Here is a 136,767-nt window from a genome sequence, read left to right as displayed (position 1 = left end):
GTCACATAGTTAGTAATGTAAGTGTTAGTGGCCTGGCCTGTCTATTTTTATGCATAAAGAGAGATCAGCAAGAATCAGATTATCTAGAGTGGCACATTGTTCAACAATAGACACAGTGAACATGAAAATAAGTGGTTACCCAGAGTTTAGGGAAACTGAAAGTGCTGCATGCCTTTTACGCATTCAGATGTCATGCAATTCTTGTTTTCATTTAGTTATTCATTTGAGTTGTGCCTGGATTAGAGATACCGTAAGTGGCAAGTCTACCAGAGTGGAAAAAAATTCAGTCATGGTATCATGCCTTAAGGAAAAATGTGGTTATTAAAGCATGTTAATTTTTAACTGAAAAATAGCTGACTCTTTTCCTGGAAGGATGTGAGCAATGCAACTATTTAAAAGTAAACTTTTTAAGCCACATAACCAGCACCCAGTTGAGGCTTGTGTTGTATTAGGTACTGAAAGCATTTTATGGAACTCTAAAATTACTAACAATATATCAAATACAAAGCATCTGTAAATTCAAACCATATATATAATTGCATACTAGTAATTTAAGGAAATGAAACTTTCTCCCTCAAATTCTTACTACCATAGTAGTAATTTATTCAGGCTCTCTAAATGTTCAATAACAGTAAAGATATATACCAAATTCATGGCATCAGAGGTGTTTCTGGTGGCCTTGTCTTTCACATTACATAGCTTTTGGGGGAAAAACTCTTTATTTTTTTTGAAATTTCTTTGTTGTTGTTGTTGTTTTTGTTTTAGACGGAGTTTTGCTTTGTCACCAGGTGGGAGTGCAGTGGCATGATCTCGGCTCACTGCAACCTCCACCTCCTGGGTTCAAGCAATTCTCCTGTCTCAGCCTCCTGAGTAGCTGTGACTCCAGGCATGTGCCACCATGCCCAGCTAATTTTTTTTTTTTTTTTTTTTACTTTAGTAGAGACGGGGTTTCACCATGTTGGCCAGGATGGTATCTACCTCCTGACCTTGTGATCCGCCCACCTTGGCTTCCCAAAGCGCTGGGATTACAGGTGTGAGCCACCGTGTCCAGCTCTGAAATCTCTTTTAATGAAAAATTTCAAGCATACATAAAAGTAGAATAATATAATGAACTCCGCATATACCTATCATCCAGCTCCAACTATGTTAAATTCTTGGCTAATCCTTTTTCATCTATACTCCATCCCCTTACTACCCCAAATATTTTAAAGGAAATCTCAGACCACATATTTTTCTTCTATAAATACTTTAGTTAGTATACACCTCTAAAAGATAAAAGAATCTTTTAAAAATATAAGCATGGTGGTAGATTATAGATGGTCTTACATGTTTTTTACTTCTCCTCTTGAGAGGGGAAGTCTAATTCCCCTCATCTTCAATCTCAGCTGGTCATAGAGACTTGCTTGATCAGTAGAATGTGGCAGAAGTATTATTTAAGCACTTCTGAAGTTAAGTCTTAAGAAGCTTTGAAGCTGCCATCTGGACCTCTTGGGATACATCCTTTGAGAACTCTAAGCTTCCATATAAGAAATCTGAAAACCCTGAAACGCTGATGAGATCACAGGTCAGTGCTCTAGTATAAAGTCTCAGTTGAGGTTAGCCTTCCAGTCTTCCTTTCCAAGGCACCAGACATGTAAGTCAAATCATCTTAGACCTTTTAGATCTGCCCATCTGCCAAGTGAGTACCATGATGAAGCAGAAAAACCATCCAGCTGAACCCTATTCAAAATTCCTGGCTCGCAAAGTTGTAAGATGTAATAAAATGGTCGTTGCTTTAAGCCACTGTTACGCTGCAACAGATAAAATGGAACAACCACAGAACCATTAGCACTCCTAAAATAATTAGCAATAATTCCCTAAAATATCAAATATCCATTGTTCAAATCACAACTAATCTTTTGGAATAATTTTATTATTATTACTATTTTGTAGAGACAACTGTCTCACTATATTGCCCAGGCTGGTCTTAAACTCCTGGGCTCAAGAGATCTTAATGCCTCAGCTCACTAGAGAGCTGGGATTACAGGTGTGAGCCATCATGCTTAGCTACGAATAATTGTTTTTGTTTCAAAATTATCTTGAATATTTTGTTTTAAGTGGGATCTAAACAAGGTCCATACATGGTGATTGATTTTTATATATATATTTTTTTGAGATGGAGTCACACTTTGTTGCCCAGGCTGCAGTGCAGTGGTGTAATCTTGGTTCACTGCAATCTCTATCTCCCAGTTTCAAGCAATTCTTCTGCCTCAGCCTCCCAAATAGCTGAGACTACAGGTGTGCACCACCGTGCTCTGCTATGTTTTGTATTTTTAGTAGAGACAGGGTTTTGCCATGTTGGCCAGGCTGGTCTCAAATTCCTGACCTCAAGTGATCCGCTTTCCTTGGCCTCCCAAAAGTGCTGGGATTACAGGCATGAGCCACCACGCCCCGCTGATTTTTATATTTCCTAAGTCTCTTTTAATAGTTTCCTCTTCCTTTTTTTGTTTCAAATTATTTAAGAAACTATATAATTTGTCCTCAGAATTTTCCGTAATCTGGATTTTAGTATTGTTTTGTTGTTGTTGTTTGAAGCAGAGTCTTGCTCTGTCACCCAGGCTGGAGTGGAGTGGCATGATCTTGGCTCACTACAACCTCCACCTCCCAAGTTCAAGCAATTCTCCTGCCTCAGCCTCCCATGTAGCTGGGACTACAGGCATGCACCACCACGCCCGGCTAATTTTTTGTATTTTCAGTAGAGACAGGGTTTTCCTATACTGTCCTCAAGTGATCCGCCTTCCTCAGGCTCCCAAAATGCTGGGATTACAGACGGGTGTGAGGCACTGCACCCATCCTGGATTTTAGCATTGTTAACACCTTCTCCTATCGCCTGTGTCTCCTGTAAGTTGGTAGTTGGATCTAGAGCCTTGGTCCATTTCACGTTTGATCTTTGGCAAGGCTATTTCACAGTGGTGGTGTTTACTTCCATCAGGAGACACATCATATCAGATTGTCTCTTGTTCTATGATGTTTGCAGCCATTGACAATCATTGCCTTGATCCATCAATTAATTTGGGTTGCAAAATGAAGATTGTATTAATTAGCTATATCTGCATAAGAAAAGAATCAAAGAATCTCAGCAGCATACAATAATAAATATTTATTTCACTTATTTACCATCACCTTCACCTCATCTTGTGGGCCGAAGCAAGTCGTATGGCCAAATCCAAAGTCAAGAGGTAGCAAAGTAATCTTGCCTCGAGTGGAAGGTGAGGAGTCAGCTTCCAGTCCAAAATCTTATGCATGATCTTCCAGACCTGATGATGGGGAATTAGAAAGCTTTACCTGGCAAGACTCATGGGGGGAAGCTGCCCTCTTCACACCACACTTGGTGCACAGCCAGTGCATTGCAGTCTCTGGAGGAAATTACAGTCAAGGACCCATGGCCCTCTCTGCAGACCAGCCATGTCCTTACACATTCTGCATTCCTAACTTAGGTGTCTCCATTCAAAGGTTTCTTTATTGGGGGGGCCTCAGCTAAGGCACTTCCGTTGTGCATCTTCCAAGATCCCCTTATGGGGAGTCTTGACTGAGGCCTTTTTCTGTACTTTGACTCAGTACTTTTGCACTCTGAGCCCTTCCCTCTCTCCCTCCTTCCAGTCCCTTACTCCATTTTTTTCAGGGTTCCTCAGCAGTGAAATGATTCCTACTGTCTATGCTGTACCCACCTGACCCTAGTCTGGTGATGTTCACTGGGAAAACTGGGACACTGGGGAGGTGGTCCCTTTCTCTTCTGTCTCTTGCCTGCATTGTCACAGTAAGTGAATAAGGCTTAATTGTTACTTTAAGTTAGTCTTGTCCTAACTGACCACCTTGACACCTAGCAGCTCTGCAGGAGGGAGTTACATGGGAAAGCTACATAGAAACAAAGTTACATGCTAGGTGTGGTGGCTCAGGCCTGTAATCCCAGTACTTTGGGAGGCTGAGGTGGGTGGATCACTTGAGCTCAGGAGTTTGAGACCAGCCTGGCCAACATGGCGAAACCCCATCTCTACTAAAAATACAAAAATTAGCTGGTCATGATGGTGCACACGTGTAGTCCCAGGTACTCGGGAGGCTGAGGCCTGAGAATCACTTGAACCCAGCACACAGAGATTGCAGTGAGCTGAGATCGTTGAGATTACGCCACCGCACTCCAGCCTGGGTGATAGAGTGAGAGTCTGTCGAAAAAGAAGGAAAGAAAGAGAGAGAGAGAGAAGGAAGGAAGGAAGAGAAAGAAAGAAAGAAAAAGGAAAGAAAGAGGCATGGACACTGAAATTGGAGAATTATGTCAATATCATAATATTTCAGAGTCAGTGATAGTCCACTATTATTCTTCCTTTATTAAATAGCAACAATATTTCTAGAAAGAAAAAACTAACAAGTTTTTCAAAATGGTTACCTAATGTTTAGCACTTTAGAAAAGTGACAAATGGTCGGGCATGGTGGCTCACGCCTGTAAACCTAGCACTTTGGGAGGCTGAGGTAGGCAGATTACTTGAGGTCAGAAGATTGAGACTGGCCTAGTCAACATGGTGAAACCCTGACTGTACTAAAAAAAATTCAAAACTTAGCTGGGCATGGTGGCACCTGCATGTAGTCCCAGCTACTTGGGAGGCTGAGGTAGGAGAATCGCTTGAACCTGGGAGGTGGAGGTTGCAGTGAGCCAAGATTGCATCACTGCACTCCAGCCTGGATGACAGAGCCAGACTCCATCTCAAAAACAAACAAACAAACAAAACCCAGAAAGGTGACAAATGAGTTTTTAAAGTATCTTTAAAATTAATTTATGGACAAATGCAAATCAAAACCACAATGAGATACCATCTCATACTAGTTAGAATGGCAATCATTAAAAAGTCAGGAAAGAACAGGTGCTGGAGAGGATGTGGAGAAATAGGAACACTTTTACATTGTTGGTGGGACTGTAAACTAGTTCAACCATTGTGGAAGTCAGTGTGGCAATTCCTCAGGGATCTAGAACTAGAAATACCATTTGACCCAGCCATCCCATTACTGGGTATATACCCAAAGGACTATAAATCATGCTGCTATAAAGACACATGCACACGTATGTTTATTGTGGCACTATTCACAATAGCAAAGACTTGGAACCAAGCCAAATGTCCACCAATGATAGACTGGATTAAGAAAATGTGGCACATATACACCATGGAATACTATGCAGCCATAAAAAAGGATGAGTTCATGTCCTTCGCAGGGACATGGATGAAGCTGGAAACCATCATTCTCAGCAAACTATCGCAAGTACAGAAAACCAAACACCGCATGTTCTCACTCATAGGTGGGAACTGAACAATGAGAACACATGGACACAGGAAGGGGAACATCACACACCGGGGCCTGTTGTGGGGTAGGGGGAGGGGGGGAGGGATAGCATTAGGAGATATACCTAATGTAAATGATGAGTTAATGGGTGCAGCACACCAGCGTGGCACATGTATACATATGTAACAAACCTGCAAGTTGTGCACAAGTACCCTAGAACTTAAAGTATAATTTAAAAAATTAATTTATGGATTTTAAACAAACAAAACCCAGAAAGGTGACAAATGAGTTTTTAAAGTATTTTAAAAAATTAATTTATGGATTTTAAATATATTTGATATATTTTAATCTATGGCAATTACCACTCTGATTATTGGTAAAACTGCTCTGTCTTTTGCCAAGAGGAGCCTCATGAAGAGGTTTCGGAATCTTTTTGACATGACCACAGTCTACTTTGATAGTTTCCTTGCTTCTGGTATGACAGGATATTGCAGACCTGAAATCAGGCATTCAGCACTTAATGTTACAATGTAGAGGTAGATCCAGTGATGGAAGGGTCAACTTACTTTTTACTATATCTGAAAAGAGGTTACTTTTGAAAGATTAAGTAATTTGGTTACCAGGATGAATTATGTATAAAAATATGCTGTAAAAATTCAACATACTTAATCTGGCAGTATAGTTATTTCTACTGTATTTCAGAAGGAAAGCCAGGCCATATTTGTGGGGGCTGACTTCACAGAAAGATCTCTGTCGTGTTTCCTATCAGCCTTCATCCCTCCTCAGTCTTGAAACAGGGTTCTTCTATGTGACGTCTTGCGATCACTGCCAATCACTAGAATTCATCTTTGGCTTTAGCCAGACCTTTGTGACAACAGCTACATCTCTTCTATAGTCAAATGTATTTAATTCATTGTTCATTCAATTTTAAAAAGTACTAACTGGGCTCTAGCATTGAGTAAAAGCAACCAGCTGGGCTCTACATGAAATGCAGAAGAAGTAGATAAGAAAAATAAAATATATTCTCTGCTTATACAGACAAGATGAAGAAACAAGATAAATGTGGGAACAATTAAATTATGACCCGGGATAATAAGTAATTATGTGTTCAAACAAGTGATACTAATGCTTATCACTGTGGGATTTCGGAAGAAAGTGAGATGCATTAGCTTAGCATGGTCCGAGGTGGATTTATGGAGAAGTTGTTCCTTGATCCAAACCCTGAAGAATGGGTGTCATTTCCATGGGCAGAAGAAGGAAAAGGAGTGAGGAAACATGGAAGCAGTTATAAAGGTGGAGGTACAAATGCCTCGGAGGACAGTGAGGAGGCCAGCCACCTTGGAACAGAGGGTTCTGATGAGGAAGTTGGGCAGATTACGTGTGGAACACATGGGCTGGAATCAGTTTCTTGGCAAGTTTAAATGTTAGGCTGGAGAGATTAGATTTCAGAAAAGCATCTGTGCCCTTCATGTCAGCTGCCAAGGTCTTTGCTGTTACCCAATAGCTAGCATATTTATTGTGGCAAAATGTCTAGGAGTATGATTAAAGGTGGAAAACAACTATCAGAGTTCAGAGTGGTAAAGCCGAGACATGCAGAATAGAGATTCGAGCGAATGGTGAGGAAAAGGAGGTAGTCAATTCAGAAAGGGGAGTCTGTTCACTCGTTGAACAAATAGTTATTGAATACCTCTGTGCAAGGCATGTGCTAGGCACTGAAAAGGGAGAGCACCATTTCTTAAGAACTGGTTAATGGTCTGAATAATTGAAGAAGAATCAATATCTTGATGTAGATGACTTAATAATTTAATCCTTAAGAGTAGAATTTCAGATGTGATGATAGTCCAGGAGAGAAGGTATTTTTTTTTAAAATCACAGTTGCCTTTCCTGTTGTCTCAAATAATCCTGTGTGTTCAGACACCTACTCTGTCACCAATGTGTAATGCGAAGCTGAAAAGTGAATGGATCTCCTCCAAACTGAATCTCTCTCTCTCTCTGCCCTCTCATATTCCTGGCTTTTAAGAGCTCCTAGGAGGACAAGGGAGCAGGAACAGCAAGAGCTCTGAAAAGTTGAGGATAATGGTTCCAACAACATCAATTGAAGCTAGCTACACCGGAGCAGAGGGCTTCTTTAAAAAAAACTGTCAGGAAACATTTGTCATACATTTATTTTATCAATAAATATTAATTGAGGTCAGGCCCAGTGGCTCACTCCTGTAATCCCAGCACTTTAGGAGGCCAAGGCAGGAGAATCACTTGAGGCCACAAGTTTAAGACCAGCCTGGGCAACATAGCAAGACCCCTTTGGAAAAAAAAAGTTTAAATTAGCTGGATATGGTGGCGTGCGCCTGTAGTCCCAGCTACTCAGGAGACTGAGGCTGGAGGATGCTTGAACCCAGGAGTTTGAGGCTGCAGTGAACTGTAATTGTGCCACCATGCTCCAGCCTCGGTGACAGACCAAGACCTTGTCTCTAAAAAAGTAAAAAAGTAAAAATTAAACAAAAAATATTATTTGAGCTTCTTCTATGCTTAGGCACTGATTTAGGTGCTGGAAATACAACACTGTACAAGACAGAAAAAGTTTCTGCCCTCATGAAGCTGATATTCTGGTGGGAAAACACACACACATACACACACACACACACACACACACACACACACACACACACACACAGAGTAGTTCCAGTTAGGGATAAGTGCTATAGATAGATAGATAGATAGGTAGGTAGATAGATATTTTTTTTTTTGAGACAGAGTTTTGCTCTTGCCACCCAGGCTGGAGTGCAGTGGTGCAATCTCAGCTCACTGCAACCTCCACTTCCTGGGTTCAAGAGATTCTCCTGCCTCAGCTTCCCGAGTAGCTGGGGTTACAGGCGCCCGCCACCATGCCTGGCTTTTTTTTTTTTTTGGTATTTTTAATAGATACGGGGTTTCACCGTGTTGGCCAGGCTGGTCTCGAACTCCTGACTTCAGGTGATCCGCCGGTCTCGGCCTCCCAAAGTGCTGGGATTACAGGCGTGAGCCACCATGCCTGGCCATAAGTGCTATTTTAAAGAGAATATGGGAAGGTAGGAGAATGAAGAGTGATGGGAGTGTGTTGGGGGTGGGGGCATGCACCTGTGCACACTAGGCTGGGAGAAGTAATTTTATTTTATTTTATTTTTTTTGAGATGGAGTCTCATTCTTGTCACCCAGGCTGGAGTGCAGTGGCATGATCTTGGTTCACTGCAACCTCCAAATCCTGGGTTCAAGCGATTCTCCTGCCTCAGCCTCCTGAGTAGCTGGGACCACGGGCACACACCACCATGCCCAGCTAATTTTTGTATTTTTAGTAAGACAGGATTTTACCATGTTGGCCAGGCTGGTCTCAAACTCCTGACAACAAGTGATCCTCCCACCTCGGCCTCCCAGACTGCTGGGATTACAGGCGTGAGTGACCACGCCCGGCCAGGAGAAGTAATTTTAGATTGGGTGGATTGGGAAAAACCTCTCTGAGGAAGTAATGTTGGCACACTTTGGAAATAATGTAAAAGAAGAGAATGCAAATGTCCTAGGCAAGGAATAATGAAGGAACAGCAAGAAGGTGCTTTGGCTGGAATCTTGTGAGCTGGGATTAAGTGGGAGAAGAGGTAGGTAGAGGGCTGTTTATTTAGGACTTATTGAAGGCTTCAATAAGAAATATAGATTTTATTCACTGTGCTGGGAACAGTGGGAGGCTTTTGAGAATGAGAATGATGTAATCTGATTCACATTTTTAGAAGATCTTTCTAGACATTTCTAATTTTGAGAACAGACTGTATAGGGCAAGAATGGAAGCAATTCCATCAGGAGCAGTTCTGGTAGTCAAGGCGAGAGGTGATGGTAGTTTGGGACCAGAGTATCAAGGTGGAAGTTGTGAAAAACAGTTTGACTCAGGAGGTTTTTGGAAGGTAAGAGCTGGCAGAATTGGTTGATGTACTAAGGTGTGAGGAACAGAGGTGAATAAAGAGTGACCCTTCCTTACTTTAGCATATGCTTTGGAGTTTCCTTTACTGAGATCATGAAAGGCTGGTGGAGGAGAGGGTTCAGCACTCACTATATGCTTATTGAACGAATCAATGCATCAAACAATTAATGATGTTTCCAACTTGGGGTGATGAGGATGATCAATTGTTTATGTCTTCACTAGTATGAGATAATAAGAGTATATAATAGTCTGGAGTCATTCTAGATCATAGTAGGGTTTATCTAGAGTTTCGGGGGTTAAGAGTTGGGAGGATCATCTGAGCCTGAGGAGTTGGAGGCTACAGTGAGCCACGCCCGGCTGGATATATGTAATTAAAAATTTTTTTACTTTGAAAATATAAGGCCAGGTACAGTGGCTCACGCCTATAATCTCAACACTTTAGGAGACTGAGGGGGGTGGATCACTTGAGGTCAGGAGTTTGAGAGTAGCTTGGCCAATATGATGAAACCCCGTCTCTACTAAAAATACAAAAATCAAAAATTAGCTGGGCGTGGTGGCAGATGCCTGTAATCCCAGCTACTTGGGAGGCTGAGGCAGGAGAACTGCTTGAACTCGGGAGGTGGAGATTGCAGTGAGCCAAGATTGCGACACTACGCTCCAGCCTGGGCAATAGAGTGAGACTCGGTCTCAAAAAAAAAAAGAAAGAAAAATTTAAATCTATAAAACAGTTGCCAAGAATGGTATGATGAACCCTCATACACTCTTTGTCTCAATTCTCTAATTGTTAGCATTCTGCAGTATTTGTTCTACCATTATCCCTTTATATCTATGCATAATAAAATACATACACACATATTATTATTACTACTACTAGTGTTGTTGAACCCTTGATGAGGAAGTTGCAGATGCCATAACCCTTTCCCCTTTCCTGATGTGTCTCCTAGGAACAAGGATATTCTCTTATTTAACCACAGAACACTGATAAAATTCAGTATATTTAGCTTGGATACTATATTATCATCTAATGCACAGTCCATATTCAAATTCCAGCAATTACTTCTATAATGTTCTTTTTAGAAAACATTTTAAAATTTATTTTAATTGATATTTATTTTAATTATCATGTACATGTTGTCTTGAAATATGTACACATTGTAGAATGGCTAAATTGAGCTAATTAATATATGCATTACTTTGCATACTTATTTTTTGTGATGAAAACACTTAAAATCTACTCTCAGCAATTTTTTTTTTTTGAGGTGGAGTCTCGTTCTGTCACCCAGGCTGGAGTGCAGTGACGCGATCTTGGCTCACTGCACGCTCTGTCTCTGGGGTTCACGCCATTCTCCTGCCTCAGCCTTCCTAGTAGCTGGGACTGCAGGTGCCCGCCACCATGCCTGGCTAATTTTTTTGTATTTTTAGTAGAGATGGGGTTTCACCACGTTAGCCAGGATGGTCTTGATCTCCTGACCTTGTGATCTGATTGCCTTGGCCTCCCAAAGTGCTGGGATTACAGGCGTGAGCCACTGTGCCAGGCCTACTCTCAGTAATTTTCAATAACATAATACATTGTTATTATCTCTAGTCACCATGTTGTACAGTAGATCGCTTGAACTTATTCTTACTGTCTAACTGAAATTTTGTGTTTTTTGATCAACAGCTCCCCAACCCTTCCTCCCCCTAGCGCCTGGTAACCACGATTCTCTTCTCTGGTTCTTTAAGTTCAACTCCTTTAGATTTCACATATAAGAGGGATCATATTGCATTTGTCTTTCTGTGCCTGACTTTTTTCACCTAGCATAATGTCTCCCAGAATCATCCATGTTGTCACAAATGACAGATTTTTCTGAAGGCTGAATAGTATTCTATTGTATATACCTACCACGTTGTCTAATGTATTCATCTGTTGATGGAGACAGGTTGATTCTATATCTTGGCTTCTGTGAATAATGCTGCAATGAACATGGGAACACAGAATATGTATTTGCCATAAAGTTGGCCCTCCATATCCATGGGTTCCACATCCATGGATTCGACCAACCATAAATCAAAAATGTTCAGAAAACAAAACAATAAAAATAGCAATATAATAAAAATAAAAAGACAATACAGTGTAACAACTATTTACCTAGCTTTTACACTGTATTAGGTGTTGACATGGTTTCGCTCTGTGTCCCTACCCAAATCTCATCTTGAATTGTACTCCTTATAACCCCCACGTGTCAAGGGAGTGACCTGTTGGGAGGTGATGGGATCATGGGGGCAGTTTCCCCCGTGCTGTTCCTGTGATGGTGAGTGAGTTCTCATGACAGCTGATGATTTTACAAGCATCTAGCACTTCCCCTGCTTGCACTTCTTTCTCTCCTGCTGCCCTGTAAAGAAGGTGCCTGTTTCCCCTTCTGCCGTGATTGTAAATTTCCTGAGTCCTCCCCAGTCACGTGGAACTGTGAGTCAATTAAACCTCTTTCCTTTATCAATTTTCCAGTCTCAGGGAAGTTCTTTATAGCAGTGTGAGAACGGATTTATACAGGTATTAGAAGTGATCTAGAGTTGACTTAGAAGTACATGCAAATACTACTCCATTTTATATCAGAGACTGAGAATCTGCTAATTTTGTTATCCTCAGGGGTTCCTGGAGCCAGTCTCCCGAGGACACCAAGGGACAACTCTACTGATTTAATTTCCTATGGATATGTATCCAGTAGTGAGATTGTCAGATTATATGGTAGTTCTATTTTTGATTTTTTAAGAAACCTCAATACTGTTTTCCATAATTGGCTGTATTAATTTATATTTCCCGCAAGAGTGGGTGAGGGTTTCCTTTTTTTCTGCATCCTCTCTACCACTGTTAACTTTTGTCTTTTTGACAACAACCATTCTAGTAGGTGTGAGATAATATCTCATTGTGGTTTTAATTTGCATCTCTATAATGATTAATGATGTTGAACACTTAAAAAATATACCTGCTGAGCATTTGTGTGTTTTCTTTTGAGAAATGCCATTCAGGCACTTTGCCCATTTTTTATTTATTTATTTTATTTTTATTTTTATTTATTTATTTATTTATTTTGAGACAGAATCTGCTTTGTTACTCAGGCTGGAGTGCAGTGGCATAATCTCAGCTCACTGCAACCTCTGCCTCCCAGGTTCAAGCAATTCTCCTGCCTCAGCCTCCTGAGTAGCTGGGATTATAGTTGCCTGCAACCACGCCTGGCTATTTTTTGTATTTTTAGTAGAGATGGGGTTTCACCATGTTGGCCCGGCTGGTGTCAAACTCCTGACCTCAGGTGATCCGCCCGCCTCAGCCTCCCAAAATGTTGGGATTGCAGGTGTGAGCCACTGCGCCCAGCCTGACCATTTTTTAATTAGGTTACTTGTTTTCTTACTATTGAGTTGCTTGAATTCCTTATATATTTTGCATATAGCCCCTTCATAAATAAATGGTTTACAAATATTTTCTCCCATTCTACAGGTTGTCTCTTCACTCTGTTCATTATTTCCTTGGCTGTGCAGAAGTTTTTAGTTTGATATAACCCTCTTTGTCTATTTTTGGTTTGTTGGCTGTGCTTTTGGGTTTCCATCCAAAAAAACATTGCCCAGACCACTGTCAGGGAGCTCTCCCCCTGGTTTTTTTGTTTGTTTATTTTGTTATTTTGAGGCAAGGTCTCACTCTGTCGCCCAAGCTGGAATGCAGTGATGCATTATAGTTTACTATAGCCTTGAACTCCTGGGCTCAGGGGATTTTCTCATCTCAGCCTCCTGAGTAGCTAGGACCACAGACATGTGCCACCACACCCAGCTAATTTCTTTATTTTTTGTAGAGACATCTTGGTCTTGGACCAACTCCTGGCCTCAAGCGATCCTCCTGCTTCCACCTCCCAAAGTGCTGGGATTACAAATGTAAACTACCATGCCTGGTTCCCCTCCTCTCTATTTTTTTCTAATACTTTTATAGTTTCAGGTCTTACATTTTAGTCTTTAATCCACTTTGAGTTGATTTTTTAATATGACATGAGAGATAAGGGTCTAATTTCATTCTGTATGTGGATATCGAGTGTCCTAACATCATTTACTGAAGAGATTCTCCTTTCCTCATTGTGTGTTCCTGGCACCTTTGTTGAAAATCAATTAACTATAAATGAAGTGGATTTATTTCTGGGCTCTCTATTCTCTTCCATTGGTCTATGCATCCAGTTTTTTTGTTTGTTTGTTTTGCCAGTACCATGCCATTTTCATTACTGTATCTTTGTAGTATATTTTGAAACCAGATAGTATGATGCCTCCAGCTTTGTTCTTTTTGTTCAACATTGCTTTGGCTATTTGGGGTTTTTTGTGGTTCCATATGAATTTTAGGACTTTTTTCTATTTCTGTGAAGAATGTTATTGGAATTTTCATGGGAATTGCATTGAATATGTAGTTCATGTTTAGTGGCATGGAGATTTTAACTGTATTAATTCTCCTAATCCATGAACAGAGGATGTATTTCCATTTATTTGTGTCTTCTTCAGTTATTTATTTATTTTTCTTTTTTAGACAGGGTCTCCCTCTGTCACCCAGGCTGGAATGCAGTGGCATGATCTCAGCTCACTGCAACCTCTACCTCCCAGGCACAAGCCATCCTCCCACCTCAGCCTCCCAAGTAGCTGGGACTACAGGCACATGCCACCATGCCCAGTTAATTTTTGTATTTTTTGTAGAGATGGGGTTCTGTCATCTTGCCCAGGCTGGTCTCAAATTCCTAAGCTCAAGCAATCCTCCAGCCTCAGCCTCTGAAAGTGCTGGGATTACAGGCATGAGCCACTGCGCCCGATTAAAACATAAAATGATTTATGTTTTATCATTTTCAGTACTCATCCGTATACATTAATATTGGCTTACGTATTTCTGTTTCAGTTTTGAGATGTTTACCTTGACCTCAAGCACTTCATTTTTAAGTGAGGATTCCTGGCAAGTAGAACCATCCAGGGAAACTTGAGTTTACCGTGCGGCACATCTGTGAATATTGTGTTTATATTCATTGACCAAGGCATCTCAGCATTGGCACTATTGACATCTTCAGCCAGATAATTCTTTGCCATAGGGACCGTCCTCTGTATTTTACTGTAGGAGGGTTAGCAACATCCCTTGCCTCTACCCACTAGATGCCAGTAGCATTTTCCCCACTGTGGCAATCAAAAACTTTCTGCAGAAACTGCTAGATGTCTTTTGAGGGGTAAAATCAACCAATCGAGAGCCACTACATTGAGACTGAGCTCAATAACAAAGAGGATTTCTGATTTACTTACTATTGCATGGTAAGTACCATATCAGGCACAGTTGGTGCCTGATAAAGAGCTAATCAACCAAAGCACTAGATTTCTGCTAATTTGTTCAGTATCCTTACTATGTTTGTATTGAATTGTATCAACCACAAGTTTTCCCAGGGATTGAACAAGGAAGGGTTGGGTTAGCTTCATGGAATCTTGTGATGAAACTGCATTTCAGTCAAAGTTCAAAGTCCTAATTATACAGCATAAATACATAAATCCAGCACAGCATGCAGTTAGTTTTAGAAAGTTTCTTTATTTATGTAAGAAAAAAGGCCAGGCGCAATGGCTCACACCTGTAATCCCAGCACTTTGGGAGACTGAGGCGGGTGGATCACGAGGTCAGGAGTTTGAGATCAGCCTGGCCAACATAGCGAAACCCCATCTCTACTAAAAATACAAAAATTAGCCAGGCATGGTGACATGTGCCTGTAGTCCCAGCTACTTGCACGGCTGAGGCAGGAGAATTGCTTGATCCCGGGAGGCAGAGGTTGTGGTGAGTTGAGATCACACCACTGCATTCCAGCCTGGGCAACAGAGCAATATTGCATCTCAAAAAAAAAAAAAGAAAAAAGAAAAACGATCACTGACAGTTTAAGTCTGGCAGGGAAGCTGACGGGATGAAGGCAATTGATTCACCACACAGGGAAAGCCTGTGTGTATTATGCAGGGGTCTGGTTTTGATGCTTCTGGGTAAGTTATCCACTTGGTCTGTGAGGAAGGTTGAAGGCTCATTCATGCTGAACTATCAGAGGCCTTTCTTATCTTAGCTGTAACAAATGCACACTGTGAAAAGCAATCTTTTTTTATTTTTTGAGACAGAGTCTCGCTCTATCGCCCAGGCTGGAGTGCAATGGCATGATCTCAACTGCACCCTCTGCCTCCTGGGTTCAAGCGATTCTCGTGCCTCAGCCTCCCAAGTAGCTGGGATTACAGGTGTGTGCCACCACTCCTGACTGATTTTTGTATTTTTAGTAGAGACAGGATTTCACCATGTTAGCCAGGCTGGTCTCAAACTCCCGACCTCAAGTGATCCACCTGCCTCAACTTCCCAAAGTGCCAGGATTACAGGTGTGAGCCACTGCACCCAGCCAAAGCAATCATTTAACTTATATTTGTCAGACAAGAGAGGTATGGAAAAATTGTGTGTAAAATCATTACATTAAAAATACTATCTTGAAGCCGGGTGCAGTGGCTCACGCCTGTAATCCTAGCACTTTGGGAGGCCGAGGCAGGTGGATCATGAGGTCAAGAGTTTGAGACCAGCCTGGCCAATATGGTGAAATCCTGTCTCTACTGAAAATACAAAAATTAGCTGGGCATGGTGGCATGCACCTGTAGTCCCAGCTACTCGGGAGACTGAGGCAGGAGAATCGCTTGAACCCGGGAGGCAGAGGTTGCAGTGAGCCGAGATGGCGACACTGCACTCCAGCCTGGCGACAGAGCAAAACTCCATCTCCAAAAAAAAAAAAAAAAAACAAACAAACAAAAAAAAAAAACTGGTTGAGGATGTAGAAATGTAGGAACTGAACAATAAATGCAGAATAGTGTTATCAAATTCTATTCTGTGTGTTATCTATGATAGCCACTAGAGAATATCAGAGATAAAACTAGTGGTTCCAGATTAGGGGCAGGTGAGACATAGGGTAAGCGTAACAGGTGACAAAGCAGAACACAGTGCTGCTGCAAGCTGGGAAATGGGATGTGTCAAGAACCAACAAATGATAGGATGTACCCACCAAAAAAACCACCTTGCATGAGATAGGGGAGTATAAATCCTGTAGAAAATGTCCTTAATTTGCCCCCTAAAAGGTACATTTATATCTCTAGGCCTCATTTGTTTAAGCAGCAAGCTACTGCATATGCAATTGTTATTAGGCTCCTTTTTTTGTTTGTTTGTTTGTTTGTTTGTTTTTGAGACAGAGTCTCACTCTGTCGCCCAGGCTGGAGTGCAGTGGTACGATCTCTGTAAGCTCCGCCTCCCGGGTGCACACCATTCTTCTGCCTCAGCCTCCCGAGTAGCTGGGACTACAGGCGCCCGCCACCACGCCCAGCTAATTTTTTGTATTTTTAGTAGAGACAGGGTTTCACCATGTTAGCCAGGATGGTCTTGATCTCCTGACCTCGTGATCCGCCCACCTCGGCCTCCCAAAGTGCTGGGATTACAGGTGGGAGTCACCGTGCCCGGCCTATTAGGCTACATTTTAAAAGGTAAATCTTGCAAAATCTAAAATACCTAGAGTGGTGCTTCACCTTGCTAAGTCTCCTTTATTGTGCTTTCAAGGGATTTGAACTGCAGTTCAATTATAACATAAAAGAGGTACTTTCAAAATCATGAATATATAGATGGTAAGAAGACCAGGCAGCCAAATCTCTCAGAAAATACTCATCTTGGAATGACCTTAACTTTAGGTCTCCCCTGCAGGAGTTTGCCTCGTTAATGTCTCCTTGGAGCAGCTTTTATCACTGAGACAGTATGACTTTTGAGGTCATTAAGTATAAGAGAAGAATGTTAAATACAAAATAGAAAAATTTGAAAAATATAGAGTCCACGAAACCCAGCATTAACATCTTAGCAAATGTTAGATAATATTTTTTTCAATAGAACTTATTTTTAAAAGCAATTTTAGGTTTACAGAAAATTGAACAGAAAATACAGAGCTCCCATATACTTCCTGCCCCCACACATGCACAACTTTCCTCACTACCAACATCCCGCACCAGATCAAGAGAGTATTTTTGTTTGTTTGTTTGTTTGTTTGTTTTTGAGATGGCGTCTCGCTCCGTAGCCCAGGCTGGGATTACAAGCATGAGCCACCACACCTGGCCATGTTTGTTTATTTATTATCTACTTCCTCCCTCTAGAATATAAGCTCTAGAAAGTCAGAGTCTTATTTGTTTTGTTTTGTTTTTGAGACGGAGTCTCACTCTGTCACCCAGGCTGGAGTGCAGTTGTGCAATCTTGGCTCACTACAACCTCCACCTCCCAGGTTCAAGCAATTCTCTCACCTCAGCTTCCTGAGTAGCTGGGATTACAGGTGCATGCCACCATGACCGGCTAATTTGTATATTTTTGGTAGAGATGGGGTTTCACCATGTTGGCCAGGCTGGTCTCAAACTCCGAACCTCAGGTGATCCACCCACCTCAGCCTCCCAAAGTACTGGGATTACAGGCGCAAGCCACTGTGCCTGGCCTGTTTTGCTTTTTGTTAGATATTTAGTGCCTTGAAGTTAAGGCCATTCTAAGATAGACTAGTACCTTCAGTAGAACATGACACACAGCGGGCACTCAAATATTTGTAGAGCCAATGAATATATCCTCCATATTGTCTAGTACAATGCTTGCTGGTCATAGAAGAGAGCACCAATAAATATGTTTTGATCAGTTGCCATATGAGGGCCCATGATAGAAAACAATACCTTTCAGACTTATGATATGTTTTGAGTTCTACAATATGTTTTAAGTTCTATAAAATTTTGCTCTTCAGAGTTACTAGGAATTACAGTGATACAAGCTTATAGTATAAAATTTTTAAGGTAGTAAATAATTTATCTACACGTTTGCACAAACCTGTATTGCAACACTTTCTTAAAAGTGTCCTGTGCATAAGAAGGCACTTTAATTTTTTTTTTTTGAGGCAGAGCAGAGTCTCACTTTGCTGTTGGGGCTGGAATATGGTGGCAGGATCTTAGCTCATTGCAACCCCTGCCTCCGGGTTCAAGCAATTCTCCTGCCGCAGCCTCCCGAGCAGCTGAGATTACAGGCATGTGCCACCATGACCCCCGGCTCATTTTTTTTTTTTTTTTGTATTTTTAGTAGAGACGGGGTTTCGCCATATTGGCCAGGCTGGTCTTGAATTCCTGCCGTCAAGCGATCTGCCTGCCTCGGCCTCCCAAAGTGCTGGGATTACAGGAGTGAGCCACCATGCTCAGTCTAAATATTTCTTAAAAATATTACGTCCATGAATGAACTTTGCTATTACCATGTCTTTTTGTGAACTTCAGGAGCAAAACCAGGCCCTTGCAGATTTGCCTGAACAAAAGGTCCCAGAGTCATCTTAGGATTTCTCAGGGGATGTAATTTTGGCCACAGAAGCAAGCCCTCTTCAAGAGAATCACGTCCTAGGAAGCACTGTCTCATTTGATTGAGAGTAGGTAGAGAGGTGAGATGTTTGTTTCTTGTACCCACCTAACACTTTCAGAAATAAACTAGACAAATTAAAACGGTCAGAAGGCTGCATGGAAAACTGCTATTAAGAAATGGAGTCAGTTGGGCCGGGCGCAGTGGCTCACGCCTGTCATCCCAGCACTTTGGGAGGCCAAGGTGGGCAGATCACAAGGTCAGGAGATCGAGACCATCCTGGCAAACATGGTAAAACCCCATCTCCACTAAAAATACAAAAAATTAGCCGAGTGTGGTGGTGGGCGCCTGTAGTCCCAGCTACTCAGGAGGCTGAGGCAGGAGAAGGGCGTGAACCCGGGAGGTGAAGCTTGCAGAGATCGCACCACTGCACTCCAATCTGGGTGACAGAGTGAGACTCCGTCTCAAAAAAAAAAAAAAAAAAAAGAAAAAGAAAAAGAAATGGGGTCAGTTGTTTGCAGGGTCACCAAGTATAAAATTCTCCTTTTTCTCAGGGTTCCTAGTATTAGTAGGTTGACTCTTTTGATGACCTAATTAATTTTATCAAAGAAGAGAGTGGGGGCTTTTTCATGCCTTCAGACCATAACCCTGCCTCTACCTGACAAATGGCTCTCAAAAGTCAAATGGGTACCAGACAAAGTGAGCTTTCGTGAATGAACTGTAAAGCTCAGACAGCTCATAGGAAGGGCACTATTCAGGGGCCCTCTGCTTATAATCTGAATTTGCTCAGGCTTTCAAATGGGTACAAGTTCATAGTAGCAACTGTAGCTCTAGCTTCACTGTTTGCACTCCCACCTGCACACACACATAATGCCTGACTTCCACAGATCTCCTATTTTCCCTCCAACTATTTCTGGATTCCCTAGATGCTCTTCACATGTTCTCGCATATAAGCCTTCTTTTAAAAAGTAATTTATTTTTATTAAAATTTTTATGAGGTTAAATTAGCATAACATATCAACCAGCCGGGCGCGGTGGCTCACGCCTGTAATCCCAGCACTTTGGGAGGCCGAGGCAGGAGGATCACGAGGTCAGGAGATGGAGACCAACCTGGCCAACATGGTGAAACCCTGTCTCTACTAAAAATATAAAAAAAAAAAAAATTAGCCAGGCGTGGTGGCAGGCACCTGTAGTCCCAGCTGCTCAGGAGGCTGAGGCAGGAGAATGGCGTGAACCCAGGAGGCGGAGCTTGCAGTGAGCTGAGACTGTGCCACTGCACTCCAGCCTGGGCGACGAGCAAGACTCCGTCTCGAAAAAAAAAAAAAAAGAAAGTGAACACTTCAGTGGCATTTAGTACATTCATAATATTGTGCAACCAATACCTCTATCTAGTTCCAAAAGATTTCATCACTTTAAAAGGAAATCCCATACCCATTAAGCAGTTGTCCTCTTCCAATTCCCTCCTCGTATTCCCTGGAAATCACCAAGTTATGCTACCTATTGGGGATGTTTCATGTAAATAGATCATACAGAATGTGACCTTTCATGTCTAACTTCTTTAACTTAGCATAACGTTTTTGAGGTACATCCATGTGGTAGCATATAGACGTACTTCATTCCTTTGTATGACTGAATGATGCTCCACTGTATTTATGTACCACAATTTGTTTATCCTTTCGTCCACTAATGTACACTTGGGCTGTTTCCACCTTTTGGCTATTTTGCATAATGCTGCTATGAACAGTTTGTACATGTACCAAGGCCTTCTCTTCCTGGATGAAGCCACTGTATTATGGGGGACCACAGAGTCTACCTCTTGGCATCGTTATTGCCCACCTGGGCACTCCCACCAGTGACCTCGATGGTACCTTGTGGTTCCAGGTTGTGTGGTTCTTATTTTGTGATTTGGGTTGTATTCTTAAAGCCTTGGTCCTTAGAAAAGAGGAGAAATTCCATGTAAAACATTGTATTTGTCTCATTCCTTTTGTCTCAGGCTCACGGAAGACAAGTGGAGAGAGGAAAGTAAGAAAGAAAATTCTGTAAGAAATTTTCAAAGGAAGCAGCTCTTTCTTTCTTACTTTCCTCTCTCCACTGGTCTTCAGTAAGCCTGAGACGAAAGGAATGAGACCAATGCAATGTTTTACATAGAATTTCTCCTTTTTTCTAAGGACCAAGGCTTTCTTATAGGTCACTATTGCTTCCTAGTTCTTTCTTAGGATGAGTCGTTTTCCAGCAAAATCTCAGTCTTCCTTTGCCACAGGTGTCAGTTTACCAGCCAATACCATTGAATTATTAGACTCAAGCTAGAGCCCCAGCTACACAGAGATAGAAAGGTTCACAATTAAGTCTTCAGTAAATTCATAAATGGCTACATCTTGACTTGAGATAATTTGACTATAACTAATAAATGTCTATTTATTTATTCGGGCATGTTTTTTTGGTTGTGGTGGTGATAGTTTGGATATTTTCTGCTTCAGATCCCATGTTGAAATTTGATCTCCAATGCAGGGGGCGGGGCCTGGTGGGAGGTGACTGGATCATGGGGGCAGATCCCTATGACCTGCTTGGTGCCGTAAGAACTGCTTGTTAAAAAGAGGTTTGCCTCCTCTCTCTCTCATCCTCTCTCTCCTTGTAATATACTGGCTCCCCTTTGCCTTCTGCCATGAGTAGAAGCTCCCTGAAGCCCTCACCAGTTGCAGATACTGGTACCATGCCATGCTTCTTGTACAGCCTGTAGAACTGTGATCCAAATAAACCTTTTTTTTTTTTTTTTTTTTTCTTTGAGACAGGGTCTCACTCTTTCATCCAGGCTGGAGGGCAGTGGTGCGATCTTGGCTTACTGCAATCTGTGCCCCTGGGCTTCAGGTGATCCTCCTACCTCAGCCTCCTATGTAGCTGGGACTACACATATGTACCACCATGCTTTGCTAATTTTGTATTTTTTGTAGAGACAGGGTTTCACCATGTTGCCCAGGCTGGTCTTGAACTTCTGAGCTCAAGTGATCTGCCCACCTTGACCTCCCAAAATGTTGGAATTACAGGTGTGAGCCACCATGCCTGGCCCACCTGTTTTCTTTATAAATTACCCAGCCTCAGGTATTCCTTTATAGCAACACAAACAGACTAAGGCAGATTGTTTTAAAATGTCCAGAAAGTCACGCCTGTAATTCCAGCACTTTGGGAGGCTTAGGTGGGTGGATCACGAGGTCAGGAGTTCAAGACCAGCCTGACCAACATTGTGAAACTCCGTCTCTACTAAAAAAATACAAAAAGTAGCCGGGCATGGAGGCACGTACCTGTAATCCCAGCTACCAAGGAGGCTGAGGAAGGAGAATTGCTTGAACCCGGGAGGTGGAGGTTGCAGTGAGCCAAGATCGTGCCACTGCACTCCAGCCTGGGCAACAGAGCGAGACTCAGTCTCAAAAAAAAAAAAAAAAAAAAAAAAAAAAAGTCCAGAAACTTGACGCTGTTTGCTACAAAAAGTGGAGCCTCATTTTTCTCCTGTTGTATATGCGCCATTCTCAGTGACTTTCTTCTAATTAATAGAATATGATGGTGTGACTTTTGAGGCTTCTTTCTTGCTCTCCTTCTGATACTTCTTGCTCTGGGGAAAGCCAGCAAACCACCAAGTGATGGAGCTACTCAAAAAGCCTGGGTAAGGGCCGGGCACAGTTCTTCATGCCTGTAATCCCAGTGCTTTGGGGGGATGAGTTGGGAGGATAGCTTGAGGCCAGGAGTTTGAAACCAGCCTGGGCAACATAGCGGGACTCCCATCTCTAACACAAACATACACACACACACACACCCACAAACAAAACCAACTTAGCCAGGCATGGCAGTGTGTGCCTGTAGTCCCAACTGCTTGGAAAGCTGAGGTGGGAGGATCACTTTAATCCAGGAGCTCAAGGTTGCAGTGAGCTATGATTGCACCACTGCATTCCGGCTTCGGCAACTGAGTGAGACCTTGTCTCAAAAAAAAAAAAAAAGGAACTGAGGGCTTCTGCTGACAGCCATGTAAGGAAGGCATCTTAGAATCAGATCCTCCAGCCTCAGCCAAGCCTTCAGATGACAGCAGCCCAGGCAACATCTTGACTGAAACCTCATAAAGAGACTGGGCCAGAACCACTGAGCTACACCCTGAATTCCTGGCCCACATACATTTTAAAATAATTTTTTAAGCTGTTAACTTTCAGAGTGGTTTGTTACACAGAAATATATAACTAGTATATTTGTTTCTTGAATGAGCTGGACTTTGTAGGGCACAAACAGAAAATGTTATTCTTTATTACCTTTTCTCCTATAAACTTGTTTGCTCTATTTGTTCTTTGCTGTCCCAGGATGAAACAGTAGGAACTTGCTTAACTTTTCTGAATACGCTTAGATATTAGAAAGTCCATTTTAGTCTAAAAGTTATAACTTCTAACTCTTATTCAATTAAACTACACTCCTCTGCCAGCCAAGGCCTATTTCAGGCCTAAAAGCCTGCAGTTGGGAAGAAAACTTGGCTCACCTCTTTATTTCACATCTTGCTCTATTACTTTTCCCCCACTCACAAGGCTATCTCTGATGCCTCCATGGGTAGGAGTCAGAGTAGAGAAAGGAGGCCAGGTAAGAATCAGGAAAGGCCTTAATTGACTGCTTTGGCTGTAATCTGGCTTTTGTGCCTTCTGGAAATGGAACAGTGGTATGTGGGAATTGGCCTGCACTGACTCATAGGAGCTGACAGTTAAATTAGTTAAATCAGGGATTTTTGCAAGGAGGTTAAATCCAGCCATCATTATAATTAAATGACAAGGACAGGCATGGTGGCTCAGTCCTTTAATCCCAGCACTTTGTGAGGCGGGTGGATCACTTGCACCCAGGAGTTTGAGACCAGCATGGGCAATATGGCCAAACCCTGTCTCTACAAAAAATATTAATACGAAAATTAGCCAGGTGTGGTGGTACATGCCTGTAGTCCCAGCTACTCGGGAGGCTAAGGTGGGAGGATTTCTTGTGCCCGGGGGACAGAGGTTGCAGTGAGCTGAGACTGTGCACTCCAGCCTGGGTGACAGAGTGAGATCCTGTCTCAAAAAAAAAAAAAAAAAAAAGGAAACCAAAACAACAAAAACAAAAAACAATGAAATTACATATAAACTTATAATTAAATAAATGTATTCTACTCATTAATAATAAATACTCATTACCTCCAATAATTTAACACATTTATGATTACCTATGCTCTTATCTTGAGTTTACTTATATCTAATTGTAGATGCAGAGTGGAAATACTCCATATAATGATGTTCTGTTGTGCATCTTTTCTCAACTCCATGTTCAGTGACATCACATTAGTAACTTGAAGTTGGCCTTGGTGGGAGTCAAGAACCGTGGAATCATAACGCAGGCATCAGAAACACTTCATATATGGGCTGTTTTCCTAGAGATCTGGTTGTGAAATCTTTACTGGAATACCAAATGCAAATTTATGTTCTCATGGAATGCTCGTGCTGGGAAATATGGTATATTCCAAATACAGATCTCTGTTTTCACAGGATGTTTCTGCTGAGAAATATGTTTCCTGGAGTTCACTGGACATGGATCCTGTCTGGTTTACCTGGCCATTGAGTCATTCTCTGTTAGGGGTACTGCATCCCTCTAGGCAGCCCTAGTGGACAGAATCCCTCATGTCATAAGAAACCCATTATGGCTCTTTCCTCTAAGATCCACTTCTGGCCCATGAGAAATTCATCTTCATTTGCCCTGCCTGGAAGTACAGGCCGTTCCCATCCAAGTTCCATTTCCTTATCCTGCTGTCAGTGTAGCAAGCCTCCTGTAGCCTCTAGCTGTAGCCTCACCCCAAGACTGGGGCACCAGTGTCCCTTAAACTTGAGAGAATATATGCCAAGGTCTTTGTATGCTCTCTCAAAGTGCCCACCTCCTGCTTTGCTTGGCTTGAGAAGGGAAGAAGCATACCACCCAAATCCCTGTGGGGATACTGATAGTGATATTCAGATCATGTGATAACTCTTCAGATAAATTCATACTTACCCATCTCTTCAACTCCTCTTATGGGTGCTTAGTCTACATATACAGGCTGGATATGCGTGCTGTGCTGATGGTAAAGCTGGCTGAGACACACTTTTTATAAGTCCCACATAGATAGTCTAATACCTCACGTTACACTATGACTATATTTGCTAACTATTTTTTGTTCTGTGCTTTCATTATTAAGCAAACAGGCTTGCTGCCTGATGCACATGGAAGCCAATAACCATGGCACCGGCTTTTGAGAAAAGAAAGGCTTTATTACAAACTGGCCAGTAAGGAGATAAGAGCCAAGTTCAAATCCATCTCCCTGATTTGGAGTTTGGGGCAAGTTTATGGGCTCAGAGAGCAAGGCAAAGGGATTTGGAAATGTTGGCTTGGCAGGGTCTGATTGGAAGGCTTCAAATTTGACCATTTACCAAATTATGGCATTCAGGTTCAGGTCATGTCCCAGTCTTGATGGTCTGAGGAGAGAAATCGTTGGTTCCAGGTATCGTTAAGGTCAAAGCTTTTTCTACTGTGCATGCCCAGGCAACATGACCTTCAGTTTTTGGCTCTGTTATACCTATAAGGTAACTCAACATTTTATTATCAACAGAGTAGACCTAGTTTGGGCTGGTCCTGCCACTACACTTTGAGGGACTCTGTTCAAAGCAGAAGAAAAGAAAAGTCATATCTAATAACATGTTACACATATCACGGCCTCAGTCTTTTTTTTTTCCAAATCTTTTTCCTTGGGGCTTAAGGCAATCTGGGATGTTCACTGGTCACAGGGGTTGGGGAAGGGTCCCAGGGAGTATGAGGCTCAGGCTGAGTTGTTCACTTAGTGACAAGAAGCAGATAGGCGTTTAAGTGCTGGTGCAAAACTTCCCCTTTACCCTCTGAAGGTTCACTGAAAAATCAACTCACGAAAGACAGGTTAATAGGTGAAATGGCATACAAATGTATTAACATGTACCAAGCTGCCTGCCATTTGAGTGGCCCATGCCAGCAGACTACAGCATGGTAATGTAAAGAATCACAGAGTGATTACCCCAAGCAGAAAATGGGGCACAAAAGCTTATAGAACCTCTTAAGTTTACAGAAAGAATGGAGGGTTTGATTGTGGCAAAAGAGGTTTTGGTGGCAAAATAGGTTATAGTTGGGGAAGAAGAGGACTGGCTAGAAAAGATAGTCTTGTTATGTAGAGGAAATCTCACAGATAGCAGCCCTCAGAGAGAATAGATGGTAAATATTTCTTGCAGATCTTTAGAGGTATCAGATTCTCAGTTACTCTTCCTTAGATTTGGACAAGAGAGGGCCTCTGAGAAAGCCTGGCTATATCAATGCAGATTTTCTCTACAGATGCAACTCTCCCCAACAAAAAGACAGCTTTTCAACTGTTCTCGTATTTCCAGCCCTTCTGAATAGCCATCTTGAAATATGTTAAAGAATTCTGTTTTGGGGTGAAATATTTTGGTTTCCCTCAGTGCAAATTACGAGAAAGAGCCAATGTTGTACTGGGTGAGTGGTATCTGATATCAGGAGCAGAGTAGAAGTCAAACGATATTGTTCGGATTTGTGTCTCCACCCAAATCTCTTGTCAAATTGTGATCTTCAGTTGGACAGGGGCCTGGTGGGGGGTGACTGGATCATAGGGACAATTTCCCCCTTGGTCTTCTCACAATAGTGAGTGAGTTGTCACAAGATCTGGTTGTTTAAAAGTGTGTAGTACCTTCTAGAAGTTCTCCCTCCTACTCCAGTGATATAAGACATGCCTGCTTTTCCTTTGCCTTCCACCATGATTGAAAGTTTCCTGAAGCCTCCCCAGCCATGTTAACCTGTACAGCCTGTGGAACTGTGAGTCAATGTAACATTTTTTTTCTTTATAAATTACCCAGTCTCAGGTCATTCTTTATAGCAATGCGAGAATGGACTAATACAGAAAATTGGTACTGAGGAGTGAGGCATTGCTATAAAGATACCTAAAAATGTGGAAGTGACTTTCAAACTGGGTAAGGGGCAGAGTTTGGAACTGGGTCATGGACAGAGGTTGAAACAGTTTGGAGGGCACAGAGGAAGACAGGAAGATGAGAAAAAGTTTGGAACTTCCTAAAAAGTTGTTAAATTCTTGTGACCAAAATGCTGAGCGTGATATGGACGATGAAGTCCAGGCTGAGGCGGTCTCAGATGGAGAAGAGGAACTTACCAGGAACTGGAGCAAAGATCGCTTTTGTTATGCACTAGCAAAGAGATTGGAAGTATTGTGCCCCTGCCCTAGAGATCTGTGAAACTTTGAACTTGAGAGTGATAATTTAGAGTAACTGGCTGAAGACATTTCTAAGCAGCAAAATGTTCAAGACATAGCATGGCTGCCTCTTACAGCCTATGCTTATATTCATGAGGAAAGCAATGACCTGGAATGAGATAAAAGGGAAGCAGAGTGTAAAAGTATGGAAATTTGCAGCCCAGCCATGTGGTAGAAAAGAAACAACAATTTTCTGGGGAGGAATTCAAGCTGGTTGCAGAAATTTGCATAAGTAAAGAGGACCCTAATGTTAATAGCCAAGACAATGGGGAAAATGCCTTGAAGGCATTTCAGATACCTTCATGGCAGCCTCTCTCATTACAGGCCTGGAGGCCTAGGAGCGAAAAATGGTTTTACAGTCTAGGTCCAGGGCCCCACTGCCCTGAGCAACCTCAGGACACTGCTCCCTGCATCCCAGCCACTCCGGTCTCAGCCATGGCTAAAAGGGCCCGAGATACATCTCAGGCCACTGCTTCAGAAGGTGCAAGTCACAAGCCTTGGTGGCTTCCATATAGTGTTAAGCCTGCAGGTGCACAGAGGGCAAGAGTTGAGGCTTGGGAGCCTCTGCCTAGATTTCGGAGGATGCATGGAAATGCCTGGGTGTTCAGGCAGAAGTCTGCTGTGGGGGCAGAGCCCTCATGGAGAACCTCTACTATGGCAGTGCAGAGGGGAAACGTGGGCTTGGAGTCCTCACACAGAGTCCAAGTGGAGCCATCCTCCAGAACCCAGAATGGATCCATCGACAGCTTGCATCATGCAGCTGGAAAAGTTGCAGGCACTCAATGCTAGCCCATGAAGGCAGCCGAGGGAGCTGCACCCTGGAGAGTCACAGGGTCAGAGATTTCTAAGGCCTTGGGAACCCACCCCTTGCATCAGTGCGGCCTCAATGTGAGACATGAATTCAAAGGAGATTATTTTGGAGCTTTCATATTTAAGGACTACCCTGCTGGCTTTCAGACTTGCATAGGGCCTATAGCCCCTTTATTTTAGCTGATTTTTCCCTGTTGCAATGAGTTTATTTAATCATTGCCTGTACCCTCATTATATCTTGGAAGTAATTAACTTGTTTTTTATTTTATAGGTTCATAAGCAGAAGGGACTTGCCTTTTCTCGGATAAGATTTTGGACTGTGGACTTTTGAATTAATGCTGAAATGAGTTAAGACTTGGGGAACTGTTGAGAAGGGATGATTGTATTTTGCTATGTGAGAAGGACATGAGATTTGGGAAGGGCCAGGAGCGAATGATATGGTCTGGATTTGTGTCCCTGCCCAAATCTCAGGTGGAATTATAATCCCTGGTGTTGGAGGAGAGGCTGGGTGGGAGGTGATTGGATCATGGGGGGAGACTTCCCCCTTGCTAATCTTGTGATAGCAAGTGAGTTCTCATGAGATCTGGTTGTTTATTTATTATTTACTTATTTATTTATTTTTGAGACAGGGTCTGGCTCTGTCACCCAGGCTGGAGTGCAGTGGCATGATCTGGGCTCACTGCAACCTCTGCCTTCCAGGCTTAAGCAATTCTGTCATCTCAGCCTCCCAAGTAGCTGGGTGATATGGTTTGGCTCTGTGTCCCCACCCAAATCTCATCTTGAATTTTATTCCCATAATTCCCACATGTTGTGGGGGGCACCTGGTGGGAGATAATTTGAATCATGGGGGTGGTTCCCCCATACTGTTCTCATGGTAGTGAATAAATCTCACAGGGTCTGATGGTTTTATCAGGGAATTTCACTTTTGCATCCTTCTCATTTTCTCTTGCTGCTACCAGGCAGGAGGCACCTTTCGCCTCCTGCCATGAGTCTGAGGCATTCCCAGCCATGTGGAACTGTAAGTCCAATTAAATCTCTTTTTCTTCTCAGTCTCAGGTATGTCTTTATCAACAGCATGAAAACAGACTAATACCTTGGGACTACAGGCATGTGCTACCATGCTTGGGTAATTTTTGCGTTTTTTGTAGAGACAGGGTTTTGCAATGTTGCCCAGGCTGTTCTCAAACTCCTGAGCTCAAGTGATCCACTCGCCTTGGCCTCCCAAAGTGCTGGGATTACAGGTGTGAGCCACCACGCCTGGCCTCTGGTTGTTTAAAAGTGGGTAGCAACTCCTCCATTGCTCTCTCCCTCCTACTCCAGCCATATAAGACGTGGCTGCTTCCCCTTCAGCTTCCACCAAGATTGAAAGTTTTCTGAGGCCTCCCCAGCCATGTTACCTGTACAGCCTGTGAAACTGAGTCACTTAAACCTCTTCTCTTTATAAGTTACCCAGTCTCAGGTAGTTCTTTATTGCAATGTGAAAATGAACTAATCCACCAAAGATGGGAGATGAGGGAACAAGTTAGAAGCTGAGGTCAAGACCACATTGGGAAGTGGGTGTGGCTGTCAATGAGCTCCTCATTACCATGCCCTAGTTGGCTGGCATGGGCCACTAATCTGGCAGGGGGCTTGGTCAGCTGCTTGAAGGCACAGGTTGGGCATAGACAGTGCCATTTTAAATTGCTCAGGAGCCAGTCAGATGGGCCTTTTGCTTTCTTATCCAATTCCCTACCAATTATGCCTTCAACAACAAGATACAATAGGAAGTGATACCCAAGTGAGATCATTTTCAAAATCACCATTGATTTGGTTTGCAGCATGGTACAGAGTACCAAGAGATGTAAACCAAAAATAAAATTCCCTGATCAACTGAATCAACCCCTCCTCTCGGCCAAGGACATTCCAAAGTTAACCAGAAAAACTATTTCAGGCCGTGATGGGAAGTGAGGGTCAGACATGATTCATTATACCCTCCTCCCTTTGGAATTCAGGCACAGCTGACCAGCATTAACATTAAAATAGAGATCTTAAGACTGATGAAACACACTTTTTGTAGCAATAAGACACCAAATTTCAGCCTGACTCTAGTATGGCATCACATGACAGATAGTGGGCCTTGAAAGAACTCAAAGTATTTTACCTCAAAATATATTACTTTGACGGAGGATACTAGAGAAATGCATTTAGTTTCGGTATCTGCTAACTTAGCAAATACCTGCCCAATTTGATAATCAGTTTTGTCTATAACATGATTTCCCTAAGGGCAGACCTCATGTCTTTTGTAGTAGTTCCACAATACCACCACACTGGTAGACATCAAGTGGACACTCAATAGTTTTTTTTTTTTTTGAGACGGAGTTTCGCTCTTGTTGCCCAGGCTGGAGTGCAATGGCACAATCTCGGCTCACGGCAATCTCTGCCTCTCGGGTTCAAGCTACTCTCCTGCCTCAGCCTCCTGAGTAGCTGGGATTACAGGCATGCACCACCACGCCAGGCTAATTTTGTATTTTTAGTAGAGATGGGGTTTCTCCATGTTGGTCAGGCTGGTCTCCAACTCCTGACCTCAGGTGATCCGCCTGCCTTGGCCTCCCAAAGTGCTGGGATTACAGGCGTGAGCCACCGTGCCCAGCCAATACTTTCTAATCTACTGAAAGCTTTTCTCCCTTACTTAAATGCCCTTAGGTTTTCATCACATACAAATTAAAAACTCTCTTGCCTAGTTTCCAAAGCACGCTTCAGTCTCCCCAGAACTCACCTGACCTGTCTTATTTCCCACTGCTTCTCTACATATATGCCAAACCAGTTTTACACTTGCCTATGAACACACCTTTTTTGTCTTGGTCATCATAGTTTTACTCACTTGGAAAAAAATCCTTTTCCCCCCTTATTAAAATCCTACCCATCACTGAAATCAAGCTCAGATTTCACCACTTTTTAAAAGTCTTCTCTATCAGTATCTACCTGAATAGGTCACTCCAGGACTCTGGTCCATCCCCTCATGGGCATGACAACAAGTGGGGTACATAGTTGGCTGGGGCAAAATTAATGTGAGTAGAGTTAATTTAGGCCAAGCTTGAAGATTGCAACCGAGGAGCACAGATTCAAGTTGCCTTGAATATACACACTGATTAGCAGCCACCTTCAAGCAAACACTGCCTAGGGATGCTTATTCTATGGATGTTGGGAACTTTTATTCAAATCTCTGTGAATATATTACTCCTCCAACTTGCCAGTAAACCCCTTGAAACCTATGACTTGATTGCATGCAATAACCCTTAATACTTTAGATATCTCAGAACCTCCCAAGTTTATGACGTTCACTACAGCATGATTTACTCCATAAAATGTAGTAAGGTGGCCAGGAGCGATGGCTCATGCCTGTAATCCCAGCACTTTGAGAGGCCGAGGTGGGCAGATCATTTGAGGTCAAGAGTTCGAGACCAGCCTGGCCAACATGGTGAAACCCTGTCTCTACTAAAAATACAAAAGTTAGCCGGATGATAGTGGTGCATGCCTGTAATCCCAGCTACTCGTGAGGCTGAGGCAGGAGAATCACTTGATCCTGGGAGGCGGAGGTTGCAGTGAGTCGAGATCGAGCCACTGCACTCCAATCTGGGTGACAGAGTGAGATCCCATCTCAAAACAAAACAAAAACAAACAAACAAAAAAACGTTGTAAGGTTCAAATTCAAAATAAGTCTTTTATATACGATAATTTTTAAAAATTGTCAACCTCAATCCATTTAATTACATCTTAGAAGGAAATCAAATCAACAAGCATTTGTCAAGCTGATCATGTGCCCAGCATTCTGGTAGGTACTGCAGAAAATAAGATGATATAGAGTACTCTTGTGACAGACTGAATATAGAAATGGACAATGACCAGAACATATATAAAAATAGAACTCTGACCTACAACCTCTCCAGGAACTAGTCCAGAAAGACAACAGCTATTTCTGCATTAATCATCCCAGGACTTGATCAACTGCCAGTTTCCTTAGTTTTTGTCCTGTTTCCAACTTAGGACCAACCAGAGAAAGCCAAATATGTATCCTCAACTGACCACATAGGATGCCGTGCTTCCACTTAACCTGCCTCCAGCCAGCAACATCAAATCAGGGCATACCTGAAGTCTTTCCTTTTTTCACATTATAAAGCTTTCACACTCTCCTGCCTGCCTTCCGATCTCTGAAAAACACAAGTGATGGTGGCTGACTGCTTTGCTACAGCAAGCTTTGAATAAATATCCTTTGCTTGTACTCATTTGAGTGTTCTCCATTTATTTCTGCTCTTGGAATTACAGAATTATTATAGGTGGTTTCAATTATTAATTTATACCCCCAAAGACTCAAGATATAGTCATTTATAATTTTATTAGGGCTGGGATTTGAATTATACTATTTGAGACTGATATATGGCAGTTAGTGACTGCCCTGTACACACATATGATTTTGCTTTTGTATTCACACTGTGACACATGCACCTTACTGGGGAAATTATATTCTCTAGAGTGTATTTTGGGGGATTATTTTGGAAGGCATTGAACTTAACACCTTATGTATCTTCAGGGCCTGCTATTGAGAAATTTCAAGAGTGATCGACTTTGAAGAGTAAAGAGGAAATTAATAAAATTAAAAGATTAAGCCTGTGGGACTTAGAAAAATAGTGCTACTCTGTTGACCTAAAAGGAAGAAGCTGAAGCAAAATTAATATAAGTAGAGTTAATTTGGGTCAAGCTTGAAGATTGCAACCTAGGAGCATATATTCAAGTTGCCTTGAATATACACACCATTAGCAGCCACCACAGGTGAATCTTTATTATTTATTTATTTACTTTGAGACAGAGTCTCGCTCTGTTGCCCAGGCTGGAGTCAATGGCACCATCCCGGCTCACTGCCACCTCCACCCCCAGGTTCAAGAGATTCTCCTGCCTCAGCCTCTGAGTAGCTGCGATTACAGGTGCGTGCCACCACACCTGGCTAATTTTTGTATTTTTAGTAGAGACAGGGTTTCGCCACGTTGGTCAGGCTGGTCTTGAACTCTTGACCTCGTGATCCGCCTGCCTCGGCCTCCCAAAATGCTGGGATTACAGGCGTGAGCGACTGCGCCTGGCCCACAAGGGAATCTTTAAAGGCAAAAAAGGGAACAAGGAGTGGGCTGATACCACGTTGTGTACAGAAATTCTTATTGGTTTATGGAAATAACATTTATTAGTGATTGGTTACATTGTTAAGCTATAGGATGTGGGTTATACTGTCCAATGGGACATTAGGTTAATTTATAGCTACTTGTGGCATAAGCAAGTAGTTTCAAGAGATGAATACATAGCACAAGGGAGAAGTAGGATGTGATTGTTGTCTCCTTTTAATGTCCCTCTGGGCCTGACAGTTTAAAATAACTACATTCCTCAGATAAAAATAATTTTCTTTTCTCACTACTAAATGACAGAAATGGAGACTTCAGAAAGGAATTAAGTATGAGGAAAAGATCAAGAGACAGCAGGATGTTCAAGTTCATTGAACAAACATTGACTGCCAGCTAGAGAATAGTAAGCACTATTCTAGATGCTGAGGATAATAGTGAAGAACAAAATAGACCAAAATCCTTGCTCTTGTGGAACTTATCTTTGAAATTATACAGCTGAAGATTTAGCCTTGGGTAACACAGAGAAATAAGGATGAAAAAAGGAATGCCTGAGATGCTCAGGATGGTGCCAAAGCACAGAAACACACTAGGGCCTATGTTACAGCAGTCCAGTGGAATTTCCCTTAAAGAACCCAGGGAAAAGACATTAATGGAAGTTGAACTATGTTTTGAGACTCGCTGAAGACAGTCTGCCAGAATTACTTTATCCGTTACAAGAATATCCACAGCTTGTCCTTTAACAGATGGTCTGGAAACAGGTGGTAATAATGGTAACTTAACAAAGTACTATCATTTACAATATTTTAATTCAGAAACCCATATTTATAGAAGAAACTAAGGCACAGTAGAGAGTGGAATGATCCTCAGGATTACATAACAAGTTGTAGTCAGATAAAGCATTGGTATCCAGCTTTCCTGACTCTTAGATTCTGAGAGAGATTTATAATGCTCTTATTTTTTAAGACTATACATCAAATATGTAGCATAAAGAATTCTTAGGCGTATTATGGGCTGATACCCTAAAGAATGCTAATGAAATAAAAAACAAACTGGTGCCAGACTAATGTGATTAATGTCTGCAACCAAATTTCCCCTAAGTAGTAATACCAAGTAGTTGGTTAAGGATTTATTTATTTATTTATTTATTTTGAGACGGAGTCTCGCTCTGTTGCCCAGGCTGGAGTGCAGTGGCGCGATCTCGGCTCACTGCAAGCTCCGCCTCCCGGGTTCACGCCATTCTCCTGCCTCAGCCTCCCGAGTAGCTGGGACTACAGGCGCCCGCCACCACCCCCGCCTAATTTTTTGCATTTTTTTAATAGAGACGGGGTTTCACCGTGTTAGCCAGGATGGTCTCCATCTCCTGACCTCGTGATCCACCTGCCTCGGCCTCCCAAAGTGCTGGGATTACAGGCATGAGCCACCGCGACCGGCCTGGTTGGTTTTTTTTTTTACTCTGCACAATAGGTTTCTGAATGACTTATTAGAGGTGTTTGATGCTGATAGTTTGAAACTGATTCGATCAATTAAAAAATGTTCATTGGTATTGTTTTATTAGTTGCTAGAATATGCATTCAACTTCACTGAAACGAGACTTAAAAGGTAAGAGGTACACTACATCGCGACTATAGGAGTAAGAAAATTTAATTTCTTCACGCCATCTGACCAAGATGTTAAATTACTGAACCCTTTAGTCTTGTTTTTGTTTTGTAGATAGAAATCAAGATGCTGGACAAACCTTTCTCATGGAATAGTCAAAATATTTAAGGAACAAATCTATACAGTTTAATAACTGCCAACATTTGGCAGGGCTCATGCCTGTAATTCCAGCACTTCGGGAGGTCGAGGCGGGCGGATCACTTAAGACTAGGAGTACGAGACCAGCCTGGCCAACATGGCGAAACCCTGTCTCTACTAAAAAATATAAAAATTAGCCGGGCATTGGTGGCTTGCGCCTGTAGTCCCGGCTACACTGGAAGCTGAGGCTGGAGAATCGCTTGAGCCCGGGAAGCAGAGGTTGCAGTGAGCTGTGATTGTGCCACTGCACTGCAGCCTGGGTGGCAGAGAAAGACCCTGTCTCAAAACAAACGAACGAACAAAAAATTGCTGACGTCTGTGAGGTTCTTATTATGTGCCATGAATTGATCTACGTCCTTCACATATGTAAACTCATGCAATCCTAGCATACACACAAAAAACCAATGTGGCAGGTACTATCATTATCGTAGACAAGGAAACCGAGGACCAGAGAAGTTGAAGTAGCTTGGCCTAGGATGTAGGTTGTAACTCCTAGAGCTGAGATCTTGTTTATATACAAAAGGTTTCAAGAATCAAAAGTACTCTAAGCCACTTTGCGTTTCGGCTGTCATCGAGAAAGGGATATCCGAAGTTTCAGGTTCGCAGTTTGTGAAACGGAACGGCCAGCTTTCGTTCTAAGGCGGGCGGAGGTTTAGCCACTCCCTCGTCCTTTGCTCTGCCCCAGACACCCACGCTCGCTTTCCTCTTCTTCCTCCACCTCGCCCTACTTCCCTTCTTCCTATCTTCTCTCTTCTTTCGCCTCGCCGCCGCGAGCCCTCGCTCGGCGACCAGAGCCTCGCATTACTTCCCCTAGCTCCGCCAAGCCTCGCTGCATACGCGACCGCGCGCAGTCCGCCGTCGCGCCCCTATGACGTCACCCGCGCGCCACCGCTTCCGGGCTGGGGACTGGGGGCGGGGCCGCGCGGAGGGCAAGCCGGGGGCGGGGCCGGGGCCAGAGCAGATCTCCGGGCCTCCGCGGCCATAGCTGACTGTGCCGTCCCTTCCCCTCACCCGCTCCACGCCCTCCTGGGCCGAGTGGAGTTGGGTGGTGTCGGGAGCCTCTCCCTGAGGGGCACCGCGTCTTCAGGAGCTGGGCCTCCAGTGCGGCGCGATGTCAGGCGCGGTGACAGCTCTGTGAGTCCGAGGCCGCGGCCGTGGCGCTGGGCGGCTGCGGGGCCTGACCGGTCCGCTCATGGTGCCGCCACGACGCCATCGCGGGGCAGGAAGGCCAGGTAGGCAGGCAGGGAAGGGCCCCGACATCACCGGAGCCCAAACCGGGACGGAGTGCCCACCAGCAGCACCACCTCCTGCCCTCGGTGGCAGCAGGAGCGCCTTGACCGAAACCGTGAAGGTCTCTAGGGGCGGAGGGAGCGGGAGCTGACAGGGGCGCCGGAGCCCTGCGCCCACCGCTGGCAATTGAGGAAGCCGTGCGTGCGCCCTCGCCTCGGCTCCCCGGGGAGGCGTCGCTGCCTTAACTGTCTTCCCCGCTCCAAAACAGAAGGATGATTTCTTTTCCCAGCTGTTTCTTTTAAAATGACTGGATGTTTTGATAGAGGTGGGTGGAGGAGCATGGAGAATCCTTTTCTTTTACCACTTGAAGAGATTGGAAAGGTGCCTTCAAGACCCACAGCAAATCACTTACTCTCCGATAACCAAATTCCACTCCAGCAGATCAGGGACAGAAAAGACACTTTTAGAAACAGTGTCTAGACGCTGTCCCCAGGGATGGATTCCTCTGGATGGAGAGGTGAATGGAGTTCCGTATTTGTGAAACTCAGAGAAGCTATTTTCTGGTAGTTAACTGTTCTTAAATGTGCCGTATGTTGTATATTACTCCCCCTCCCTGCCCGCCCCGTATCGCGTATCTCTCTAAGTATAATCTGAAGCGTGCAGTGGATACCATGAAAGTACTGAGAAAGGTGGCAAGTATGTTTAACACATTTTGGTCCTTTTCATTGATTTGCTTTGAGTTTGAAGATGAAGAGTAAAAAACGATGTGATGAATCTTACCTTGAGTTATTCACGTTTTCATAGCATAATTTCATGGTTGTTTTTAGGGGTGCTGAGTTCTTCACCTCCTTTTAGACTGAGATCTGCCAAGTTTTCCGGCATTGCTCTTGAGGATCTCAGAAGGGCTCTTAAGACAAGGTAGATTCCACGTTTATCCTCTATGTAACTTTCACACTGAACATTAGCTAACAAAAGTCAAATGTTTCTGTTATACTAATGTTCTCATTTTTAATGGTTGTTTTTCTAAAATCATCTCTAATGTGATCTGTATTTTCTAAAAAACAGACTGCAAATGGTGTGTGTATTTGTCATGAACCGAATGAATTCCCAGAACAGTGGTTTCACTCAGCGCAGGCGAATGGCTCTTGGGATTGTTATTCTTCTGCTTGTTGATGTGATATGGGTTGCTTCCTCTGAACTTACTTCGGTATGTACCTTTGGTCCAGGAATGATGTTACATTACAGCCACAATGTTAACTCTTAACCTGTAGTAACTCTAGCCGTTACAATCTCCTGCTTTCTAAAAGCAGTATCTTAAATACTATTGAATTTTTAAAAAACGTTGAATTATTGCCACTTGAAGTTAAAACTGAAAGGATGATCCTTTTTATTGTTTCATACAGTTTTCTTGTATCTTTTAGGGAGGGTTACTTAGAGAGACTATGCATATTTTCTTACATTTGAAAGTGTAACTCGTGGCTTTTTTTCTAAATTCAAATTCTTTCTGTAAATATTATTTTCTAGTGAAATAACTGTCAGGATGCAAAACAATGTCACCATTTAGTAGAAGGTTCAGAGTGCTTTTGGACAAATGAGTAAAAATAATGAGTTTTCATGTATAGGTCACTGTTACAATGCCCATGAGTGGTTGCATCCACATTTATGCTTGCTGACTCAAACCTTATTATAAGATGCATGGTATACCTCATAATTTTCCTTCAGTTAAATTGTATCTTGACAGTTTCCTTCAGTTAAATTGTGTCTTTATTGATGACCTATTGGTAGTAATGTGGCATTTTGAATTTGCAAGCTAGTTTTTCTTTCTACTTGTATACTTTATTCTGCTTGGTTAATGATCCCTATAAAAAGCAACTTTTATTTTCAGAAGTCTGCATTTCAACTTCTACGTTGCAATTTTAAGGCGAATATACAGCAGGAAACTGGCATTTATAAAATGAACCTAATTTTCAAAAGAAGCAGTTTAATACTCAGGTCTCATATTGTAGCTAAGTAAATATTGACATTGGCATTGTATCCTATGAGTATATAAGTTTTTTTTTTTTTTTCTTTTTTTTTTGAGATGGAGTCTTGCTCTGCTCTGTCGCCCAGGCTGGAGTGCAATGGTGCGATCTCGGCTCACTGCAACCTCCGCCTCCCGGGTTCAAGGGATTCTCCTGCCCCGGCCCCCTGAATAGCTGGGATTACAGGCACACCCCACCACGCCAGGCTAATTTTTGTATTTTTAGTAGAGACGGGGTTTCACCATGTTGGTCAGAATGGTCTCAAACTCCTGACCTCATGATCCGCCCGCCTCGGCCTCCCAAAGTGCTGGGATTACAGACGTGAGCCACCTCACCTGGCCAAGTATATAAGTTTTTATGCTTTTCAGAATTAATCTCTGGAATCTAATAGACCATATATTTTTTGCTTTAAAACTCTTCTCTAACCTTCTTTTAGATGAACATTTTGTACTTCTACCTCAAAGAAATGTCTTTGATATTGACAGGGAACTAAACCTATCTTTTAAATTTTATTTTCATTTAAAATAAATAGTTTGTTTTTATATATTAGTTAATAAAATTTAGGACAAAATAGCACCTGGTTAAATTATCATTTAACCATATCTAAGCAAAGTAGAAAGGAAAAAACAATTTGTTGTTTGTGGTAATCATTTCACAATGTATACATATATCGAAACACCATGTTGTAAAAAATACATATATTTGGTGTTTGTCAGTTGTACTTTGATGAAACTGGAGGAAAAAACTCAACTTACCTTAATTTTTTTAAAGTAAAATATTTTAGTAAGAGGATGTTTTACAATCTCATTATTCAAGAATGTATGTAATGTCTCTACTTCTTCAACCAGTTATGCTCATTAAACTTTGGAGATAGGGCCAGGCGCAGTGGCTCACGCCTGAAATCCCAACACTTTGGGAAGATCAGGTGGGCAGATCACCTGAAGTCAGGAGTTCGAGACCAGCCTGGCCAACATGGTGAAACTCAGTCTCTACTAAATACAAAAATTAGCTGGGTGTGGTGGTGGGTGCCTGTAATCCCAGTTACTCTGGAGGCTGAGGCAGGAGAATCGCTTGAACCTGGGAGGCAGAGGTTGCAGTGAGCTGAGATCATGCCATTGCACTCCAGCTTGGGCAACAAGAGTGAAACTCCTTAGCAAAAAAAAAAAAAAAAAAAAAAAAAAAGAAAAACAAACTTTGGAGATAAAGTGTGTATTTCAAAAAGAAAATCAGTCTTTTTATTATGGTTATTTTCTAACATATACAAAGTAGAATATTATAATGAGTCTCCATGTATTCGTTACTTAGCTTTAGCACTTAACCAAATTTGCCAACCTTATCAACCTCTCCTCAAAACTTTTTTTCCTGGAGCATTTTAAAGCATATTTTAAAGCATATGTCACATGCCATTTCACCCACGATTTCTTTCCTATTTACTTTAAACTGAAAAGGACTTTTAATTTTCTTAAACATAATCACTATGCCATTAACATAGTTAACACAATTAACTGTAATTCCTTAAGATCATCTGATATCCAGTCTATGTTCAGTTTTCTCCAGTCCAGTTTTCTCCGGTGGTGTCAAGCACTTTTTTTTCCCATTAAGTTTGTTAGGATCTAAATGAAGATCACGCATTGCATTTGTGGTATCTTTTACTCCTTAACTGTATCTTCCCTCCTTTTTTTTAATACCATAAATTTGTTGGAGAAACTGGGTCATTTTTCCTATTGGATGTATCACACATTCTGGATTTGGCTGATTGTTTCCTTGGGGTATCATTTAACTTGTTATTTTTCTCTTATTTCTTGTAAAGTGGTAGTTAGGTGTAAAGTCTTGATTTAGGTTTAGTTTTCAGGAAAGAATACTTTGGGGTACTGAGTACTTCCTGTAACATTCCAGCATGACATACATAATGACTGCAAGTCTCACTTTAGATGATGCCAATTTAAGTACTATAAAATTCCTCACCAACTTTTAGGTAATAGTTGAATATCCACGTTTAAGTTGTCTAGATAAAGTATTTCATTAGGGGTTGCAAAATGGTGATTTTTTTTTGAGTTATTCCCTCTGTATTTATTAGCTGGAATTCTTTAAGTCTTTTTAATATGGCCTTATTAATCTTTTTTTTTTTTTTTTGAGATGGGACAGAGTTTTGCTCTTGTCACCCAGGCTGGAGTGCAATGGCACTATCTCGGCTCACTGCAATCTCCGCCTCCCAGGTTCAAGCAATTCTCCTGCCTCAGCCTTCTGAGTAGCTGGGATTATAGGCACCTGCCACCACGCCCAGCTAATTTTTGTATTTTTAGTACAGACTGGGTTTCACTGTGTTGGCCAGGCTGGTCTTGAACTCCTGACCTCAAGTGATCCACCCGCCTTGGCCTTCCAAAGTGTTGGGATTACAGGCGTGAGCCACTGTGCCTGACATCTTATTAATCTTTAACATTTTCTTTCCACCACAAGATGCCCTGGGCCCATCTTGTACATTTTCTGCTCCATACCTGGATTTGGCCATTTATTATAGGAGCCATTGTTTCTTTTTTGGGGACAGAGTCTCACGCTGTTGTCCAGTATGGAATGGTGCAGTGGCATGATCTTGGCTCACTATAACCTCTGACTCCTGGGTTCAAGTGATTCTCCTGCCTCAGCCTCCAGAGTACCTGGGATTACAGGCAGGTGCCCCCATGTACTGCAAATTTTTGTATTTTTTGTAGAGACAGGGTTTCGCCATGTTGGCCAGGCTGGGCTTAAACTCCTGACTTCAAGTGATCCACCCGCCTCGGCCTCCCAAAGTGCTGGGATTATAGGTGTGAGCCACTGTGCCTGGCCAGAGCCATTGTTTCTTTTAGTGTAAAATGGCGTGGACCACCATTTACGTCCTAGAGTTGCACTTTCCTCCTGGATTGTCATTTTTTTCTATGCCTTTTTAGTGGATATAACTAGGAATTTTCTTAGGATATAAAAAATTGTGAGTTTATATTCACAATACACTAAAAACAAACAAACAAACAAAAAAACAGTCTCCCTTGGGAAACGTCCATAACCTTGAAATTTGTCAGTCTCCTTTTGGTGCTCCGTGGCATCCTGAACCCGTCTCTTGTTACTTGGCACATGATGCTGTATTCTCTTCATATATATGTCTCCTCTATTAGATGTTAAGCTCCCCAAGGGCAGGATAACTTCCCTTCCTTCTCTTTTGTTTTTCTTTATGAGATAGGGTCTTTGCTCTGTTGCCCAGGCTGGAGTGCAGTGGCTTGACCATGGCTCACTGCAGCCTCAACCTTTGTGAACTCAGGGGATCCTCCCGCTTCAGCCTCCCAAGTAGCTGGGACTGAGGGTGCACGCCACCACCCTGGCTAATTTTTCTATTTTGCTGCAGAGACGGAGTTTTGCCATGTTGCCCAGGCAGGTCTTGAAATTCTGGGCTCAAGCAATCTTCCTGTCTTGGTCTCCCCACGTGCTGGGATTATTGGCTTGGGCCTCCGCGCCTGGCCCTGTCTTACTTTTCTTTAGCTCCTAGTGTAGGCACTGTTTCGTGGTAGGTCCCAACGAATGGTAAACCCAACTTCTTTTAGCAGCTGTTGCTGCTTTGTTTGGTGGTGCCCTTCTGTGTGCAAGGCCGATACAGTCTTCAGAAATGGATCTAAAATACTTTTGTAATCGCTTTGACTTTTTCTTTCCAAGTGAACTTCTGAAGAGTTAAAAATCATGTAGTGACTTTATTTTGGAGATGAGTAATAAGGTTTAAGGTCATCTCAGAGTTGTCTGTGTAACTTTTTCCTCTACAGTATGTTTTTACCCAGTACAACAAACCATTCTTCAGCACCTTTGCAAAAACATCTATGTTTGTTTTGTACCTTTTGGGCTTTATTATTTGGAAGCCATGGAGACAACAGTGTACAAGAGGACTTCGCGGAAAGCATGCTGCTTTTGTAAGTTTTTAATTTTAACTGTCTGTTAGGAAGGGGGTATAGATACGTTTTTTCAAAGTTTAAAGATGTATTAGTTTCTTTAAGGACGGTCATATTTTAAGTTGTTCAGTTAAGTGAGTGAAGATGATATAAGAAAACCGGCTCTTGTCCAAAATTTTAAATTTATTCTTCTAATTAAGTAGTATCAGAATAGTTTGTGAGAACTCTTACTCCATGACATTTTCTGAGTTGTTAAAAATTCTTGAATTAGCCCAAATCAATTAATGTGGCAATGAAGATGAAAGTAAGGAATAAGAAGAATATCAAGAGTCTGTCATTTGCAGATTGGATGAGTATCCTCTAATTGTTAGGTGGATTCTGGAAACAAAAAAATTCAAAGTTTTATGTATTAAAATGAAAATATCATATTTCCAGACGTATTTTAGATGTTTGGCTAATCAAATTATATTCTTTGATTGATGTAATATAATATAATATGCTCATTCATAGTGTTGAAAGAAATATGAGTTTATATAATGATATATCTTCCTTATAGAAGTAGAAATTTTGAATTATTGAGAATGAAGAATTATAAAACTTTCTTATGTTAATCCTTTTAAAAAATTCTTTATTATGTTAGAATATATATAATGTGAAATACACCATTTTAACTATTTTTAAATGTATAGTAGTGGCATTAAGCGCATTGACTTTGCTCTATAACCATCAGCTCCAGAATTTTTCATCATCCTAGACCGAAAGTCTGTACACAGACTTAAAAATAACCACTATTCATTCTTCCCTCCAAACCCTAGTAACCACTGTATTATTTTCTGTCTCTCTTAATCTTTTTCTTTCGTGTGTATTATTTTTTGTGGGTTAAAATAGTATTGTTTCTTGTCTTATCTAATAAGTACATCCTTTTTAAAATTATTAATTTATTTTTAGAGACAGGGTCTCACTTTGTTGCCCAGGCTGGAGTGCAGTGGTTTAATCACAGTTTGCTGTAACCTTGAATCCTGGGCTCAAGCAGTCTACTTGCCTCAGTCTCTCAAGTAGCTGAGTACGTAGCCATGCAACACCACACCCCACTGATTTTTGTATTTTTTGTAGAGACAGTGTCTCACTATGTTGCTCAGGCTGATCTCAAAGTCTGGCCTCAGGCATTCCACCGTCTTGGCCTCCCAAAGTGCTGGGGTTACAGACCTGAGCCACTGCACCCAGCAGTCAGGGGCTTTCAATAATTGTTTTTTAAAGCTGGGCTTGGTGGCTCATGCCTGTAATCCCAGCATGCTGGGAGGCCGAGGCAGGCAGATCTCTTGAGCCTCAGGAGTTCAAGACCTGCCTGGGCCATAGTGGCTCATGCCTCTTATCCCAGCACTTTGGGAGGCCGAGGGGGCGAATCATGAGGTCAGGAGATCGAGACCATCCTTGGCCAACATGGTGAAACCCCGTCTCTACTAAAAATACAAAAATTAACTGGGCATGGTGGCGCACTCCTGTAGTCCCAGCTGCTCGGGAGGCTGAGGCAGGAGAGTTGCATGGACTTGGGAGTCAGAGGCTGCAGTGAGCTGAGATCGCACCACTGCACTCCAGCCTGGTGACAGTGAAACTCCGTCTCAAAATAAATAAATAAAAAACAATTAAAAACAATTTTTTAAATGTAGGTGAAGCCTGCAAATGTATACTCATGTACACACACAAATTTAACTTACCAAAAATATGAGTATGTATTTTTTTACTTTGCAAAAGTAATACATATACATTGTAGAAATTATATATACATCATAATATCACATGTAGGGATAAATTGTATGTGTATTAGTATAGGTATATTGTTGAAAATTTAGACGCTACAGAGAAACAAAAAGAGGAAAATAAATGCTACCATTCAAGGAATAACCACTGATAATATTTTGACATATATCCTGCCATTCTTTTCATGTGTGTATTTTTTATTTTTTACAAAAATGGAATTGGGCCTGGTGCGGTATCTCATGCCTATTATTCCAGCACTTTAGGAAGCTGAGGTGAGTGGATCACTTGAGGCCAGGAGTTTGAGACCAGCCTGGCTAACATGGTGAAACTCTGTCTCAACTAAAAATACAAAAAATTAGCCAGTCGTGGTGGTGCACTCCTGTAATCCCGGTTAGTCGGGAGGCTGAGGCATGAGAATTGCTTGAAGTCGGGAGGTGAAGGTTACAGTGAGCAGAGACTGAACCACTACACTCCAGTCTGGGTGACAGAGTGAGACTGTCTCAAAAAAATAAAATAAAAATGAAAATGGAATTCTTTTCAAGGTTAATCCATATTGTAGTGTTTCTGTACTTCATTCATTTTTTGTTGCTGTTGTTGAGACAGAGTCTCACTCTCTTGTCCAGGCTAGAGTGCAGTGGCGCGATCTCAGCTCACTGAAACCTCCACCTCCTGGGTTCAAGTGATTCTCCTGCCTCAGCCTCCTAAGTAGCTGGGATTACAGGTGCCCGCCACCATGCCCGGCTAATTTTTGTATTTGTAGTAGAGACGGGGTTTCACCATGTTGGTCAGGCTGGTCTTGAACTCCTGACCCCAAGCGATCCACCCCTCTCGGCCTCCCAGAGTGCTGGGATTACAGGCGTGAGCCACTGCGCCCGGCCAAATAATGTCATTTTTAAAGCTTGTAATTCTTATTGCTAAATTACTGTCTGTAATGGTTGCATTAATTCTTATCTCTGTTAGCAGTATATAATTAAACCCTTGTTAAACACTCATTAAATCTCATGATTGAACCCTTACCAACATCCCATCATTTGCCAACTGGACAGGTGAACAATGATGATAGCTTGTTTAATGTGCATGTTTTTGGTTACTTTTTCATATATTTTTTGGGAAGTAGAACTCTTGTGTGTGTTGTCTGTGTCTTATTTTTCTACATTGACTCCCTTTTTATTACTGATTTGTTAGGGTTCTTTTACAGCATGGGCTCTAGTGTTTGAATCTTGTTCTATCACTCTCCAGTTTTTGATCTTGGGCAAGTTTTTTAACCTCTTCAGACTTTCAGCAGAGATAATGATAGACTAGCTGTGGATATGAAATGAAATCATATTTACATAGCATTAGCGCAGTGATTCTTAAAGTGTGATCCAGACCTTGAAATTCATTCAGGGTTTTTTTTTTTTTGAGACGGAATCTTGCTCTGTGGCCCAGGTTGGAGTGCAGTGGCGTGATCTCGGCTCACTGCAACCTCCACGTCCTGGTTCAAGCGATTCCCCTGCCTCAGCCTCCTGAGTAGCTGGAATTACAGGCATGCGCCACTGTGCCTAGCTAATTTTTGCATTTTTTAGTAGAGATGGGGTTTCACCACGTTGGCCAGGCTGGTCTCAAACTCCTGACCTCAAGTGATCAACCCACCTCAGCCTCCCAAACTGCCGGGATTACAGGTGTGAGCCACCGTGCTTGGTCTCATTCAGAGGTTTTTGAGGTCAAAATTAATTTCATAATAATACCAAGATGTTTCTTACCTTTTTTTTTTTTTTTCTTTTTTTGAGACGTAATCTTGCTGCCCAGGCTGGAGTGCAATGGCACAATCTTGGCTCACTGCAACCTCCACCTTCAGAGTTAAAGTGATTCTCCTGTCTCAGCCTCCCGAGTAGCTAAGATGACAGGCACCTGCCAACACTGCTAGCTAATTTTTTTGTATTTTTAGTAGAGACAGGGTTTTACCATGTTGGTCAGGCTAGTCTTGAACTCCTGACCTCAAATGATCCACCAGCCTTGGCCTGTTACTTGCCTTTTTAACTAACCCATCCCTCTTTTCCCTACTTATCTGAAATGTTATAGTAGTGTTCCGAAAAGGGCATAAGCTTTGGTTTTAGACTAACTTGGGTTTTAATCCTGACTGTCAGGATTAAAAATCTCTCAGCCTCAAATTTTTCATCAATAAAATGAAGATAATACCTACCTCACAATGGTGAATATGTGGCATTAGCTGCTATTATTATTAGTAACAGTTTTAGTCTTACAGGTTGATTCTGGATTTTTGCTTCTATTTATCTGAGTTACGTCTGACTAGTCCTACAGTATAATGTAAGTTTCATTGAATTTTGTATCTTGTTATCTGTATTTAGTTTGCAGATGCTGAAGGTTACTTTGCTGCTTGCACAACAGATACAACTATGAATAGTTCTTTGGTAAGTGCTTCTTTTCTTGTCAGGAATAGAGAGGTGGGGTTGAGCCATGGTAGGAAAAACTGAAACAGGTTTGATGGCAGCAAAGCTGTATTACAACATAGATATGGCTCAATATTGGGTGCCCATCATTAGGATTGTAATTTGGTACTTTTTTTCTCCTTAGGGTTACCTGGGGCCTAGAGGTAAGCAATTTAGCTGCCTCTGAAGAGAGAGGGGAAGGGAAAACTGGTTCAGGAGTGAAAATAATAAAGGACAATCCTTTGTTACTAACCAACTTTTTCACTTCATGCACATTATTATTATCATTTAGAAACAAATATTTTTGACACTGAGACTATATAGGCAAATTATTCGTTTGTTCCACAAATTTTTTACAGTGACAAATCTGTGTTAAACACGTTCTAGGCTCTGAAGATACAGCTTTGTTTTAGTGTGTGAGTGTGTGCGTATTTGCGAGGGGACAGGTAATAAGCAAGTAAAGTAATTGACATAGTCACTTATTTTAAGTATTTGTAATCTAGTTGGAGAGGTAGTATATAAAAATCTTTTTTTAAGATGATCACTCAGGCATCTCTTTTTTTATTTTTTATTTTTAGATTTCTTTTTAGAGACAGGGTTTTGGTCTATTGCCTCTGGTGGAGTACAGTGGCACAATTATGGCTTATTCTAACTTTCAACTGCTGGGCTTAAGCAATCACCTTGTCTCAGCCTCCTAAATACAAGCATACTCCACCACTAACTTTTTATTTTTACTTTTTAGGAACATGGTCTTGCTATGTTGCTCAGGGTGGCATCTCTTTAAAATGTATTTTTAATGATACTTGTTTTCTTTCCAAACATGGCATTTTATCTGAGAAAAATTTTAGTTACTCTAAAATTTAATAGCAATTTGTGAAGCACTGGCTTGGTGACCTTATTCACAGCACAGTTTCTTGTTTGTCTCTCTGTTTTTTAGAACTGCGATGGCATGCAGAGTAGGTTAATAGATACTATGAAGAATTTTTTTTTCCTGGGATCTTAAGCATCAATAAAATAATTTAATATCATTTGTCTCTATCAGTACAGAGGGCAAAGTTGAGATGGCAGCCTGCTCTTCTGGCTACTCTTGTACTAATTCTTACTATTATCTGTAAGATGGATATGTCAAATTGCTCTAGGCCAGATGCCGTAATGAAAACTTCAGTGTAACAAAGAGATTATGTCTATTTCCAGACCCACTGTCCCTTCATTTACTGAATTTTTTTTTGTTGTTGGTAGAGCTCTGTACCAGGAGTTAAAAGAGAAATCAAAGAAATAAAAAAAAGTTCTGTTAATTTTGAAGAATCAGCCTAGTTGGAGATTTGTACCTTAAATATAGATCATCTGAAGAACATTTGCAAAAACAGTTGAGGAATTTATAACTACCTAAAAATATGGACCTTTGGAGCATGGTTAGACAAACCTGGCTTTAATTGTTTTGTCTGCTACCTGATTACTTTATACCTCAGCTTTATTCTCTAAAAGTATAAATATTATTATTATTTTGAGATGGAGTCTCGCTCTGTCACCCAAGCTGGAGTGCAGTGGCGCAATCTCAGCTCACTGCACAACCTCCGTCTCCTGGTTTCAAGCAATTTGCCTACCTCCACCTCATGAGTAGCTGGGATTACAGGCACACACCACCACGCTCAGCTAATTTTTGTATTTTAGTAGAGATGGGGTTTCACCATGTTGGCCAGGCTGGTCTCGAACTCCCGACCTCAAGTGATCTGCCCGCCTCAGCCTCGCCTCCCAAAGTTCTGGGATTACAGGCCTGAACCACTGTGCCGGCCATATTCTATAAAATTATTGTGAGTACTAATGAGAAATATATGTTTAACTGCTCTAGAGTTGGTACTCAATACACAGTAAGAACTGGTAAGTAGTAGCTATTTTGTGTAAAGGTCTTCAAGAATTTTAGTTTTTTATTGAGTTTTACATAATAAGAGGAGACAATTTAGTAAATATAAATACATACTATATACCTGGTTATCAGTTTGTTATCTGCCTTGCCTGTTAGACTGCATGATCACTGAGGAAGAGACTGCTTTTATTCACCCTTCTATCCCCAGGACTTAGAACAGCGTCTGACATAGTAGGAGCTCAGACTCCTACTATGAGCATTTGTTAAATGAATGAAAAGGAATGAGAGAGAATCTGTTAGCTGAGATGGAATCTGTTAGCTAAGAAAGAGATATGTTTTTATGACATTTAAATATTAGATATCATAATATGCCAATGCTGTTACATTACATTGCTAAACTGTAAACTGATTCTTTTCTGTCATTGTAGCTGTATGGATCTGTTGAGTTTCCTTTTTTAAGTCTTGAAAATTGCTGTTTAAACTTGGTGGTGAACAACCACGTTTTAGATGGTATTTGTGTCTACGTACTATCCATTTAAATTTTAACCACTATGTTAGCTTTTATATTTGTTGTTTATATTTTTTTCTGTTACATTCCAGAGTGAACCTCTGTATGTGCCTGTGAAATTCCATGATCTTCCAAGTGAAAAACCTGAGAGCACAAACATTGATACTGAAAAAAGTAAGCAAAACTTGGAAATGGGTAGAAAGTTTACCTTTATTCAAGCCACTTCAGAACTTAGTGATGATGTGGGTTGACTGAAACATGTAGCAGTTCTGCTCCATGTGGTCTTGACTCAGCCTATAGTCTTCTAGAAGTTTGACTGGATTGTGAATCTAATATAGTATAATCATTTTTGTATTATTTCAACTGGAAATAATTTCCAAATACCATAAATCTCTATGGTTTCATCATATATATGTATACACACATACACACATGCATCACACGCTTATATATAAACAAATAATATCCTCTTAAATATGCCCTCAAAGAGCCTAATAGCAAATTATAAGAGTTTTGCTGATTCTGTGAATTTAGTAAAGAATGCCACCTTTAACATAAGGTGCAGTATTTATCCTTAATTTCCCTTGCAAGGAATGGACCTATAGAGAATTGTTCTGCGTGCTTGCCCAAGAAACTAATTCTCGTAAATTGGGTATGCGTGAGGAAAAATCCAAATAAAGTTTTACTAGGAATACTAAAATAGTAAATCAAACTAAAATCCTGAAATAGGCAGTTATGTATATACAGTACACAATTGCAGAAACCTTGTTTGAATATTGGTCTCATTTTAAACCTTTTACAACATTTTTGTAGATGAAATCATTTTTCCTTTTAACTCTTTTAAGTGAACAAAGTTGTCTCAGGTAATGATATACCTCTTTTTGGTTTACTTTGACTGTCTTACTCTGATCATAGATGAACTTATACATTTATCAGTAAATTAAAACTTGTGACTTTTGTTGGAGAGGAATTATTTAATTATTTCATATTATGCTCTTCCTTTTAAGCCCCCAAAAAGTCTCGTGTGAGGTTCAGTAATATCATGGAGATTCGACAGCTTCCGTCAAGTCATGCATTGGAAGCAAAGTTGTCTCGCATGTCATATCCTGTGAAAGAACAAGAATCCATACTGAAAACTGTGGGGAAACTTACTGCAACTCAAGTAGCGAAAATTAGCTTTTTTTTTTGCTTTGTGGTAGGTCTTTTATGATATGTTTGCATATGATGTTTGAAACTTGAATTTTAAGACTGTATACATACCAACAATATAGGATTGAAGTGTGAGACAATTAGGTTGTTTAATCATGACTTTAAACTCTGCTATTTGATACCGGTAGGAAGTTAGGGTATCAAAATTAATAAATGCTTGATATACCTCAAAGAGTTAGAATTCATTAAGTCCTATAACACTTCAGCTATTTACATATATACACAAACTTACAAACACACACAGGTTGGGAAGTTCTTCAGAATTTAGCATTGCCTCATGCTCAAAATTATGAATAGAGTTATTTTACACTGTGATATATGTATATACAAAGGCTAGTAAATATCCAGATAAGAGTTTACTGTATGCATTGATTTTTTTCAAATAAGTGTTTTGCAGTTTTATATTCATATAAATGAGGTTAAGTATTATTTTGTCAAGTACTCAGTATATTTCTACAGAATTTCTGGTTGTATTATTTATAGTTTCTTTTTAAAGATAGAAACTGAAAACTGTGCTTAAGATTTCACATAGAATAATGATGGAGTAAATAAAGTATTGTTATTTTGGGCTAAGCTGGGATTAGAGACTTGTCTGAGTTAGAACTCTAACATGTAGAATTTAAAAAATGAATTTCTGTGATATTTTATGTGTACATCATTGGAAGTAGCCTAATCCAAGGTTTTTTAAATATGAGCCTTTAAGATTCAAATTTGTACTGAGCATCTTAAACCCCTAAACAATGAAATGCTAATGTCAATGTTATTAGCCTGATTATAAAATTTTTTTAATGTCATGATTTTGCCTTTCATACTCATTAAAATAGCCCATTTTTCTCCATTCCCTGGCTCTACTAATAACACTATTCTTTATAGCAGATTTAAAGATATGTGCAGATAATAGCCTTTTTAAGAATTAATTTTTGAAATTATAATAAAGTATACATAAAATATACCATTTCGATCTTTTTTTTTTTTTTTAATGGAGTTTCGCTCTTGTTGCCCAGGCTGGAGTGCAATGGCGCGATCTCAGCTCACCACAACCTCTGCCTCCTGGGTTCAAGCAATTCTCCTGCCTCAGCCCCACGAGTAGCTGGGATTACAGGCATGCGCCACCACACCCAGCTAATTTTGTATTTTTAGTAGAGACAGGATTTCTCCATGTTGGTCATGCTGGTCTCGAACTTCTGACCTCAGGTGATTCCCCCTGCCTCAGCCTGCCAAAGTGTTGGGATTACAGGCATGAGCCACTGCTCCTGGCCCTGATCATTTTTAAGTGTACAGTAAGTGGCATAAAGTACATTCACATTGTTGCACAACCATCACCCCATCCATCCACAGAGTTTTTTCATCTTATAAAACTGAAAGTATCCGTTAAACAATAGCTCCTCTTTCCCACCACCCCCAGCCCCTGGCAACCACTATTCTGTTTCTGTTTCTATGGATTTGACTACTCATAAGTACCTCATGTTGAGTGGAATCATACAGCATTTGTCTTTTTGAGACTGGTTTATTTCACTTAGCATAATGTCCTCCAGGTTCATCCAGGTTGTAACTTGTGTCAGAATTTCCTTTCTTTTGAAGGCAGAATAATATTTCATTGTACAGATATACCATCTTTTGTTTATTCATTATTCTGTCAATAGATGCTTGGGTCACTTTGACCATAAATGGTCTTTAAAAAATAGCAACTTAAAATACATTGTGAAAGCAGAGAGCTAACAGATAATTTCAGTTTTATAAGATGAAAAAATCTGGCCAGGCTGGGTGGCTCACGCCCGTAGTCCCAGCACTTTGGGAGGCTGAGGTGGGTGGATCACGAGGTGAAGAGATTGAGACCATCCTGGCCAATGTGGTGAAACCCCATCTCTACTAAAAATACAAAAATTAGCTGGGCATGGTGGTGTGCACCTGTAGTCTCAGCTACTCAGGAGGCTGAGGCAGGAGAATCGCTTGAACCCAGGAGGTGGAGGTTGCAGTGAGCCGATACGGCGCCACCGTACTCCAGCCTGGGCGACTGAGCGAGGGTCTGTCTCAAAAAAAAAGAAAAAGAAAAAAATCCTGTGGATGGATGGGGTGATGGTTGCATAACAGTGTGAATGTACTTTATGCCATTAACTGTACACTTAAAAATGATCCAAATGGTATATTTTATGTATATTGTAATTTCAAAAAATAATTTTTAAAAACACTATTATCTGCACATACCTTTAAATCTGCTATAAAGACTAGTGTTATTACATAACAATTTACATAGTACATTTCTCTCAGAGTTTTACGTTAGGAAAACGTTTGCTTTTTCCAAGGAAGAGAGATAGTTCCTTTTAACAGACAATAAGCTGTGTAACTCAGGGGTTTTCCTATTGCCTCCCTGCCTTTCTGCCTACGGATGAGTTGTGTGCTCACCTGAAGTAGCTTTCTTCCTTTAAACTGAAGTTTCTGATACAATCATCACGTTCCACAGCCAGCTCCCACTCCATTACCCATTTAATCTGGCTCTTATCTTTTTACTCTTGTTTTAATTTTTACCGTATTACAATTGGTCCTTGAACAACATGGGTCTGTATTGCACAGGTATGCTTACACACAGATTTTCATCTATCTCTGCCACACCTAAAACAGCAAGACCAATCCCTTCTCTTCCCCAGCCTTCTTACACAACATGAGGATGACGAGGATGAAGACCTTTCTGTGATGATTCATTTCCACTTAATGAGTCGTAAATATATTCTTTCTTATGATTTTCTTAATAGCATTTCTTTAGCTTACTTTATTGTAAGCATATAGTATACAATACATACAACATACAAAATACCTGTTAATCATTACTTATGTTATTAGTAGGGTTTCCAGTCACCTGTAGTCTATCAGTAGTTACGTTTTGGGGGAGTCAAGAGTTATAGCAGATTTTTTATTGCCTGAGGGTTTGTCCCCTAATCTCCATGTTGTTCAAGGGTCAACTATAGATGCTTTTATTACACATCTCCTTTGAAAACTGGGTAGCATATAATTAATACATTTTAGTCCTGCCTGACACTCATTTAAAACAAGCAAACAGAGATCCCAACTAATAACATGAATATGTGAGACTTTAAACTATTTTTATTACATACGTAATTATCATACTACAAATCCCAAAGATTTTCTTTTGATTTACATAGCAGAATATTATTAATCAAGTTATCACTAAAATAAAGGCATTTCTTTGGGAAGTCAGAGGAATATAGTCCAGACATACAGTTGGCCCACCAAATCCTTGAGTTCTCCCTCCTTGGATCCAACCAACTGCAGATCAAAAATAATGAAGGTGAAAAAATAGAAGAATAGCAATACAACGATAAAAATAATAGAGATTGAAAAACAATAGCACAACAACTATTTACATTGTTTTAGGTACAAGTAATCTAGAGATGATTTAACGTATATGGGAGGATGTGTGTAGGTTGTATCCAAATGCTATGCCATTTTATATAAGGGACTTGAGCATCTTTGGATTTTGATACCTTTGGGGTTGGGATCCTGAACCCAATCCCCTGCAGATACTGAGAGAAAACTAGCTTTTTGGAAACCTAGCTTAATAGAATGATAAGCTTTAGATAAGGTTAAGAGCAGTGCTGTTCAATAGAAATATAACATGAGCCTCAAATGCAGGCCACAAACATAGTTTTAAATTATCTAGTAGATACATTTAAAAAAGGAAAAGGAAACAGATGTTATCAATTTCAATATTATATTTGTATTTAGCCCACTATATGTAAAAATATTATTTCAACATATTATTGATGTAAAAATTATTGATGAGATAGTTTACATTCTTTTTTGGTACTAAAATCTTCTAAACCCAGTATGCATTATACTTAAAGCACTTTTCAATTCAGACCAGCCAATTTCAATTGCTCAGTAGCCATGTGTGGCTAGTGTCTAATGTACTGGACAGTGTAGATCAAAAGGAGTTAATGATTACTGTATTTGCCAGTCTTCTTTGAATATCTTTTGTCTTACTAGGTTGTTTTTTTTTTTTCTGTAAAATGTAATTTAGGTGATACTGGCTTTATCAAGAATATCTCTTACTACATATCCAAAGTAAATGAAATCAGTATCTCAAAGAGACATCTGTACCTCCATGTTTATTTTACAGTGTTCATCATAGACAAGATACGGGAACAACCTGAGTGTCTATCGATGGATGAATATATATATAGTACATTTTCATGGCTGAACATAATGTAATATTATTCAGCTCTAAAAAGAAGGAAATCCGCCATTTGCAACAACATGGACAAACCTGAAAGACATTATGCTAAATGAAATAAGCCAGGCATAGAATGTCAAATACTCACAAATATGATCTCACTTATGTATGTAGAATCTAAAAAAGAAGGAAAGAGTAGAATGGTGGTTGCCAGAGAGTAGAATGGTAGGGAAATGGGGACGTGTTGGTCAAAGAGTACATAATTTCAATTATAAGATGAATAAGTTCTGGGAACTAATGTATATGGAGACTTCAGATAACAGTACTATATTCTTTACTTGTAATTTGATAAGAGCAGATTCTTAAGTGTGTTCATCACATATACACACAGAAAAATGGTAACTATGGATGATGATGGATGTGCTCATTAATTTGACTATGGTAATCAGTAGACAATGTCATGTGTATATTAAATCATGTTATATACCTTGAACATACACTATTTTTATCAAATATTAACATTTTATGACAATTTAAAAATGAATTACTAATGAAATTATGAAATATATTAATTATTTGCTATAATTATTCATAAATGGTTATCCTCAACTCTGAAATAATGAAGGGAGACGTTGTATGGACAATTTCTATTGGAGGATGGTTGAGATGGGTCTTCTTTGGTGATGAGGGTGCTGTGGAAACAAGAGCCAGAGAATGGAGTTTGGGGAGAGGTAGAGAATGGGAAGGTTATTCTGGAAAGAATTCACAGCTAATGAAGGATTCTTGGGACCTTTGAATGCTTCTTATCTAAGTGATCTGTTTTTATTTATTTACCTTGCATTAGCATGGACCAGTGAGGTTGTTTGGAAAATGAGCACAATATTTAAGTATAAAAATAGTAAGAGAAGTGGGTCAAGAAAGCTAATAATCACTCTGTGAGCATTATCTGTTCATGGAGAAAATCTTTGACAGATAAGATTAAGGGTCGAATCTTCTTTTCTAGCACTTCATCGGCATGCAGATTGTGGCTTCTCTTGCCATATATGTTTGATATTGCCCATCAATTGTTAACTCATTTTATCTAGATAGGCATGTGAAATTATCTAGGAAATCAAAGGATTGCAGATGGAATCAGAACCACGTTGCCACAGTTTCATTCTGGCTTTAGCCTTGAGTACAGTATGGACTGAATGGAGACTACTAGGCTCTCAGCCATCTGCTGTGTTCTGGTAGTGCTCTACAATCATGTGTCTCTACTACTTCTTTGCAATGTAAATACTAGTGTAAAACTACTCAGCCACAAGCTCTGAGAGAGATCGAGAGATGTTCTTCTCTTAATAGAAATAAGTCATTTGGTGGAATAACTCTTCGAGTCAACCAGTGTAAGTAACAGAGACACCAAAAACTAGCCATTAGTTTAGTTTGCTTGACCCAGCAATCTACCTCTTAGTATATGCTTTGGTGACACTCATGTACTTATGCACCAGGTGGCAGGTGTGTACTAGAATTAAGATATTCATAGTAGCATTGTTTCAGATAGTAAAAAAGTGTTATCCACAAAAAAATGGATGAATTATCAGTGAAAATTACTGAACTTTGGACACACACACATCCTGCCAACCTTCATCAAAAAAAGCATTATTTCTTATTCTCCATCCTAACCTAGATAAGTGGAAGAGAAGAAAGAATTTTTTAAAAAAAGTCCTGATAGCTGGAAAACTTCCTTCACTGTATCCAAAGTTATGAGAACTCTTTGGGTTGTGTTTCCAAACTGAGATTCAGAAAAGCAATCACAATTAATCAATAAATTATCATTTTCATAGGACATTTCTAAATTTCCAAAGTGAATATAGCCTTTTTTCAATCCAGCTAGCTAGCTAGGTCCATCCATATCCATGCACATCATCTGGTTTAATAGATTTCTCATTATGCTGTATTCATCTGTATATATTCTAATGTTGGAGAATTTTCTCAAATTTAAATATGATTTAGATAAACTTAACAGAGTGTCAGCAGTACTTAGATAAAGCGATTTTTTTATTTTTTGAGAAATGGTCTCTCTGTCACCTAGGCTGAAGTGCAGTGAGGCAGTTATGCCTCACTGCAGCCTCAACCTCCCAGGCTCAAGTAATCTTCCCACCTCAGCCTCCTGAGTAGCTGGGATTACAGGTGTGCACTACCACGCCTGGCTAATTTTTGTATTTTTTTTTTTTGTAGAAATGGGGTTTCACTGTGTTGCCCAGGCTGGTCTTTCTGGGCTCAAGCAATCCACCCACCTCAGCCTCCCAAAGTGCTGGGATTACAGGCATGAGCCACTACGCGCAGCCTAGATAAAGCAAATTTTTAAATTGATTTGATACTTGATTTTACTCATTAAAAAAAAAAACCTGAATGCTAATTGTTAACCAACTATTGTTAAATTTTAAGGGAAATTGGGTAGCATGGTCTTAGGTCTGATTATAAATGTTTGTCTTTTTTGGGAGCCTGTGATTTTTTCAATACAAAGCAGCTTTTAAAACATCTTGTGAGAACGGTATTTAGGAGGAGAACAAAAAAGGGAATTCTGAATTGTAATGACAGATGTAAACATGTCTTTCATTAGGGTTCACTTTGGTTTTCTTTTTCTTTAGTGGTTTTTGGCAAATTTGTCATATCAAGAAGCACTTTCAGACACACAAGTTGCTATAGTTAATATTTTATCTTCAACTTCCGGTAAGAAATTTGTCTTTAAAAATCTGCATTATAAATCAGTGTATGTATTTCTGGTATATATGTGTGTACATGTACAACATTTTTATCTTGTTATAGCTTCTTACATTAGTTCTAATATACATTAGTCTATTACAACTGCCTTTTAATCTGTATACAGTCAGGTGCTGCATATGATGTTTCAGTCTACAACAGACTGCATATATGATGGTGGTCCCATAAGATTATAATACTGTATTTTTACTGTACCTTTTCTATGTTTAAATATGTTTGGATACACAAATACTTACCATTGTGTTACAGTTGCCTACAGTATTCAATACAGTAGCATGCCATATAAGTTGGTAGCCTACAAGCAATAGGCTTATAGCATATAGCCTAGCTGTGTAGTAGGCTATACCATTTAGGTTTGTGTGAGTATGCTCTATGATGGTGGCACAAGGATGACATTGCCTAACGACACACATTTTCTCTGTATTTATCCCTGTTGTTAAGCATGACTGTAGTTTCATGCCTTAGCCTGTGCTATTTATGTTCCTTCAAATACTTTACAATATTTTTTATATAACAACATATTACAGTTTTATAGGCTGGCCTTTTGTATTGTAGTTGCCTTTCCCTTCACACATCCTTTCCAGAGATCTTTTTCTAGACCCTTTGGCTAAAATGTAATTGCTTATTTCAGAACTATAATTTGCCCTATGATAGGTGTTTTATTTTTAAGATTGAATCACCTTTCAAATCTGGAAGACAAAAGTATTTTTAAAGCTATAAAAATAACTTTAGGGACACAGGCTTGATTATGATGAAGTCAGCATGTTACTCTGAATAAGATTTAAGTTTCCTATTAGTTTAAAATAAATAGGACTGTACTTGATCTGTACTGTTGAAATAAACATGGTTTAGTTTGGAGGCTATTTTATGCATGAACTTTAAACATTTCAGTCTAGTCATTACTTAACTGCAGTCATTTTCTTAGTTAAGAGTGACAAAAATAATTTGAAAGGTAGGTATATAATTTGCTTATTTAAACAATGAAGTTGGTAGTAAAAATGTTGACAGTATTTAAACTCATGTACCATTTTTAAATTCTTTTCTCCTCATAGGACTTTTTACCTTAATCCTTGCTGCAGTATTTCCAAGTAACAGTGGAGATAGATTTACCCTTTCTAAACTATTAGCTGTAATTTTAAGGTAAGCATATAGTGTGATAGCTAGTTTGCTCTGCTTAAAAATACAATATTACAATTTCTGATAGTGGCACCAGGGTAGTTTGTATTGTAAGAGCAAAGAAAGATGTGGATAAAAGAAGGCTTTAAGTGGACATGATGCTACTTAGCCCTGTCACATCCTGCACTAGGTTTCTAAACCTTCCTGGGTAGGGTAACCAGAGGGAAAACCCCAAGGCTGCTTTGGTTCCCATTCATGTGTCTGCAGACTCATCAAGTATTGGACTGACGTTCACACTTAATGTAGCAGCTTAATCCTCATAATCTCCCAAGTTTCTATTTCTTTTTCTTAAGGCAATTTCCCCTCTTTGTTTTGATTTTTATTTCTCCTTTTTCTACTTCTCTTAGAAAGCTAACATTCAGTTTTCTCTAATTGTCTAAGCCTCAGGTGATGTTTCAGTTATTTTCTGTATAATTCATTTGGCAGTTTTGCACTACTGCATAATATGAGTGTTGCTGATAACTATACTTAAATATTTTAATTTAACTTTATGTATGTTTGTTTTGTCTTCCATACTGGTTTGTAAACCCTTGAAGGCCATAGCCTTGTTTTATATTTGTGTCATCAAAGACCTAGCATAGGGCTTTGCCCATAGACAGTATTGAAAAAAGATGTGTTGGTTTAATAAAACTTATTTTATGAAACAAAATCAGAGAAGGTAGCAGGATGATTTGATGGAGAGTAGTGTTTCTTGGTTATCAAAGCTGAGATTGAATAAGAGCTCTGCTGTTTGCCCTGGGGCAGTTTTCTTAAACTCTGAAAGGGTTTCCTAGTTGAGAAAATGATATTATCTATTTTACCTTGCAGCCTTGTTTTAAAGTTTAGTGGTAATAGCTATGAAGTGTCTGGTATTGGGCAATCATAGAAAACTGGTAGCTCTTAATATTAAATGTTTTTCTTTTTTAGTTATAAGGGTAAATTAACCACGGTTGCTCCAATGGGCAGCTGGTTGATCCAACTAATTTACCATTTAGACTTTATGGCCACTAGGGATTTATTCTTTTACATGATTTACTAATGTTTTAAGCCGAGCAAATTTTTGCATTAGGGAAATATGTTTGTATTGGAGAAGTAAATGAGGTTTTATTTAACTTTATTTAAAATATGTGCTAATTTATAACTTTTCTTCATGTTATCTTAATAAAGACTTGATAAAGAAGGAAATGGATATAAAATATTGAACTTGTAAGTATTTTGACAGAGTACATTACTTCTTCTCATTAAAGTAGGTAGACGAACAGAGGTTGGCAAACTATGTTGGGTCAGCTGCTGGTTTTGTAAATAAGATTGTATTAGAACACAGCCACTCTCATCTATTTACAAATTGTCTATGGCCATTTTAGCACTGCAGAGGCAGAGCTGAATTGCAATACCATGTGGCCCAGAAGCCTAAAATATTTACTATCTGTACCTTTAAAAAAAAGTGTTACTTAGAAATTTTTTGAGTAAGTATATGTTCTTAAGAATTATGTATTAAACATTGTTTAATATTTTGTTTTGAATTGGCATTTTACTAAGAGATTCAATTTCTGAGGCTATAAAAAGAATTTTACATAACAACAATCTTGAAGGGAATCTAAGCAAAGAAATCTCATTTCATCAATTGAGAGACAAGAGTGTGGCCTCAAGCCAAACAACTTGGAATCCAATCCCATCTCCATCATTACTAGTTTTGAGATCTTGAACAAGTTCCTTACATTTCTGTGCCAATTTTCTCGTCTGTATATTGGGGATAATAATAGGATTTCTCTCATAGGATTATTATGAGGATTAAATGAGTAGAAGTTGTAAAGTGCTTGGAACAATGTCTGATACACAACAGGAGGTGCTCACTATATTTAGCCATTATCATAATCATCATCATTTAAATGGAAACAAAATCCCTGGTTTCTAATAAATTGTGGATACTCAATAAATAATAGCTGAATCTGAATATGAACAGTGATTATTACAGAAAATTGGGATGATTTAATTGAAGGGTTTGCATATTTAGTGTAAGGACTGCACTTGAGTTCTGATGACATCTTTCCATAAGGGAATACATATTTTCTTTCATCTTCCTCTCCCACTGCCACACTGGTCTTTCTCATCAGGGTGAGAGAATTAGGCTAATTTTTTTTTTTAATTAGCAATATCTCATCTACTTGAAAACGTGTTACAATTTATAAGATTCATAGAAATAGACAATGCAAAGAGTTCCCTGAGGACAGGAACCACATCTGTATTGTTCACTTCTGTAACCCAGTGCTTTGCCCATATTAGATGCCCAGAAAATAACAATTGAGTTTATGAATGACCTCTGATATCTCTACATCCTTAATTCAGTCTTATTTTTATCCACTAAAATCATGAGATTAGTGAAATTGTTTAAGCACGTAAGGATAGTTTTACTGTTAATTTAGATTTTACCAATAAGCAAGAGTAGTACTATTGCTGGATTTATATGGGTTTGATATAATTTTATAATCCAAAAGAAAGATTGGAAAGGGATGACAAGTTGGTTAATTCATTCTTAACTGAAAGATAGTGGATAGCATAGCACATAAAAGCACTGGACTCTGGAGTAAAACTGCCTGTATTTCAGTCTCGGCTATGTGATCTTGGTCAAGTTACCTTACCTCTTTGTGTATTAGCTTTCACATGTAAAATGGGAATGGCAGTAATAACACTTCCTTATAAGGTATAATATTGTACATTTTGTGAGGATTAAATGAGTTAATACAAATATAACACTATATTATTATATTGATGTTGTTAGATGTTATTATTGAAATTGCTAAATTATTTGATAGTTTTACCCAAAGTTGAGATTAGTCTTGATCACTTATAAATAATTTTTATCTTCATGATTAGGCTTTTCAGAATTCTTTAGCTCATCATTAATGACTGTTATTCTCATAGCATTGGAGGCGTTGTACTGGTAAACCTGGCAGGGTCTGAAAAACCTGCTGGAAGAGACACAGTAGGTAAGTACTGGACTCTGGATTCTCTCTGTTAGAGTAAATAAGAAAGTTACATGTGCGTGCTCATGTGCACAGATGAACGCACAAAGGGTAGGCACTAGCAGGGTGGGTTTTTTTTGAACTTTTCCTTTGGAAATAACATAAAAAAATGCGTAAATAGTTTAGTGAATTCTCATAGCCTTCACCCAGATTTTTCAAATGTTAACAACTTACATAAATATTATACAGTTATAAAAATCAGAAATTAACGTTGATTATGATACTGTTATCTATAAAGCCTTTTCAAATTTTGCCACTTTTTCCACTAATGTTCTTTTTCTGATCTAGGATCATTTATTGCATTTAATTGTCGTGTTTCCTTAGTTTCCTTTAAATGCAGAAGTGTTCCTCAGTCTTCTTGTCTTTTATGACCTTGACACTTTTGTAGGGTACCACCTAGTTGGTTTGTAGAATGTTCCTCAATTTGCATTTGTCTGACATTTTCTTTGGTTAAATTGAGGTTGTGCATTTTTGGTAAGAATATAATGGAAGTGATATTGTTTCCTGATCAGTGCATTCTACCAAAAGGCACATGATATTGATTTGTCCTGTTGCTGGTAATGTTAATTTTAAGGTGGTTAAAATTAACCACCCTACTCCAGTGTAAAGTTACTAATATTTCCCACTGTAAGTAATAAGCATCTTGTGGGGGATACTTTGAGGCTATACAAATTTCCTGTTGCTGTCATATCTTCACCCACGAATATTGCCATTTACTCTTGATTCTTGATTCATAGTTACTGCTATGGTGAACACTTAGATTTTGATCCATTGCTTAGACTTAACAAAAACAAAAGTAATCAGAACCTAGCTGGGCTGAGCATGGTGACTCATGCCTGTTATCCCAGTGCTTTGGGAGGCCAAGGTGGGAGGATCGCTTGAGGCCAGGAGTTCAATACCAGCCTGGGCAGCATAGTGAGACCTCATAATAAAAAATAAACCTAGATTAATTATTTCTCTTTGAATACTTCTTTAGATATTTGAGGTTTATTGAATAGAACAATGCTTTCTAAATTGTTCCTAGCTACTACCCAGTGAGCTGTGCTTTGAACCTCCTCACCTCTTTCTCACCCAGAGCAGCTTTGTGTATATAAAACAATATATGTATTTGGTATGTGCATGTGTATGCAAGATTTTGTTGACAGGCTTTTCCTTAGCTTTAAAAAAAGTTTGAAAATAATAAAAAAAATTTAATAAAACATTCGTCTTTTGAATAATTGATTAAAGTATTGAATATGACCACTTGGCAGAACATTATTTAGCTGTTTTGAAAAGTTTAAATGGTTTTGAGAGTTAATAAAGAGAATCAGTATTTATTATTCATGTACTGTGAGATCTGTATTATGTTAGCTGTTTTGGAACATTAAAAAGTATAAATTATGTGTTTGCAGTTTTCAAGGAGTTCTTGATTTGGAACAATATGAGATTTATAAAATGAAGCTACTAGGGATTAAACTAATACCACACTTGACAATAGTAAGTATTGTCTAAAACAGAAGACAGGACAGAAATACAGCCGATTAGAAAGAGGATGCTTTGTGGAAGAAATGGAACTTTAACAGAGCCTTTAAGATGGGAGTGGTAGTGCAATACATATTAAGAATGATATATGGGGGTAAGGAAGACAATACAAGCAACAGCTTAGTGATGGAAAAAAAATTTGTTAAGTTGGAAAATGCCAGGTGTCAAGATTGTTTAGGTAGGGTAAAATAAGAAACATGCATTTCTAAATTAAAAACAAAGTGTTACTTTGGAGTTGTATTATTATAATATGTATAGGTTTTGGTCGAATCATTGAGGTGAATGCTTTTGCATTTATTTGTTAACACATTAAACTCCTTCCTGTACTCCTAGAAGACTTGGATGGGGTAGGCTATACCTTTTCATTATATATCTTTATATCAATATAAAGGTGATTTATATCATTATATATCTTTTCACTTTTGTATATTCTTGCAATATTATCTGACACATTATTGGATTTTAAGCGTATATTGAATGAGCTAATGAGTGATTGCTTTAAATCATGTCCATTTTTACAGGTTCCATTTGGTCTCTTGCTGGAGCCATGCTCTATGCTGTCTATATTGTTATGATTAAGAGAAAAGTAGATAGAGAAGACAAGTTGGATATTCCAATGTTCTTTGGTAAGAATATATGTAACTTGGGAGGCTATTTACTCTAAATGATTAACACAGGGTTTTGCTTTTGTTTTTCAGAGGGAATAGGGAAGCCTTTTTTTTTCTTCCGTATGATTCTTTAAAACCATTTAAAGATTATGAAGGCCAGTCCCAATGTTTTCCTTACTTTATCCTGCATAGTTGTGCACCTATGAGGGAGTGCCCATCTCCTCAGTGTGAGACAGAAAGAAACTCCTAACACTTTTTTCAAATTGATGTCTTCAGACTGCAAGTCAGATATTTATCTCACTGATAGGACAGATTTATGCTCTTACAAGCATGTGAGAGTTTACCTGCTGTATTTTACATTTTGCCATTTTTGAATAGTTAGCAAAGGACTGGGGAGACTGCCCCCGAATTATATGTTTAATGCTGTCGCAGTCTATGTACTTATGTACATTAAAAATTGTGGGCCATTTAAATGCTTTTCATTTGCATTTTATCTTTAAGACACAGACACTTTTATAACATAGATTCATTCTCAAATTACCCAATTATAGTTTCTGGATATGGTTTATAAATTTTCCTTTGCCTGACATCAGTTCAGGAAAGAACTTGCGATATCTGTAGGACTGGAGAAGAACACATTGACAAGATAATCTTTCAAAAGATATCTGAATATAAATAGATAAAGAAGCTCCATGATAAGAGTTCAAAGTGCAGCTTACAAGGAGTCAGGAGACCTGGAATCCAGCTGTTGTAACTTTATTTATCTCATAGGCATCTGAAATATGAGGAAATTGGACTAGATGAATGGCCTCTAAACTGTGATTTAGGGAATAGGTAGGCTTCTGGGATGGTTGGAAGGAAATACAGTTGCATGCAGGGGTCTAGTTCTTGGACTCCTTTGCTGCTTCACCTGTGGAACAGCTCTACTTTGTTGAGCATTTTGCATTAGAATTTAATTTATAGTAAAGATTTTTCTTATGGCTGGGCATTGTGGCTCACGCCTGTGATCCCAGCACTTTGAGAGGCTGAGGCAGGAGGACTGCTTGAAGCCAGGGATTCAAGATCAGCCTGGGCAACATAGGGAGACTGCATTTCTATTTAATTTTTTTTAAAAAAAGACTATTTTAAAACTATTTTAAAACTAAAAATAGATTAAATACTTGTACCTAAAGACTAACAAAAATAAAATGTTTGAAAAGCCATGAGGCTGAATGATTGCTTAAATTCTTTTTAAATATAGAATTCAAGAAATATAGCATAATAGCCAGGTTTGGTTACATGTGTTTGTAATCCCAGCTGCATGAGAGGCTGAGGCAGGAGAATCACTTGAGTCCAGGAGTTCGAGTCTGCAGTGAGCTATGATTGTGTCTCTGCACTCTAGCCTGGGTAACAGAGTAAGATGCTGTCTCTTAAAAAAGAAAAGATAATTTTAATGATATTTTATTTGAGAGTCATAGAAAATTTTATTTGGAATGGAATAAAATGCTAGTTTTTTTTAGTGTTATAGGTAGGTGGTTGGGTCAGTGGTACTTTTTAAAAATTTATACATTGACAACTTGCAAGAAAAATTGCTTAATTTACTCATATTAGGGAGAGTGCATATAGACATGTGGCTTGTGTTGGTCCTGTTCATATGTGATGTGATATGTAAAGCAATATTGATCTGCCCTGGGCTTTAGAATAGACAGGATTCGGAGAAGTTAGGATTGGGATGTTGGGGGCTCTTCAGGCAAGGGAGTGTGAGCAGAGGCTTAACAGGGAGCAGTGAGTAGATCTGAATGATTGTGCTGGAACTTCGCTTTGTGGAAGAAGAACAGAAAGGCATGTGGCGCCAGATTCTGGGCAGTCGAGGGAATAGGTGGGGTCATTGGGACTTTTGTCTCTAGGTCAAAGGATGTTAATTTACGTGGGATTTCATAGACTCAGCACTTCAGGGACTAGAAAATAGATTTAGATCTTGGTAATGCCACGTTTTGGTGTTTCATTAAAACAACTTTGTAATGTTATTTAAGCATTTTAGGTCGTGTCCTTGCTGTATATGTGTTCTTTTGTTGTTGTTTTTTTAATCAATAGATGTAAGTTGGTGTATTAGTCTGTTTTCACACTGCTATAAAGAACTACCTGAGACTGGGTAATTTATAAACAAAAGAGGTTTAATTGACTCACAGTTCTGCATGGCTGGGGAGGCCTCAGGAAACTTACAATCATGACGTAAGGTGAAGGGGAAGCAAGGCATGTTTTACACACTGGCAAGAGAGAGAGAACTTGAGAAGGGGGAACTGCCAAACACTTTAAAACCATCAAATCTTGTAAGAACTCACTATGATGGGAACAGCATGGGGGAAACCACCCACATGATCCAGTCACTTCCCACCAGGTCCCTCCCTGACACGTGGGGATTACAAGTCAAGATGAGATTTGGGTGGGGACACAGAGCCAAACCATAATAGTTGGGCTCCCTAAAACAGGATATGAGATGGGGAATTTGTGTGGGTGATTTTTTGTGGGGAGTTCACTGAAGGAAAAACTTGCAGTGAAGGAAGCAAGATAGAGAAGGGGAAAGAACCGTGTGGCGCACAAGTATAACTGAGGTTTGGCCCAATTCATTGCAGGTACTGAGGCGGGGAGCAGAGGGAGAGCAGCTAATATGTCTGGGCCTTGAGTCGTGATGGCTGGCCTCGTAAAGCCTCCATCAATTAGTCATGAGCTGCAGAAGATGGGGTGGAGTGGAGGGTGGGAACTTGCTGGGAAAGGCAGACTTATTTGCCCCCCTTCACAGAAGTGGGGTGGCTGTGAGTCTTTAGCATCAGACAGAGAGTGGGTGCTCCTGCCCTGTTAAGATTTAACTAGGCATCCTAATGACTGGTTTATTATTTAGGTGACATAGTAAGTATCAATTATATATCTACTGTAATTTAATTTTCTTTTAAGAAAGCTATATAGTTACATAAATCATATAGCAAATTTGTGACATAAACTGTATAGGAAGTACAACAAAATTTATTATAGAATTGTAATCTTTTTTCTTTATATTCTTTACTTTTACATGTATATAGTCATATATAAACTTAATTTCTATAATAATATTAGCTAACTTTTATTAAGTGCTTACCATGTGCCAGATACTATGCTATATTTTATGTGTTTTGTCTAATCTTCCCAGCAACCTAATTAAATATTATTAAATGTTATTTTATGCTTATAGATTGGAAAACTGAGGCTTAAAGAGGTATAAGGCTTGCACTACTATTGAGTGATATATAGAGCTGGGATTGGACCCAGGCAGTCAGATGGCCGAGCACACACTTAACCACTAGTCAGTCTGTACTTTGCTCATACGTTGAATAGCTCTTTGTGTGTACATACTTTCTCACTAACTAGTTAGAGGTCTGGGAATGCAGGAACCAAGAGTTTTATCTCCTTTGGAACCTTCTTCCATTATTGCTCGCAAAGCACAAGTGTTTTGGACATAAATAATTGAATCAGAGAGCAAACCATCTAATTCCTCAAAATTAATTTAGGCTGAGTACACAAACACATACATACCAGTTATTTCTTTTAAGTTCTAGGGCACTATATTATCAGTAGCTAAGGTTAACAACCCTTCTTGTTGAGTTGTCCTAAGTGGTTTATTCCATAGTAGTTGCTCCCATACAATGTGGGTAGTTGAACTGAGTGATCACCAGTTGCTTCAGACAGTTTTTTTTTCTATGGCGTTGAGCTATTCACAGGACTGACTTAAAAACAAACCAACAGAAGTTTTAGCTAAGGAAACCTCCCAGAGTGCTTTTGTGCAAAATCTAATTTTGATTTTAGAGTTAATAAGCTTGGAAAATAGAAATAAATCAATTTTAACTCTTGTCTCTTTTATACATGTTCAGGTTTTGTAGGTTTGTTTAATCTGCTGCTCTTATGGCCAGGTTTCTTTTTACTTCATTATACTGGATTTGAGGACTTCGAGTTTCCCAATAAAGTAGTATTAATGTGCATTATCATTAATGGCCTTATTGGAACAGTACTCTCAGAGTTCCTGTGGTTGTGGTATGTACTGTTTATTCTCCAATTATTATCAGTTGATTAATTTTTGGATATTTTAAGCATTTATATTTGTCTGTTTGCTGGTGGCCCTTCCTGTGCACCCCATTCTGCAACACACATACAACTGAATACTTTAACTCCACTAGAGCAGGGACTTTGTTTTTTAACTTCTGTGTGCCCATTCTAGAGTAGTACCTTGTCCACAGAAGGAGCTCAATAAATACTTGTTGAATGAAAGAATGAATATGAATGGTCTAAATCTGTAAAAATGTTTTAGAAAGTGGAGTGTTATGCAAATGAAAGTAGTCATTATCTAATGGATATCCAAACATATGAGGTATGTATGCCAAGTATGAGTGCATGAGTTCTAGTTGAGAATCCAGGAGATGCTGCTTATTTAAGAGGCTTTGGAATATCTGTTTGCTTGTTCATAGGTGTTTTTGTTTTATTTATTTTCAGAACCTTTCATATGGGTGAGCCAGATATGTAAACCTTAAACTCTGATTGATTTGAGATGTTAACATACTTTGATATGCTGTATATCCAATATACTGATATGCGATAATAAACTTAAAATAGTATGAAGACAGTATCATGTATGGAGTTTGAGAGACCTTTCAAATAACAGAGCTTTATACTTAGTCCTATTTTTATTTAATAGAAACTTGAAATGAATAGAATGAATAAAACCTAAGTGAATAAAATGAGTTTTATTACATACCCATTGAAACTGCTAACTAGTTTTCCCTTGCAAAAGACTGCAACAGAAATAGACTTTTTTGTGGAGTCTTCCTTAATGCTCTGCCTACAGTGCTGTCTCCCTGCCCAGTTAAGAAATACCTATTTTCTTGGTATCCCCCATATCACTCTCTTTTGTGTAATACTTAAAGATTTACTTTGTATTGTAGTAATTTATGTTCTTATCTAAACTCCTTTGCTGATCTAAAATTCTTTAAAATCATAATCCATTTGCTCATTAATTTTTTCATCTTTAGTTATGTACATTTTAGATACTCGATTTTTTTAACCTTAACTATTAACAGATGACAAAAGGCTTTAGCCTTTAGCTAAATTGGATCCACCTTAACAGCTGGATTAAGTCAAACAGGCTTTATAATTCTACCTCCCAGGTTTTTTATTATAGTACTCTGCATGATAAACATCCAAGAACATATGCTGTATTTGACCCCGAATGCTCTTTTCACAGAGCAGCTAAGTAGTGGGAACCACAAGTACTTGTTTCCTTTACCTCATCAATAAGGACTCGTTGTTCAGCCTCTGTTCATTACTTCTAGTGACACTTTATTGAGAGATAGCCCCTTTTATTGCAGGACAGCACTATTAATTCTGACATATACTGAGCTAGATTTTACTTGCCTATAACTTCCATGGATCTGTAGTCCTAACAATATACATTATGGTTTTATCTTGGCTTATAATTCATTTTCTCCTTATATGCCCAAATTATCAGTCTTTATAAATGGCTCATCTGTCTCCATTGGGTATAATATTTTCTTTCAATTCAACAAAATTGTATGCAGATAGATATTTCAAAATTTCATACCCACATTGTTAATTCAAGGTGAAAATAAAGAGCTTACTTAGCTTTTGGTTAGGACAATTGTTAGAAAAATGGAAAACAACAAGAAAATATTTTTTAAGAATATTCAAGTCTTTCTTTTTTTATGCCAAGCCAAATCAAAAGAGTAACACATGATTTTAGTGTTCATGAAGGTGAGATATTTTTGCTTGGTGACAGAATCACATGTTGGCTTATCACTTCCTTAAAGTCTATGTGTGAAGTATTGTCCTGCAATGTTAATAATGCTGTTTTCTTTGTTATCTACAAATCATCACAAAACGGTAATAACTGTTCAACAGTTTTTTAAAAAAATTAATGAAATATAAGCTATACACCCAAAGTTGAATAAGATCTGCAAACAGCTCTTGAAAATAGCATAAAATATTTTGAGCTTTTTATACTTATATATTTGTATTTTTAATATTTGAAGAAAAACTGAGAATCATCTTAATAACTTTATTATATTTTATGTTTCAATCCATCCTAGCCTCTTATCTTTGCTCCTGATCTCACAGGCCTATATTATAGGATAGAAAGTCTTTGTTCAGTGTTTTTCTTTGGTTTAATTTTTTAAATATAGAAATGTATATTTTCTTTTTTTTAGGGGCTGCTTTCTTACCTCATCATTGATAGGCACACTTGCACTAAGCCTTACAATACCTCTGTCCATAATAGCTGACATGTGTATGCAAAAGGTAAGGAAACTATTTATTATTCATAGATATTTTAGGTGTGTTATTAAAACAAACCTAATGAAAGTTGAGATGTGATTAAATTATAAGGATACAAACATAAATAATACTTGATGCTTTCTCTCCCAAGGTGCTTTACTACATAGAAATATAGAAAGTACCGAAGAAATAGATAATTTCCATTTTTAGCTTTTCCATTTTTTTCCCTAAATTTCTAAGTTAAGGGCATCATCTTCATATGTAGTTCTCCAGTTTTTGAGCTGATTCTGTTCCAGATGTTCTTTGGTAAGTCACATTTTATCATACAAGCATTTTAGTTTCTGCGATAAACCCTATCACAGGCTCCTTAACACTGTGCTGAATGAGCAGCACAGGAATCATGCTGTTTGCAGTAAAAGTTAGCCATCTCTCTCTGGACTCAGCAGAGTGGGTATCCCATCCCTTTTCTCTGAAGGCCTAGTATGGATGTGGGGATTCTTGTGATAAATATTGGCAATGCTAACACCGCAGAAAAGAGAATCTGGGATGTTTCTGCCAGCAGCCTAGAAGGGAAGAGTTTATTCAGTGCTCTTGGGTGAAGCAGGAAGAACAGAGGTATGCTGTTGCCCAGCACTGAAAGATGGAGCATAGCCATTTATCACACAGTTCAGTATATGTAGGCATTTAACTTTTAACTGCAACTACTAAGTCACAGAAGTATGTGTGTGTGTGTGTGTGTATGTATGTGTGTTTTAGTCTAATATAATTTGAAGAGGGAAATACTTCAAGGCCCAAAGGCTTATAATGTGTACAAGCAATAATCAAAATTTTAAACCTATTTTTCTCTAGGTCTTAGCCAGGCACAGTGGCTCACGCCTGTAATCCCAGCACTTGGGAGGCCGAGGCAGGCAGATCACTTGAGGTTAGGAGTTCGAGACCAGCCTGGCCAGCATGGTGAAACCCCGTCTCTACTAAAAATACAAAAATTAGCTGGGTGTGATGGCGTGCACCTGTAATCCCAGCTACTTGGGAGGCTGAGGCAGGAGAATCACTTGAACCCGGGAGGCGGAGGTTGCAGTGAGCCAAGATCATGCCACTGCGCTCCAGCCTGGGCAACAGAACAAGACTCCATCTCAAAAAAAAAAAAAAAAAAAAAGATAAAAGCAAAATATGCTTAGTGCTCTATATCCTCTTTATTTATAAAATAATTCTTTACTGATATTTAACTTTGTTTTATGGTCAGTAAATTCTTATTTGTCATGGTTAAAGAACTGAGATTCTTTCCTTAATTGAGAATTAATTATCTTACATAACTTGCATTTTCAAAGAATGTGGATATTCCATATAACACTAACATTGCACATTATTACACATCATTCTTTTATAGATTTAAGTAATATCTAGGCCCTTCTTCATCTTCAGGTCATAATCCTGAATATGAACCAAACTGGTTGTGAAACTGGGAAGGTGCTACTTGTTAGAGGATTTTGGTAGACTACTGTGTAAATCATCTTTATTGTACTGATATTTTAAAAACAAAAGCTTTCGTAGATTGAAAAAAATTGCAGCTTAATGTTCAGGAATTTTTAAGAAAATAGTCACAGGGGACCTAATTGTATTAAATGATTAGTCATTTCATAATTATCATTACAAACAATAATGGTTATAATTTGTTTAATAAAGTATTTTAGGGTAAAGACAAAACGGGGAAATGTATGCACATGCAATTAATTATAAAAACATAACCAAACTTTAACTGATTGCCCAGTTCTGGATATGAAGACAATCAAGAAAAGATTTGGTGTTCTTGATTGTCTTCATATCTAGAACTGGGCAGTCAGTTAAAGGAGCAGGCTGTGTGTTGGTGTCAGGATTGAGGTTAGGGAGATTCCATCTGGAAAAAGCAGCAGTGTGTGTCCAGAACTGTAACACAAACATAAGAGAAATCTACTTTTATAGGGTTTTTAGGTTTAATTAGCTAACTGTATTTATATATAGCTTCTGAAATGTTAGCATTTATTAACATTGTGCTTGAAACAAATTGGTTATTTAAATCTATTTATAATCATTTTATATAATAGAAAGCATCCTTGATCATATTCTATTTGATATTCAGATATATTTAGGAATTAGAAAAAAAAATTTTGTTTACATAGGTAATTTTCTTTGTTGTAATAAATGGCTTCGTTTCTTTTGTCTTAGCTTGTTGGAAATCAAATTAGAAGTTTTTTATTATGAGACAACATATAAACAGCTACATTGTGGAAAGTGAACTTGCCTTCTAAAGTCTTCTAGGGCTTTATCTATCTTTATTAAGTTTGCTTTGATTCAGTTATGAAATAAGGTTTTTAGTTGAATATTCATGAAATAATTCTATCAACTATATCTACATTTTTAATCGCATTATTTATAACTTCTTAATACCTTTTCTGATCTTGGATAATTTAAATGCAGCATGGTTTTTCCTGATTATTAGTCATTCTGGCAAATATTCCAGGAATATGTTAAAATATATTGGTAATTTCATAACTAAATGAAGGCTTTTCAGTTTAATGACTATTCTTTCCGGGGTCTTCTTAGGCTGACTCAGTCATTGTATATGAATACCATAGAAATAGGGCATGCATGTTAAAAATTGTCAGTTATTATTCTTGTGTTATGCATTGTGAGTTCCCTCATAAAAGACATTATGCTCACAAAACTCGTTTACTCTGACTAATGGTGCTATGAAATGGAATAGTATATGTTTTCCACCAGAGGGAGTCTTACCTATGATTCCATGCCCTTTTTTTTTTTTTTTTAATTCTCAAAGAGGGCAAACACAGTTTTCCTTTCCTATTTTATAGATAGAAGTTACTATTTTCATCATTATTTTTAAAGCAAACCTCCTGTGTGTTACACTTAAGTCTCAGTGGTTGATCAGTGTAGGCTTCTTTGACAATCGTTTCTGATCTTTAGCTGAGTCTAGATGGTAAAAGTGAACTAGTGAAAGGGAAGAATGAGTTTTGTTTTGGATGGCATCTCATTATTTTTTATTTTCTTTTTATTTATATATTTGTTTTTCTTATTTTTTTTTCTTTTTGATTTTAATACCTCCACCCTACTTACAGATATTTTTTATTTTCTTGACAACTCTGATAAATGATGGATTGGAGGATCAGACTTGTTGACATCACTGATGAGGCTTGTCTTGTTGCTTGTCTTCTCTGGCTAACATTCCTTAGTAAAAATATTTCTATATTTTTTTCTTTATTTTATTTGGTCATTATTTCATTTTGAGCTTTTTTCATTTATTACTAGATAAGCGAGTTTTGAGTGTCAAATTTGCACTTAATTTGTTTTTGGTACTGTCATAAGGACTGTAGCATACACAGCATACTACAACTGTAACTTTTTACGAAAATATACATTTTTTGAAGATGACTTCAGAAACTGAGGGAGAGAGACCCACTTGAGACTAGGCAGCAAACAGTGAAGAAGAAATGAGCAACATGGTGTGCAGGAGCAAAGTTTCCTACTGTATATCTCTACTCTAAGTGTACAATGCCTATAAATGGAAAGTATGCTTTCTTGGCTTTCCTTTAGCCTATTTTCCAAGCAAGAACTATTGTTGTTGGTAATTTAGGTGCATGGAATAGTAAGTTGAAGTCTTGAATTCTTATTTAATAATAATACACTTAATACATTGTCAGTGTTTAATTTTGTCTTCCCATTGTTCTTATTCCTGCTAGTTTTCACAAATAGAAAACTTACATTGAAGGGGAAAATTGCCTTAATGATAATTGTGGGTGTGTTTTTTCCTCTATCTTTTATTTTTAGGTGCAGTTTTCTTGGTTATTTTTTGCAGGAGCTATCCCTGTATTTTTTTCATTTTTTATTGTAACTCTCCTATGCCATTATAATAATTGGGATCCTGTGATGGTGGGAATCAGAAGAATATTTGCTTTTATATGCAGAAAACATCGAATTCAGAGGTAAGTTTAGTCCCAATACACATTTTTAAAAATAGTGTTTGCTAGATAACTGAGAATTGCATCATGCTGGCCTAGCTTTTAGAGATTTTGTGAGGAATTATTGAAAGATGATAACTTATATGTTACGGCAGATGAAAATAAAATAATTGGTTTAGATCTTTTGGGTAATAAGATTCTTTCTCCTTTCTTTCTTTCTTTCTTCCTTCCTTCCTTTCTTCCTTTCTTTTTCTTTCTTTCTTTCTTTCTTTCTTTCTTTCTTTCTTTCTTTCTTTCTTTCTTTCTTTCTTTTTCTTTCTCTCTCTTTTTCTTTCCTTTTCTTTCCCTCTTTCTTTCTTCTCTTTCTTCTTTTTTTCTCTTTCTTGACAGAGTCTTGCTCTGTAGCCCAGCCTGGAGTGCAATGGCACGATCTCAGCTCACTGCAACCTCTGCCTCCTGGGTTCAAGTGATTCTCCTGCCTCAGCCTCCTGAGTAGCTGGGATTACAGGCATGCACCACCATGCCCAGCTAATTTTTGTATTTTCAGTAGAGGCAGGTTTCACCGTGTTGGCCAGGCTGGCCTTGAATTCCCAACCACAAGTGATTTGCCTGCCTAGTAACTACATTTTTTTAAAAAAAATATGATTCACAGGTAATACCAAAAGGTTTACTGTTTTGCCATAACAAACTTAAATATAGAAAACTTTTATTGGTTTGAACATAATTCATGATAGAATAGTATTGCCTCAGTTTTTCTTTCCAATTTCTTTCTTTTTAAGAATGAAAGCTTTTTACATTTTGCTATAAAAAGAACTTGGTTCCAGTGACTCTGGAGGCTGAGGTGGGAGAATTGCTTGAGGCTAGGAGCTCAAGACCAGCCTGGGCAACATATCAAGACCCTGTCTCTAAGAAAATTAAAAAAAAAATTACCCAGACATGATGGCATATACCTGCAGTCCCAAGCTACTTGGGAGGCTGAGGTAGGAGGATCACTTGAGCCCAGGAATTCAAAGCTGCAGTGAACTATAATAGCACCACTACACTTTAGCCTGGGTGACAAAGTGATACCCTGTCTCTTATTTAAAAAACAAAAAGTGAGACCGTATCTCTTATTTAAAAAACAAAAAGTGAGACCCTATCTCTTATTTAAAAAACAAAAACAAAAAACGCTAACTTGGGACAAGTTCTTGGGAAATTTTATCCTAGTGTTGGTTCTGCCACTGACTTGCATCCTGTCCACATAGCTTCAGGCAATGGAATAAATAAGGTTTGAGGTTCCTTTTCAGCTCTAAAGCTTTCCTTAATTACTGCTTTTTTTTTTCTTAAGAGTTCCAGAAGACAGCGAACAGTGTGAGAGTCTCATTTCTATGCACAGTGTTTCTCAGGAGGATGGAGCTAGTTAGCTGTCTGTTGTCTGTAGCCCAGGTTTGTATGTGAGCTGGGTTTAGTATTGAATAAGGTTCTTATCTGTGTAATATTCAAAGGATTGATTTTCTATAATTAGTTGTTTGAGAGGCAATACAGCCTTAGAGGCTAAAGGGGCTAAAGCCTGGACTCCAGTTCCGTCTTCTCCACATACTAGCTGTGTGGCCCTGTGCAAGGTTCTTAATCTCTTGATGCTCCAGCTTTCTTATTTGTGAAATGGGATTACAGTAGAACCTCCCTTATGAGGGTGTTAAAATAGTAAATACTTGGTAAATATAAAGTATGTATAATAGTGCCTGACTCAAATGATCAGAAAGTTTTAACTCATTTTTATTCATGCTAAGGGTCATTTTATTTAATAATATGCTTTAGAAAAATATTTTTTCTCTGATGATAAAAGAAAAATGTAATATTCTGGTGTACAATATACTGGTTGGAAAATACTAGTCTTTATGTGTCTGTTTTACATAACTGGCACAGTGTTTATCCTCATTCTCTGACATTGCTTTGTCATTTAACAATGCTTCTGGAATTTTTTTCCATTTTTTCCATTTTAAGAAATAGTGTCTTTTATATGTCTTCGATGATAGAGTACATGACATTTAATATTTTGCTGAATGAAAGCTTGAATTAAATGTAACGTACAGATTTTGCAGGTACAAAAGTGATTATTTAGAATGAAAGATCACAAAAAACTACTAGAATTTTTCTAGTTTTTCTAAGACATCTTTAGGCAATTTATATTGAAGTGTTTCTTGATTGCTACTGAGTTTTCCCTCCCTATCTAGAACATTGTACAACTCCTGTCAGTTGTTAACACTTATATTAGGCTTGAAGGTTAAGTTTCATTATCCTCCTGGTAAACTTGCTTCTAACCTACAGCTAATGGTCCTGGTTTTCTGTTTTTCTTTAGTGTGCTGTTTTTAAATCTAGTTTATACCTGCACATGGTTTGAGCTCTAGTTCTCCAAGACTTTTTGTACAAGGCAGTTACCCCTGCCCTTCCCTGCCCTGCTCATCCTGCTTTCATTTTCTTCCCACTCTGAGGAAATTAAACTCTTAGCTGATTCTTTTGGTATTTTCCTTCTTGTCTCCCTAAGTATCATGCTTATGACTTGTGTTTCATGAGTTCTCGGTTTTAGGCATCTTCAGCTGACTTTCCCACTAAGATCAACGAGGACAGATTATTTTCAAGTTGACTCCTCCTCTGCTCCCACCTCATAGGCCTCCTGTCTCCATATCAGTTCTGCCTCCTCATCATCCCTGTGTAGTTGTTGCATAACTTTGGATAGATCTGTAGTCAGTGTTTATATTGTTGTCACTAAAAAATTGTTACTTATGACTGAGCTATGTAGGATTCGTCCTGGTATTTCCCTTATCCAGAGATTCTCTGTTACTACCCTTTTTGGAGAGTAAACCTTAAAGTCTTCTCCTGGGGTAGAGAAAAGGCACTTGGCCAACTGTGAAAAGTAAGAGAGGGCATCTGAGTGTCTGTCTGCTTTTTCTATAGACATTATACCAGTCTTCATGTTTTTAGTTGTTTCTTCACCCCTCCTTACAGAGATATCTGGTCCTGTTTTTCCATTGCTAACCAAGAGTTGGCTGTTATTTTCTCATCTCTCTACTTTTCTTTTTGTCCATGTGGTTTATTCCTTTTAAGAAAAAAATTCCAGGCTGGGCATAGTGACTCATGCCTGTAATCCTAGCATTTTGGGAGGCCAAGGAGGGAGGATAACTTGAGCTCAGGAGTTTGAGACTAGCCTGGGCAACATAGTGAGACCTTATTTCTGTTAAAAAATATATTTTTTTAACCCTTTGTTTCCTTTTTAGTGAGGTTTTGGAGAACAAGTGGAACTAAATATATGTTTATGTGCCATCTTTAAATTTAAAAAAACGTAAACACAATTACAGTAAGTCCTCACTTAACATCATCAGTAGGTTCTTATAAACTGTGACTTTAAGCAAAATTACAGCAAAACTTTTTTTTTTTGCATCAACATTATAACATAACAACACTGAACGAAAAAATGTTATTCGGGGACCTAAAGTCAGTTTCCTAGAACCTATGACATTAAGTGAGGACTTTGTATTCTTGAAAGCTTTTTAATGCTGTAATTTATGCATTATTTTTCTTGGGTATGCTGTGCATTGTTCTCGTACTCACACTTAAACCTACCCATATCCAGCAAGGTTTCAGTATTTTTAGAAGTGAGAGCTGTGTAAAGGAGAGAGTGAAGACTAGGGAGGATGGATTGCAATAGAGTAGAATAGACTGGGCAGGTGACTTTGTCTTTGCAGGAGTAATGGTGGAATATACCAGGAGTACAACTAACTGCTAATACACAGTCTTTAGTGTTGATGTCAGCTTTTGACATTGCTATAGAAGTCACATTCATAAGTTCTTAGTACTCCAAATTTGAGTATCCAGTTATTAAGTATGTATACAGTGAAAATAGGTATTTCAATTTTAAGATAATTTGCTTTTTAAAATGTAAACTATAGAAAACTAAAACTGTGAAATTATAATCTAATCACATTTCTGTGGTTTCTGTTTTTAGCTTGATAATGGAACTATACAGCGAAGAGACAATCTCTGGCAAGTTTTTGTAGAAAAAATGTTTCAGTGCCTAGTCTGAAAAATAACAGTTTGAGTTCTTTGAAACTCTAAAATATATTTTTCTCATACCTGTTTTCTTCATTTTCATAATGAAGCACTTTGCTATGTAGCTGTGTACATATCACTACAGTTATAGGAAGTTTCAGTCTACAGTCCATCCAAAGGACCAACCTGCCTTACACATCTCAAGGAATTCAGCTGTTGAAATCATTTGAACTAATCAAGGAATAAATCCTAATGTTCTGGGACTTTATTTTCACATGTTAAATGCTGGAATATATTATGAAAATGTTTTCAAGAAATCACTTAAGTGTTCATAGACCAGTATTTCTGACAGGTAAAATGCTAAAATAAGCTACCTGTAATAAGTGTGGATTATATTTTTGGGTTTTGTAGAATATTGCAAATTAACCACACAAAAAATGTTTAATTTATGCAACAAGCATGTTTGTGCAAATTTCATGGGACTTTAAAAAGAATAAGTATTTGAGAAAATATCTGGTTCACTTACACTACATTTACTGTATTATTCTTTTATAGCATTAGGTGCCTTGTATTTTAAATCTGTGACAAACCATGGCAAATTTTTAAAGGGGAAGTATTATTATAAAATGAAGAAATATGTATTTCTAAAGGCTATATTGCTGTAAACTTAATTGATAAAGCTCTGTTTAATTTAGAGTTTTGAAGAAATAGTCTCCCTTCAATTAAGAAATTTTCATAATGGAATGATTTAAATTGAAGTGACAAAGAGTATTATTAAAATACAATGTTTATACGTCTATTTGTGTATTGTAGATGTATCAAGTGATTTCTAATTTTTTTCACATATGAATGTGCCAGATTACTCTAGAACTAGATGTCTCTTCTTTAAATAATTTTAGTTTTCCTGAATAAATTTGTAATGGTTAAAGTACCAAGTAAGTAAGGCGAGAAGGGATTCTGTTTTTAAAATCACATCAGAACTTTTCCTCTACTAAGATTATAAATTAAATGTAAAATACTCCTAATTGCAATTCTTAAACTTAGGCCTTACATGTACTTATTATGCAACTGCTCCTGGACTCTATTCACCATAGATATCAGTAAACGTATGTCCCAGGATTCACAGGCTTTTGATTAATCAATATTCTTTTCAAGTTTGCTGTGAAGAGTTTAGTTCTCTTCAAAATTTCTTAACTAATCTGATTTTTAAGAATTCTCTTTGCAGTGTTTAGCTTCCTATTCACATTCTTAAAATTGCTTTGGTGTTACCATGAGTCTAAAATGAAGTTTAGCCTTCCTTTTGTTTCATTCTGAGAACTTCTATATTATATTACCTTTAAAAATTGTTTATGATATTAAATTTAAAATACAAACAGCTCTCTTTTTTTTTTTTTTTTTTTTTAATCATCCAGCCCAAAGTGGCAAAAACAGCTCTTTTCTCATTTGGCACCACCAATAACGCAAGTTAAAAATAATGTTGAGTTTATTATACTTTTGACCTGTTTAGCTCAACAGGGTGAAGGCATGTAAAGAATGTGGACTTCTGAGGAATTTTCTTTTAAAAAGAACATAATGAAGTAACATTTTAATTACTCAAGGACTACTTTTGGTTGAAGTTTATAATCTAGATACCTCTACTTTTTGTTTTTGCTGTTCGACAGTTCACAAAGACCTTCAGCAATTTACAGGGTAAAATCGTTGAAGTAGTGGAGGTGAAACTGAAATTTAAAATTATTCTGTAAATACTATAGGGAAAGAGGCTGAGCTTAGAATCTTTTGGTTGTTCATGTGTTCTGTGCTCTTATCATCACACAGGTCATGTGTTGTTACTCAGGATTCTGGAAGTACTAAGCCGTAGTTAACAGGCTGGATAGATCTTCAGCCAATCTTCTTTCATTATACTGCTGCTTTTCTGTTTCTTAAAAAACAAAAATCAATGAACAACTTCTTCAGAAGGAAGCACCACTGTTCAATTGGTTAACTGAAAGTATGAATCACTGCCGCTTTGCTTGCCCACCTGTTTGCTTTTTCTCACAGGTTTTATTTATCTGAATGATTGTTGCATTTGAATACTGTAGCCATGGTGAGTGAGCAGTTGAAGACTTCCTTTCTGCACCTTCATAGTTAAGGGTTCATCTTCTCAAGAAATAAAGTTGTGCTGGGTTGTTTCAATTCTGTAGATCACCTAGAAACTAGGTAACAAGGCCCTTGGATCACAATGAGCACATTGCAGGTCTTTGGAAATGCTGGGAAGGGGTTACATTCAAGTAACTGCTGACGTCCTTCCTCTCTGTCAGACCCATGTTGGCCTGTAATTATATTTTTCTGAATCTAAAAACAAATAGAAATTTCTGATATCTTTTCAGTCTCCTTCTTTTCTTTCCATTCATCACTTAAATCTCATTATTGTATAACGTTTCAAATTATGACCTGGATTGAAGGAAGTCTGTTTTGTCAGGGACTTTGTTAGGTGAACATCAGAATCTCAACTACAACAAAGCTGAAAAATGAGGCAGCCTTAACAGTAAATGCTTTTGGGCCGGGCGTGGTGGCTCACGCCTGTAGTCCCAGCACTTTGGGAGGCCGAGGCGGGCGGATCACGAGGTCAGGAGATCGAGACCATCCTGGTTAACACAGTGAAACCCCGTCTCTACTAAAAATACAAAGAATTAGCCGGGCGTGGTGGCGGCGCCTGTAGTCCCAGCTGCTCGGGAGGCTGAGGCAGCAGAATGGCGTGAACCCGGGAGGCGGAGCCTGCAGTGAGCCGAGATCGTGCCCCTGCACTCCAGCCTGGGCGACAGCGAGACTCCGTCTCAAAAAAAAAAAAAGTGAATACTTTTGAAATGAATGCTTTTTGAAGCTTAGAAGAACCATTAGGTTTATGTAATGCACCCATACTTATTCCTTTAAATAAATTTTAATTTAAAAACATTGAGATATTGGCTTCTGTCAACCTGATTTAATTAATTCTTTACATTAAGCTGATTTTCCCCCTGGCAGCTGACAAATAAGTTCATTGTTCTTGTAGAAGTGAGCTCACAAGGTTAAATGTGAATGTTCTCAAAGGTACACAGCCTTGTTTCAGAAGAATTTTAATGCCCGCTGTAAAATCAATCATGCAGAGCCAATTTGAGGTATGACTCCAGGGTATGCAAGGTATGACTTCTCTGGAAGCCAAGTCTTTTCACAGGGCACTGTGGTAATACCCATAGCACTAATCCTCAGTGTGCTGGTTGAAGAAATAAAATGTTTTTAAAGAAGGATAAAGGAGGAATTAATTAGAAAATTTTTTTCCACATATTAGCAAATAAATGAAATGTCATTTTCATATTAAGTAAGTATAGTTATGATCTTCGTTTCTACCTACTCTCCTTTTGAAATATTCTTTATTACTAAATAATATTTTAGGAGGAGTTAACAGAAATAATTACCTGTAACATCTGCAGATAAACTTACATAGCTAACATTGTGTGCTGACTTTTTTAAATGGTGAAGTGGCATTAATGAGATGTTCAGTTTACAGAATTTGAAGTTTGAGTTCTATTTTAATAGTCTGCCGTGTCCCCCAAATCCCATTTAGATAAATTGAGGTTGATTTTTCACATAGACTTGCAATTTTTAGACACCACATTTTTTTTATAGTAACAGCCTCATTTGCCTGTACAATAACTAATAATACAGTATTTCATAGGTACATTGTATGTGCACAGGAAATTTTTCTTTAAATCTTAAGAGCCTTTAATAAACGGGATATTTTAATATTTTAATGTTACTACATTTAAAAAATAGTGTTTTCCTACAAAATTTTCTGTATTCAGTATACGTTAACTATGAAAATGTCAAACAATGAAATCATTGAAATATATTTAAGGAAAAATTACCAACCAAAAGTAATGAGTACCCTCTATGTGCATATTTACTGGAATGTTCATGTGAAATGGTAACATTTCCAATAACAGCATTTTGAATCTGGGGTGACACAAACATGATTTTTATTTTTGAGCTAGGGATTTTGATGGAGAAGCACCTAGATGAAGACACCATTTCATTCATGATATTTTAAAATTAGAAAAGTAAAGCTTCTAAATTGAAACTCTTAACAGGTCACTTCATGAAATTTTTAGTTTTAAATTTAATTTTACATGAGATGTCTTTCTGAAGAGCTACTTTTATTAACTTTCACTTAGATCGTTGTATGCTAGGCATTCAGTATTTCTCTACTTGATTTTCCTATGCCTAGTTGTGATTACAGCAAGTATTTAATAATAAAGTCAGTCATGTGAGAGTATCCATTAATTTCAGTGGGTCCTTGGAAGGCAGGCAGAAGATTTCTGTCCAAGAGTCTTATTTTTGACATGAGATGAAATTCTTTTTTTTTTTTTGAGATGGGGTCTCACTCTGTCACCCAGGCTGGAGTGCAGTGGCAGGATCTTGGCTCACTGCAACCTCCCAAGCTCAAGCCATCCTCCCACCTCAGTCTCCTGAGTAGTTGGGACTACTGGCATGTGCCCCCATTCCTGATTAGTTTTTTTGTATTTTTGGTAGAGATGGGGTCTTGCTATATTGCCTAATTTTTGTGTTTTTAGTAGAGATGGGGTTTCACCATGTTGGCCAGGCTGCTCTTGAACTCCTGAGCTCAAGTAATCTGCCCGCCCTGGCCTCCCAAAGTGCTGGGATTACAGGCATGAGCCACCATGCCTGGCTAAAACCAATTCTTTAGATTGTTTTTGCCACCATTTGCTTACTTGGAATAGCTTTCACATTTATTTTTCTTATGAAGAAATCCAGTGTCAGTCAGACCATGTAACATCAAAGCAAAATTTCATTGAAGCCTATCCTTGTCTTAATTATTCTAAAATAAAGTACAATAAAGTGAATTATTTTGCCCTTTGTAGTAGCATAGTGTTAAGTTATATATATATTTTAATATGCATACTCCTAAGTAAAGTTTCAGAGACCACATGCTGGAGAGCAGTGGCTTTCAGACAGCATCAGCATCACCTGAAGGCCTTGTTGAATACACATTATTGGAAGAGAGGGGAGAACACAGGCTCATGCCTGTAATTCCAGTGCTTTGGGAGACTGAGGCAGGAGGATCACGTGAGCCCAGGAGTTCAAGATCAGGCTGGGCAATACAGCAAGACCCCTGTCTCTACAAAAACAAAAACAAAAAACAAACAGGCATGGTAGTGCATACCTGTAGTCTGAGCTGCTTGGGAGTCTGAGGCAGGAGGATCACTTGAACCCAGGAGTTCGAGGCTGCAGTGAGTTATTATTGGGCCACTGCAGTCCAGCCTGGGCAGCAAAGTGAGACCCTGTCTGTTAAAAAAACAAAACCAAAAACTTGATTGCTGGGGGCCACCCTAGAGTTTCTGATTCAGTAGGTCTGGCGGTGGGGATGGTGGGCCTGGTAATTTGCCTTTCTAACAAGCGTCCAGGTAATGCCCCAGCTGCTGGTCCCAGGACCACACTTTGCAGATTATTACTCTGAGAAGAGCACTAACTCTGACGTTGGATTCCTTCTGTTCCTCATTAGTGAATTTATTTGGGGGAGATTATTCAATCTGGTAGATCCGCATTTACTTAGCTGTGAAGTGGAGGTTAATGCAACCTGCCTGAGACTGTGAGAATGAGAAACTCTAATTGAAATACCAGGCCCAGCGTGCCTGGATGCTTGAAAAATGCTGACTCCCATGGTCCGTCCTTCCCTCACTCTTCTCAGCTATAAAGTGAGAAGCGAAATTCAGTATCTTTTAAGATTCCTCTCAGGTGTAAAATGCTGTGATTCTAAAAGTTTAATTTTGTAGTTCCAGAGACAATGCCAAACACCTGTGTGTGCTTAGTGCTTTGTAAAGAGTGGTAATAACAGTGACACCACATAGGCCGTAGTTTTGTAGTTCCAGAGACAATGCCAAACACCTGTGTGTACTTAGTGCTTTGTAAAGAGTGAATAACAGTGACACCACATAGGCCATAGTTTTGTAGTTCCAGAGACAATGCCAAACACCTATGTGTACTTAGTGCTTTGTAAAGAGTGGTAATAACAGTGACACCACATAGGCCGTAATTTTGTTTTTGCTTTTGTTAGGGTGTTCAGCATCTTGACTCCTTAAATAAGGTTTTCAGTCAGATTTATAAAGCAGCATTGAAGAAGTTGTATTATATTTGAGTACAGTTGGAATCCATGGCAGTTTTATGGAGGCCAAATATATCAGATGAATAGGCTAATTTCCCTGAGTTGCTGGCCTTATTAGTCCCTACTCTGTTGCCCCCTGGTTACCTAATGCATGTTCAAAAGGTATAGTTTTCATCACCTGCTTGATCTTGATTTTCAGACAGCATCAAATCAGTTGCAAAACAAATCCAAGCTAAAATTTTGAGTGTATGATTAATTTACTATAGCATGTAATTATGCAGTATTTTATTTTTTATTTTTTATTTTTTTTGAGACAGAGTCTCACTCCATTGCCCAGGCTGAAGTGCAGTGGCACGATCTCGGCTCACTCTAACCTCTGCCTCCTGGGTTCAAGTGATTCTCCTGCCTCAGCCTCCCGAATAGCTGGGATTACAGACATGCACCACCACGCCCAGCTAATTTTTTGTATTTATAGTAGAGAGGAGGTTTTACCATGTTGGCCAGGTTGGTCTTGAACTCTTGACCTCAAGTGATCTACACGCCTCGGCCTCCCAAAGTGCTGGGATTACGGGTGTGAGCCACTGCGCCCAGCTATCCAGTATTTTATTTAAAAGTTGTCACTAGGGTGTTCACTATTGTGAATTTATAATCTTAAAAGTTGGGGATGCTAAAAGTACCAGACTAAAATACTACGAGGTTTTCTCATCTTTTAATTCCATTTTGTTAGAAAAAAATAATCACAACCGGGGTTCTTTTACCTTTCCCCAGCCATCTAGACTGCTTTACTGCAATGTTGGGAAGATTGCATACAATAAAAACTGTAGCTAGTTGATTGGGATTTGGGAAAATTGAATCAAGCATTTGCATTCATCCAGAATGGTCTTAAACTGCTGACTGTGGGGTGCCCACAGGATGAGCACTGGTGGCATGGGTGGGAGGAATTTCCTTGGATACTGCAATTGCATTTGAAAGATCTATTTTCCAAAACCTGAGCAGAGAGAGGCTAGGAGGAATGCAGACAGGACATTGAAAATGCGAATTCCCTTTACTAGTAGAACATGAAATATCTGATAATGGTTTAAAAAAAATAAGTGCCAGGATACATTGTAGTATAAAGGTTCAACTAGTATAATTTAAAATGAGTCTTTATATTCAGGCCAGGTGCGGTGGCTCACACCTGTAATCCCAGCACTTTGGGAGTCCGAGGCGGGTGGATCACCTGAGATTAGGAGTTCAAAACCAGTGTGACCAACATGGAGAAACCCCTTCTCTACTAAAAATACAAAAAATTAGCCAGGCATGGTGGTGCACGCCTGTAGTCCCAGCTACTTGTGAGGCTGAGGTAGGAGAATCGCTTGAACCCAAGAGGCAGAGGTTGCAGTGAGCTGAGATCACACCACTGCACTCCAGCCTGGGTGACAGAGCGAGACCCTGTTTCAAAAAAATAAGAAATAAAAAGTGAGTCTTCATATTCAAATTAGTATATGAGGTTAGGCAACAATTCTTATATGGGACCAGGTATATTTAATTTGCCTTTCTTTGCAGTCATCCTAGTAAATCCTTGTAAAGGGTTATTTTATATACAATTTTGTAGTATATTCTAAATCCCCTTTGGCAAATAAAGCTGAAGTTATCTAGTGTCAGCATACTGTGATTTGTATATTTATATAAGACAAGATTGCATCATTCTGATTAAGTTGCAGCATTTTAGTTTTATCTGATAGGCCTGTATTGAGTAATCAGTAGCTATGTGCAAATATTAAGTCAACTTAATTACCAGACCCAGAAGGCCAGAGGTAATCAAAGAGTACTTTCGGAAGATGAAATATTTATAATGAGTTATGGAAACAATGTTTTAGAAATGTTTTTCTTGGTGTAATTTAATGCAGATTTTTACCTCAATTTTGTTAAAAAACTTGATAATTTGATCCCTCCATCTATTTAATATTTAATATTTTCAGATTCTAGAGTATTTAAAATTTAAACACAATTATAAAATTAATTATAATTCCTACTTATGTTAGCTATGATTTAGGGCCAAAACTACCCTGGTTTTGTCTTGCAACTTGAAACATTGTGTATTTTAAACTATATAATTTGGGAACATTATTTTATAGACTGTGGATAACCAAATATAAGATTTGTGATTTTTAATGCTTCATTTGTGTAAAATCATTTGTATATTCTATTTATAGTATGCATTTTCTAGCTCATTAAAAGTACAGAAAAACCTCAAATCTGTCCTTATACAAATATTTGATTTCTAGTTTCCTTTTATTAAAACATTTTCACTCATTCATTCTTTCACACCTTAGTCTCTAAGATGTGTCTCGGGTATTTGATAAAGTAGGTCTTCTTGTGGAGCACATCACTCAGCTTTGGAGACCAAACATTAAACACACTGAGTTGCATCTTATGCATGTTAAGGTCTAAAGCCAAAAGGTGAAATTTTTGAATAATCAAATTGCCCTTGGGAGGGTCCTGAATAAGAGACCTACATTCCATCTCATGATAAGTCCCTTCCATTGAACTTTTCCTCCAAAATTGGAATAGAAATTAGCAACAGCAGAAAGCCAATGCTATCCCTAGGATGGTGGGGTGGAGGGAGGAAGCCGTCATAAAGCTCAAGGCCAGGGTCACCCAGAGGAAGCACAACCCCCGCAGCAGAGCACAGGGGCCTTCAGGGTGCTGCAGCTGGAGGCAAAGAAGGAGGGAAAGAAATACTCTCGCTTTGCTTTGCTTTTTGCCATTGACTCCCGGTGGCAGGAGCTGACTGGAAGCCAGCTGGCACAGGAGCTTGGAGCTTGGTGGTATCCCTCTGGTGTCGACTCCCCTGACTTAGAGCAGAGCCGCAGACCTCAGGTCAAGCAGGCTCAGAATTGGCACATTTGCACTGGGGACCATATTGTATGGACAACACTTACTTTCAACAGTAGAATCACAGCCTGCGAAGATGTCACAGTACAAGAAATATTCTGGAACCAAGATCACCTTTATCCATGTCAAGTCCACTCCAGAAAGTGGAATTAGGGGAAAGTACCTGCCCTGGACTAGTATTTCGAATCCCTTCCCTCCTCTACTTACTCCCCTTTCCCTTTTTCTTCTCCCAAGCTGAGCTAAAGGGAAATGTGAAGAACATTATTGCCTCTTTAAAACCAAACATATATAAAACATGAAAAATATTTTTCAGTGACAAAAGATAAGAATGAAAGCATTCAGGATAGTGTATTCATAGAAGCTTTGGGAAAGAGTAAAAATAATTTCTTAAATTTTTTTCTTGAAAGACTGAAAATAGAATCTTAAGGAGATAGTGTTCTTAAAGCCTTGATCTGACTACTTGACTACTTATAACTTCTTTCTTCATCTACTAATTATTTTGAAAAGTCACTTAGTCATTTGTCAATCCTAACCTTTAGAGATAAACATTTAAAATCAGTTCACTAATCACAGCATTTTTTTTTTTTTAGATGGAATCTTGCTCTGTCGCCCAAGCTGGAGTGCAGTGGCGAGATCTCGGGTCACTGCAACCTCTACCTCCTGGGCTCAAGCGATTCTCCTGCCTCAGCCTCCCGAGTAGCTGGGACTACAGGCGCACGCCACCACACCCAGCTAATTTTTGTATTTTTAGTAGAGACGGGGTTTCACCATGTTGGTCAGGATGGTCTCGATCTCTTGAACTCGTGATCCGCCCTCCTTGGCTTCCCAAAGTGCTGGGATTATAGGCGTGAGCCACCGCGCCCGGCCCACAGCATCATTTTTCAAGGGTCTCTAGGGTGACCAGGTGTCCGGGTTTGCCAAGGACAGTCCCAGTTTCTACCTGCTGTCCTAGGACAATCATGAATAGTGCCCCTTTCAGTTTCAAAAGTGTCATAGTTTAGACATTAAATTACCTGACCACCCTTATATGCCCCATGTTTCTTAACATCTAGGCTGCTGACAAAATTCACATTTTCTGACTGTCAGTCTAGTGTTCTCTATACTAGACTGATACGGATCCACAAAGGAAGCAATATTGGCCAACAATTAATCTTCAGTCTTTGGATTAGTGAGAGGTGACAACGTGCTGGCAGCCGTCACAGCCCTCGCTCACTCTCCCCGCCTCCTCTGCCTGGTTTCCCAGTTTGACGGCACTTGAGGAGCCCTTCAGCCCGCCGCTGCACTGTGGGAGCCCCTTCCTGGGCTGGCCGAGGCCGGAGGCGGCTCCCCCAGCTTGCGGGGAGGTGTGGAGGGAGAGGCGAGGGCGGGAACAGGGGCTGCGCGCGGTGCTTGCGGGCCAGCGCGAGTTCTGGGTGGGTGTGGGCTCGGCGGGCCCCGCACTCGGAGCGGCCGGCAGGCCCTGCCGGCCCCGGGCAATGAGGGGCTTAGCACCCGGGCCAGCGGCTGCGGAGGGTGTGCCGGGTCCCCCAGCAGTGCCGGCCCACCGGCGCTGCGCTCGATTTCTCGCCGGGCCTTAGCTGCCTCCCCGCGGGGCAGGGCTCGGGACCTGCAGCCCGCCATGCCTGAGCCTTCCCAGCTCCGTGGGCTCCTGTGTGGCCAGAGCGCCCCCTGCTCCGCGGTGCCCAGTCCCATCAACTACCCAAGGGCTGAGGAGTGCGGGCGCAGGGCGCGGGACTGGCGGGCAGCTCCACCTGTGGCCCCTGTGCGGGATCCGCTGGGTGAAGCCGGCTGGGCTCCTGACTCTGGTGGGGACTTGGAGAACCTTTGTGTCTAGCTCAGGGATTGTAAACGCACCAATCAGCGCCCTGTCAAAACAGACCACTCGCTCTCTGTAAAATGGACCAATCAGAGGATGTGGGTGGGGCCAGATAAGAGAATAAAAGCGGGCTGCCCGAGCCCCCAGTGGCGACTCGCTGGGGTTCCCTTACCGAGCTGTGGGAGCTTTGTTCTTTCGCTTTTTGCAATAAATCTTGCTGCTGCTCACTCTTTGGGTCCACACTGCCTTTATGAGCTGTAACACTCACGGTGAAGGTCCGCAGCTTCACTCCTGAGCCGGCGAGACCACGAACCCACCAGAAGGAAGAAACTCCGAACATCAGAAGGAACCAACTCCGGACATGCCGCCTTTAAGAACTGTAACACTCACCGCGAGGAGCCACGGCTTCATTCTGGAAGTCAGTGAGACCGAGAACCCACTGAGTCCGGACACATTAGGATGTTAGAGTCCCACCTTCAAAGCATTTTTCTCCTGGAGTGGACTTTGCACAAATGGTAGGCCAATTGTGGAGTCAGTGAAGAACCAGGCTAATCCAGCTTGTTTTATTGGCCCCAGTTTTTCTTCTCAGGGCCGTAAACCAGTTATTACCAGGAAACAAAAGCAAAGTAAGTATTAAGTTTTGAATTGGTATTGAGGAGAAACATCTAAAATCAAGTCTCGCCAATCTAATTAAATTAGATTCCCAAACCGGAAGAAGCTTTGCAATTACTGCCAAAATGTCTCAGAGGGCATTAGGTTAATTGAAGCTGGAGAGGAGTGAGAAAAGAGGCAGCTGCTAGTCACTGAGAATAAGGACTCTCTATTTGCTGTGAGGTTTGTAGGGGCAGCACTTTGCTGTTGGGGTTTGGTAAGGGGATTTGTTTTAAAATTGGAATTATATTTTGTTGGCTTTTAATCATAAGCAGGGAAATACATTTTTCCTACGCCTAAGAATTTACATAAGCTAATTTGTTCCATAATTAGAAAAATCCTTGCTTTTAGCATATGGACTGTAACAATAGGGGTTGTAACTCGTGAGTCGTGTGACACATTGTTTCCCTTTGGTGAAGTTTTACTTTAAGATCTGTTGAGTATATCCAGGGAGAGAGATGAAGGTCAAGACATGCTTATTTTTACAGAGAGAGAGAGAGAGAGAGAGAAAGAGATTCATTAAACTTTGAGTTATACTTTATTTTTATTTATTTATTTTTTTGAGATGGGGTCTTGCTCTGTCACCCAGGCTGGAGTACAGTGGCATGATCTTGGCTCATTGCAACCTCCACTACCAGGGCTCAAGTGATTCTCCCACCTCAGCCTCTCAAGTTGCTGGGACTACAGGTGCACACCAACAAGCCTGGCTAAGTTTTTTGATTTTTAGTAGCAATGAGGTCTTGCTATTTTGCCTAGGCTGGTCTCGAACTCCTGGCCTCAAGCAATCTGCCTGCCTTAGCTTCCCAAAGTGCTAGGATTACAGATGTGAGCCACCGTGCCTGGCCCATATTTTACTCAGTAGGAATCTTTGCTATTTGCTATGATTTTTAATTCTTCTTGTATCTTAATTTTGCTTCCCCAATGAGTATGTTAAATGTTCTTTAAAATCTTCCTGTAAAAAAGTAAACATATTAAACAGCAGTTCTCTAATTGAATGTGCTAATTTGATAAATATTTGAGTGGATACCTACTATTTGCAAAGCTTCAAGGAATACAGTGGTGAGTAAGATAGTCTTTTTTTTTTTTTGAGACAGAGTCTTGCTCTGTCTCCCAGGCTGGAGTGCAGTGGTGTGATCTCGGCTAACTGCAACCTCCACTTCCTGGGTTTCAAGTGATTCTCCTGCTTCAGCCTCCCAAGTAGCTTAGATTACAGAAGCACATTACCATTCTTGGTTAATTTTTGTATTTTTAGTAGACATAGTTTCACCATGTTGGCCAGGCTGGTCTCGAACTCCTGAGTTCAAGTGATCCCGCCTGTCTCGGCCTCCCAAAGTGCTGGGATTACAGGTGTGAGAGACTGCACTTGGCCAATAAGATAGTCTTTAATGTCAAGGAGTTTATGATTTTTTTCTTGGCGGAGGTGATAAGAAAATATGTAAAAACAATAAACATAGGTTACAGTAGTTGGCATCAAAGGAATGGGGAAGGGCTTTTTACCAAGCTTGTCTAGCTTGTGTACCGCAGGCTGCATGTGGGCCAACACAAATTCATAAACTCTCTTTAGACATTATGAGATTTTTTTTTTTTTTTTTTAGCTCACCAGTCATCATTAGTGTTAGTGTATCTTATGTGTGGCCCAGGAAGCCAAAAGATCAGACACCCCTGCACAGAGAAAGTAGCGCTTGAGATGAACTTGAAGGTTGAAATTAAACTTTGAGAGGTATTGTTGGCAGGCAGGAGATAGGAAGCAAATAACTGCATCGAGTTGGAGAAATTTGTTGGTCTTTGGGGAAAAGCAAGTAGTTCAGTCTGGCAGGAGTTGGAATAAGTGTTAGGGAATAATGGGAAATAGAGTTAGAAAAGCAAATTGTGAAATACTGTGTATCAGTCGGCTTAGGCAGTTAAACTGCAGTAACAAAGGACTCTCCAAATCACAGCAATACTACAAGCTTATTTCTCTCTTACATTACATTTCCCTTGTGGGTATCTGTAGCTCTGCTCCATGGCTCCTTTGTTCTGGGGTCAGGCTGCAGAAGCAGCTTCGATCTGGGTTATCATCAATTCTGGCCAAGGGAAAGAAAATATGGGAGAACTGTTCAATGGTTTTCGTAGTGTCCGCTTGACTGTGGCACATGTTACAGCTGTTCACGTTTCATTGGCCAAAGCAAGTCACTTGGCCATGCCTGCCATCCCTGGGAAAGGGGAAATATAATCCTCTTACAGGAAAGGACAAAAAATATATAAAACAATTTACCAAAAGCCTTGAAAGCCAATCTGAGTCTTTTGCATTTAAATCTTTAGATGGCTTGGAGCCATGGCAAGTTTCTAGACAAGATAATATGGCTTAGTAAAACAAACAAACAAAAACATCAGGGTGTTTGTTGTTGTTGTTGTTGTTGTTGTTTTTTGAGACAGAGTCTCGCTCTGTCGCCCAGGCTGGAGTGCAGTGGCGCGATCTCAGCTCACTGCAAGCTTCACCTCCCGGGTTCACGCCATTCTCCTGCCTCAGCCTCCTGAGTAGCTGGGACCACAGGCGCCCGCCACCACGCCCGGCTAATTTTTTGTATTTTTAGTAGAGACGGGGTTTCACCGTGTTAGCCAGGATGGTCTCGATCTCCTGACCTCATGGTCCACCCGCCTCGGTCTCCCAAAGTGCTGGGATTACAGGCGTGAGCCACTGTGCCCAGCCCAGGGTGGTTTTTATGTTGTGTGTGTGTTTGTGTGTATGTGTGTGCATGTACATAAAAATTATTCAGGGTATTTATTATAAATGCGGGTTCCAGGATTCCAGAAGGTCTGATTCAGGGAGCTCAGGTAGCAAGCAGCCAGGTGGAGAGAATGTAGATTGTCCACAGACCTCATTTTATAAAACCCTGGATCAAGGAATCAACGGAGAGTGCTCAGGCAAGTGCAGGTGAGATGGGGCAGTGAGTGAGGGAACGGCAGGTAGGTCATGAGTGCAGAGGCCCAGATGCAATGTGGGCATATGGTAAATGGCCAGTACGGAGGCAGATAGATAAGAGAGAACAGATGGAACTAGACTTACTCAAGGTGGGAGGCTATGGTGCAAACAGCCAGGAAACAGGGTAGTGCAAGGGGCAAATCTTGGGAGCTGAGATTAGGAATATCAGGGGATCCTGATCTTCCCTGAGGAGGAGGAGGCAAGCCTAGCTGATGCAAGAAAAAGCTGAGAACTTGAGGAGAGCAGAGGCGATAAACAGGAAGTCGCAGGAAACTCGGTGCTTGTAAGCAGCTATGGAAAACTTGACTAAAAGCGGCCCCATAAACTTGATTTTGTATTCGGCCAGAAGAGGGTACTACGGTAGCACATATGCTGATGTCTGGGCTCGGCCGCCCAAACCGAGTAATGCCAGCTCCTGTCCAATAGGGTTATTAACCCGACCCACAGCGCGATATTTTGGGCGATTCATTTATTACTTTTATAGCCGTGAATCTTTTTAGAAGGAACTTTAAGGTTTCTATTTATTAAGGAATCTGGGGTTATTTTGTTTTGAACTGTGAATTCCTGTAGTCAAAAAGAAATTAATTCCACGGAGTTTAAGGGAATTATTACCCATTTATTGGCATCACTTGAGGCATGGAGAGGAGATTAGGACAGAGAGGAGAAAAGACCTAGAAGACAGAAAAGTGCATTTGAGGCATGACTTCTGGGAGTGTAATTGCTGAGCCCAAAAGGTTGGAATCTTATGGTTTTTTGTTTGTTTGTTTGTTTGTTTGTTTGTTTTTGAGATAGAGTCTCACTCTGTCGCCCAGGCTGGAGTGCAGTGGCTTGATCTCGGCTCACTGCAACCTCCGCCTCCCGGGTTCAGGCGATTCTTCTGCCTCAGCCTCCTGAGTAGCTGAGATTACAGGCATGCGCCACCACACCCGACTAATTTTTGTATTTTTAGTAGAGACGGGGTTTCCCCATTTGGCCAGGCTGGTCTTGAACTGCTGACCTCAAGTGATCCACCCGCCTCAGCCTCCCAAAGTGCTGGGATTACAGGCATGAGCCACCGCGCCTGGCCTATTTCTATGACCAAATAATATTCCATTGTGTGGACAAACTATATTTTGTTGATCTATTCACTAGTTGTTGGGTGTTCGGGTTGTTTCCACCTTTTGGCTATTATGAATAGTGCTGCTGCGAATGTTCGTGTTCAAGTTTTTGTGTGGACACGTTTTTATTTCTCCTGGATATATACCTGGGAGTAGAATTGCTGGATCGAATGGTAACTCAGTATTTAATGTTTTGAGGAACTGCCCAGCTGTTCTACAGTGGCTGCACCATTTTTCCTTTCCACCAGCAATGTATGAGTGTCTCAGTTTCTCCACATCCTCAACAACATTAGTTATGCTCTGTTTTTTAGGGGCTTTCTTGTTTTCATACAGCCTTACTCGTAAGTCGAAGTGGTGTATCACTGTGATGTTTTGGTTTCGTTTTTATGGTCTATGCTTGACATAGTTACTCTTATGTGTCAACTTGACTGGGTGATGGGATACCCAGCTGGTTGGTTAAACCTTATTTCTGGTGTGTTTGTGAGGGTGTTCCCAGAAAAGATTAACATTTGAATGGTTGGACTGAGTAAAGAAGATGGTCAACATGGGTGGGCATTATCAATCTACCGAGGGCCTGAATAAAACAAGAAGGCAGAGGAAGGTTGAATTAACTCTGCTTGACTACTGAGGTGGGACATCAATCTTCTCCAGCCCTCACCACTCCTGGTTCTCAGGCCTTAAGACCTGGACTAGAATCTACACTATTGATTCTCCACCTCTTGGACTTTGGGACACCACAGGCTTTCCTGGGGGTCCAGTTCACAGGTGGTTCGCAGCGGGACTTAGCCTCCAGAATGATGTATCCAATCAATATCTTTTTAATTTAATTTAATTTAATTTTACTTAAATTCTGGGATATATGCATAGAACATGCAGGTTTGCTACGTAGGTATACATGTGCCATGGTGGTTTGCTGCACCTATCAACCTGTCAACTAGGTTTTAAGCCCCACATGCATTAGGTATTTCTCCTAATGCTCTCCCTCCCCTTTCCCCCCACCCCCAATAGGCCCTGGTGTGTGATGTTCCCCTCCCTGTGTCCATGTGTTCTTATTGTTCAACTCCCACTCATGAGTGAGACATGTGGTGTTTAGTTTTTTGTTCCTATGTTAGTTTGCTGAGAATGATGGTTTCCAGCTTTATCCATGACCCTCCAAAGACATGAACTCATTCTTTTTCATGGCTGCATAGTATTCCATGATATATATGTCTCACATTTTCTTTATCCAGTCTGTCATTGATGGGCATTTGGGTTGGTTCCGAATCTTTACTATTGTAAATAGTGCTGCAGTAAACACACGTGTGCATGTGTCTTTATAGTAAAATGATTTATAATATACCCAGTAATGGGATTGCTGGGTCAAATGTTATTTCTGGTTCTAGATGAGCCAATCAATAGCTTATAAACAAGCAAACAAACAAATTCTACTGGTTCTATTTCTCTGGAGAACCCTGACCAACACAACGCTTTAATGATTGTTTTCTTACTGTGGTAAAATAGGCAGCACATGAAAGTTATAATTTTAGCCTGTCGTTGTTGTTGTGAGACAGTCTCACTCTTGCCCAGGCTGGAGTGCAGCGGTGCAGTCACAGCTCACTGCAGCTCAACCTCCCAGGCCCCAGTGATCCTCCCACCTCAGCCTTCCGAATAGCTGGGACTACTGGCATGTACCACTACACCCAGCTAATTTTTTATTTTTTGTAGAGCTGGGTTCTCCCCATGTTGCCCAGGCTGGTCTTGAACTCCTGGGCTCAAGGAATCCTTTCACTTCGGCCTCCAAAAGAGCGGGGATTACAGGTGTGAACTACTGCACCTGGCCTATCTGAGGCATTTTTAATTGTACAGCTCAGCGGCCTTCATGACATTCATATTGTTCGCATCATGGTGGTTTTGGTTTGCATTTCCCTGATGATTAATGGTGTTGGGCATCTTTTTCCTGGACTTGCTGGCCATTTGTATATCCTCCTTGGAGAACTGTCTGTTCAAGATCTTTGCTCATGTTTGATTTGGGTTGTGTTTTTATTGTTGAGTTGTGACTATTCTTTATATATTATACTATTCTTTATATTATAAGGAATATATATATAAGATATTATACTATTCTTTATATATTATATGTTCTTTATATATTGAGACAATATATATATTGTCTCAATTGTAACAGCAGGATTTTAGTTTATGGAAGTGACTGAATGATGATGTGGAGAGGCCAATGTTACTGAAAGAAGTTTTCTTACAGTTCCTGAGAGGAGGGGACATGCCACAACACGCAGGGCCACAGAGAAAGCGTTAGGATGGTCAAGAGGCAAAAGATGAGTGAGAAGGCGTGGGCCACAGCCCTTACTGGAGTTTCTGCAGGAAAGGCAAGGCAGGGCCGGGCCATCAGTTTAGGACTGGCTACTTTGAATAACATGGGTGAGCCTGGGCTATAGGGGGTGGTCTCTAGTTGCCTGGAACCTGGCCTTGGGTTGATTTAGGATAAGGGAAATATTGGTTTGGTGTGTGAGAGTTATATAGAAGGTAGATGGAGGCACAGACTTGGATCAGCCTGTCTGCACACGAAAGGAGAATTCCAGGCAACTTGACGTATATTTGTACAATTGTTTGATAATGCATTTCCATGTTTTTGGAAACAGTGAATCAAACGTGGACGGGAACAAGTCTCCCTCACTTGCCTCCTGCACCCAGCCTTGCCTCAGTGTGGGAATGCCCCATCCTTGGAGGGGAATGCCCCTTCTTGAAGGAGAGAGGTAAACACTTGTCTGCTGGCCTTGCAGTTACTAGATACCAAATAGACATAAAGAATTTAAGGCCAGGCGCAGTGGCTCACGCCTGTAATCCCAGCACTTTGGGAGGCCAAGGCGGGCAGATCACTTGAGATCAAATCACTTGAGGTCAGGAGTTTGAGACCAGCCTGGTCAAAATGGTGAAACCCCATCTCTACTAAACATACAGAAATTAGCCAGGTGTGGTGGCGTGTGCCTGTAATCCCAGCTAATTGGGGGGCTGAGGTGGGAGAATGGCTTGAACATGGGAGGCAGAGGTTTCAGTGAGCTGAGATCGTGCCACTGCACTCCCGCCTGGGCAACAGAGCGAGACTCCATCTCAAAAAAAAAAATCTGGGAAATCACAGGACAATATTAGACAGACCCTGAACAGACATATACAGTTGGCAAACATATTCTCTCATTCTGTGGGTTGTCATTTCACTTTTTTGATAGAGTTCTTCAATGCACAAAAGTTTAAAATTTTGTTGAAATTCATTTCATCTATGTTTTTCTCTTGTTGCTTGAGCTTCTGACACGCACTGTGAGGGAGTCAGGATTCTCAGAACAAAGAACCCGTTGCCAAATCTGAGATCATCAGGATTTATCCCTGTGTATTCTCTTACATGTAGGCTTTTGTTTCATTTTGAGTTAATTTTTTATATGGTATGAGGTAAGGATATATCTTATAAAAATTTTTACGCTATAAAGTGATAAGCCAAAGCCTACAAAGGACAGTCTGGTGATATTTATTGCAAATGTATATCTCTCCCAATTCTATTTCTAGGAATTTATTCCATAGATACAACACAAAAGATATATGTGTAAGGTAATTCACTGCAGCATTCTTTTTTTTTAATAATAGTAAAGCATTGTAAACAGTCCACGTGTCCCTCAATAGAGGCTTTGAAATAAATTGTGCAAAGATAAAATACTATAGAGCTACAAAAAATGAATTTCTGTATGTGCTGCTTTGGAAAGCTCTCCAAAAATTATTGTTCAATGAAAAGAAAAACAAGGTTTAGAAAAGAATGGTTTTTTGGTGTGTGAAACATTTGGGACAATAAGATACACATTTATTTTTGAAGTTTTTAGGTTTTTTTTTTTTTTGAGACAGAGCCTGCGCTCTGTCGCTCAAGCTGGAGTACAGTGGTGTGATCTCGGCTCACTGAAACCTCTGCCTCCTGGGTTCAAGTGATTCTCCCGCCTCAGCCTCCTGCCTCAGCCTCCTGAGTAGCTAGGATTACAGGCACATGCCACCACACCTGGCTGATGTTTGTATTTTTAGTACAGAGGGGGTTTCCCTGTGTTGGTCAGGCTGGTTTCAAACTCCTGACCTCAAATGATCCCCCCTCCTCAGCCTCCCAAAGTGCTGGGATTATAGGCATGAGCCACCAAGCCTGGCCTAAGTTTTAAAAAAAATTTAATTAAAAAATAATTGCATGTATTTATGGGATACAGTGTGATGCTTTGATACACATATGCACTGGGGAATGATACAACCAGGCTAATTAGCATATCCATCACCTCCGATAGTTACCATTTCTTTGTGGTGAGAACATTGAAAATCCTCTCCTTCAGGTCTTTTCAAATACACAATACATTAGTATTAACTATAGTCATCACGCGGTGCAATAGAGCACCAGAACTTAATCCTTCTAACTGATGATAACTTTGTACCCATTGACCAACCTCTCCCCTTTCCCTGCCCGCCCCTCCCTCCAGCCTCTGGTAACCATCATTCTACTCTCCACTTCTGTGAGTGTGACATTTTTAGAGTCCACACGTAAGTGAGGTCATGCAGAATTTTTGCTCTGTATATGCACATGTCTTATGTACAAGTAAAGAAGCTCTGCAAATTTTAAGACACCAAGGATGGGGCATTCCCACAGCGAGGCAGGCGCTGGGTGCAGGAGGTAAGTGAGGGAGTGTTGTTCCAGTCCAGATTTGATTCACTATTTCTGAAAACATGGAAATGCATTACCAAACAATTGGACAAATATACGTTAAAATTTAAAAAGAACCTTCTGCAGAAAAGAAAGGAGCAATGGGGATAAAACAGCCACACGGTCATGGGTGTTGCACGTATAATATTTTGTTCCAGTTGAAGCTCTGTGTTTTCTTAGCCAGTTTTCTCATGACTACTGATGTACTAAGTACAATCACACCGGAGCTGGCCGACGTTAGACTGTGGGCTGTGGCCACGGATGTCAAATAACAGCCCTGGCCTCGTCCACACAGTAAAGAGCAGACCTCACACGGGATGGTTTACCATCAAGGGGTCCAGACAGAAAGGCTGTTCTAGAACCCCTCTCACTTAAAGAGCACAAATCCGAATGAATACATTGTTTTATTGTTTTACCAGTAAGGTTCTTGACACTGATGACTTACCTTCCTATCCCCAGGAAACAGATGGTAAGTGTCCTTGAGGAGAATATCCCTTCACAGCAAATTCACATCTTTCCTTCAGCCTAGAGAGATCAGACAGAGATGAAGACCTCACCACTAAAGACCCACTCTCCTAGCTGTTTTGGAGAGGTCGCTCTTGTCTTTATAAACTTCTGAAGTTGTCTCTTGGCATATTTCCCTCCCCTCAAATCCTTATAAAAACAGGTGTGGCTAAAGCCTGTCTTTGCTGAAAGAACACTCTCTTCCTTAATAGAAAATTCTCTATTGAAAACTTATTTTCCCTGGCTGGGCTCAGTGGCTCACGCCTGTAATCTCATCACTTTGACAGGCCAAGGCGGGTGGATCACACAGTCAGGAGATCAAGACCAGCCTGGCCAACGTGGTGAAATCCTGTCTCTACTAAAAATACACAAATTAGCTGGGTGTGGTGGTGCATGCCTGTAATCCCAGCTACTTGGGAGGCTGAGGCAGGAGAATAGCTTGAACCAGGGAGTTGGAGGTTGCGGTGAGCCGAGATCGTGCCACTGCACTCCAGCCTGGCGACAAAGTGAGACTCCATCTCAAAAAAAAAAAAAAAAAAAGAAGAAAAGAAAGAAAGTCGTTTCCCTTTCTGGCTTCTGTGGTTAGCGGTGCAACAGTAGCAAAACTGGTCTCAGACATGTGAGTGGGAGGCAGGAAATCTGCAAAGTGACAATGGTCACCATGTGTACTCTTCACCCTTTCTGTGTGCTAGACCAGAGGCCCATGCTGGCATGCCATTCTGACATGCACTGTGAGGGAGCTGACATTCTCAGAACAAATGCCGCATGCGTGGAAGATGGAGGAGCCCCGTGCCAAATTCCTTCTGTTTTTATCCTCCTTCCAGTAGGAGCCCCAGATATCAACTCCACAAATTTGAAACTGTGCCAGACCAGAGTGTGTAGAGAAGTGTTTGGGGAACTGTGGGAGGGGGAGAAGATAATATTGGTATAATAAAATCAAATTCGGGGCTGGGCATAGTAGCTCACGCCTGTAATCCCAGCATTTTGGAAGGCCAAGGTGGGTGGATCACTTGAGGTCAGGGGTTCAAGACCAGCCTGACCAACATGGTGAAACCCTGTCTCTACAAAAAAATACAAAAATTAGCCAGGCGTAGTGGTGCCTACCTCTAGTCCCAGCTACTCTGGAGGCTAAGGTAGGAGAATGGCTTGAACCCAGGAGGTGGAGGTTGCAGTGAGCTGAGGTCATGCCACTGCACTCCAGCCTAGGTGACAGAGTGAAACCCTGTCTCAACAAACAAACACACACACAAAAAAAAAAGAAAAGAAAAAAGAAAAAATCAAACTTGAAAAAGAACTCCATTAAAAAGAAAAAAACTGATTTCATAACTATAATAAAAATACGCTATAAATATAGTAAAATGCCATGGAGTCTGTGTCTAACTCTGAAGAAAAAAAATTGTCATCTAAAAGACAGATTCTGGAACCAAACACCAGAAAAGTTCTCAAGAAATGAATGGCTTCTTTAGAAGACAAAGAATGAGTAAGTTCAGTTGTAACCAGAAGTGAAAGCAAAGTCATCTACAGCTATGCTTGGAGATGTTGGTCTTTTCATAGCATGGTCTTTTTGTGGCATGCAGCAGTGAGGGCAAAGAAACCACTAGGGAACTTTGAAGCCTTGGTTCGCTGCTGCTAGGGATTCCATTGTACAGATCTACTATGCACCAGTTAATGGATAGTTTACTTTATCTATGCACCAGTTAATGGATATTTGAATTATTTTCAGTTTTTACTTATTATGAATAATGTGGCTTCAAACACCCCCATGTACGCTTTTAGGTAGACATAAACCTTCAATTCTCTTCATAGATACTTAGGAGTGAAATTGATGGATCGTTTGTTAAGTACAGGTTTAACTTTTTAACACACTTTCAAACTATTTTCCAAATGACTATGTCATTTTAAAATCTTACCAACACATACTTGTCAATACTTGGTATTGTCAATCTCTTAATTATAGGCATTTTAGTGGGTATGAACTGAATGTACGTTATTCTGGTTTTAGTTGCATTTCCCTAATGATTAATTATTTGGAACATTTTTCATGTGTTAGCCATTTATATATCTTCTTAGGTGATATGTCTACTAAAATCCTTTACACATTTTTAATTAGCTTCTAACTATTGAGCTGTTCAAATTCTTTGCATTATCTGTATATAAATCCTTGATCAAATAAACCATTTGCAAATATTTTCTCCAAGTGTATAGTTTATCTGTTTACTTTCTTAATGCTGTCTTTTGAAGAAGAAAAGTTTTAAATTTTGTTGAAGTATAATTTATCAATATTTTCTTTTATGAATCATATTTTTGATGTCAAATCTAAAAATCTTTTTTTTACCTAATTCAAGGCCACAAAGATTTTTCTTCTATCTTTTAAAGAAGTTTTATAGTTTTAGTTCTTACATGGAAGCTTATGGTCCATTTAAATTAATTTTTGTGTATATCTGCTGGTGGGAATGTAAATTAGTACAACCTCTATAGAAAACAGTATGGAGATTTCTTTAAAAATTAAAAGTAGAGCTACCATTCGATCCAACAATCCCATTTCTGAGTATCTACCCAAAGGAAAAAAAATCATTATAAAAAAGACACCTGCATGCATATATTCATTGCAGCACAATTCACAACTGCAAAGATAAGGAACTAACCTAAGTGCTCATCAACCAATAAGTGGATAAGGAAAATAAGGTATATATATACCATAAATACGACTCAGCCATAAGCAAGAATAAAATAATGTTTTCTGCAGCAACTTTGATGGAGCCGGCGGCCATAATTCTAAGTGAAATAACTCAGGAATAGAAAGCCAAATATTGCATGTTCTCGCTTACCAGTGGGAGCTAAGCTATGGGTATGCAAAGGCATACAGAGTGATATAATGGACTATGGAGACTCAGAAGGGGGAGGGTAGGAGGGAGGGCAAGTGACAAAAAGCTACATATTTGGTACAACGTATATTACTCAGGTGACGCTTGCATTAAAATCTCAGATTTCATCACTGTACAATTCATCCATGCAACCAAAAACCACTTGTACCCCAAAAGCTATTGAAATAAAAAATATTAAATAAAAATACAAATTAAAAAGGCAAAAAATAATAATTTTGTGTATGATGTGAGATAAAGGTCTAAAGTCATTTATTGTATATCAATTCAATTCTATATTAGTCCATTCTTACGCTGCTAATAAAGACATACCAAAGATTAGGTAATTTATAATGGAAAGAGGTTTAATTGACTCAGTTCAGCATGGCTGGGGAGGCCTCAGGAAACTTACAATCTGGTAGAAAGGGAAGCAAACACATCCTTCTTCACGTGGTGGCAGCAAGGAGAAGTGTCAAGCAAAAAGGGGAAAGGCCCTTATAAAACCACCAGATCTCATGAGAACTCACTCACTATCATGAGAACAGCATGAGGGTAACTGCCCCCATGATTCAATTACCTCCCACCGGGTCCCTCCCATGACACATGGGGATTATGAAAACTATAATTCAAGATGAAATCTGTGTGGGGACACAGCCAAACCATATCAATAAACATTATCTGTTGAAAAAAAGCTGTCTTTTCTACGGGGATTGCCTTTGCACCACTGTCAAAAATCAATTGTCCATAAATGTAAAGGTTTATTTTTGTACTCTCTATTCTGTTCCATTGACCAACATGTCTGTCTGTATGCCAATACCGCCCTGAGTTGATTACTCTAGTTTTACAGTAAATTTTGAAGTGAAGTAATATGAATTGTGGGTTTTTTTTCAAACTTACATTGGCTAGTCTACATCCTTTGCATCTTAATATATATTTTGGAATCAACTTGCTAATTTCTACAAAATCCTAACTGGAGTTTTGGTAGGGATTGCATTTGAATTTGTAGGTAAATTTGGGTAGAATTGCCATCTGAACAATACTGAGTTTTCTGACCCAGGAACATAACATATTTCTCCATTTATTTAGATATTCACAAAACATTGTTTCGAAATTCTCAGTGTATGAGTCTTACACTTCTTTTGTTGATATTTTCCCAAGTGTTTTATTATTTTTTATTGTATTGTGAGTGCAATTTTTTTCCTTAATATCATTTTAGATTGTTCATTGCTAGCATATCAAATACAATTGATTTTTTATATTGGTTTTATATCCTGCAACCTTCCTAAACTTACTCATTAGTTCTAGCAAGTTTTTTAAAATAGATTCCATCAGATTTTCTACACACATCTTCTGTGATTAAGGACAGTTTTATTTCTTTTTTTCCCAGTCTGGATGCCTTTTATTATTTTTTTCTGGTCTATCCCTGGCTATAACTTTCAGTAAAATTTTCAATAGAAGTGTTAAGAATGGACATGCTTGTCTTGTTTCTGATCTCAGTCTTTCACCATCAAATATCACATAGATACAGGTTTCTTGAGAAAAGCTCTTTATAAGGTTGAAGAAGTTCTGCTTTTTTCTACTTTGTGGAAAGTTCTTTTTATTTTATCATGGATTTTGTCAAATGATTTTCCTATATTGACATAATCATGCGATTTTTATTCTTTATTCTATTAATATGGTATGTAATATTAATATATTTTAAGATGCTAATCTAACCTTACTTTCCTGGGGTAATTCCCACTTTGTCATGGTGTGTACTTAAAAATATATGTTTATGTATTCAGTTTGCTAGTATTATTTTTAAAGAGTTTTTGCATCTATTTTTATGAGAGATTTTAGTTGATAGTTTTTCCTACTTCTGATATCTTTGTATTGTGTTGGTATCTGGGTAGTGATACTGGCCTCATCAAATGAGTTAGGAAATATTTCTTCCTCACCTATTGGTATCGGTTGAACTGTGCCCTCCTTCCCAAATGTATACGTTAAAATGCTAAGTGCCAGTGCCTCAGAATGTGCTCTTATTTGGAGATAAGGTTTCTATAGAGGTAATCAAGTTAAAATGAGGTCTTTAAGGTGGGTCCCAATCCAATACGACTGGTGTCCTTGTAAGAAGGGGAAATTTGGACACAGACAGAGGGGAGAGAATGTGAAGACAGGCGGAAGATGACTCTGCAAGCCAATGAAAGAGGCCTGGAACAGACCCTTCCCTCACAGTCCTTGGAAGGAACCAACCTACCAACACCTTGGTCTTGGACTTGTAGCCTCTAGAACTGTGAGACAATAAATTTCCATAGTTTAAGCCACATAGTGCAGTACTTTGTTATGGCAGCCCTCATAAACAAATACACAGATTTTCTGAAGAGTTTGTATAGGATTGGCAAGATTGCTTCCTTAAATATTGGATACAATTGACCAGTAAAGTCATCTGGGCCTAGAGTTTTTTTTTGTGGGAAGATTTTAAGTTACTAATTCAATTTCTTATTTGTTATCAGTCTCCTCAGATTTTAAATTTCTGATTGAGTCAGTTTTGGTAATTTTTGTCTTTCTAGGAATTTATACATTTCATCTATGTTGTGTAATTTGCTGGCATAAAGCTGTTCATAGGATTCTCTTAAAATTCTTTCTGTAGGGTCAGTAGCTACATTCCCTTTTCATTCCTGATTTTCATAATTTATGTCTTATTTCTTTTTTTCTTTGTCAGTCTAGAGAAAATTTTATCAACTGTATTTCTCTTTTCAAATAATCAGCTTTTGACTTTCTTCCTTACTGTTTTTATTTTATTGATTTGTATTTTGATTGCTATTGTTTCCTTCAATTTACTTTGGGTTTAATTTGCCCTTCTTTTTCTACCTTTTGAAGTGAAAGATTAGATTATGGATTATAGATCTTTCTTCCTTCTAATTTAAGCATTTAAAGCTATAAACTTTCTTTTAGGCCTTGCATTAGCTACCCTCAGAGATTTCAGTGGTTTTGTTTTCATTCAGTTTGAAATGTTTTCTAATTAACCTTATGATTTTTTTTCTTTGACCCATGGTTATTAAATTATTTATTTATTTATTATTTTATTTTGGGGGGATGGTGTTTTGCTCTTATTGGCCAGACAGGAGTGCAATGGCACGACCTCGGCTCACTGCAGCATCCACTTCCCAGGTTCAAGTGATTCTCCTGCCTCAGCCTCCTGAGTAGCTGTGACTACAGGCGTGTGCCACCACGCCAGATAATTTTTGTATTTTTAGTAGATACGGGGTTTCACAGATGGAGTCTCATGCTGTCTTCCAGACTGGAGTGCAGTGGCTCAGTCTCAGCTCACTGCAACCTCTGCCTCCCAGTTCAAGTAATTCTCCTGCCTCAGGTTCCTGAGTAGCTGCGACTACAGGTGTGTGCCACCATGCTGGCTAATTTTTGTATTTTTAGTAGATATGGGGTTTCGCCATGTTGGCCAGGCTGGTCTCGAACTCCTCACCTCAGGTAATCTACCCTCCTCAGCCTCCCAAATTGTTGGAATTACAGGCATGAGCCACCGCTCCTGGCCTCTGTGGTTATTTAGAAGTATGTTTTTCAAATGTTTGAGGGTTTACCAAATTTCTTTCTGTCGTTAATTTTCAATTTAGTTCCATCAGAGTTGGAGGACATACTTCAGATGACTTCAATCCTTTTAAGTTTATTGAGACTAGTTTTGTGATCCAGCAAAGGCTCTATCCTGGAAAATGTTCCATGTGGATGTGAAAGGACTGTATACCCTGCTGTTGGGTGGGAGCATTCTATATGTTAGCTGGGTAAAGTTGGTTGACAGTTGTGCAAGATTTATATATCCTTATTCATTTTATGCCTAGCCATTCTATCAGTTACTTAGAGAAGGGACTTAAAATTTCTAATTACAATTACTAAATTGTCCATTTCTCCTTTCCATTCTGTCAGTGTTTGCTGCATGTATGTGTTATTCAATGCCTATGTCTTTATAATTGTTTTATGTTTCTGATGTTTTGATACTTTTATCATTATGAAATATTGTTGCTATTTATCCCTACCAATATTTCTTGATTTAAATTCTATTTTTTTTCTGATATTAACATAAGTACTTCAACTCCCTTATGGTAACATTTTGTATGATTTACATATATTTTCTCCATTCTTTTTTTTTTTTTTTTTTTTTTGAGACAGAGTCTCTCTCTGTCACCCAGGCTGGAGTGCACTGGTGCAATCTCAGCTCACTGCAACCTCCGCCTCCCACGTTCAAGCGATTCTCTTGCCTCAGCCTCCTGCATCTTGAGTAGCTGAGATTACAAGTGTGCACCACCAGGCCCAGCTAATTTTTGTATTTTTAGTAGAGATGGGGTTTCACCATGTTGGCCAGGCTGGTCTCGAACTCCTGACTTCAAACGATTCGCCCACCTGGTCCTCCCAAAGTGCTGGGATTACAGGCATGAGCCAGCTATATTTTCCCCATTCTTTTACTTTGTAACTACTTTTGTCTGAATTAAAAGTGCTTTTCTTGAAGGCAGCTTATGTAGTCATGTGTCAATTAACGACAGGGATGTTTTGAGAAATGTACCTTTCCAGAAACCTAGATGGTATAGCCTGCTACACACCTAGACTATAGGGTATAACCTAGTGATCCTAGGCTACAAACCTGTACGGCATGTTACTGTACTCAACACTGCAGGAAATTGTAACATAATCATGACTATTTGTGTATATAAACATTTCTAAAGATAGAAGAGATAGAGTAAAAATATGATATAAAAGATAAAAAATGTAACACCTGTATAGAGCACTTACCATGAATGGAGCTTGTAGGACTAAAGTTGCTTTGGGTGAGTCAGTGAGTGAATGGTAATTGAATGTGAATGCCTAGGACATTACTGTACCCTACTGCAGACTTTATACACACTGTGTACACTTAGGCTACACTTAATTTATTAAAAATGGTTTTCTTTCTTCGATAATAAAATAACATTACATACTACAACTTTTTAAATTTATACCCTTTTATTTTTTTGAGGCAGAGTCTAGCTCTGTTGCCAAGCTGGAGTGCAGTGGTGTGATCTTGGCTCACTGCAGCCTCTGCCTCCTGGGTTCAAGCGATTCTCCTGCCTCAGCCTCCTGAGTAGCTGGAATTACAGGCACGTGCCGCCACTCCCAGCTAATTTTTGTATTTTTAGTAGAGATGGGGTTTCACCATGTTGGCCAGGATAATCTCAATCTCCTGACCTTGTGATCTGCCCACCTCGGCCTCCCAAAGTGCAGGGATTACAGGCATGAGCCACCAAGCTTGGCTTTTATCCTTTTTAATATTTTAACTTTTTGACTTTTTTGCAATAACACTTAGCTTAAAGCATATATTGTACAGCTGTACAAAAGTATTTTCTTTCTTTATAGCCTTATTCAATTTTTATTTTTAAAATTTGTAATTTCTTTTCCTACTTTTCAAACTTCTTTGTTAAAAACGAAGAGACAAACACACACATTAGTCTAGGGCTGTACACGGAGGGTCAGGATCATCAATATCACTGTTTCCCACCTCCACATCTTGTCCCACTGGAAGGTCTTCAGGGTCAGTAACATGGACGGAGCTGTCACTTCCTATGACAGCAATAATTTCTTTGGGAATATCTCCTGAAGGACCTGCCTGAGGCTGCTCTACAGTTAAAAAAAATAAGTAGGTGTACACTCTAAAATAACAACAAAAAAAGGTATAGTACGGTGTATACATAAACCAGTAGCGTAGTCATTTATTGTCTTTATCAAGCATTAGAGACTGCCACTATAATTATGTGGGCTATACTTTTATATGACTGGTAGTAGATTTGTTTACACCAGCTTCACCAGAGACTCATGAGTAATGCTTTGTGCTGCAGCATTACCACAGATACGACATCACGAGGCAACAGAAATTTTTCAGCTTCTTTATAATCCTATGGGACCACCGTCCTATATGCGGCCTGTCATTGACTGAAATGTCATGGTGTAGCACATGACTGTATTGGACCGTGCTTTTTCGTACATGTTGATAATGACTGCCTTTTGATTGCAGTGTTTAATCCATTACATTTAATTGTTGATATCTTTGGATTTGCATCTGCCATTTTACTATTTGTTTTTGTATGTCCCATGTCTTTTTCCCCCATCCTATTTTGCTGCCTTCTCTTGTGTTAAACACATCCTTTTTTTTTTTTAAGTGTGAGACATTTTAAGTCCTAGGTTATTTTATTAACTATTTTGAAATTTAATTTTCTTTGTGGTTACTCTAGGGATTATAATACATATCATATCACAATCTACTTTAGCTTAATGCTGGGAATTTTGAAAAATATAACAACTTTGTTCTAATATAGCTCCATTTCCCCATTCTTTGAGCCATTAATGCTATATTTATTATACCTATATATGCCATAAATCCGACAGAACAGTGATAGAGTGATTGCCTTATGCAGTCATATAATATTTAAACAAACATTTTAAACTATCTTATATTAACAAATGTATATATATTTATATATCATATGAACTTACATAATCTATAAATATATATTTAAACAGAACATTTAAAACAAACTCATATAAAAAAAGAGAAAAAAACCTGTTCATACAGCCTTTTATGCTAACCCACATATTTATCATTTCCATTGCTCTTCATTTCTTTCTGCGGATTCATTTCCTGGTACCATTTTCTTTCAACCTGAAAGTCTTCCTTTAGTATTTCTCATGGGACAGTTCTGCTAGCTACAGATTCTGTTTTTGTTCATCTTTCTTTTGAGCAGAATCTCGCTCTGTCACCCAGGCTGGAGTGCAGTGGCACGATCTTGGCTCACTGCAACCTCCACCTCCGGAGTTGAAGTGATTCTTGTGCCTCAGCCTGCAGAGTAGCTGGGACTATAGGTGACTGCCACCACGCCCAGCTAATTTTTGTATTTTTTGTAGAGATGTTGGCGAGGCTGATCCCAAACTCTGAGCTCAAGTGACCCATCCGCCTCGACCTCCCGAAATGCTGGGATAACAGGCGTGAGCTGCTGTGCCCGGCCTGTTTTTGTATATCTTTGAATGAATTTATTTTAGCTTCTTTATATATATATATATATTTTTTATTATACTTTAAGTTATAGGGTACATGTGCACAACATGCAGGTTTGTTACATATGTATACATGTGCCATGTTGGTGTGCTGCACCCATTAACTTTCGTCATTTATATTAGGTATATCTCCCAATGCTATCCCTCCCCCCTCCCCCCACCCCACAACAGGCCCCGGTGTGTGATGTTCCCCTTCCTGTGTCCAAGGGTTCTCGTTGTTCAATTCCCACCTATGAATGAGAACATGCGGTGTTTGGTTTTTTGTCCTTGCAATAGTTTGCTGAGAATGATGGTTTCCAGCTTCATACATATCCCTACAAAGGACATGAACTCATCATTTTTTCTGGCTGCATAGTATTCCATGGTGTATATGTGCCACATTTTCTTCATCCAGTCTATCATTGTTGGACATTTGGGTTGGTTCTAAGTCTTTGCTATTATGAATAGTGCCACAATAAACATACGTGTGCATGTGTCTTTATAGCAGCATGATTTATAGTCCTTTGGGTATATACCCAGTAATGGGATGGCTGGGTCAAATGGTTTTTCTAGTTCTAGATCCCTGAGGAATCGCCACACCGACTTCCACAATGGTTGAACTAGTTTACATTCCCACCAACAGTGTAGAAGTGTTCCTATTTCTCCACATCCTCTCCAGCACCTGTTGTTTCCTGACTTTTTAATGATTGCCATTCTAACTGGTGTGAGATGGTATCTCATTGTGGATTTGATTTGCATTTCTCTGATGGCCAGTGATGGTGAGCATTTTTTCATGTGTGTTTTGGCTGCATAAATGTCTTCTTTTCAGAAGTGTCTGTTCATATCCTTTGCCGACTTGTTGATGGGGGTTTTTTTTCTTGTAAATTTGTTTGAGTTCTTTGTAGATTCTGGATATTAGCACTTTGTCAGATGGGTAGATTGTAAAAATTTTCTCCCATTCTGTAGGTTGCCTGTTCACTCTGATGGTAGTTTCTTTTGCTGTGCAGAAGCTCTTTAGTTTAATTAGATCCTATTTGTCAATTGTGGCTTTTGTTGCCATTGCTTTTGGTGTTTTAGGGATGTAGTCCTTGCCTATGCCTATGTCCTGAATGGTACTGCCTAGGTTTTCTACTAGGGTTTTGATGGTTTTAGGTCTAACATTTAAGTCTTTAATCCATCTTGAATTAATTTTTGTATAAGGTGTAAGGAAGGGATCCAGTTTCAGCTTTCTACATAAGGCTAGCCAGTTTTCCCAGCACTATTTGTTGAATAGGGAATCCTTTTCCCATTTCTTGTTTTTGTCAGGTTTGTCAAAGATCAGATAGTTGTAGATGTGTGGCATTATTTCTGAGGGCTCTGTTCTGTTCCATTGGTCTATATCTCTGTTTTGGTACTGGTACCATGCTGTTTTGGTTACTGTAGCCTTGTAGTGTAGTTTGAAGTCAGGTAGTGGGATGCATCCAGCTTTGTTCTTCTGGCTTAGGATTGACTTGGCAATGCAGGCTCTTTTTTGGTTCCATATAAAATTTAAAGTAGTTTTTTCCAAGTCTGTGAAGAAAATCATTGGTAGCTTGATGGGGATGGCACTGAATCTATAAATTACCTTGGGCAGTATGGCCATTTTCATGATGTTGATTCTTCCTATCCATGAGCATGGAATGTTCTTCCATTTGTTTGTATCCTCTTTTATTTCATTGAGCAGTGGTTTGTAGTGCTCCTTGAAGAGGTCCTTCACGTCCCTTGTGAGTTGGATTCCTAGGTATTTTATTTTCTTTGAAGCAATTGTGAATGGGAGTTCAGTCATGATTTGGCTCTCTGTTTGTCTGTTATTGGTGTATAGGAATGCTTGTGATTTTTGCACATTGATTTTGTATCCTGAGACTTTGCTGAAGTTGCTTATCAGCTTAAGGAGATTTTGGGTTGAGACGATGGGGTTTTCTAGATATACAATCATGTCATCTGCAAACAGGGACAATTTGACTTCCTCTTTTCCTAATTGAATACCTTTTATTTCTTTCTCCTGCCTGATTGCCCTGGCCAGAACTATGTTGACTAGGAGTGGTGAGAGAGGGCATCCGTGTCTTGTGCCAGTTTTCAAAGGGAATGCTTCCAGTTTTTGCCCATTCAGTATGATATTGGCTGTGGGTTTGTCATAGATAGCTCTTATTATTTTTAGATACGTCCCATCAATACCTAATTTATTGAGCGTTTTTAGCATGAAGTGCTGTTGAATTTTGTCAAAGGCCTTTTCTGCATTTATTGAGATAATCATGTGGTTTTTGTCTTTGGTTCTGTTTATATGCTGGATTTTGCTGGACATATTGGTTGACACTGTTTTCTTTGAGTCTTTTGAATATGTTGTTCTACTGCCTTTTGGCCTCTATTGATTCTGATGGAAACTCAGCTGTTAAATATGTTGTTGTTCTTCTGTACATGGGAGTTATTTTTCTCTTACTGCATTCAAGATTTTTAAATTGCTTTGGCTTTTAGCAATTTAACTATGATGTGCAAATCTCTTTGTGTTTTTCTTACCTAGGTTTGTGGGGCTTCTTGAACCTGCTGATTAATGTTTTTCAGCATAGTTGGGAGGTTTTCAGGGCATTATTTCTTCAAAAAAAATTTTTTTAACCTTTTTTCTGCTCTCCTCCCCTTCAGGACTCCTATTATATGTATGTTTGTGTGCTTGATGTTGTCCCAGAGGTCTCTGAGGCTCTGATCATTTTTCTCCAGCCTTTTTTCTCTGTGTTCTTCAGAAAGGATAATTTTTCTTTCTTTCTTTCTTTCTTTTTTTTGAGGTAGAGTTTTGCTCTTGTCGCCCACAATGCAGTGGCACTATCTTGGCTCACTGCAACCTCTGCCTCTTGTGTTCAAGTGATTCTCCTGCCTCAGCCTCCCAAGTAGCTGGGATTACAGGCACCCGCCATCATGCCCGACTAATTTTTGTATTTTTAGTAGAGGTGGGGTTTCATCATTGTTGGCCAGGCTGGTCTCGAACTCCTGACCTCAGGTGATCCACCTGCCTCGGCCTCCCAAAGTGCAGGGATTACAGGTGTGAACCACCTCGCCTGGCTGCAGAAAGGATAATTTCTACTCATCTATCTATGTCTATAGATGTGAGATGATAGAAGGAAATAATCAGTAAGTTCAGACTCTTGCTGTTCTTATATGACATTTGGGTAGATTTCATGAATAGACCCTTTTTAGTTTATTATTTGCTTTTGGTTGATTTCCAGTCCTAAAACGCTTGTTTAAACAATTTTATACTTATTTTTAAAATGAAATGCTTCATGAATTTGTGTGTCATCCTTGTGCAGGGGCCATGCTAATCTTCTCTGTATCATTCCAATTTTAGTTCACGTGCTGCTGAAGTGAGCAAAACAACTTTATACTTTTATATTTGTTTTGGCGGGGAGAGGATTTGTCCACCTTTTTAGGCTGCTCTAACTTGAAGTATCATCTCTGGTATGTTTATAGTTTTTTTTAATGTTTACATTTTGGAGTTTTAATTTTGTTCATTCAGTAGCTTGAGATAGGGATCTAACTTTGTTTTTCTTCCAAATGAATAGATAATTTACCAAACAACTTCTGGCTGACTGACTGCATCCCCAGCTTCAGTCTGTTTGTGTATATAATTTTTGGTTGAGACTAATGTTTGAGCATGTGTGTGTATGTTGGTGCAGCTGTGGAAGAAAATGAATGGCACGTAGGTCCTCAAAATAAAATGAATCACCTCGAAATGTTAAGATAAAATGGAAGCATCTGTATGCAATGGGTGAGATTAATCTGTGGAAGACATCTCAGAGATGACCAGTGTTTAGACTGTTATTTGTGATGCTGTTGTGTCTGACTTTGAGCCATTCATGACTCTACATACTTGTTTTTTTTACGTCCTGTCTACATCTTTTCCTGCATCTAATCTTAGTCCAACATTTTGATTTTAGCTTTTCTGCTATTTTTGTACACTTGGCAACAATGTGGAACCCTTATTTAAAAGAGCAAGTGGCCTCTTAGAAAAGAGACCCCAGAAAGATTCCTCACCCCTTTTACCATGTGAAAACACAGAAAGACAGCCATCTATGAGTGGCCTCTTAGAAAAGAGACCCCAGAAAGATTCCTCACCCCTTTTACCATGTGAAAACACAGAAAGACAGCCATCTATGATCCAGGAAGCAGACCCTCACCAGACTCCAAATCTGCCAATGTCTTGACTTTGCACTTCCAGCCTCTAGGACCATGAGTAACTAATTTCTGCTTATGGCATTTTGTTATAGCAGCTTGAACAGACTAAAACAACGACTTATGCATAAGGAAAATTAACTTTTGGCAAGTTATTTTTATGGCAATGACCTCTCACTCAAGGATATTCAGCAGGTAATTGCAGAAGGAGATAGGAACTCACCTCTGTCTGCAACAGTTCTGAAAAAAAATCTCTTAAACACCACAATTCAACAGGGGGATGTGTCCTGAAAGAGAAATGGGCTTCATTTTAGGTAGGTAAGTCAATCTCCATAGTAATTAGAGACAAAGTACATAAAGCACATCATATGACATAGGACTCAATAAATGGTAGTTATCAGCATCATCATCGTTATAATCATTATATAATTGTTGTTTTGTGATACAGCTAAAATTAAACAAAATTTAAGGATACCGGCCACCCCTAAATGAAATGTTAGCGTGAAATTCCAGACTCTGACAAGCCAAGGCCCAGATAGAAACATAATGCAAGGTCCCCTTACATGGCACTACTATGCTGAGAGCTCGGCCCTGCCTGGAAGTGTCACCTACCTTATCAGTTGCACCATCACTCTAGTTAGCTACCTCATGCTGGGGAGTGTTTCTATGGTGTACAATAGGCCCGCTGAGAGAAAGAGTCTTTGATGCTATTTATTTGGGCTGAGATAGGTCTATGGCTGCCTACATGGGCAGCATTTCAGGGGTAGCACACAGGCTTTGAGATCTGGATGCAGCCCTACTCATGTCCGAGCTGCGTGAGCTTCGCAAGTTGCTTTATCCCTCCGAGACCCAGGTCTCGTATCTATAAAACAAGGTTGATGATACTTTGCAGGGTTTTTGTGAAAATTGGAGATAATATGTAGGAAGTATTCAGTACACCCTAAGTGCTATATAATGGTATTATTTAAACACTTCAACAGCATCCATTAATTACCCCTATCTTGGAGGTTTTACTTGAGGCTTAAAAGAAAAAAATATGTAAAGTACCTAGTACATAATAGACCCTTAATAATTGGTAGGCTATTATGTAAATTTCAAGGAATACAGTTATGGAATGGACTTCTTTAAGTGTAATTCTCAATTTGTAGTTAAGAGGCTTAGGTCTTGGATCTAGAGCTAATTAGCTGTGTACTCTTAAGCAAATCACTCTGGGTCTCAGTTTCCTCACTCGAAAATTACATATTTGCACAAATGAGAAGCCAAGATGTCTCTTTTTATAAATTGAAAAGGAAACTTTTTTACAATTAGCAAGGAAGGAGCTTTGGAATACTAGGGAACATTCTAGAAGCCTGGCTTAACACTACTAAGTTAGGGTCATTAAATTTTCAAAATGAATGAATTCATTAGGAATAAGAGAGGAAGAAAAATATGCATAGCCGAGTTAATTCATTCAGATGTGTTAGCTGTGCACCTGAGTCTTGGAGAAATGTCTTGCTCCTCTGAGCTCCTCCAAATGGGATTTTTGATGGAGTCTTACATGTTTTGCTCTCTTCTCACATCAAAACATTCCACGTACTTTGAGTTTAGATTCAGCCCTTCCTCCTGGTATTAAGGAAGCAGTGAATACATCACCATCAACCTTCTTTCTATCAATATGAGAGACCTACCTGCTGTTTTCTTTATTTTTATAAGAAGAACACCTTTTTGCAGCCAAAAGATTCAGCTTACCTTGAAAGAACCTTTCCTCTTAATTAAAAAGCTATTAACGACATGCTCTTTGAGTTAAATATTGGTGTTTGGCGGGGGAGGGGTGGGGGGAGAGGTTGGTGAATGAGAAAGTTCTGCTTTGGGGATTCTGATACAAAAACTATTAAGGGATTACATAGTTGCCTTAGCCCTGCATACATTCTTCATGATTCATTTATTTGTTCTCGTACGCTCAGTGCCTGGCACATAGTACAGGTATCTGCTAAAATGTTTGTCGAATTAGTAAATGAATAAGAGAAATGTCTTTTCATAGTCTCCAATAAGGAAAATACCATAAATAATCTTGAATGTGTTTCTGGTGGATCCTGTTTGAATAGAATTTAACTGGGCAGGGTACGTGGATTTTGGGAAACTGGGTTTAGGAGCAGTCAGGGAAGGGGAGATGCTAGCTTAGTACCTGCTGGGACCTCTTCCTTCAGACAGAAAAGGGATGGCATAGCGTGAGGAGGTTCACAACCCACTGCTGTGGGTGTAGCATTCAGTCTCCAGCCCGAATAAGGCCTGTTGGCCTCCTCCAACCATAGTTGGGAATTGGGTATGCAAGTGTGGGGAGGATGGATAGGAATGGCTGAGCCTTGCCTGAGTTATTGGAAAGAAGCAAAGGTTGCAAAAACAAAAATAAAAACAAAAATGTTGAAACTAAAAATGTGTTTATATGTGGTATGAAGCAAGTGAATGACCCTTACACTTGCATTTGGTACTTGATGCCACTCTTTAAGGATGATGACTTTTCATACTGAAGATGCCCCTTCCTTTCTAGAGGACCAAGAACTTCGCTTTATTCCTGGCAGTGTGCATTGCTCATGGCAGCATGAAAAAAACAGAGTCCTGAGTATGAAGTAGAAAAAAGAATAGACTAGAAGTCATGGATCACTCGGTAAGCTGTGGGGCTTTTGGCAAATTAACCTCTCTGGGGCTCTATTAGAACATCTGCAAAGTGAGGCGTTTGGACTAGCTGATCTTTTTTATTCAGCAACATAAACTAGGCTGGGTGCTAGGCAGTAGGAGCTTGAGTTGAGTCACACACAGTCCTGGTTCACATTCTGGCTGATAAGAGCTGGAAGAGGAGTTAATTAAAAATACCAGCAGACACACAGGAGGGGATAATTCATTCTGTTTGCTAGGGCTTGGGAGCTGATATTTGAAAAGTAGGAATTCTCCAGAAATTTATTAATTTTGTCATCATTCATTCATTTATTCAACAAATGTTGACACTATGGCAACTGTATACAAGGGTGCCTACTTTCTATAAAGAATAGGGAAATAGTTATGAAGAAAGCAGACAAAATCTACTTTCAGTTTAATCTAAGCTGAAGCTGCTAGGGGAGGTTGGGAAAAGGTACTATTAGTTTTAGCTTTGAATGAATATTTAATATTGTTTCATTTCACTCTCCCAGTATACCCACAAAGAAGGCAGTATTCTCACTTTACAGTGAGAAACCTGAGGCCTAGAGGAGTGAAATCATTCACTGACCTCATACTAATAAGTCATAAGGACTCAAGCCCACCCCTGCCTGTGTTCAGAGCGCCAGCATTTACCCGTATTGCAATTTTATGGCAGAAGTGGCTTCCTAGGCCACTGGGTGAGTGAACACTTGTTTCACCTTCCCAACACTCCTTCTTTGAGTAACAGCGCACCTGTTTTCTTCTGGAGAGCTAAGCCCTCCCACTCTCAATTCAGTCCTATAAAGAGGAGCTCTCATCCCTCCTACAGGTGTCAGAGGCGAGGTCATGATGTGAGCTTAATGTATCAGACCACATGTCCTTCTAGGCACAGTAATTGGCCCAACCAGTGATGGGCACAGGACCAAGCTGTACCAATTGGTATCAATGCCTGGACTTTTGCTGGAAATATTGAAAAAGGGTCTTGTTTTTTTCCCTGGAATTGTTAAACTGTAGACTGTAAGCCTAGAGTAGCTGATGTTCTCCAGAAGGGGTGAGGGAGCCTGCCTGAAAATGAAGCTTAATAGAGAAGTATATTAGTTCATTCTCACATTGCTATAAATAAATACCTAAGACTGGATAATGTATAAGAAAAGAGGTTTAATTGGCTCATGGTTCTTCAGGCTGCACATTAAGCACAGCACCAGCATCAGCTTCTGGGGAGATCTCAGGAGGCTTCCAATCATGGGGGAAGGTGAAAGGAGAGCAGGCTTCTCTCATAGTTGGAGCAGGAGGAAGAGAGATAGAGAGTGGGGAGGGAGGTTTTGTTGTAGGACTTTTCCCTTAGTTCAGCTAAGAGCTGGGTTCTTGTCACATGGCCATGAGAGATCAGGCTTGCAGACACTTTGAAGGGTGAGAATAAATGGAAATTATTGGGCAAAAGGGAAAAAAACCCTAACAGGGACCTTCTACAAAGCCAGAACCCTGCTAGTGTGCTTCCCGCCTCGCAGACTGAATCCCACGTTCAGTCTGAATCCCAGGAAGAGGAGGGGCCAGGCTCCTTCCGGCTGCAAACAGCACCAACTTCCCGAGGCTCCACCCCAGTGTGCACCCCTCCCAGTGCGCAGGCCATTTGGAGTTTCTCTGGGGACCCCTTTACACTTGGCTGTCTCGGTTTCATACACTTTTAAATGGCCAGATCTCTCGAGAACTTGCTCACTATTTTGAGGACAGCACCAAGGGGACTGTGCCGAACAATTCATGAGAAATTTGCCCCCATGATTTAAATCACTTCCCACCAGGCCCTACTGCTAACATTGGAGATTATAATTCAAAATGAGATTTGGGCAGTGACACACATCCAAATCACATCAAGAGGAAAGCAGAATCAGAGCAACAATTTCCAGAAAACATTGTTGGAGGCCTTGGATCTAATTTTGCCTGAAACAGGCACTTATTCCTGTGCTTTCAGTTCTATGAGCTAATACATTATTCTTTTTCCTGTTAATGTAGTCTGGGTTATTATTACTTGCAATCTAAGCATCTGGAAGAATAAAGCCTCCAAGAGAGTGCAGAGAATGTTTATTTCTCTTTCTCCCTAGTGTATTCTTCACAGTACCTGCAAAAGTCTCTACCAACTTCACTTAAACTTTTCTTCTTGGAGGTAAACACGACATGGTTTTTTGCTCTGCTGTGTCTCAGAACTCTGTCCCCAGGGTCATATTTCTATAGATGAGGTGATGCCAGGCTTCGCATGCTCAAGTATGGATTGGGCAGCCTCCTTACTGAGTGTTAACCAACATCTCTCCCTCTGTCCTCTCCAGCGCCTCTCTATCCAGTTCTGGCTCATTTTCTCACCATGCTGTGACCCCAGACAAGCTCTGTCTAACACTGAGGATGTCATGCTCAGAGTCTATATGACTGCTCTACAGTGGCAGCATGAATGAAGGCTGAGGATGACGAGAGGGGACAGCTTCTTCCCTGATCCTAGTTTCCAGTAATGTTTTTTCCAGACTCAGAGTCCCAGAATCTCACCTCTGGAGAGCCTGCCAGATGTAGGCTAATCTTTATAAGCTGAGAGTCAAAGGAGCCCTTACTATCTTTTTATTAGGAATGAGAGAGGTTGTTGGGTGCTGCATTTGACTTTACCTGGCCTCACCATCTGTCTCACTGCTGACATCTGGCACCCAGTCTGATTGTTCCGTTTTTTTCATTTAGAACTCCATCCGCCAGGGTCATCGGAGCCCATTTATTCAAGGGAATGGGGTGACTCTTCTGCTTCCTGTTCATGTTTCCTGACTGCTCCCAGACAAACTAGTATCTGAATTGCTAGGTATACCATTGCCGTATGCTAACAGGAGATATCCTCTTTCCCATAACCAGAGCAAAATGATAGGTGTTTTCACTTCATTGGGTCTTTAAGTTTTGCCCAAGAAATGATCCACTTGGGTTTGAGCAGTACCTTCTTTAAACTTATGGCCTATGGAGTCCCAATCAGATAATTATCTGAGGTGCAAGGAGTCCTGCCTGTATTGACTAGCACAGCTTATGCAGGGTCTCCACCTTGACCTTGGATGGTTCGGCATCCTCCTCCTCACCATCAGAAGGGATCTTCCTCTTCAAGCCAAGTCTGGGGTTGAATATTGCAGCAAGTGTTTTATTGTGGGACACCCACAATCATGTGTTGGAGGCTCTTAAGTGTACAGCTCTCAGTAACAGAACCACCAGCCTCAATATTTAAGCAGAGACTTTTAATCTACCGTCTGGAAAGTGTTGGGCATCTGAACTGCACATCCTGGAGACCTGAGGCATTCGGCCCCCAACAACAAAGCACTGTTCAACTTGAGGACATGAATGAGTTAAACATGGGTCTCTATGACATTCTCTCCAACAACCATCTCTTTCCACCTTGATCCCTGCCTGTGTGGTCCTTGAACCAGGGATGAATTTTTCTCTTCTTGCTGTTGTATTCTCTGAGACCAGTCTCAGCTTTTATTAAGAAAGAGCTTTGCGGGCCAGGCGCGGTGGCTCACACCTGTAATCCCAGCACTTTGGGAGGCCAAGCCGGGTGGATCACGAGGTCAGGAGATCGAGACCATCCTTGCTAACACGGTGAAACCCCGTCTCTACTAAAAATACAAAAAATTAGCCAGGCATGGTGGCGTGTGCTGTAGTCCCAGCTGAGGCAGGAAAATCGCTTGAACCCAGGAGTTGGAGGTTACAGTGAGCCAAGATCGCACCACTGCACTCCAGTCTGGGTGACAGAGCAAGACTCTGTCTCAAAAAAACAAAAACAAAAACAAAAAAAAATCAGAGTTTTGTAAAACGCCATTGACAACAAATCCAATTCCAATGCCTGCGTGAGGACATGAGTCTGAGCTCTAGTGGGGCTCCCTGGCAGCATTTGGTCTTGACGAACACCTCCAAAATAAATTCACTCTAGAAGTCTGACATCACTTTGTAAGAATGAAGCCATCCTTTTCAGAAATACTGTGTAGAGAGTAGCTTGCAGATGAAACTCCACAATGCCTGGGAGGGAAGTCTGAATGGAAGATCAGATTAAAAGAGAGTCAGTGGGTCCTAGAAAGAAGGAATCCTGCAGGGTAGGCCATATTCTTTAGTAGAGCTTGATAATAGTGAGGGAGGACACAACTTTTTCTCTGCCCTCTTAATGTTGTGACTGAGACCTATGAATTAAGCTGACAAAAGACAGATTAATAATGGAAAATCATTTAAATTTTATTTGACATTTATATTTGTATGTGGCACAGGAAGGGGGCCTTCATAGAAAAAAAAGTGAAAACCTCAAGGAAGTGGCGAGATTTGGGGGCTTACGGTACCATCATAACAAAGGGCAATAAATTGTGGGGAAGTGACTAGACAAAGAAAAGGCATTTGGGCTTCTAGGGGTGGCAAATTGAGGGGGAAAAACCTAGGAAATATATGGGAGAAATGAATGGACAATAAGGGTTATTTCCATAAGGTTTATTTGTGCAGACTCATGTCAGAGTTGACTTCTTATCTCCAGTGATATTTAAGATGTTGTGCATCCTTCCTAAGTGAGTTAGAAAGGATACAATAAATAGGTGGGTTTTCCTTTCCAACAGGCATTGTTGAAACTCTGAGACTAGTGTCATAGCTCTGCCCCCCTTGACTGGGGCAGAGGTCCAAGCCAGTGTGGGTAGCAGCCTGCTTGCAGAGAGGAAGAAGGCTGCAGAGTGGTGCCTCCACAGCAACACAGACTCAGGGTGAGAGGCAGCCCAGGCTCACTGTTGGCACATGTAAGACACATCCTGGTGATTCCCAGGAATATGTGGAGCAGAGGAGAAAAACTGTGAGAATTGAAATTCTTGACTGGGCAAATGGATGCTTAGGCCTAGGGAGTTTCGGATATCAATATTCATGTGATCGCATTCGACTCACCCTGGGGAGGCTAAGGAGCATCTGGTTTCACGGTGGCTGGGGAGGGTGTCTTGTGAGGAACCTGTTAATTTTCCACAAAGTGTGAATTTGCACCAGTCTAAGATGCAAATCATTTCTCTCCTTGCCTTTCTCCTTTGCATCAGTCTCAGTGCCCCGTCACTGGAGGGATGATGGAAGGAGGGGAAAAGAACTGTGCTGAGCTCAGTTGCTCTTGGGAGGGGCCTGCCACAGTCAAAATAGGGAACCTCTACCAGGACTGTCAAGCCACAGGCGACAATAGACTTCTGGAAGTGTTTGGCAGCGTAGCTTTAAGGAACCAGCAAGGAAAAGGACCCTGCAGTAAATGTCAGGGGTGCCCTAATTTATTTCTCTAAAAGCCCCAAATCCCCCATTACTAACTTCTCTTCCAAGGCCTAAAAGCCCTCTATTAAAATGCAAATGGATTTGCTAAAGACTTTCCATTAAGCCATTACTAACAATTAATGCCTTAGCTGCCCCTCCTTTTTTTAGGTAGGAATACCGTAGGGAGTTGGGACATAAGGCAGCTAAATTTTGATGGGAGAGAGTGAGAACCTGATCTACCCTCTCCATCCGAGTTACTTGACATTTGCTCTGTAGACTGGGAAGGGGACACGTGGTTGGTGTGGCTTTCTGTGGGTCATAGGCATCCCTGTATTTCAGGCTTCCTGGAGTGTCCGGCAGGTACCTCTCCATTCAAGACGGGTGTAGCTGTGGCTCTAGAGCTCTGTCCATAACCAAGCTGTCTCTCTCTCCCCTGGCTCCCAGAAGATCTCGTGCCCATCCAACACTACCTGACACACTTGACACCAGATGAGTTCTAGAACAGTAGGGGGAATTTCTTCCGTACCAGACCAGGCTCACGGAGGGCCCCAGGTGTGACCTAGAACAAATTGTCATTACTGACTCCATGGTCAGAGAGGCCCAGACACCTCTCCCTACATACTTAGGCACACTAGAGATACCATTTATCCCAGAAGCAACAGGTGACCCCATTAAAAGGCAGCAGTGAGCAGCAAGGTTTTGCCAGCAGGACAAGACCCAGTAGGACTTGATCTCTGCATGTGACCTATACTTTCAGCTTTCCAAAAGTGGTGCATCTCAATCTCTTTTTTTCTTGATAATGGATAATGAGGCTTCTTAATTCAAGGCAATTCAGTCATATGAGTCTAAAACGCAGCCTTTTTTGGGTAACAACAACAAAAAGTCAATAATTTGAGGATTCTTCCTTTAACTCTTATTTCCTTCTCTGAGGGCGTGGTCTAAGTTTCTGACAGGTTTGTCACTTCTCCTGTCCCTCAGGGAAGAGAGTCTCATCCCGGCTGTCCTTGTTCTCACTGGCCTCACTTGACACGTGGCCATCCCCTTCTGGCCTGGAGTGACAGCCTCTATTCCAGCTGCCGATACCCATGGCTCTGCCCTGGCCTCTGTCCAGCCCCCTAGCCTGCCATGCTTTGTCCCCTGTCTGATGATGTCCACAGCTCTTGGGGGTCCCTATGTTCCTGGGAGGCTGATCTTAGGGTCCCCACTGCCAACCGTTGCTGTCCTATTCTATTACTCAGACGGATTGTAGTCTCCTAGCTACATCTTGGTTGCCATGCAAAACCTTTTTTGTTCTGGAATTCCCATAAACCTAATAGGATCACTCTGTTTCTGTTTCGGGTTTTTTGTTTTTCATTTTTACAAACACATCCTGTACCCATAAGCCCAAGTCTTAAAGAAACCCCCAGGCTCCAACTCCTGTGATCCCTTCAAACCTTCCATGTCTTACCACCTCCTTCAACTCATCTGCTTTGGGGCTGGAAGGGTATTGCTTGGGTATTGCTTCTTTCCCATTGGGTTTTGAGTCCCTGCAGACTTTTAAGCATTTGTTATTTAAAGCCCAGGTGTCGGCTGGGTGCAGTTGCTCATTCCTGTAATTTACCCAGCACTTTGGGAGGCCGAGGCAGGTGGATCACCTGAGGTCAGGAGTTTGAGACCAGCCTGGCCAACATGGTGAAACCCAATCTCTACTAAAAATATAAAACATTAGCAGGGTGTGGTGGTGGATGCCTGTCGTCCCAGGTACTCGGGAGGCTGAGGCAGGAGAATCACTTGAACCCGGGAGGTGAAGGTTGCAGTGAGCCAAGATCGCGCCACTGCATTCCAGACTGGGTAACAAGAGCGCAACTTCATCTCAAAAAAAAACCCGCCAAGGTGCTGGGATTTAGAAAACCCTTTTCTGTCTGAGGACACCTGGCTCTTCACAATAAAACCCATGGCTTTCAAGACTATGGGCTCTGCCCTAGACTTAAAAAGTCATCTTGGCCGGGCGCGGTGGCTCACACCTGTAATCCCAGCACTTTGGGAGGCCAAGGAGGGTGGATCACAAGGTCGTGAGATCGAGACCATCCTGGCTAACACGGTGAAACCTCATTTCTACTAAAAATACAGAAAATTAGCCGGGCATGGTGGCGGGCGCCTGTAGTCTCAGCTACTCGGGAGGCTGAGGCAGGAGAATGGCGTGAACCCGGAAGATGGAGCTTGCAGTGAGCCGAGATCGCACCACTGCACTCCAGCCTGGGCGACAGAGCGAGACTCTGTCTCAAAAAAAAAAAAAATCGTCTTAATGGCTAATAAGCCAGGATTGTTTTCATTGTTGTTTCAATGTCACCCCTACCGCAAGGGCAGTGCATGTACAAAACTCTCACTGCTGCTTGGATGGTAAGAAAAGGTAGGGGCTAAGGGGATTAAAAAACGTAAAGCCAGCGAGCACTCCTTCAGCAGCCGCTTACCAGACGCCTGCTGTGTGCCGAGCCCTATGCACGTCACTCGTGTGTCCCCTGTCTCCCGTCTTGGCCTGTGCAGCTATGTTCTGGGTCTGCCCCTACCTCAGTCTGCTCCCATCTGCTCTGCAGGTGACCTCCAGATCCACCCCCAGGGTTGTAGGTGCTGCTGCGGTGGGGGCCAGAGTGGCTGCTGCTGTTGGGGACCCTTCTGTCTGTGGGACCCTTGAAAAGGAGCAACGCTGGCGCATGCGCCGTAGCATCGGGTCTTTCTAACCCAAAGGTCACGGTAGAGAGTCCAGCGCTGTCTTTCTTTTTTTGTTTGAGACGGAGTCTGGCTCTGTCGCCCAGGCTGGAGTGCGGTGGCTCGATCTCGGCTCACTGCAGCCTCCGCCTCCCGGGTTCACGCCGTTCTCCTGCCTCAGCCTCCCCAGCAGCTGGGACTACAGGCGTCTGTCACTACGCCCGGCTAATTTTTTGTATTTTTAGTAGAGACGGGGTTTCACCGTTTTAGCCGGGATGGTCTCGATCTCCTGACCTCGTGATCCGCCCGCCTCGGCCTCCCAAAGTGCTGGGATGACAGGCGTGAGCCCCCGCGCCCGGCCTAGTCTGGGGCTTTCGAGGAAGTCCGCATCGGGGTTGTTTCAACCGCCCCTGCCCCTGCCAGGTCTGCCCGTGTGTGGAGGCGCTGCCCGAGCTTCCCCTGCGGTCTCCTCGGAACAGATGTGCAGCATATGGGGAGGGACTTACTGACCCAGCTCCAGCAGATCCCGTCCGCAGCTGAGCCGAGGAGGTCTGAAGAGGGACAAGAAGCAGGGGGAGTGGCTTACAGCCAGACTGTGGGAGCGGACAGTGTGTCTCAGACTGGAGTCTGGAGAGGAGCAGTCCTGAGGCCAGGCTGCAGCCCCACCACCTCTCTACTGTGACCTGGGTGGGCGGTGCTCCAGCCTTCTGATCCAAAACGGGAATAACGGGACCATGTGACTCAGGGAGTGCTTGGTGCGCACCAGGTGTTATTGGCAATACTGCAACTAACCTCCATAATCCATCGTTAATACGCACACCCACCCTCCATCCACCTGTCCACGGGCCTCCACCCTTCCTTCCTCTCTTCCTCTCTCCTCTGGCCTTGATTTGGGTAACGTTTCCCCACCTCCTCCCACCACCTCTCGTCTGCTCTTTCTGGTGTATAAGGAGGGGTCGGGGCATCGACTGGATGGGTCTGAGGTTTAACTGGAGCATCACAGAGGATGGGGTTCGGTGGGGCAAGGAGGCAGGGCTTTTGTCCGTGTCTCCCGTGATCACTGACCACCGAGTGGTCTGACTGTAGCCCCCAGGCCATCATCTATGCTGATGGAGGCACGTGTGGATCTCATCGACCTGGACTTGTGTAACTCGACCCAGTGGTACAATGAGCACGTTCAGCCAACCAATGTGTGCGCGGGGTATCCTGTAGGCAAGATCGACACCTGCCAGGTAACCTTCCTTCTGGCTTCTGGGCCCCTGGGTCCCTCCAGGACTCTCCCGGCCCCTGAGAACATCCTCCTTTTGGATCCCCAAGCTCCACTATCTCCACTGCTCTGCCCAGGGCCCTTCTCTAGTGACTGCTTCCCCGGTCCCTTTTCTAGCACCTACTCTCACAGTGGGGATGAGCGGTGACAGCCACCGGCTGCCCCTGCCATGTGCCCCTGTGGACACGTGGGTTTGCTCATCTCACTGCAAGGAAAGCCCTGACAATTCACACCCTCCTCACATCCCACATGAAGCCCCTGACACCCCCTCAAACTTTACTACAACCACTTGCGTTTACAGCAGCAGGAGACCATGTGACTGTGGAAATTGTCCTCCCAGAGCCTTCTGACCCCTCTGGGCAGGGGAAGAGTGGCTCAGGCAGATAGTGACCTCTGTGTCCTTCTGGACAGGGGGACAGCGGCGGGCCTCTCATGTGCAAAGACAGCAAGGAAAGCGCCTGTGTGGTCGTGGGAATCACAAGCTGGGGGGTAGGCTGTGCCCGTGCCAAGCGCCCCGGAATCTACACGGCCACCTGGCCCTATCTGAACTGGATCGCCTCCAAGATTGGTTCTAACGCTTTGCGTATGATTCAATCGGCCACCCCTCCACCTCCCACCACTCGACCGCCCCCGATTCGACCCCCCTTCTCCCACCCTCTCTCTGCTCACCTTCCTTGGTATTTCCAACCGCCCCCTCGACCACTTCCACCCCGACCACCGGCAGCCCAGCCCCGACCCCCACCTTCACCCCCGCCCCCACCCCCACCCCCACCCTCACCTTTACCCCCACCCCCACCCCCACCCCCACCTACACCCTCATCTACCACAAAACTTCCCCAAGGACTTTCTTTTGCCAAGCGCCTACAGCAGCTCATAGAGGTCTTGAAGGGGAAGACCTATTCCGACGGAAAGAACCATTATGACATGGAGACCACAGAGCTCCCAGAACTGACCTCGACCTCCTGATCTGACCTGGTTCTCAACAGACCCAGTGAGCCCTTCACTCCTGAGAAAAAGGAAAGATGAAATAAATAAATAAACATATATATATAGATATACACACACACATATCCGTATGTATACATGCATATACATCAAGAGATGCTTTCTGGACTTCTTCCTATCCCCCCTCCCAACCCAAATTTCCCCTATAAAATCTACCCTCTCTCCTTCACCCTACAATAAGGCAGAATTGCTTGTACATTAGTGCCAATCGTGTTTTTTAAAATCTTGATTTTTAATGCTGGAATAAGGTGACCTGGGGCTGTAGACCAGGGATGGTCTTTATTTCACACTTAGGGAAAAACGACAAATGGTGAAAATAAAAGAGCCATCTCTGCATGTGCAAGTCAAAGGAGGTGGACCCCCAAAGCAGCAGCTGTGAGTGAGCTGACTGTGAAAGAGGGGGTGTGGGTCCAAGTCTTCTCTCAGGAGGCTGGTGGTGTTGACACCCACAGAGAAGATTCTGCATGAATGTTGAACTCCCCAGAACACAAAGGCTAAGGAGGCCACTAAGCCACCAAAACAAGTGTCTACTACCAAACACAATTTTGCTTGTGGCTTGTTAGTGTCCAGTTGACACCAACAAGCCTGTTCATTACTTGCCTGTAGTTAAATCTTATTAGTTCCTGGATTTGAGCAAATTAAAAAATGTATTCTTTGCTAGCGCTTTCTAGGAATTGCAATGGGGAATACTTTTTGGATGCCCCTGAGTGAGCTTTGAATGGCTTCCTTAGGATTTGGGGTTATTTATTTTAAGACCTTCCATTGCAAGGAACAGAAACCAGTTAGAGCCATTTAAGTGATAAGGATGCAAAGATGTCACACAGAACCAATAGGAAAGGCCAGAAGCAGACACCAAGAATGGTGAGGAACCCAGGCAAGGCATGACCCTGGTGTGCATAGAGTACCTGCCCCACACTGCCCCACGCTGGGGGCAGCTGTCACCTGGAACTGTTCACATCTATTTGCAAAATCCTGGGGAAGAAATCCTCCAGCCTGACCAATATGGTGAAACTCCATCTCTACTAAAAACACAGAAAAATTAGCCAGGTGAGGTGGCGGTGCCTGTAATCCCAGCTACTCGGGAGGCTGAGGCAGGAGAATCGCTTGAACCCGGGAGGCAGAGGTTGCAGTAAGGCGAGATCACGCCACTGCACTCCAGCCTGGGCGACAGAGTGAGACTCCATCTCAAAAAAAAAAAATGGAAATCCTGATAGGTTCAGGCCAACCGCCCACTCTGATCAGGGAGTAAAAATGCAAAACTTGACTGCTGGTTTAACCCCTTGTGAGACTGAAGATGGCAGGTCTCAGAAAGAGAGAAAACCTTGGCATTTGGCTGAGCAGTCATTGCAACAAGCTTTCACTCATATGTGTGTCCACCTAGCTGCTTGTGTGAGTCAAGTGCAAGGTGGTCCTATGCCCCGGTTACCAAGACAGGTGGCAGAGAGAAGGTGCCATGGCAGTTGGGAGGAACCCTGGCTGAGAAAGCTCAAAGGACCAGTCATTTTCCTGCTGGAGCTGGAACCTGGACTGATGGAGCAGCTGTGAGTCTTCATCTTCAAAATTTATTGGTCTACCTGGGTTCAAGCAAATACCCTGCTCTACCCCGCATAAGCTCTGTGCTCTGGGGAAGATGTGCCACCAGAGGGCTGTGTGACCATGAAATAAGGACAGATGCGGAGCATTAAAGCAGGTCTTGACACACCAGAAATGCCCATGAACGTGGGCTGTCATTCATGGGCCAGCTGGTGGTGACTGCTGGTGCATAATCTTATGCTTATCTGCAGGGGCACTTTGGTGCCTGCCATTTTCCTCTTATGACCCCTGAAATGCTTTGGCCACATAGGCGGGCTTGCATATTGAGTCGAATGGCCCATAGCTCTGTAGGATAGTAACAGTTGATCACACTTAAAACATTCTATCTGCCTTGGCTAAGAGCTGGTGCTGCTGAAGTTGGAGTTGGTAATTCATTTTATTGACTTTTAGGCTCTCTCTCCTAAAGCCAGTTTCTTAATCTCCCTTTGTACCCTGGTGCCAGACACTTGACATTCTCTAAATACTAAGCATACAAAATGCAAGGCCCCGTGCAGAAGCCGTAACAGCGGCAGCTTGGGATTCACCCTCAGTGACCCTGAGCCAGACACAGAGCCAGGTGGGCCAGCACGTAGAAGTATGGGGCAAGGTGTGCTGCGGTCACAAAGGGGTTTTGGACAAGTGGGGGTGGAGCTACAGCAGCAGCAGCTTTTTTCTACCCCAGAGACTTCACTGCTTCTCTTCTGAGCTTTCTGTGATCCAGAGTTGATTTTCTTGGTTCTCTCTCCCCATAAATGCTCCTTGTCCTTAGTTTCTTCCCTCCCCAGTGATGGAGAAAATCTTACCCTGGGCCTATCATCTATAGCTGACATCTGGGCCTCCTTGGAGAGACAGGGCCTACTCTCAAGGAACACTCTGTGAGAGGCCATAGACTGGGTGGAGAATTCAAGCCGTGATTCCTGGAAACTTCACATGCACATTAATATGGTGACATACCACATAATCTCCTGATCTTTCACCATTCACACTACTCTATGACTTGCTTTTCCATTTAGCAAATATAGAGATATTTGTATGCTAGTGTGTACAGGCCCATCTTATGTCTCTAAATTGATCTTCCACAATAGGGATACTTATAAGACAAAGTGGCACAGTTCTTTCCTAGGAAGGAATGTTTAGCCTTCCATGCATGAGAGTGCCCATTTCCCTACATCTAAGCCGACACTGTTCTTATCAAATGTGTCTATCTTTACCAATGTAATAGATGTTCCAATTTTCATTTTTAAAATTGACGCTCTTTGATCTGCCTTCATGTTCCTATGGATAGTTTAACCCTGAAAAGGTTAAACTTTCAGATCGTGAAGCAGGTGTCTCCTGCTCATAGTGACAGGAGAAATGGAAGAATGACCAGCTGTGTGACAAACCAAAACTCCAGGGACCTAGACATCTAAGGGGTGTGCCCACCTAGACATCCGAGGGGTGTGCCCACCTAGACATCCGACGGGTGTGCCCACCTAGACATCCGACGGGTGTGCCCACCTAGACATCCGAGGGGTGTGCACACTTAGATATCTGAGGGATGTGCTCACTGTTTTCTCATGGGACAGCTAAGCAAATGAAAAGTATTTGTAAAAACTGAATTCATAATGAAGTTTACTGATAGGAACAATAAAAGAAAATGGTTTGACAGTGGCTAAACTGTACAGGGCAAGACTCTGATGCCAGAACAGTGGGCGCGGCAGGGATCATGCACAATATTGACACTCACAGAGGCAGAGGTCCTCGCTGTGCCTCTCATCAATATAGGAAATCTTACAATATTTGCAAGGGAAAACGTTCTGGTGAATCCAATCTTAGCAAATTTACAATGGAAATGTGAAAAAATGAAAACGGTTCATCTTTAATACGTAGAAAACTGACCAAGAAACAGAAGTTAGCTTAATGGAGTTTACTCCAGAAACTCTATTCTTGGTAAAGAATCATCAGTGATCTAATTCTGGACACTACACATCGGTTTTTGCATGGGCATGTGCTTTCATGTCTCTTGGGTAAATACTTAGGGGTGGAATGGCTGGATCATACGGTGGGTGTAAGTTTTGACATACAAATGCATCCCCGAAGCAATCACCACAACCAAGAGAGTGAACACGTCCGTCACTCCCTAAAGTTTCCTTGTGGCACTTTGCAATCCCTCCAGCCTGTCCCCTCTCCTGCCCCAGGCAATGTCTGGTCTGCTTTGTCTTATATCAATTTGCTTTTCTCATAATTTTATATGAATGAAACCCTATAGCAAGCCCTTTTTAAAATCAATCTTCTTTCACTCAGCATAATCATTTTGAGATTCATTTTGTGTATCGGTGATTTATTTCTTTCCATTGCTGAGTATTTCATCACACGGCTATACCACAGTTTGTTTTCCTATCTACCTGTTGATGGACATTGGATTGTTTCCAGTCTGGGCTATTACAAATGAAGCAGCTATGCGCACTCAAATACAGGGATTTGTATGGGCATACATGTTCATATCTCTTGGCTAACCATGTGTGTGAGGAATGGCTGGTAGGTATATGTTAAAAAGCACTTTTTGAAAAACATTGAGTGTTTTTTCAAAGTGATTGCAACATTTCACAGTCCCACCAGCAGTATATGAGAGTCCCGACTCTTCCACATCCTTGACAAGATTTGGTATGGTCAGTCTTTTTTATTTTCTTTTATTATTATTATACTTTAAGTTTTAGGGTACATGTGCACAATGTGCAGGTTTGTTACATATGTATGCAAGTGCCATGTTGGTGTGCTGCACCCATTACCTCGTCTTTTAGCATTAGGTACATCTCCTAATGCTATCCCTCCCCCCTCCCCCTATCCCACAACAGTCTCCGGAGTGTGATGTTCCCCACCCTGTGTCCAAGTGTTCTCATTGTTCAGTTCCCACCTATGAGTGAGAACATGTGGTGTTTGGTTTTTTGTCCTTGCGATAGTTCGCTGAGAATGATGGTTTCCAGTTTCATCCATGTCCCTACAAAGGACGTGAACTCTTCATTTTTTATGGCTGCATAGTATTCCATGGTGTATATGTGCCACATTTTCTTACTCTAGTCTATCGTTGTTGGACATTTGGGTTGGTTCCAAGTCTTTGCTATTGTGAATAGTGCCACAATAAACATACGTGTGCATGTGTCTTTATAGCAGCATGATTTATAATCCTTTGTGTATATACCCAGTAATGGGGTGTCTGGGTCAAATGGTAGTTCTAGTTCTACATCCCTGAGGAATCGCCACACTGACTTCCACAATGGTTGAACTAGTTTACAGTCCCACCAACAGTGTAAAAGTGTTCCTATTTCTCCACAACCTCTCCAGCACCTGTTGTTTCCTGACTTTTTAATGATTGCCATTCTAACTGGTGTGAGATGGTGTCTCACTGTGGTTTTTACTTGCATTTCTCTGATGACCAGTGATGATGAGCATTTTTTCATGTGTTTTTTGGCTGCATAAATGTCTTCTTTTGAGAAGTGTCTGTTCATATCCTTTGCCCACTTTTTGATGGGGTTGTTTTTTCTTGTAAATTTGTTTGAGTTCATTGTAGATTCTGGATATTAGTCCTTTGTCAGATGGGTAGATTGCAAAAATTTTCTCCCATTCTGTAGGTTGCCTGTTCACTCTGATGGTAGTTTCTTTGGCTGTGCAGAAGCTCTTTAGTTTAATTAGATCCCATTTGTCAATTTTGGCTTTTGTTGCCATTGCTTTTGGTGTTTTAGACATGAAGTCCTTGCCCATGCCTATGTACTGAATGGTATTGCCTAGGTTTTCTTCTAGGGTTTTTATGGTTTTAGGTCTAACATTTAAGTTTTTAATCCATCTTGAATTAATTTTTGTATAAGGTGTAAGGAAGTGATCCAGTTTCAGCTTTCTACATATGGCTAGCCAGTTTTCCCAGCACCATTTATTAAATAGGGAATCCTTTTCCCATTTCTTGTTTTTGTCAGGTTTGTCAAAGATCAGATGGTTGTAGATATGTGGCATTATTTCTGAGGGCTCTGTTCTGTTCCATTGATCTATATCTCTGTTTTGGTACCAGTACCATGCTGTTTTGGTTACTGTAGCCTTGTAGTATAGTTTGAAGTCAGGTAGGGTGATGTCTCCAGCTTTGTTCTTTTGGCTTAGGATTGACTTGGTGATGCGGACTCTTTTTTGGTTCCATATGAACTTTAAAGTAGTTTTTTCCAATCTTGTGAAGAAAGTAATTGGTAGCTTGATGGGGATGGCATTGAATCTATAAATTACCTTGGGCAGTATGGCCATTTTCATGATATTGATTCTTCCTACCCATAAGCATGGAATGTTCTTCCATTTGTTTGTATCCTCTTTTATTTCATTGAGCAGTGGTTTGTAGTTCTCCTTGAAGAGGTCCTTCACATCCCTTGTAAGTTGGATTCCTAGGTATTTTATTCTCTTTGAAGCAATTGTGAATGGGAGTTCACTCATGATTTGGCTCTCTGTTTGTCTGTTATTGGTGTATAAGAATGCTTGTGATTTTTGTACATTGATTTTGTGTCCTGAGACTTTGCTGAAGTTGCTTATCAGCTTAAGGAGATTTTGGGCTAAAACAATGGGGTTTTCTAGATATACAATCATGTCATCTGCAAACAGGGACAATTTGACTTCCTCTTTTCCTAATTGAATACCCTTTATTTCCTTCTCCTGCTAATTGCCCTGGCCAGAACTTCCAACACTATGTTGACTAGGAGTGGTGAGAGAGGGCATCCCTGTCTTGCGCCCGTTTTCAAAGGGAATGCTTCCAGTTTTTGCCCATTCAGTATGATATTGGCTGTGGGTTTGTCATAGATAGCTCTTATTATTTTGAGATACATCCCATCAATACCTAATTTATTGAGAATTTTTAGCATGAAGGGTTGTTGAATTTTGTCAAAGGCCTTTTCTGCATCTATTGAGATAATCATGTGGTTTTTGTCTTTGGTTCTGTTTATATACTGGATTACATTTACTGATTTGCGTATGTTGAACCAGCCTTGCATCCCAGGGATGAAGCCCACTTGATCATGGTGGATAAGCTTTTTGATGTGCTGCTGGATTTGGTTTGCCAGTATTTTATTGAGGATTTTTGCATCAATGTTCATCAAGGATATTGGTCTAAAATTCTCTTTTTTGGTTGTGTCTCTGCCAGGCTTTGGTATCAGGATGATGCTGGCCTCATAAAATGAGTTAGGGAGGATTCTCTCTTTTTCTATTGATTGGAATAGTTTCAGAAGGAAGGGTACCAGCTCCTCCTTGTACCTCTGGCAGAATTAGGCTGTGAATCCATCTGGTCCTGGACTTTTTTGGTTGGTAAGCTATTGATTATTGCCACAATTTCAGAGCCTGTTATTGGTCTATTCAGAGATTCAACTTCTTCCTGGTTTAGTCTTGGGAGGGTGTATGTGTAGAGGAATTTATCCATTTCTTCTAGATTTTCTAGTTTATTTGTGTAGAGGTGTTTGTAGTATTCTCTGATGGTAGTTTGTATTTCTGTGGGATCGGTGGTGATATCCCCTTTATCATTTTTTATTGGGTCTATTTGATTCTTCTCTCTTTTCTTCTTTATTAGTCTTGCTAGCGGTCTATCAATTTTGTTGATCTTTTCAAAAAACCAGCTCCTGGATTCATTATTTTTTTGAAGGGTTTTTTGTGTCTCTATTTCCTTCAGTTCTGCTCTGATTTTAGTTATTTCTTGCCTTCTGCTAGCTTTTGAATGTGTTTGCTCTTGCTTTTCTAGTTCTTTTAATTGTGATGTTAGGGTGTCAATTTTGGATCTTTCCTGCTTTCTCTTGTGGGCATTTAGTGCTATAAATTTCCCTCTACACATTGCTTTGAATGTGTCCCAGAGATTCTGGTATGTTGTGTCTTTGTTCTCGTTGGTTTCAAAGAACATCTTTATTTCTGCCTTCATTTCGTTATGTACCCAGTAGTCATTCAGGAGCAGGTTGTTCAGTTTCCATGTAGTTGAGCAGTTTTGAGTGGGTTTCTTAGTCCTGAGTTCTAGTTTGATTGCACTGTGGTCTGAGAGACAGTCTGTTATAATTTCTGTTCTTTTACATTTGCTGAGGAGTGCTTTACTTTCAACTCTGTGGTCAGTTTTGGAATAGGTGTGGTGTGGTGCTGAAAAAAATGTATATTCTGCTGATTTGAGGTGGCGAATTCTGTAGATGTCTATTAGGTCCGCTTGGTGCAGAGCTGAGTTCAATTCCTGGGTATCCTTGTTAACTTTCTGTGTCGTTGATCTGTCTAATGTTGACAGTGGGGTGTTAAAGTCTCCCATTATTATTGTGTGGGAGTCTAAGTCTCTTTGTAGTCACTAAGGACTTGCTTTATGAATCTGGGTGCTCCTGTATTGGGTGCATGTATATTTAGGATAGTTAGCTCTTCTTGTTGAATTGATCCCTTTACCATTATGTAACGGGCCTTCTTTGTCTCTTTTGATCTTTGTTGGTTTAAAGTCTGTTTTATCAGGGACTAGGATTGCAACCCCTGCCTTTTTTTATTTTCCATTTGCTTGGTAGATCTTCCTCCATCCCTTTATTTTGAGCCTATGTGTGTCTCTGCATGTGAGATGGGTTTCCTGAATACAGCACACTGATGGGTCTTGACTCTTTATCCAATTTGCCAGTCTGTGTCTTTTAATTGGAGCATTTAGCCCATTTACACTTAAAGTTAATATTGTTATGTGTGTATTTGGTCCTGTCATTATGATGTTAGCTGGTTATTTTGCTCGTTAGTTGCTGCAGTTTCTTCCTAGCCTTGATGGTCTTTACATTTTGGCATGTTTTTGCAGTGGCTGGTACCGGTTGTTCCTTTCCATGTTTAATGCTTCCTTCAGGAGCTCTTTTAGGGCAGGCCTGGTGGTGACAAAATCTCTCAGCATTTGCTTGTCTGTAAAGCATTTTATTTCTCCTTCACTTATGAAGCTTAGTTTGGCTGGATATGAAATTCTAGGTTGAAAATTCTTTTCTTTTTCTCTTTTTGGTAGCACAGTGAGTGGAGTTTATTTTTATAATTTGTAGAAAATTGACATTTATATTTCAAAACTTATATTACAAAATTATCAGCAGCAGTCTTAAGCATTTCAACAATGCTGATAGATTCCACTTTGCTAACACAAACAAGGCTATTATACCATGTTCGAAAAGCAAGACTTGTTCCAAGAGGGCCTATTATCATACATCTGCCTCACTGCTCAGGACCCGTTTGTGACTGTGTCTTCTTCCATCTCTTCTTCACCATCACCAGTGGGCCCCGATTTGCGTTCTCTGCCAGGGATCTGACCAGACTGCAGCAACCCCTTCAGCCGCTCCACTTCAGCCAGAGTTGAAGCATTTGCTATAGCATTCTTGATTGTTTCTACATCCCCTGGCGATGGCCCACCTTTCTTTTTGTCAGTTGGCAAACCAGCACCTGGATTAAAAGTTTTGCTTCTCCTGGCAATATCCTTTGCAAGCTGTGCACCCCGTTTGCCCTTGAACATTTTCTCTGCTTCCTGACGCTCTTTTAGTTTCACTTTCTGGAAATCCAGTACTCTGACTTGCGGAACTTTATAAATCACATACAATCTGTAATGCTTCTTATTGGTTACCAGATTTCTTAGGATACTTAGGTAAGTCAGCGATTTGAGAGATGCCAGAGGGTCCAGATCACCCAGTTCCACGAGCCTATTATTGGTGAGAATGAGTTCTGTCAGACAGGGCAGAGCCTGATCAAGTCCCTCACCTATACGGCATATTCTGTTGTTGTTCCCTAACAATGTTTTCAGTCTTCTCAACAAAGGAAAACCATCCAGTTTCCTGATCTCATTGTCAGAAAAATCAATAGCATCAAACTGGTCTAACGTAGCACCTAGATTTTCAATGACGGGAATTTTATACCCCCGGAGGTCCAGCTCCCGGTCGCGCACTGCGTTGGTGTACTGCGCCGCCTGCTCGATCAGCTCCGCCGTCAGCTTGACCATCCTGCAGCCTCCGGTTCCCCCGCGCTGTGGAAAGCTGAAAATTCTTTTAAGAATGTTGAATATTGGCCCCCACTCTCTTCTGGCTTGTAGAGTTTCTGACGAGAGATCCGCTGTTAGTCTGATGGGCTTCCCTTTGTGGGGAACCCAACCTTTCCCTCTGGCTGCCCTTAACATTTTTTCCTTCATTTCAACTTTGGTGATTCTGACAATTATGTGTCTTGGAGTTGCTCTTCTCCAGGAGTATCTTTGTGGCATTCTCTGTATTTCCTGAATCTGAATGTTGGCCTGCCTTGCTAGATTGGGGAAGTTCTCCTGGATAATATCCTGCAGAGTGTTTTCCAACTTGGTTCCATTCTCCCCGTCACTTTCAGGTACACCAATCAGATGTAGATTTGGTCTTTTCACATAGTCCCATATTTCTTGAAGGCTTTGTTCGTTTCTTTTTATTCTTTTTTATCTAAACTTCCCTTCTTGCTTCATTTCATTCATTTCGTCTTCCATCACTGATACCCTTTCTTCCAGTTGATCGCATCGGCTCCTGAGGCTTCTGCATTCTTCACGTAGTTCTCGAGCCTTGGCTTTCAGCTCCATCAGCTCCTTTAAGGACTTCTCTGCATTGGTTATTCTAGTTATCCATTCGTCTAATTTTTTTTTCACAGTTTTTAACTTCTTTGCTATTGGTTTGAATTTCCTCCTGTAGCTTGGAGTAATTTGATCATCTGAAGCCTTCTTCTCTCAGCTCGTCAGTCATTCTCCGTCCAGGTTTGTTCCGTTGCTGGTGAGGAGCTGTGTTCCTTTGGAGGAGGAGAGGCGCTCTGCTTTTTAGAGTTTCCAGTTTTTCTGTTCTGTTTTGTCCCCATCTTTGTGGTTTTATCTACTTTTGGTCTTTGATGATGGTGATGTACAGAAGGGTTTTTGGTGTGGATGTCCTTTCTTTTTGTTAGTTTTCCTTCTAACAGACAGGACCCTCAGCTGCAGGTCTGTTGGAGTACCCGGCCATGTGAGGTGTCAGTCTGCCCCTGCTGCGGGGGGTGCCTCCCAGTTAGGCTGCACGGGGGTCAGGGACCCACTTGAGGAGGCAGTCTGCCGGTTCTCAGATCTCCAGCTGCGTGCTGGGAGAACCACTGCTCTCTTCAAAGCTGTCAGACAGGGACATTTAAGTCTGCAGAGGTTACTGCTGTCTTTTTGTTTGTCTGTGCCCTGCCCCCAGAGGTGGAGCCTACAGAGGCAGGCAGGCCTCCTTGAGCTGTGGTGGGCTCCACCCAGTTCGAGCTTCCCGGCTGCTTTGTTTACCTAAGCAAGCCTGGGCAATGGCGGGTGCCCCTCCCCCAGCCTCGCTGCCGCCTTGCAGTTTGATCTCAGACAGCTGTGCTAGCAATCAGCGAGACTCCGTGGGCGTAGGACCCTCCGAGCCAGGTGCGGGATATAATCTCGTGGTGCGCCGTTTTTTAAGCCCGCAGGAAAAGCACAGTATTTGGGTGGGAGTGACCCGATTTTCCAGGTGCGTCCGTCACCCCTTTCTTTGACTCAGAAAGGGAACTCCCTGACCCCTTGCACTTCCCGAGTGAGGCAATGCCTCGCCCTGCTTCAGCTCGTGCACGGTGCGCTGCACCCACTGTCCTGCGCCCACTGTCTGGCACTCCCTAGTGAGATGAACCGTCAGATGGAAATGCAGAAATTACCCGTCTTCTGCGTCGCTCACGCTGGGAGCTGTAGACCGGAGCTGTTCCTATTGGGCCATCTTGGCTCCACCCCCCTGGTCAGTCTTTTTAATTTTAGTCATTCTGATAGGTGTGTGATAATATTTCACTGTGGTTTTAATTTGCATTTGCTTAATGACTGGTGATGTTAAGCATATTTCCTGTGCTCATTGTCATCCATATATCTTCTTTGGGGAAGTGTCTGTTCAAATCTCTTGCCTATTTAAAAACTTCTGTTGTCATCTTTTTATAGAGTTTTGAGAGTTCTTTTTACATGCTGAGTGTAAGTTCTTTGTCAGCTGTATGCATTGTAAATGTCTTCTCCAAGTCAGAGCTTGCTTTTTAATTCTCTAAATGGTGTCTTTTGGAGCTCAGCAGTTTTAAACTTTGAGGGAGTACAACTAATCACTTTATTCTTTATTGTTACATATTATTTGGTATATCTATTCATTTATTTAGGACTTCCTCAGTTCTCTCAGCAATGTTTTATAGTTTTGAGTGTGCAGGTTTTTCACATATTTTGTCAGAATTATTTATTTATCAGAATTATTTATAAGTATTTCATATTCTGATACTCAATTGTTGATTCCTAGTATACAGAAATACAGTTGATTTTTGTGTGGTTATCATGTATCTTGAAATCATGGATCATGCTTTTGGTGTGTGATCTAAG

General features: G+C 40.5%; 1 protein-coding gene, 1 long non-coding RNA gene, 1 other non-coding gene and 3 pseudogenes across 13 annotated transcripts, besides 9 other annotated features; 4 read left to right on the top strand and 2 right to left on the bottom strand.

Moving 5' to 3' along the window:
- Positions 34,885-34,934: an enhancer, noted in NCBI's record as "active region_16427". NCBI's record gives its function as "activates an Ori minimal core promoter by ATAC-STARR-seq in GM12878 lymphoblastoid cells {active_cell/tissue: GM12878}" and the evidence as "EXISTENCE:reporter gene assay evidence [ECO:0000049][PMID:35858748]".
- Positions 35,115-35,294: an enhancer, noted in NCBI's record as "active region_16426". NCBI's record gives its function as "activates an Ori minimal core promoter by ATAC-STARR-seq in GM12878 lymphoblastoid cells {active_cell/tissue: GM12878}" and the evidence as "EXISTENCE:reporter gene assay evidence [ECO:0000049][PMID:35858748]".
- Positions 35,505-35,734: a silencer, noted in NCBI's record as "silent region_11886". NCBI's record gives its function as "represses an Ori minimal core promoter by ATAC-STARR-seq in GM12878 lymphoblastoid cells {active_cell/tissue: GM12878}" and the evidence as "EXISTENCE:reporter gene assay evidence [ECO:0000049][PMID:35858748]".
- Positions 35,660-89,620, top strand: SLC35F5 (solute carrier family 35 member F5). 11 transcript variants are annotated; one of them, NR_104470.3, is made up of 17 exons: positions 35,660-36,447; positions 36,758-36,848; positions 36,996-37,137; positions 41,734-41,877; positions 45,963-46,025; positions 48,508-48,589; positions 49,423-49,610; positions 56,444-56,525; positions 57,629-57,716; positions 60,654-60,718; positions 62,797-62,901; positions 66,765-66,924; positions 69,108-69,198; positions 72,994-73,148; positions 74,452-74,549; positions 77,107-77,144; positions 77,261-85,593. NR_104470.3 is itself a non-coding variant. In XM_017005027.2 (17 exons), the coding sequence occupies exons 1-16, from the start codon at positions 35,893-35,895 to the stop codon at positions 74,525-74,527; spliced, it is 1,611 nt and encodes a 536-aa protein (XP_016860516.1). In that variant the 5' UTR covers positions 35,660-35,892; the 3' UTR covers positions 74,528-74,549; positions 86,754-89,620. The 11 variants fall into 11 exon arrangements, 10 of the variants coding, with proteins under 10 accessions (XP_016860516.1, NP_001317244.1, XP_047301882.1 ...); XM_017005027.2 differs by lacking the exons at positions 77,107-77,144; positions 77,261-85,593 and adding exons at positions 58,899-58,937; positions 86,754-89,620 and having other exon boundaries at positions 35,660-35,932; NM_001330315.2 differs by adding an exon at positions 58,899-58,937 and having other exon boundaries at positions 35,660-35,932; positions 77,107-85,593.
- MIR4782 (microRNA 4782) lies at positions 70,934-71,012 on the top strand. The gene has a single exon (NR_039943.1). It is a non-coding gene; the product is annotated as a microRNA 4782 (primary transcript).
- Positions 82,724-83,354: an enhancer, noted in NCBI's record as "OCT4-NANOG hESC enhancer chr2:114466525-114467155 (GRCh37/hg19 assembly coordinates)". NCBI's record gives its function as "activates a minimal SCP1, AML or CMV promoter by ChIP-STARR-seq in primed H9 embryonic stem cells {active_cell/tissue: H9 hESC(primed)}" and the evidence as "EXISTENCE:reporter gene assay evidence [ECO:0000049][PMID:30033119]".
- LINC02936 (long intergenic non-protein coding RNA 2936) lies at positions 88,128-114,600 on the top strand. The gene is made up of 3 exons (NR_186169.1): positions 88,128-88,605; positions 104,045-104,141; positions 114,519-114,600. It is a non-coding gene; the product is annotated as a long intergenic non-protein coding RNA 2936 (long non-coding RNA).
- Positions 91,783-91,842: an enhancer, noted in NCBI's record as "active region_16425". NCBI's record gives its function as "activates an Ori minimal core promoter by ATAC-STARR-seq in GM12878 lymphoblastoid cells {active_cell/tissue: GM12878}" and the evidence as "EXISTENCE:reporter gene assay evidence [ECO:0000049][PMID:35858748]".
- Positions 96,892-96,941: an enhancer, noted in NCBI's record as "active region_16424". NCBI's record gives its function as "activates an Ori minimal core promoter by ATAC-STARR-seq in GM12878 lymphoblastoid cells {active_cell/tissue: GM12878}" and the evidence as "EXISTENCE:reporter gene assay evidence [ECO:0000049][PMID:35858748]".
- Positions 98,202-98,331: an enhancer, noted in NCBI's record as "active region_16423". NCBI's record gives its function as "activates an Ori minimal core promoter by ATAC-STARR-seq in GM12878 lymphoblastoid cells {active_cell/tissue: GM12878}" and the evidence as "EXISTENCE:reporter gene assay evidence [ECO:0000049][PMID:35858748]".
- Positions 98,772-98,861: an enhancer, noted in NCBI's record as "active region_16422". NCBI's record gives its function as "activates an Ori minimal core promoter by ATAC-STARR-seq in GM12878 lymphoblastoid cells {active_cell/tissue: GM12878}" and the evidence as "EXISTENCE:reporter gene assay evidence [ECO:0000049][PMID:35858748]".
- RNU6-744P (RNA, U6 small nuclear 744, pseudogene) lies at positions 111,088-111,190 on the bottom strand (annotated as a pseudogene).
- Positions 123,675-124,955, top strand: ACRP1 (ACR pseudogene 1; annotated as a pseudogene).
- SNRPA1P1 (SNRPA1 pseudogene 1) lies at positions 133,413-134,429 on the bottom strand (annotated as a pseudogene).
- Positions 135,871-136,428: an enhancer, noted in NCBI's record as "H3K27ac-H3K4me1 hESC enhancer chr2:114413451-114414008 (GRCh37/hg19 assembly coordinates)". NCBI's record gives its function as "activates a minimal SCP1, AML or CMV promoter by ChIP-STARR-seq in naive H9 embryonic stem cells {active_cell/tissue: H9 hESC(naive)}" and the evidence as "EXISTENCE:reporter gene assay evidence [ECO:0000049][PMID:30033119]".

This window comes from Homo sapiens, chromosome 2 (assembly GCF_000001405.40).
Source record: "Homo sapiens chromosome 2, GRCh38.p14 Primary Assembly".
Lineage (NCBI taxonomy): Eukaryota > Metazoa > Chordata > Mammalia > Primates > Hominidae > Homo > Homo sapiens.
The sequence above is the reverse complement of the archived record's forward strand: the minus strand, read 5'-3'. Positions and strand labels throughout refer to the sequence as shown.

Bases quoted from the DNA above. Each gene is read 5' to 3' on its own strand.
- SLC35F5 (XM_017005027.2), top strand. From the start codon at position 35,893: ATGGTGCCGCCACGACGCCATCGCGGGGCAGGAAGGCCAG. The intron at 66,925-69,107 runs GTATGTACTGTT...TCTTTTTTTTAG, and splicing joins TCAGAGTTCCTGTGGTTGTG to GGGCTGCTTTCTTACCTCAT. The intron at 73,149-74,451 runs GTAAGTTTAGTC...TTTTTTCTTAAG, and splicing joins AGAAAACATCGAATTCAGAG to AGTTCCAGAAGACAGCGAAC.